Raw genomic sequence first — 108331 nt, forward strand, 5'->3', positions numbered from 1 at the left:
CATGACGTTGCCCTCTTTGGGTACAGCAAGCCCATCCCCCTCTCCCTGCCTCCTTCAACTAGGCTGCTGTGGTCAGAGAGAGGTCGTAAATTCCTGAGAAGACCCTGCCTCATGGCCACACAGTGTAAGAGACAGAGTGAATTTTCATAGAGAGCAAAGGAATTTTTTCCACCTCACAGAACTTGAGGTCCAAGCAAATTTCATGTTCCGGACAAGGTATAAAAGATCGGGGAAGAATCCAGCTATGAACTGGTCCGTTTGTTACATTTTGGGGAAGACGGTGGGAGACGGTGTGGCCACATTTCCATATTTACCTTGGGCGGCAGGGTAGGCTAGTGGTTAGAGCATTGGACTAGTAACTGAAAGGTTGCAAGTTCATATCCCTGAGCTGACAAGGAACAAATCTGTCGTTCTGCCCCTGAACAGGCAGTTAACTCACTGTTCCTAGGCCGTCATTGAAAATAAGAATTTGTTCTTAACTGACTTGCCTAGTTAAATAAAGGAATAATTTTGTTGTTGTTTATATAATAGCCTCAGATACTGTATGAGGTTTACATCTAATTGTTGTATAAGATGAATGAGTGAGTATGATACTGTTTGTGAAATTGTGTGATGTGATTTTGGACTGTTTAATGAAGGAAACTCCTTTTGAGTTTAACTAAATCAGAGGAACGCCCCTGAGCCCAGTTTGGGTCAGGCATCCTGGGACAGCCTTTTTCTGCAATTCTGAATAAAACCCAACTTTGAGAAATTATCACCAGACCATGTTTTTCTCCATTAGGAGGGGACGAAGGTTGCAGACCATTGCTGAATCTTTTAACCATACCACGTGGTTAAACTCTTAGACTACCGATACCGACAGAATAAGAACAAGTCTTTGATATTAATTACTAGTCTGCAGCTAGGAATTCGGTATCATTGAACACGTAGAACGACAACCACCGAAACATCCAACCTATAACAAATTAATTAATGTCACTCTGAACTATCCCCTCTAACCAAGACAGAGAGAGAGAGAGAGAGAGAGAGAGAGAGAGAGAGAGAGAGAGGACGAAACTCTCCAACAGAAACAAACTTTTCAACAGCGATCAAGACGACACACTGAGCGTAAATATATATGTTCCCGAATGAGTGAGCGTTCATGTGCAAATTATTGCAAATGATTAGCATTTCAATTGTTATAATTATCACTCTGTAGTGACTTCTCAGCTGACTCCCCCTTTTGTCCACCAAGCCGCGATGCCGGTTTAGCCCACTAGGGCACATTCCCCTATCATTTCTTGTAACCATATTTACCTTGTTTGTTTGTTTATGCATTTCTGTGCCCTGACTTCCTAGTTAATTACAGTTACATGATGAATCCGTTTAATCGAGTAATACTAATTACAGAGAATCTTTGATAAAAACTAAAAGTCTTCATTTAATGAAAGTAAAGACATGACACAGTGATTACAGCCTCGGGTCTTCTTGGGTATGACGCTACAAGCTTGACACACCTGTATTTGGGGAGTTTCTCCCATTATTCTCTGCAGATCCTCTCAAGCTCTGTCAGGTTGGATGGGGAGCGTCATTGCACAGCTATTTTCAGGTCTCTCCAGAGATGTTTGATAGGGTTCAAGTCCGGGCTCTGGCTGGCCCACACACGGACATTCAGAGACTTATCCCGAAGCCACCCCTGTGTTGTCTTGGCTGTGTGCTTAGGGTCGTTGTCCTGTAGGAAGGTGAAACTTCACTCCAGTCTGAGCTCCTGAGTAAATAAGGTATTTCTGTTTTTTATTTGTAACATATTGCTCTTTGTCATTATGGGGTAAGTGTGTAGATTGGGATTTTTATTTATTTAATACATTTTAGAATAAGGCTGTAACGTAACAAAATGTGGAATAAGTCAAGGGGTCTGAATACTTTCCGAATGCACTGTATATGCTGGGAATATACACTGAGTGTACAAAACATTAAAGACACCTTCCTAATATTTAGGTGTACCTTTTGCCCTCAGAACAGCATCAATTCGTCAGGGCATGGACTTTATAAGGTGTCAAAAGTGTTCCACGGGGATGTTGGCCCATATTGACTCAGTTGTGTCAAGTTGGCTGGATGTCCTTTGGTTGGTGGACCATTCTTGATACACACTTGATACACGCGCTGCAGTTCTTGACGGTGCACCTGGCACCTACTACCATACCCAGTTCAAAGGCATTTAAATCTTTTGTCTTGCCCATTCACCCTCTGAATGGCACACATGCACAATCCATGTCTCAATTGTCTCAAAGCTTAAAAATACGGTCCCTCTTTAAATGATGTTCAGCTTATAAAGCCTTCATAAACACTACATAAATGTGTTTCAAAGCATCTATAACCTTATATCATGCTTTATAAAGGGTTCATAAATGTGGCATACTTGTGTGACATAACCACCAATGTCAAATGTTTCATAACCAACTATGTCAAATATGACATAAACCTGTGCTTTATAAAGGGTGGCATAAGCTCCCCTTAATAAAGGCCTTATAAATCATATTAAATTGAGGCTTCACAAAGCATTTAGAACCCTGTCATGTATGTTGGTAGAGCATTGCATGGCCAGGATATTGGGTTTAATTCCCTGGACCACCCATACGTAAAAATGTATTCACACATGACTGTAAGTCGCGTTGGATAAAAGTGTCTGCAAAATTGTATATATAATATTATATTTCACTAAAACACTTCTAGGATGGCCAACCCTCTTGGGTGCATAACTAATATTGGACCTGACCTCAACTTCCCCCAAAATGCTGTGCTGAAGGATGACACACACTTTATAGTACAGCAAAAAATGCTTCCTTCTGTTTGATTTGAGATTTTTGAGTGTAGTTTCCCATTAATTCAGTGAGCTGCACTGTTGTTTGGTTAGCGTATTTTCTGTAGTGTGGTAAGCGCATGTGATGTGATTCGGCAACCAATGGAATGGGTGGAGTAAAAGGCCAGCAACAGCAACACTCCCTATTATTCAGAGACCCATGAAATGACACCATATTTACATTCTACAGACCCTACTCAGTATTCCCTACAATATTTACTGCTGATCCCAGAATAGTTCTTGATTTAACCCAATCTGTATTCCATATACAGTGATTCGCATAGGGGGCATTTATTTGACCTTGGAACATGTTTTAAAACCCAAGTATAATGCAAATGTCACTTAAATATGAACAAATAGGAATCATTCATGTTTAGACAATTCTTTTTTCATATCATCAATTGACACTTTCATAACGGTTATTGACACTTTTCTTCTATTTAGAACATGTCTGTAATTCCGTGACCCAGAAGTACATTTTTGTGTGTTTCTGACGAGATACTGATCATGTGATGAGTTCGCCAATCAAATGCCCCACTTGTGCTGCCACTGGGCAGCGAAACAAGTAAGTTAAGCTTTATTTATTGTAATTTAAATTAGTTTGTAGTAGGTACAGTTCAAGTCAGATGTTTACATACACCTTAGCCAACCAAATACATTTAAACTCAGTTTTTCACAATTCCTGACATTTAATCAGAGTAAACATTCCCTGTCTTAGGTCACTTAGGATAACCACATTATTTTAAGAATGTGAAATGTCAGAATAATAGTAGAGAGAATGATTTATTTCAGCTTTTATTTCTTTCATCACATTCCCAGTGGGTCAGAAGTTTACAAACGCTCAATAAGTATTTGGTAGCATTGCCTTTAAATTGTTTAACTTGGGTCAAATGTTTCGGGTAGCCTTCCACAATAAGTTGGGTGAATTTTGGCCCATTCCTCTTGACAGAACTGGTGTAACTGAGTCAGATTTGTAGGTCTCCTTGCTCGCACATGCTTTTTCAGTTCTGCCCACAAATGTTCTATGTCTTGAGATGTTGCTTCAATATATCCACATAATTTTCCTTCTCATGACGCCATCTATTTTGTGAAGTGCACCAGTCCCTCCTGCAGCAAAGCACCCCCACAACATGATGTTGCAACCCCCGTGCTTCACGGTTGGGATGGTTTCTTCAGCTTGCAATCCTCCTCATTTTTCCTCCAAACATAACGATGGTCATTATGGCCAGACAGTTCTATTTTTGTTTCATCAGACCAGAGGACATTTCTCCAAAAAGTACAATCTTTGTCCCCATGTGCAGTTGCAAACTGTCTGGCTTTTATTATGGTTTTGGAGCAGTGGCTTCTTCCTTGCTGAGCTGCCTTTCAGGTTATGTCGATTATAGGACTCGTTTTACTGTGGATATAGATACTTTTGTACCTGTTTCCTCCAGCATCTTCACAAGGTCCTTTGCTGTTGTTCTGGGATTGATTGATTTGCACTTTTCACACCAAAGTAGGTTAATCTCAAGGAGACAGAATGCATCTCCTTCCTGAGCGGTATGACAGCTGCGTGGTCCCATGGTGTTTATAATTTCGTACTATTGTTTGTACAGATGACCATGGCACCTTCAGGCGTTTGGAAATTGCTCCCAAGGATGAACCAGACTTGTGGAGGCCTACAATTGTTTTTCTGAGGTCTTGGCTGATTTCTTTTGATTTTCCCATGATGTCAAGCATAGAGGCACTGAGTTTGAAGGTAGGCCTTAAAATACATCCACAGGCACACCTTCAATAGACTATCAGAAGCTTCTAAAGCCATGACATCATTTTCTGGAATTTTCCAAGCTGTTTAAAGGCACAGGCAACTTAGTGTATGTAAACCTCTGACCCACTGGAATTGTGATACAGTGAATCACAAGTGAAATAATCTGTCTGTAAACATTTGTTGGAAAAATGACATGTGTCATTCACAAACCGACTTGCCAAAACTATAGTTTGTTAACAAAAAATTTGTGCAGTGGTTGAAAAACGAGTTTTAATGACTCCAAACTAAGTGTATGTAAACGTCCGACTTCAACTGTAAGTGTTGAGTTAGATTACACAATGTAGTTACCTCAATCATTATTTCAAATAATTTTGGTGACTTCACAGCAATTGTGTGAAGATGAAATGTCGCTAGCTAGCAGGTTCAGCTAAATACAAAGCCCCTAGATACAACCATGTCTCATAGTCACATCATGAGATGTGTAAATGAAAGAGGAATATAATATTATGAATTGAATGGAGTTTTCCATATTTCCATTTAGAGTTTCTGGTGCAGTACAGAAATTCCCTTATCCAGATGGTGTAACAACTTTCTTTGATGTTACTTTTAAGGGTGGAACCAACATGCAGTACCTGCAGCAGGAAGAGAGGCAAGAACCAATTTCATTGCTGGACTTTTTGAAACGTCATGTATTTGTTGAAAAAATGTACAGATAAAAGGGTTGTTGTATGGTTTAAACATGTCTTTAATGTTTAGTTGTTTTAGCTGTTAGTGATAATTCCCTAAGTGTTAATATATTAGTGTTTACATAATCCTTTATGTATGTGCTATGAATGACCAAAGGTGTCTGGCCTTATAGTAAGTACAGCGTCATATGATACAAGGCATTTATGTATAAGTTATATATGACCAAAGGGGTCTGACTTTAAATGAAGTAGTGTCATGCAGTACAGTCTTTGTGGATGTGTTATGAATGACTGAATGTGTCTCACTTCAGAGTAAGTATTACAGGACACTACATAAAGTTTCAATAAATAGGTTATTGAAGTTCTGATGATTTATGAAGGTTTTCTCATGATCCAGTTTACTGTAGGGTGTGATAGGTATTTAAATGGGTTAATGGACCTGCAAAGCTTGCATTTGTGTTAGTGTCTGTGTGCCAGAACCAAGATGATTTGGAGTAGTCCAAGCTGAGACTTGCTGGTCTCTTGCTGGTCTCCAGCATGGGAACAGACGAGAAATACCTGGTGCAGTCACCAGGTATTTCTCTTCTGTTCCCATGCTGGAGACCAGGGCTTCATTACAACCTTTTACAATGGTGCCAACATTTTGTGGCTGATCTTTCAGCAGGGGGAGTAGGTGAATGTGTCAAAGACCTGACTGGGCCCAGTACCACGCGGTCTGGATAGTTTTTGTTGCGTGTGTGTTTGTGTACTGAGGAACATGTAACTTAGTTCCAGATGAAAGACCTTTTCAATTTCTTTAGGTTGGGGGCTTTCATCAAGATAAGTATTTATTGGTGTAACGTTGTCTCCAGGCTATTGCACACACATAACATACAGTATAAGCCTGGGATATCAACCATTAAAAGTCGGCCTTAGTGGGTGTGCCATAGAATTCTATAGGATTCTTACTGAGTAGAATGTTTGTCATCGTCACTACGTAACACAGTCAAAAAGTCATAATTATTGCTAAACCCTGCCCATTTCTACAACTGATCTTCTTAAAATTGTATTTGAAGCCTAGCCCTAACTAATGAGGGCCAAGTTTTATGCATTGGTCCACCAGAAATACCGCGCATTTGGGCAGAAGTATCTGGGAATGAGACTAGGTGTAATGTGACTAACATGACATCACATTAGAGTGTATCCTTCCTTCAGCACAATATGTCGCCCTTTATAAAGCACACGTTTATATCATATTCGACATAGTGGCTCAGGTAACATTTGACATTGGTGATTATGTCACACAGTTATGCCACATTTATCAACCCTTTATAAAGCATGGCATATGGTTTTATGAAGCCTTTATAAGCTGAATTGAAGTGGGCAGCTGAGCAAAAATGAAGGAAAACTAAACATCCGGAGGTCCTATCATCCTTTCACTCCCTCCTCTCTACCTTCTCTTCCTCTGTATCTGCTGCTAAAGCCACTTTCGACCACTCTAAATTTCAAGCTGCCTCTAACCCTAGGAAACTAAACTCTTTTCCATCTTCTCTTCCATTCCTAATCCTCCACCGCGCCCCCCTCCCTTCTCCCTTTCTATGAACGACTTTGTCAACCACTTTGAAAAAAAGGTTGACAACATCCGCTACTCATTCACTCAGCCTATTGAGTAAACTGGTCTCACTCACACATACAGTAGGGCAAAAAAGTATTTAGTCAGCCACCAATTGTGCAAGTTCTCCAACTTAAAAAGATGAGAGAGGCCTGTAATTTTCATCATAGGTACACTTCAACTATGACAGACAAAATGAGAAGAAAAAAAATCCAGAAAATCACATTGCAGGATTTTTTATGAATTTATTTGCAAATTATGGTGGAAAATAAGTATTTGCCACCTACAAACAAGCAATATTTCTGGCTCTCACAGACCTGTAACTTCTTCTTTAAGAGGCTCCTCTGTACTCTGCAGGTCCTAATCCAGGCACTTGTCCTCTCCTGTCTGGACTACTGCAACTCGCTGTTGGCAGGGGTCCCCATGTGTGACACTTAAACCCCTGCAACTTATCCAGAATGCTGCAGCCACCTGGTTTTCAACCTTCCCAAGTTCTCTCATGTCACCCCACTCCACCGCACACTCCTCTGGCTTCCATTCGAAGCTTGCATCCACTGCAAGACCATGGTGCTTACCTACGGAGCAGCAAGAGGAACTACCCCTCCCTACCTTCAGGCTGTGCTCAAACCCTACACCCCAACCCAAGCACTCTGTTCTGCCACCTCAGATCTCTTGGCCCTCCCACCCCTACGGGAGGCCAGCTCCCACTCAGCCCAGTCCAAGCTTTTCTCTGTCCTGGCACCGCAATGGTGGAACCAGCTTCCCCATGAAGCTAGGACAGCAGAGTCTGACTCTACTGACTCTACTGATAGCTATGTTATTGAGGAAAAGTGTACTTTCTATGCCTGTGATATATGGTTGACCCACCTAGCTATCTTAAGATGAATGCACTAACTGTAAGTTGCTCTGGATAAGAGCGTCTGCTAAATGACTTAAATGTAAATGTATAGTGTGCGTGTACATACACCTTTTGTTGTGCAAAGGTATATGGTGGATATTGTGTGCGACTGTGAGTGAATTATTATTTGTAGTCACTGTGCTACTGCTGCAACAATTGCTCTACAAGCGGTCTTCACCTGCTGGTGCGCAAACAGAAAAAAAGTGAATTCTCAGAACTGCTCTGGAAAGCCAGATACACTTCTAATAGTGTCACGACTTCCACCGAAGGTGGCTCCTCTCCCTGTTTGGGCGGTGCTTGGCGGTTGTCGTTGCCGGCCTACTAGCTGCCACCGATCCATTTTTCCTTTTCGTTTGTGTCTGTCTGTTGTTGTTATCACCTGTGTCTGATTAGTTAATTTCGGTGTGTTTATTAACCTCCGCTGCCTGCTAGTCTTTGTGCGGGATTATTTTTGCTGTGTTAGCTCTGTTAGGGGTGCGTGTTTGCGCCACAGGGTTTTTTTCCCTCACAGTTGTTGTACCGTTGGTACTGTGTTAGGAGTAGAGGTTTCTCCTCTGTGTGTTTCGTGCTTTTCCCCACCTGTTGTTGGTGGGTTGGGATTTATAATAAACGACTGTGCCAACTGGAATTCCTTGCTCTCCTGCTCCTGACTCGTGCACCTACCTCTTCTTAAGAGGCACCTAACAAATAGGGTTTTCAGGAAGCAGTTAAAGACCCCTAATATACTTCTGCATGCATTAACATACTGTAGGAATCAACCCATGTCCAGTCCTGATACCAAGGCAAACAATGAGGGAAAGTCTTATGGAAGGGGAGAGGAAACCCCTCTCAACAAGGTTTTTAAAATGATGTGGCTATGTGAATGGATTCACTGGATGCCTCTTCCTGACAGCTCAACAACTGTACCTTTTGCACACGTGCTTGTTCAGCTGTCCTGTGACGCCACTGAAAACTACAGTGTGGGAGTAAATGAGGCATGGAGCATGGGGCTGGAGTGAACGTATTCTTTATTGGCTGGCGTTCGAGATTAGTGACAGACTGGATCCCTTCAGTAGATCATCTCCCTATGCATCAACATATCTCCTCTAGAAAGCATGCAGCTATCCCCCACTCATCCTGAGACAGAGAAGAGATGATAACACACTCAATAACTCAGACTTTAGTTTAGCTTGTCTTTAGACATTTGTGCTGGGTACACTACACACAGATGACAGAAGTCAGTTTCCTGTGCCCCTGCTCTCTTAACATCCAATATCCCTGTAATAAAACCCAGAGGTCGATTTGCCTCTCTGGGACTCAATAAGTGCAGTGGCTTATCCCGTTCACCAGTGATGGAAAAAAGTACCCAATTGTCATACTTGAGGAAAACTAAAAATACCTTAATAGAAAAATGACTCAAATAAAAGTGAAATTCCCCCAGAAAAATACTACTTGAGTAAAAGTCTAAAATTATTTGGTTTATATACGTATCAAAAGTAAATGTAATTGCTAAAATAAAACTTAAGTATCAAAAGTAAAAGTAGAAATATTTTTCAAATTCCTTATATTAAGCAAACAGCACCATTTTCTGTTATTTTAATGTACAGATAGCCTGTGGCACACTCCAAAATGTATGGAGTAAAAAGTACATTATTTTCTTTAGGAATGTAGCGAAGTAAAAGTTGTCAAAAATAGAGTAAAGTATAGATACCCCGAAAAACTACTTTAAGTACGTAGTACTTTAAAGTATTTTTACTTAATTACTTTACACCACTGCAGTTCACACATCACAAACCAATGAGAATTTAGAACTGAAACTCAATATCACAAGCAGTCTATACCTTTCACCAGGGGAAGGACATAATCCTAAAATACTAAGATCTTGCCTTGAATTGTCCAAACATTGCTGCTCTCTAAGCTCCTATCCATTGATACCAGTTGATGCAGTGTGTGAGGCCTTACCTGCCCTGTGCAGAGCGCAGTGCAGTGGCTCGGCTATGGTTGACGTCCATCTGCATCAGCAGGGGGATGGAGGAGAGGTTGCAGGGGGGAGAGGCCATCTTCCTGGCCAGCTGCATGTTGTTCATGGTCAGATTACAATGCCACAGTGTGGGTAGCTGACCCCTCAACAGCTCCCTGAGAGAGACAAAGCACTGAGTTACTGTATCTGTACCAATTAGGAAGGGGAGGGAGAGCTGAGGCTGAACATTGCAGTATGGTTACATGACTGCATTATCGTAATAATAATTTACTGCAGCAACATAAAGGCCATTTAATGAGTTCACAATACTGGGGGTTGACAGTGGGGGTCCCTGTACCTATATAGAACAAGAAGGCCCGCACACTGTTAAAGCTCCCAATTCACCGCTTTATTGACAACGTTTCCATCCAAAACGGATCTTCGTCAGGTCAAACACACTGAGTGTTCACATCCCCAAATATACACATTTCACCTCACATGACCATGTGACGCACGGTGGGTGCAAAACACATTTGTATATCTCTAATAATGAAATAACAATGAGATGGGTGCATGTCATGGTTCCAGAACATAATATATATTTACAAAATGACCAAGTGGATAACCTGAAAGGCAAGACAAATCAAAGTAAAGTGACATATTCCGGTAACAAATGGTCTGATATCAAACTCTTGGTTCAGACATCTAGGAGACATTGTACGCAAACGGTAAATCCAACACAATTCTCTTCTCAGTGATAGATTATCAGTATCTCCTCCCCTCCTAGGAGTCTTAACATGTTCGATGCCAATGTGTCTCAGAGCTAATGTTGTGACGAGTCCTGATATTACTCCTGTGTTCTGCTATCCTTGTTTTCAGAGCTTGTTATGTTTTTCCCACATAGCATAGACCACAAATACACTTGATCAGCTATATCACATTTTTTTGTGGAACATGTAATGATGCCCTTAACCTTAATGGCCTTGCCCATACCTGACTCCGCTCAGGGGTCCGGCCTCTGAGGCGGGCATCACCAGGTGGGGGGTCTGGGCTGGAGTGGGCAGGTGGCGGAGCTGGCAACCAGGGTTCAGGGACCACGTCAGCTTGTGGGACTTGATGGCCAGATGTTGACGGGAGTGGCTGGAGCACGGGAACGGGGTGAGCAGGTGCACGTTGTAGTCTTGTCTTATCTGAGGAAATTGTAGGAATTGTGGTTGATTTATTTTAAAGGTGCTGTGCGGTAAGTCTTTTGTACCAGCGTTTACTAATCTAACCTTCTACATTTCAAAGTATAATATGAAGTATGGTTGTACAGTCCAAACAATACGCTGCGAAATACCTTCTGAACAGCCATTACTCTTGTATATTTTCTGTTGAAATACCCAGCAAGTACCAGACGGAGAAAGCAAAAGTTGGAAAACTGTACTAACTACTGCCAGAAGCAGGATCGCTTCACATAGAACGGATATAGATCAACAGAGTTTGCTTTCCATGGAAATTACCATTCTAAAATGTATGTGTTTGAGGAAAGGCCCTGACCCCATTGGGTTTCAAATGTTCCATTGAACAGCTTTAACATTTTAAATGACCACAACATTATTAAAGATAACCAACGATAAAGCCCCATGAAAAGCCATATGTCTGTAGGATGAAAGTGAATGTAGCAACCAAATTAAGGCTTGTGTCTACTATTCTCCCTCACCTCACTGAAAAGATATAGCATGCGAGCAAGACAGGTCTTGCGGCTGTGTTCAATAGCAGCTTGTTTAGCACTCCACCGACGCAACGTCCGTTTCTGGTACACATCCATTTTCGTCAGGAAGGAGTATATTTCTTTTACCGACTGTCCATCCTTTAGCTCCCGAGCAGCAACCAACTGCATATTCAGATTGTAACTGACAAGAAAAATTAGAGGTAAAAAAATAAGTTGTATTCCAAAAATACAAGTTCTGATCAATAAATGGTCCCGTGAATCATATGAACAAAACAATTTTACCAAAAAAGAGTATGAGCATAAATTCTTATCATACCGGACTTGCTGCACTGATCTGTAGGCCATGAACTTGCGGAGCAGGCAGGCCAGTCTCATCTCATCCATGCCCAGAATGTGTGTGATGAGGTCCTTGGCCATGCTGTACAGCTCAGTGGAGATCTCCCCGCTGATCGCCGCCTGCCTCAGGAGATTCAGGTTGGTCCTCTGAGACACCACGTTCACCTGGTAGGTCACCCCCACCATCACCGTTTTCTCTATCTTCCTCCCCTCCTCCTCAATCTCCATCTTATACCGCTCCATGTCCCCCTGGTTGGCTGTGTCTATAAGTCTGGGTTTCAGTACTTTCCTCATTGTCTGATGTGGAGTATGTCTCCTATTGATTCGCTTCTCTACCGGTACTTTGACAGTTTTCTCGATGTGGTGGTGGCGTTTCTTCTCGACTCTGATCTCCTCTTCCTCTACAAAGCTGTCAGAGGACGAGATGGAGAAATGGCTGGTGGATGGCTGTTCCTCCTCAGTCTTGGGCTCATTATCCAACTTGTTGTTCATGTCTATGAGGTTCTCCAGGGCCAGGCGCATCTTACAGGTCTGCTGCTTGCTCATGTTGTTGATGTTCTTCAACTGGATCAGGACCTCAGACACAGAGTGACGGCATTCTTGGTGGGGTCCTGTCTTGGAAGCAGACTTGGCGTTCTTGTCTTCTTCTTTCATGAGCATGTGATCATTGGCGCCCAAACTCTCAATGTTCTGATCATGGCTGACGAACATAGAGTTGATCTCTTTGAGCATGTCCCCTGGAGACTTGGTGGTGTCCTCCTCAAACGGCATGCTCAGGATGCTGTCTGTAAATTTCCCATGGAGTTTGGAGGTGATGTTGTTGAAGGAGTCTCGGATGGTTTTCTGAAGGATGATGTAGAGTTTGATGGCATCGTTGGCCTTGTCTGCCTCTAGGCCTATACCCTTAACACTGAGGGACTTTTCAATTATGTTGAACACAGATGACTGGAAGCCATCCAAGAGGCTGGTGCTGTTCTTCTCCATGGCCTCAAAGAGGTCCAATTCATCAGGTGATGGCTCGGGCTTGATCTCCTCTTCAGACACAGGGGAAGGTGTGGGAGGTATCTCCTCTTCGACATACTCCTCCTCAATGGACTCTGGCTCCGTCCAAGCCGCAGTCTTGGGTGGGCTCTTGGGTAGCTGTGATTCCACCACTGATGGGGCTATCTTTGGCTTCTGCTCCTTCTTAGATGGAGGGGGCCGTCTGGGATATTTCGGATTGAATGGGACCGAGGTGCTCTCTGGCTGGGTTTGGCTCTGAGTCATGGGGAATTCCATCACCGGCTCAATAAATTTAATCACAGAACCCTGTTGACCTGACCTGACCATCCCCTCCAGCTTGTGGATCTGGAACTTGTGCGCTGCGATCTCCTCCTGAAGGTTATAGTTATCTCCCTCCAGTTTGGTGATCCTTGTCTTGCCCCCTTCCAGCTCTGCTTTGGCACGGGCCAGGTTAGCACGGCAGTCATTAGCCTTCATCTCATCCAGTTGGGCTTGGGCTTTGTGGGCCTCGCCTGTGCGCTCCTGCAAAGCCTCGTTTAGGTTGTGGAGCCCCGTCTGAATGAATTTAAAGGCCATGCTCATGGCCTTGTTGCAGGACATGGACTTGGAGATGTCGCCCAGCATGAAGGACAGATCTGTGGAAGACTTGGTGGCCAGGCTGGGCTCCGCCATCATGCGGTCCACTGTGGGCGGCTGCAGCTCCTGGATCTTCAGTATCGTCCTGGCATCGACTTTTGACTCCAGCCACCAGTGCCACACACCTCCCTTCTTATGTTCTGCTTCTTTCTTTTTGGTTTTCCTGGTGTCGAGTTCAAAGAGGAATCCACAAAGCTCGTGAAGACGTACAATGCAAGCTTGGATGTCCGACATGAAACTCTGGATCTTGTCTTGCATCTCCTCAACCCATTCCTCAGTGATACCATCCACCTCCCGGAAGTCCTCATCCTCCTCCACCTCCACCAGCTCCTGGTCTACAGCAGTCAACCAATTAATAAAATTGTATTAATAAAGCCCTAACAAATGTCACAACATAATTTACAGTATCCTGACTTAAACCCCTGAAGAGCAAGCAGTGTATAAAAATAGATTGTACAGAACAGATATCACAACCATGGTATGAGCATTAATTACTGAAGCACTTTGGTCCAATTCTAAAGCACTTTGAACAGCTAATGGCACTGTGCCACTCACTCATGTTTCTGAGCCACTGGAGGACCACGCTGAGCTCATTTTCCTTGTCCAGGCTGGACTGTAGGAATGCTTGGATAGTGACGAGCTGCTGGCCACGCCTGCGCTTCTCCTCCAGATGCTGTGATTGTGTTATCAGGTCATCATCCTCCTCCTCTACAGCCGAGGCCAAGCGCATGCGGCACAGCGCCTTGTTTACACTGTTCAGGATCACGTGCAGTCTCCCTGCCATGTCCTGTAGGTATTTGTATTTGTTAAGGATTCCTAGCAGCCTTGGCTGCAGCTACACTTCCTGAGGTCCAGCAACATTAAGGCAGTTATATATCATTTAAAATATTACACGACATTACATTAACACTTTTCACAACACATTAAGTGTGTTCCCTCAGGCCACTACTCTACTACCACATATCTACAATACAAAATCCATGTGTGTGTTGAGTGCGTGTCTTATCATCTGCATGTGTAAGCGTGTGTCTGTGCCTGTGTGTGTGTTTCTTCACACACACAGGCAATTGTCCTGATCTCTATCAGGATGGTTTGTATGAGGCTAGAAGATACTGGATAGGCCTACATGGAATACTACTACAAAGACTATTGTGTAACGATGGAAGGGGAACAGCAGTAGAGAGACTTGAACCTGACTCTGAGGTTACAGTGGGGCGAGTGCACTACCACCTGTGCCATAAAAACAGGGATGCCACACTACTATGAAGTGATTAGATGAAGAAGTAGAACATGTGGCATCATGAAAAAGTGCTTCTCTGCCATATGACCTACAGGTAGTGAGGGGATATTGGTAACTATACTCATATCTCATTCCAGCTAGCACATATGTTTCTTAGAGCTTGGTGAGATCGTGGTTGTCCTATGGTTATTTTGCATACAACCTTCACACAACTTACTGGGAATGTTGCAGGATAGTTGCTTGGCTTTGGAACATTCTCAGCACATTTAAGGAATTTGACAACAAAAAAACATACTTTACGTATGTGCTTGGAGTTTAACAAAAAGTTACGCCAAAATAAGCTAACAGAGTTATTAAAATTGTTAATGACACATTCAGGAAGTTTTAACAAAGTTATTCAAAAACCTCCAAATAACATAGTGGGGCAAAAAAGTATTTAGTCAGCCACCAATTGTGCAAGTTCTCCCACTTAAAAATATGAGAGAGGCCTGTAATTTTCATCATAGGTACACGTCAACTATGACAGACAAAATTAGAAAAGAAAATCCAGAAAATCACATTGTAGGATTTTGAATGAATTTATTTGCAAATTATGGTGGAAAATAAGTATTTGGTCACCTACAAACAAGCAAGATTTCTGGCTCTCACAGACCTGTAACTTCTTCTTTAAGAGGCTCATCTGTCCTCCACTCGTTACCTGTATTAATGGCACCTGTTTGAACTTGTTATCAGTATAAAAGACACCTGTCCACAACCTCAAACAGTCACACTCCAAACTCCACTATGGCCAAGACCAAAGAGCTGTCAAAGGACACCAGAAACAAAATTGTAGACCTGCACCAGGCCAAGAAGACTGAATCTGCAATAGGTAAGCAGCTTGGTTTGAAGAAATCAACTGTGGGAGCAACTATTAGGAAATGGAAGACATACAAGACCACTGATAATCATCCTCGATCTGGGGCTCCACGCAAGATCTCACCCCGTGGGGTCAAAATTATCACAAGAACGGTGAGCAAAAATCACAGAACCACACGGGGGGACCTAGTGAATGACCTGCAGAGAGCTGGGACCAAAGTAACAAAGCCTACCATCAGTAACACACTACGCCGCCAGGGACTCAAATCCTGCAGTGCCAGACGTGTCCCCCTGCTTAAGCCAGTACATGGCCAGGCCCGTCTGAAGTTTGCTAGAGAGCATTTGGATGATCCAGAAGAAGATTGGGAGAATGTCATATGGTCAGATGAAACCAAAATATAACTTTTTGGTAAAAACTCAACTCGTCGTGTTTGGAGGACAAAGAATACTGAGTTGCATCCAAAGAACACCTTACCTACTGTGAAGCATGGGGGTGGAAACATCATGCTTTGGGGCTGTTTTTCTGCAAAGGGACCAGGATGTAAAGGAAAGAATGAATGGGGCGATGTATCGTGAGATTTTGAGTGAAAACCTCCTTCCATCAGCAAGGGCATTGAAGATGAAACGTGGCTGGGTCTTTCAGCATGACAATGATCCCAAACACACCGCCCGGGCAACGAAGGAGTGGTTTCGTAAGAAGCATTTCAAGGTCCTGGAGTGGCCTAGCCAGTCTCCAGATCTCAACCCCATAGAAAATCTTTGGAGGGAGTTGAAAGTCCGTGTTGCCCAGCAACAGCCCCAAAACATCACTGCTCTAGAGGAGATCTGCATGGAGGAATGGGCCAAAATACCAGCAACAGTGTGTGAAAACCTTGTGAAGACTTACAGAAAATGTTTGACCTCTGTCATTGCCAACAAAGGGTATATAACAAAGTATTGAGATAAACTTTTGTTATTGACCAAATACTTATTTTCCACCATAATTTGCAAATAAATTCATTAAAAATCCTACAATGTGATTTTCTGGATTTTTCCCCCTAATTTTGTATGTCATAGTTGAAGTGTACCTATGATGAAAATTACAGGCCTCTCATCTTTTTAAGTGGGAGAACTTGCACAATTGGTGGCTGACTAAATACTTTTTTGCCCCACTGTAATTTCTGTTCTCAGAGCATTAATAAAACCTCCCAGTAAAACTTTCAAGGAGCCAGAGTGAAATGTTCTCAGAACCTCCCTGCAACCTAAAAAATAAGCTTTCCCAGCACAGGCGAAATTTTCACTTCTGTTCTGTTCTTCAGTTTTATTGGTCAGGAAACGTATGGCTTCGTTCCAACAACCAATGTAAAAACCATATGTTACCACAACTTCCAATGAACCAAATATGCTCGCTGGGCTCATATGCGCTTCTTAAATACATATTTTTTATGACAATTCTTCACAGCAATAATTTCATATGGGCATGGGAGTTACAAGTGGAACCATTTTTGGAATGTGACTCACTCGTTTAGCTCGACCCATTTCAGCAATTTCCAATTTCCTCAGTACCACCTCAACGGAATGTGGTACTTCTTGAGGTGTAGAAAGGATCTTGTCCAAATCGATATCACTCATAGTTGGTTTCTCCTCCATTTTCCCGTATGATAAATAACTATTTCTCAGAAAATATAAATACAAATAGATATACTTTTGAAAGAAAAATAGATATGATATAATCTCCTATTTATCTCATGTGCTCTTTAAATAAATACACATTAAGTACCAAAAAATCTACATTTTTGATGAAGCCGAGGCAAAGTCTCATTCTTTCAGAACGGAGAACTTTGAAACACACTAACATAATAATAATAATAAATTACGTCATATACTTTGTTACATCATAGACTCCTTTCAGTTTTGGGGAGGAAATTCGATTTTACAAGTGAAACCTAGAATTATTGTAGGCCTATGTGGATTTCTCCATCACCATTCTGAATAATAGCTTTTGCCCAGGATTGAGCTAACACTGCATGGCCATCTGGTCAAATTACTCTCACATCAGTGGCGTTGCCTCTATTATACTCCCTGCTATCGTTTAACACAGATACAAGACCATTATACTGTCGATGTACAGAAAAGGAATAACAAATACCACGTTATTCAAGAAAAATAAAACAGATTGCTTAGCTAGCTACATGCGTTTGTCTTATTGTTCCTATGGCCGCCTTAGAGTAAGCACCGTCAAAATAAACGTTTTTATATTTTTCTCAAATAAAAATAGATGTATTTACCATCATCAATATGTGTGGTTTGTAAATGGGGATAAAATGGTGACGACATCCAGTATTTTTAATGGGTGGGTTTAACTCGTTGGGAGGATCGGGTTAAAGTTGAAAGTTGAACCATTTTCCTTTTGTTGTCTTTTGTGTTGAGCAGAAGAGTGGAACCCGATCGAGCAGCAGCGTCTCTTCCCTTTTCCCCGAATCCTTTTAAAATTCCCTCCCGAACCTCTTCCCTTAATACCCTACCCTCCCCCTGAACACATCTCACAGTACGGTTCAGGTAAGGCTGCCCTAACTACTGCATTTTCTTTGGAATGAAGGACAGGGTTAACGGCGCCTGAACGAGTCTCAGGACCTAGGCCGCAACATTCAAAATTGCGGATTATCGTTACACATGCTAGTTTGCTAACATTGTGCTCATTCTGATTTGATTAACGTTAGTTAGCCAGTTAACGTTTGATATCTTACTTTTTTCACTAGTTAATGGTTTTAAAAACAACCTAACGAGAACATGCAGCTTGCACAATATTGATGTATCCACACTACTGTACCCAAGGTATGGATAGTTTCTTATTAATTGATTAATGTAGGTTTTTCAACTCTTAACTAGTTTAGCTAGGTAGCCAATGTCACTGCTAGCCATACTGCTAGCTAGCTAACTCGTTGTCATTTCAAGTAGGCACTTGAAGCTTTGACATTTTATTTTCACTATAGCAAGCATTCTGGTTTATATCCATAAAAAATGCTAGCTAGCAAACGTTACTACTAGCTAGCTACTACAGTAACTTTGTTTTAAAGTGTTTTTTTGTATTTTCCAAGGTGTAAATAAAGGTAGTTGGCTAGGTAACTGTTAGCTAATGTTAGCAAATAAGTCTAGTTAGCGTCGCTACACAGGGCTGTTTCTTCCAGAGTTGTTTTACGTTAGCTAATCAATAGGCCGTTAACTAGCTAGCTACTATTATTATCTGAACCTGTACACTGCAATGTGAACGGAGTCAGTGAATCTTTAGTGTAGTTAAGGAATCAAGTTAATCGACGTGATTCACTTACGAGATGGCATCATCAGACTGGTACTATATCCATCTCATCTGGTCAACACATTCAGCAGCTAGTTATACTCTTTTCAGTTTAACACTCTGTATAGAACAGTAACTAGTTCTGGTTGTTGGTTGCCCTCTGTAACTTAACACGGCCGTTTATCTCTCTGGTCCCTCTTGTCTTGCAGACCTGATACTTTTGACCAGATACTTGACTTCTTGGCCAGTCTAGACTAAAGACACTACAACAGCTATGGACACCAGTGTGGTTGAAGGAGGGCTCAATGTCACCCTTACTATTAGGCTACTTATGCACGGAAAGGTGGGTATGAACAGGAGATGGGTGATAGAGTTATGACCATTACACCATGGTTGTTCCATTCACAAAACTCATTCATTACTGTGAATAGTCAGCATAAACCTAAGCTCTTGCCACTGTCTTTAGTGAGGCACCAGAGACTAGCATAAACCTTGCATACTACATTGGATAACTTGGATATAATGGGGAAAACTAATACAGACAGGTTTCTTTCAATCTTGAGTAAAGCTATTAAGTGAATATGAAAAACAGATGGATTAGTGATATTGCTTTTCTTGTCTGCAGGAGGTTGGAAGCATTATTGGCAAGGTGAGTGTCTTTTTCCTGATGTTTCTCACTGTGTTCGGCTTTGCGCTGTTCAATCATGGCTGTGACTGTTGTGTAAACATCTAGCTGCGTTTAGCAGCGTAGGTATATTTACATACACTAGTGTTGCTCCCCATTGTATGGGTTGCACAAAAACACTCCATAGTGAAGCTAGAAGTTAAACAAAATCCATTTCAACTTACTGTGCCGGTGGGCAGGACAGTTGGTCATTATGAGAGGGGGGATTTCAGACAAAATATTGAAAGTGATGTATTATTAAAAACACTTTCCAACCGTGGGTCTGTTGTAGACTCACTTCACATGTGCAATATGTGGACAAAAAAGTAATAACTTGTGGGGAACTTTTATTTTGACGAGGTAAGCAGAGAGGAATTGGGTCTACAACCGACCCAAGTTTGGAAAGTCAGTTTAGTAATGCATTCTTTTAGATATTTTCTCATTCACCCCGTCATAATCACCAACTGTCCTGCCCACTGGCCCAGTAAATTTGACTGTTTTTGTGCAACCCGATTCAATCGGGAGCAACAGTAGTGTATGTAAATATTGTGGTTCCTGTAATTTTTCTGCAGAAAGGAGAGTCTGTGAAGAAGATGAGAGAGGAGGTGAGTTGTCTGTCATTGCATTGAGGCTGTATAGAAGTGTTGAAAGGAGTTTGAGAGAAGTAGACAATTCTATACATTTTCCATGTCTGATTCTGACTCATGCTTCAGGGTTGACAGATTGCAATTTTAGAACCAAAATCAGGCTGGCACTGACAGCTTTAATTAATGACTGAATTCCTAAATGAAATATATGGAGTCTTAATATTTTAGCATTGTAATAAAGAAACAAGTGACTGTTTGTCTTGTATAGAGTGGTGCTCGTATCAACATCTCAGAAGGGAACTGCCCAGAGAGGATCATCACCCTGGCAGGCCCCACCACCGCCATCTTTAAAGCCTTCTCCATGATCATCGAGAAGCTGGAGGAGGTTCGAATGAATCCTAACTACAGATTTCAAACAGGCCATGTATAACTCCCGAGTGGCGCAGCAGTCTAAGGCACTGCATCTCAGTGCAAGAGGTGTCACTACAGTCCCTGGTTTGAATCCAGGCTGTATCACATCCGGTAGTGTTTGAGAGTCCCATAGGGCTGTGCACAATTGGCCCAGCGTCGTCCGGGTTGGCCCGGGGTAGGCCGTAATTGTAAATAAGAATTTGTTCTTAACTGGCTTGCCTAGTTAAATAAATGTTTCAATCTGACTGGAACTGTATTAAAATGAAATTGTAAAGAAAGAATGCACCCATAACCACACAATTTTGGAGTAAAAATACTAGTAGCAATTTCTGAATTTTCATAGTGAAGATCCTAAAACATCTATACGACCTAGATTCTAGGTCTTTGGACTGACGTCATCCTGACCAGTGTCTACTGTTGTATTCCCAACAGGACATCAGCAGCTCAATGACTAACAGCACGGCCACCAGTAAACCGCCAGTTACCCTGCGCATCGTTGTGCCTGCCAGCCAGTGTGGCTCGCTCATCGGCAAGGGCGGCTGCAAGATCAAGGAAATCAGAGAGGTAAGTACAATACAGCCACACATGAGGCAGTCATCATTACAACTGCGGGTTTCATGAGATATATTCTAAAGAGAAGTATTGACAATTCGAATTTGAATGAACCCTTAGGAAATCCATCCAAAAACCTTTTTTGACCATTTGGCCAGGTAAGTTATGAATGGAAGATTCTTGCCAAACACCTGTCGTTGAATGCTATGATCCAACCTTTACTGACACCAGGGTTATTTTCGCCTAAGAATAATGCATCTTTGGCACTGGGTCACCACATGAAATTTTAATAATATGTTTATTCAAAGAACTAGCTGTAGTAGTATAATTGTCTGAAGATATTTTAAAGAGAACTGTATCTCTGTAGTCGACAGGAGCTCAGGTGCAGGTGGCAGGAGACATGCTACCTAACTCCACGGAGCGGGCCATCACCATTGCAGGGACCCCCCAGCCCATCATCGAGTGTGTCAAGCAGATCTGTGTCGTCATGCTTGAGGTAGTAGTATGGGAACAATGGCGCACTACCCCTTATTTGTCTTGGATTGTCAGGAATGTTACTTAGCTTCCTGATTTGATAACCATTGTTTTTCTACATTTGAAGTGCCTGCAAAATAGCTACAGTGTATGTATAGTTTCCAGTTCCTAATAGTATTTGTTTCTCTCTCTCCTCAGTCTCCGCCTAAGGGTGTAACCATCCCTTACAGGCCCAAACCCTCAGGCTCTCCCGTTATCTTTGCAGGTGGTCAGGTAAATAAACCAACCTAATTAATCAACTAATTAGTCTGTAATTCATGTCAGTTGTTTGTTAATTAAGTTTCCCTTCTAAAATTATAGCATTGTCATTTGTTTTAGGGAAGTTGAATACCACTGCATCTTTAGGACTGTGTTACTACATTTAAGTAGTATAATTCTGCACTGTGCAGATGTCAGCACCATTGCCGATTGGCCAGCGTTTCTATGTTAGAAATCTCCTCAAGTAATTGTAGAGTAGCTGAGCTGACAGATGGGTTGAATGCCAGCTGGAGGGTGCATATGCATTCCCCGCATGACCATATCATTGTTTTGTGTGTAATGTGTTCTTTGTGTGTGTATACAGTGCCTGTCATAAGTATTCACCCCCTTTTGTATTCATTCACATTTTGTTACAAAGTGGGATTAAAATGGATTTCAATTGTCATGTTTTGTCAACGATCTACACAAAATACTCTGTCAAATTGAAGAAAAATTTATATATTTTTTTGATGAATGAAAAATAAGACCCTAATAAACCATGATTTAGATAAGTATTCGCCCCCCTGAGTCAACAATGAATGTTAGAAACACCTTTGGCAGCGATTACAGCTGACTCTTCTTGAGTAAATACTTTGCACACCTGGATTTAGCAATATTTGCCTGTTATTCTTTTCAAAAGCTGTCATTGTTGGGGATCATGGCTGGACAGCAATTTTCCAAGTCTAGTCATATATTTTCAAGTAGATTTAAGTCAGAACTGTAACTTGGCCACTCAAGAACATTTGCTGACTTCTTGATAAGTAACTCTAGTGTAGATTTGACCTTGTGTTGTAGGTTATTGTCCTGCTGAAAGGGGAGTTATTTTCCCAGTGTCTGGTGTAAAGCAGACTGAAGCATGTTTTCCTCTAGGATTTTGGCTCTGCTTAGCTCCTTCCCGGTTATTTTTATCCTGAAACTCCCCAGCCTTTGCTGATGTCAAGCATACCCACAACACTGCAGTGACGTGTTGGATTTGGGTGGAAGGTAGGCTAGCGGTTAGTGTTGGGCCAGTAACTGAAAGGTCGCCGACAAAAATGTGTGCTATTGAGCAAGGCACTTAAGCCTAATTGATGTGTAATGATCATGCTGTTTAATCAGCTTCTTGATATGTCACACTCCAAGCGGGCTGTCATGTGCCTTTTACTGAGGAGTGGCTTCCGTCTGGCCACTCTACCATAAAGGCCTGATTGGTGGAGTGCTGCAGAAATGGTTCTCTTTCTGGAAGGTTCCCCCGTCTCCACAGTGGAGCTCTGTCAGTGACCATCGGGGGTTCTTGGTCACCTCCCTGACCCAATGCCCTTCTCCCCAGATTTCTAATTTTTGCCAGGTGGCCAGCTCTAGGAAGAGTATTGGTGGTTCCAAACTTCTTCCATTTAAGAATGATGGAGGCCACTGTGTTCTTGAGGACCATCAATGCTGCAGAAATGTTTTGGTGCCCTTCACCAAATCTGTGCCTTGACACAATCCTGTCTCGGAGCTCCATGGACAGTTCATTCGACTTGGTTTTTGCTCTGACATGCACTGTCAACTGTGGAAACTTTATATAGACATGTCCAATACATTTAATTTACCACAGGTGGACATCCAATAGTTGTAGAAACATCTCAAGATTGATTAATGGAAATCGGATGCACCTGAGCTCAATTTCGAGTCTTATAGCAAAGGGTCTGTATACTAATGTATGTAAGGTATAACAAAATATATATATATATGTAAATTCTAAAACCCTGTTTTTGCTTTTTCATTATGGGCTATTGTATGTAGATTGCTGAGGGGGAAAAATATTATTTAATCCATTTTAAAATAAATCTGTAACGTAACAATGTGGAAAAGGTCAAGGGGTCTGAATACTTTCCAAATGGAAGGGGTAGTTATTCAACCCCTATTTCATACAGGGTGAGTCCATGTAACTTACGTGATTTGTTAAGTCACATTTTTACTCTTGAACTATACTGAACAAAAATATAAATGCAACAATTGTATTTTTTACAATGTTACAGTTCATTTAAGAAAATCAGTCAATTGAAATGAACGAATTAGGCCCTAATCTATGGATTTCTCATGACTGGGAATACATATATGCATCTGTTAGTCACATATGTCTTAATAAAAAGGTAGGGTGTGGATCAGAAACCAGTCAGGATCTTGTGACCATTTGCCTTATGCAGCTCAACACATCTCCTTCGCATAAAGTTGATACTTACGACATAATGCATTATAATGTTGAAACATCAGGTGATGGTTGCGGCTGAATGGCATGACAATGCGCCTCAGGATCTAGGCACGGTATCTGTGTGCCATCAATAAAATGCAATTGTTGATTGTCCGTAGCTTATGCCTGCCTGCCTGCCCATACCATAACCCCACTGCCACCATGGGGCACTCTGTTCACAGCGTTGACATCAGCAAACCGCTCACCCACAAGACGGCATAGACTTGGTCTGCGGTTATGAGGCTGGTTGGACGTGCTGCCAAATTCTCTAAATCGACGGAGGCGGTAGTTGCCAAGTTCCATTGGCAGCAGCTCTGGTGGACATTCATGCAGTTAGCATGCCAATTGCACGGTCCCTCAGAACTTGAGACATCTGTGGCGTTGTGTGACAACTATACATTTTAGTGGCCTTTTATTGAACCCAGCACAAGGTGCACCTGTGTAATTATGCTGTTTAATCGGCTTCTTGATTTGCCACACCTGTCAGGTTGATGGATAGTCTTGGCAATGGAGAAATGCTCACTAACAAGGGTGTAAAGAAATTTGTGAGCACCATTTGCAAGAAATATTTTTGTGTGAATGGAAAGTTTCTGGGCTCTTTCATTATTATGAAACATGGGACCAACACTTCATGTTTCGCTGATATTTTAGTTCACTATATTTAGAAATGCCTAAATTACTATTTTAGTTATTATATTTTTTATTGTTAAAGATTTCTCTTCACTTTAACATTATGGAATACTTTATGCAGTTAAATGACCAATTACAATAAAGCATTTTTAAGAAAATAAATCCATGGGGGAGTGACTACTTATGATGTGTGTTGATGTATGAATTACCCCATAACATTTTTCTCATTCCAGACATCCAAGGTCATAGGTCCCCAGTGTACTACAGCCTATATATTTGCGTGTTTGTCTGTACATTCACTTGGTGTGTATGCATGTGCATGCACTTTGTTTCTGTTTCCGTTGCGCCCTCCTAAGTGCTATTCTCTCATTGCAGGCATACGCTGTCCAAGGACAGCACGCCATTCCACAGCCTGACGTAAGTGAAGGTCATTCTGTAAGTGAGCCCATATATCTACACATACAGTCAACCCTCCTGGGTAGCCATGGCATCCACCCTCTATTACATGCTGTACTTTTTGTCCCTCCCCCCTAAGCACCCAAGTTCCATTTTGTGTTTCAATTGTTGCACTGCAATGATGCAATGCTAAGGCCTAATTGTAGTTCTAACACAGTTGGCTGTTTCAATGACTTTGTTGCCGTGTGTATTGTTTAGTTTCTCTGCACACCAATTATGTTTGATAGGAATTCTGAATTTAGGCTTTGACTCATTGGCTTTATTGTGATCCTATGCTAGTCTTCTACTGTCAATCAATCCATTGTGTTGAGTTGCTGCATGTATGGTAATTATAAAAAATTGACAGCACATAGTAAAGTAATTGCTCAGAAGCCCCGCATTCTGGCCTCCTGAGTGGTGCAGTGGTTTAAGGCACTGCTTCGCAGTGCTTGAGGTGTCACTACAGAACCGGGTTCGTTCACTGGCCGTGACCAGGAGTCCAATAGGGCGGCGCACAATTGGCCCAGCGTCGCCGGGGTTAGGGGAGGGTTTGTCCAGGGGGACTTTACTTGGTTCGTCGCGTTCTAGCGACTCCTTGAGGCGGCCGGGCGCCTGCAAGCTGACTTCCGATCGTAGTTGAACGATGTTTCCTCTGACACATTGGTACAGCTGGTTTCCAGGTTAAACGGGTGGGTGTTAAGGAGCGTGGTTTGGCGGGTCATGTTTCAGAGGATGCATGACTCTACCTTCGATAATTGGATCACAATTGGAGAGAATTAAATTAAAGAGGCCAACATTCTATAATATGTAGGATGCATGATATTTCAGCCTATGGTATCGGCTGACAATGGCCTAAAATCCTTCCAGTATCAGACGATAATTTCATAGCCAAAGTTTTCTGCAGATATTTCGTAGTGTTAAATCTTCGGCAATAATTTATCGGTGTTGACAGATTTTTTTTTTTTTTACATTTATTTTGTAGGTATTTTATTAGGATCCTCATTAGCTGTTGCAAAAGCATCAGCTACTCTTCCTGGTGTCCACACAAAACATGTCATAATACAGAACATTAATGGACAGAACAGCATCAATTTAAAAAAAGGCACTCGTAGCCTACATCAATACATACACACAAACGATCTAGGTCAAATAGGGGAGAGGCGTTGCGTTATGTTTGTTTTTTTAAATCCAGGTTTGCTGTTCATTTTAACATTATGAAATAGAACAGAGTTCCATGCAATAATGGATCTATATAATACTGTACACTTTCTTGAATTTGTTATGGATTTGGGGACTGTGAAAATACCCCACCAGACATGCCACCAGGGATAAGTGTGTACCGTATGTCAGAGCTTTGTGTATGTTGACTATGCAATCAATTTGGGATTTAATCAATCAATTAAACTTATTTAAAGCCCTTTTTTACATCAGCAGATGACTCAAAGTGCTATACAGAAACTAGGGATGCACGATATATCGGTGAACATATCGTAATCAGCCGACATTAGCTAAAAATGCCAATATCGGTATCTGCCGATGTCTAGTTTAACGACCGATGTGCAAAACGATGTCAAAGCTTACGTGCATACCTATATAACGAAGATACATGATGTAATGACGCCACGTAAAATGTTGCACTATACGTGCAACACAGCATTCCTAAACTAGCCCACAATGTCTGCTGTGTGGATCAAGCAGTCAACAAGTCAAAATTTTAGCGAGACAACTCCAAGGCAATCCATTAAAGCCAAGATAATGGAATTCATTACCCTTGACAATCAACCGTTCTCTGTTGTGGCTGATGTTGGCTTTCGCCGACTGGTCGAGCACCGGTTAACACTACCAAGTGTGCTATTTTTCCGATGTTACACAGTAATCGTGTCACTGCTATTAGATTCACGACATACATACTATGGAACGCTAGCCAGCTACTTTTTATTTATTTATTTATTTATTTATTTTACCTTTATTTAACCAGGTAGGCAAGTTGAGAACAAGTTCTCATTTACAATTGCGACCTGGCCAAGATAAAGCAAAGCAGTTCGACAGATAAAACGACACAGAGTTACACATGGAGTAAAAACAAACATACAGTCAATAATGCAGTATAAACAAGTCTATATACAATGTGAGCAAATGAGGTGAGAAGGGAGGTAAAGGCAAAAAAGGCCATGATGGCAAAGTAAATACAATATAGCAAGTAAAATACTGGAATGGTAGTTTTGCAATGGAAGAATGTGCAAAGTAGAAATAAAAAAATAAAATAAATAAGGAATAACCCTGTTGCCCAAAGCTAACTTTATAAGTAGCCAGGTAGCTTCATCTGGCTAGTGAGGCTCAACCGGAGCGGGTAATGTGTTGTGAAGCTAGCCACAATAAGGATTAGGCACAATCGTGGAATTTACGGTTTGCCTTCAAATTTAAAGTATGTCATTGAGTGATGCAAATTAATACAAATAGTAGAATTATGCTATACTTTTATTTTGAAGGCTAACCGCAAAGTCCACTATTGTGGCTAGCTTCACATTGATGGGTCTGACCACCATTAATCAAATAAGAACTCTCTTATACATTAGGGTTATTTTAGATGACACCTAGCTATAGTAAGCTAGCTAATTATAGCTACTGAAACAGGTTATTTGACGTGTATCATTTTTGACACTCAAAGACCCAAACGGCGTTCCATAGAAATCCTGGTTGAGAATGAAACGACTGGACAAATGAACAAAACAGCACAGCAAGTAAGTGAAATAAATACGTTTTGATTAAGTTTTATTGGTAACGGGGACATGGGTAAATGCCAACAAAATAACTTTTTTTGTGTGTAACCTTTTTTTAACTAGGTAAGTCAGTTAAGAACACATTCTTATTTACAATGACGGCCCGAACAATGCTGGGCCAATTGTGCGCCACCCTATGGGACTCCCAATCGCGGCCGGATGTTGTTATTATTACAGTCTAGACTAGTGATGCCTCTTACCCTGAGATACAGTGCCTTAGACCGCTGTGTCTGTGTGTAACTATTTACCTGTACTAGAATGCTTAAAAGGCTGCTAAAATTTGAAATATCGGTTATCGGTATCAGGGTTTTTTTGTCAAGGAAAATATTGGATATTGGCCAAAAAATGTCATATCAGTGCATCACTAACAGAAACCCAGCCTAAAACCCCAAACAGCAAGCAAAGCAGATGTAGAAGCATGGTGGCTAGGAAAAACTCCCTAGAAAGGCAGGAACCTAGGAAGAAACCTAGAGGAACCAGGCTCTGAGGGGTGGGCAGTCCACTTCTGGCTGTGCCGGGTGGAGATTAGAACAGTACATGGCCACAGTGTTCAAACATTCATAGATGACCAGCAGGGTCAAATAATAATAATCACAGTGGTTGTAGAGGGTGCAACAGATCAGCAACTCCGGAGTAAATGTCAGTTGGGTTTTCATAGCCGATCATTGAGTTAGAGATAGCAGGTGCGGTAAAAAGAGAGTTGAAAACAGCAGGTCCAGGATAAGGTAGCACGTCCTGTGTACAGGTCAGGGTTCCATAGCCGCAGGCAGAACAGTTGACACTGGAGCAGCAGTACGACAAGGTGGACTGGGGACAGCAAGGAGTCATCAGGCAAGGTGGTCCTGAGGCATGGTCCTAGGGCTCAGGTCCTCTGAGAGAAGAGCGAGAATTAGAGGAAACATACTTAAATTTACACATGACACCGGATAAGGCAGGAGAAATACTCCAGATATAACAGACTGACCCTAGCCTCCCGACACAAACTATTGCAGCATAATTACTGGAGGCTGAGACCGGAGGGGTCGGGAGGCAGGATATAACCCCGCCCACTTTGCCGAAACACAGCCCCCACACCACTAGAGGGATATCTTCAGCCACCAACTTACAAGGAAGAGTATAGACCACGAAGATCTCCCCCACGGCACGAACCTGAGGGGGGTGCCAACCCTGACGGGAAGATCACGTCAGAGGCTCAACCCACTCAAGTGACGCACCTCTGCTGGGGACGGCATGGGTGAGCACCAGTAAGTCAGTGACTCAGCCCCCGTAATAGGGTTATAGGCAGAGAATCCCAGTGGAGAGAGGGGAATTGGCCAGGCAGAGACAGCAAGGGTGGTTCGTTGCTCCAGTGTCTTTCTGTTCACTTTCATACCCCTGGCTCAGACTACACTCAATCATAGGACCCTGAAGAGATGAGTCTTCAATAAAGGGCTCTATAGGAGAAAGCCCTGCCTCCAGCTGTTTGCTTAGAAATTCTAGGGACAATAAGGAGGCCTGCATCTTGTGACCGTAGCATAGGGGTAGGTACGTACGGCAAGACCTAATCGGAAACATGGATAGGAGCAAGCCCATGTAATGCTTTGTAGGTTAGCAGTAAAACCTTGAAATCGGCGCTAGGGAAACTAGTGTAGAGAGGCTAGCGCTGGAGTAATATGATCACATTTTTTGCTTCTAGTCATGTTTATTTAGTGCTTTATCCGGGTAGCTGGAAAGTAGAGCATTGCAGTAGTATAATCTAGAAGTGACAAAAGCATGGATTAATTTTTCGGCATAATTTTTGGACAAAGTTTCTGATTTTTGCAATGTTACGTAGATGGAAAAAAGCTGTCCTTGATATGTTCGTCAAAAGCGAGATCAGGGTTCCGACACACCGAGGTCCTTTACAGTTTTATTTGAGACAACTGTACAACCATCAAGATTGTCAGATCCAACAGAAGATCTCTTTTGTTTCTTGGGACCTAGAACTAGCATCTCTGTTTTGTCCGAGTTTATAAGTAAAACATTTGTCGCCATCCACTTCCTTATGTCTGAAACACAGGCTTCCAGGGAGGGCAATTTTGGGACTTCGCCATGTTTCATTGAAATGTACACCTGTGTATGGTCCTCATAGCAGTGAAAGTTAACATTGTTTCCGAATGGCATCACCCAGAGGTAAAAAAAAATATATATATATATATATATATATATATATATATATATATATATATATATAGTGAAAACAAGAGGTCCTAAAACTGAAACCTTGAGGAACACCGACATTTTATAGTTGAATTGTCAGAGGACAAACCATCCAGAGACAAACTGATATCTTTCCGACAGATAAAATCTAAACCATGCCAGAACTTGTCCGTGTAGACCAATTTGGGTTTCCAATCTCTCCAAAAGAATGTGGTGCTCGATAGTATCAAAAGCAAGTACAGTCTCAGTGCTATGATGGGGTCTAAAAACAGACTGAAGCATTTTGTATACATTGTTAGTCTTCAGGAAGGCAGTGAGTTGCTGTGCAACAGCTTTTTTTTTTTTTTTTAATGAGCGCAATGGGAGATTTGATATAAATTAAAAATTTTGTACATTTTCTTTTTTTTTGCCAAAGTTTTTAAAAATATATATTTTCTGGTTCAAGGTTTGGCTTTTTCAAGAGAGGCTTTATTACTGCCACTTTTTAGTGAGTTTGGTACACATCCAGTGGATGGGGAGCTGTTTTATGTTCAACATATGAGGGCAAAGAACAGGAAGCAGCTCTTTAGTGAGTTTAGTTGGAGTAGGGTCCAGTATGCAGCATGATGGTTTAGAGGCCATGACTATTTTCATCAATGTGTCAAGAGATATACTACTGTATTAAGAAACTTGAGTGTCTCCCTTGAGCCTAGGTCCTGGCAGTGTTGTGCAGACTCCGGACAACTGAGCTTTGGAAAAATATGCAGATTTAAAGAGGAGTCCGTAATTTGCTTTCTAATGAGCATGATCTTTTCGTCAAAGAACTTTATGAATTTATCGCTGCTGAAGTGAAAGCTATCCTCTCTTGGGGAATGCTGCTTTTTAGTTAGCTTTGCAACAGTATCAAAAATAAATGTATGATTGTTCTTATTCTCCTAAATTAAGTTGGAAAAATAATGATCGAGCAGCAGTGAGGGCTCTTCCATACTGCACGGTACTGTCTTTCCAATCTAATCAGAAGACTTAGTTTGGTGTAGCTCCATTTCCGTTCCAATTTTCTTGAAGCATGCTTCAGGGCTCGGGTATTTTCTGTATACCAGGGAGCTAGTTTCTTATGACAAATGTTTTATGGGTGTGACTGCATCTAGAGTATTATGGAAGGTTAAATTAAGTTCCTCAGATGGTTAACCGATTGTTGTACTCTGATGTCCTTGGGTAGGTGGAGGGAGTTTGGAAGGGCATCTAGGAATCTTTGAGTTGTCTAAGATTTTATAGCACGGCTTTTGATGATCCTTGGTTGGCGTCTGAGCAGATTATTTGTTGTGATTGCAAACGTAAGAAATTGGTGGTCCGCTAGTCTAGGATTATGAGGAAAAACATTTAGATCCACAACATTTATTCCACGGGACAAAACTAGGTCCACAGTATGACTGGCATGGAGTAGGTCCGGAGACATGTTGGACAAAACTCACTTAGTCGATGATGGCTCCGAAAGCCTTTTGGAGTGGGTCTGTGGACTTTTCCATGTGAATATTAAAGTCACCAAAAATTTGAATATTATCTGCCATGACGACAAGGTCCGATTAGGATCTCAGTGAGGAACGCTGTATACGGCCCAGGAGGCCTGTAAACAGTAGCTATAAAAAGTGATTGAGTAGGCTGCATAGATTTCATGACTAGAAGCTCAAAGACGTTCCCCCCCCCCCCCCCTTTTTTTTATGTGTGAATTGAAATTTGGAATCGTAAATGTTAGCAACACCTCTGCCTTTGCGGATAGGTGGGAGATATGGTCACTATTGTAACCAGGAGAAGAGGCCTCATTTAACACAGTAAATTCATCAGGCTTAAGCCATGTTTCAGTCAGGCCAATCACATCAAGATTGTTAATAGTTAATTGACTATAACTGCCTTGGAAGTGAGGGATCTAACATTAAGTACCCCTATTTTGAGATGTGAGAGATCACAATTTCTTTCAATAAAGACAGGAATTGAGGTCTTTATTCCAGTGAGATTGCTAAAACGAACACTGCCATGTTTAGTTTTGCCCAACCTAGATCGAGGCACTGACACAGTCTCAATGGGGATAGTTGAGCTGACTACACTGACTGTGCTAGTGGTAGACTCCACTAAGCTGGCAGGCTGGCTAGCTCATTGTGAAGTTAGAGCCCTGTCTAGGTTCATAGATAAGATGAGAGCACACATCCAGCTTGGATGGGGTCCGTCACTCCTCAGCGGGCCAGGCTTGGTCCTGAGTTCCAGAAAGAGGGAGAATTTGTAGATGATTGGCTCTTTTGAGAGGGGCAGAAAACTGTTTTCAACCAGCGATTGAGTTGAGACTGCTGGAGAGCTCATCACTCTCCACAAACTGGGAGGGGGCCAGAGACAATTACTCGATCTCAACATCTTTTTAGCTGATTTACAAACTGAGGCAATGTTGCCCTTGGTGACCTTCAGACGGTTTCATCCTAACTTCGTTGGTGCCGATGTGGATAACAATATTCCTATACTCTCTACACTCGCCAGTTTTAGCCTTTAGCCAGCACCATCTTCAGATTAGCCTTAATGTCGGTAGCCCTGACCCCTGATAAGCAGTGTATGATCGCTGGATAATTATTTTGAAGTCTAATACTGCGGGTAATGGCGTCCCCAATGACTAAGGTTTTCAATTTGTCAGAGCTAATGGTGGAAGGCTTCGGTGTCTCAGACCCCGTAATGGGTGGAGGAGAGACCAGAGAACGCTGCTTAATGGCGAGAACTGATTGATCATTCCTACAGCATTTCCTTCCAGAAGCCATGAGAAAATTTCCCGGCTGCAGGGACTGTGCGAGGGGATTTATACTACTATCTGTACTTAGCTTCGGCTGGTGGAGGTCCTGTAGAACCATGCCAAGATAAAGCATCCAGGTAAAAATAAAAAGTTTAGCCGGGGAGGGGGGGATATAAAACGGTAATAAATAAAAAAGTAAAGTTGGCAGGTAGCAAAGTAACACTGGCAACAAAACACACAGCAGCACGTAAACAAGTCCACAAGTTGTGACAGGAAATGACGTCGGCAGTCTCTTTTTATATAGTTTCTTATTAACATAAGTGATGCAGTCAGTCTCCTCCTCTTAGCCAAAAATATAAAAGAGTAGAGGGCCTAAAGAGCTGCCCTGCAGTACGCCACACTTTACGTGTTTGACATTAGAGAAGCTTCCATTAAAGAAAACCCTTTGAGATCTATTAGATTGCCATATCGTGGATTTAGCGCGGAGGTTGAAAAGCCATAACACAAGTTTTCTCAACAGGTTATGGTCAATATCAAAGCTGCACTGAAATCTAACAGTACAGCTCCAACAATCTTAGTATCAGTTTCTTTCAACCAATCATGAGTCATTTGTGTCAGTGCAGTTCATCTTAAGTGCCCTTCTCTATAAGCATGCTAAAAGTTTGATAATTTGTTTAGAGAAATATCATTGTATTTGGTCAACAACAAAAAAAATCCAAGAGCTGGCAGCATGCTGATAGGTCTGCTGTTAGAACCAGTGAAGGCCCTTTACCAATCTTGAGCAGAATTACTTTGGCTTCCCTCCAGGCCTGAGGACAAAGACATTCCTCTAGGCTCAGATTAAAAATATGACAGATGGGAGTGGCTATAGAGTCCGCTAACATCATCTGTAGCTTTCCACCGGAGTTGTCCATTTTTCTTTTACCTTTTATTTTACTAGGCAAGTCAGTTAAGAACAAATTCTTATTTTCAATGACGGCCTAGGAACAGTGGGTTAACTTGCCTGTTCAGGGGCAGAACGACAGATTTGTACCTTGTCAGCTCGGGGATTTGAACTTGCAACCTTTCGGTTACTAGTCCAAAGCTCTAACCACTAGGCTACCCTGCTGCCTCAATGCCAGGATTGATCGATTATTGTCATTATTGATTGATGATAACACACAAAAATCTCTCTCCCAAATTAACTTGATAAAATTCACACTTGCTATGTTAAAAAAAAAAAATGTTATGCATGAATACGATGGCTCACTGTTCATTGTTGCCATTTCCTGCATAAGTTTGCCCACTTTGCCAATTAAATAATTATTCAAATAATTGGTAAACATCAAATGGTTTTGTGTTGAATAAGCCATCTGATTCTATGAAAGATGTTTCTGCACATAATTTCATTTTGAAGTACTCAAGTTTTTTCCATCCTTTATATCATTGATATTGGATTCATAATATTTTTTTTTCTTTTTGTTGAGTTTAGTCATGTGATTTCTCAATTTGATTTAAGTCTGCCAGTCAGATGTGCAGCCAGACTTATTAGCCACTCCTTTTGCCCCATCTCTTTCAACCATACAGTTTTTAAATTCCTCATCATTCCATGGCGCCTTAACAGTTCTAACAGTCCGTTTCTTAACAGGTGCATGTTTATCAATAATTGAAAGGATGAATTTCTGAAATTGCTTAAGTGCAGTGTATGGATGCTCCTTATTAATCACATCAGACCAACAAATATAACATCCACATGAGTCACAGCAAAATATTTTGTAAGATCTCTTATACTAGATTTTAGGCCCAGCTTTTGGAACTTTGGCTTTCCTGGATATAGCCACTATATTGTGATCTCTGCATCCAATGGGTACGAATAGCGCAGTATTAGCAAATAATGTGATCGATACATGTGGATGAGCTTGTTCCTGTAGTGTTTAAACACCCTGGTAGGTTGATTTAATAACATGAGCCAGATTACAGGCTCTGGTTTGACAGCTTGATGAAAACCATTCAATATTCAGGTCCCCAAGAAAGTAGACCTCTGTTTACATCACATACACTATCAACCATTTCATACATATTATTTAGATACTGACTTAGCACTTGGTGGCCTATAGAAACACCCCCAAAGAAAAGGCTTTAGATGTGGTTGCAGGTTCATTTGGCACAACTTCAATAACACAAGATAAGATCTTCTCTAAGCATTACAGAGATGTGTTGCTGGATATATTCAGAGCCATCTCTCCCAAAAGCATTCCTGTCTCTTCTATAGATGTTATATCCTTGTATTGCTACTGCTGTATCTTCAAATTAATCATCTAAGTAAGTCAGTAATTGCTAATATATGGCTCTTATCTGACTTTAGCAAGTTATTGATTTCATGAACATCGTTTCTGAGGCTATATATATCAATATGTGCTATTTTCAGCTTTTCTCTGGGTAGCTTATCAGAGAGACATAATATGGAAAATAGCAAACAAAGATAAACAATATACATTCAGCAGTCCATTAATCAATTGTGTGTGTGCTGTGGGGTTGATGCTACAAACCCATAGGCTTAGCTCTCATGCCTTCCAGGCTTTTGGGAGGGTAGATAATGAGCCTGTCATAGTGGATGTAACCAATGTCCCCACGTGCTCTGGCAGCTTTCATGGTTGGGATCAGTTCTTTCCTCTTCTGGCATACAGCTTCAGGATAGTCCTTGTTGAGGAAGATGTACGTTCCTCGAGTTCTTGGCTCTTTCCAGAACCGCTACCTTGTCCTTGAACCTTAGGAACTTGACCACTATCCTGGTCCTGTCACCTGGGTAGGTGGTGGGTTTTCCAGCTTCACCTCAATCTTCCTGTGGTCCATCTTCAATTTCTCCAAGATAATTTCCCTCACTTTGTCCTCATATTCCGTCCAGGTCTCATGTAGAGGTTCTGCAATTCCGTCCACAACTAGTTAAATAAAGGTTTAAATTATATATATATTTTTTTTTAAAGCTGTCATCAATGCAAAGGGTGGATACTTTGAAGAATCTCTTAAATATATTTTGATTTAACACTTTGATACTACATGATTCCATATGTTATTTCATAGTTTTGATGTATTCACTTATTCTACAATGTACACACGTTTTTATTTTTACAATTTTCTACAATCTTTTGGTGTGTGTGTGTGTGTGTGTATATATATTTGTGCTGATCATAGCCCTCTGTCTCCTGACTTATGATGTCTGTCTGTCTCCTTTCACCCCCCCCCCCCTCCATCTCTTTCCATCTTTCGCTCTTCCTTCCATCTCTCTCTCCAAAGCTTACCAAACTCCACCAGCTGGCCATGCAGCAGAGCCCTTTCCCCATCGCTCCCAACAACCAGGGTTTCCAAGGTAGGTCACAGAGGAAGGATGGAGACAGGAAGCATTTGATTGACATGTTATTTGTTTATACGGTGCATTGTGTGCAAAGTTTGCTTTGTAGGTACTGAGTGTTTTTCTCTCTTTAGCTGGGATGGATTCTTCTGCACAAACTAGTTCCCATGAGCTGACCATTCCAAATGATGTAAGTGTCCCCATCCACCCTTGAATTCTCTCACCTGTTCTCGTTACTTCAGCTGAAGTTTAATGTAAATAATTCAGCCATTTGGTTGGTCTATTTGTCTAATATACTGGTCTGATCTGTGTTCTTAGCAGAAACATATTTAAATCGAACTTCCATTTAGTGTGTTCGGGAGGTAGTCAGACCCCTTTGACTTTTTCCATATTTTGTTACATTACACCCTTATTCTAAAATTTATTAAATCATTTTTCCCCCTCAATCTCCACACAATACCTCACAATGATGGAGAGAACCAGGTTTTTAGAAATGTTGGCAAATTCATTCAAAAGAAAAAACATTACTTATTTACATAACTATTTGGACCCTTTGCTATGAGACTTGAAATTGAGCTCCGGTGCATCCTGTTTCCATTGATCATCCTTGATGTTTCTACGACTTGATTGGAGTCCACCTGTGGTAAATTAAATTGATTGGACATGATTTGGAGAGGCACACACCTGTCTATATAATATCCTTGACAGTTGACAGTGTATGTCAGAGCAAAGACCAAGCCATGAGGTCTAAGGAATTGTCCGTAGAGCTCCGAGACAGGATTGTGTCGAAGCACAGGTCCGGGGAAAATGTACCAAAAAATGTCTGCAGCATTGAATGTCCCCAAGAACACAATGGCCTCCATCATTCTTAAATGGAAGAAGTTTGGAACCACCAAGAACCCGATGGTCACTCTGACAGAGCTCCAGAGTTTCTCTGTGGAGATGGGAGAACCATCCAGAAGAGCCCAATCTCTACAGCACTCCACCAATCAGGCCTTTTATGTTTGAGTGGCCAGACGGAAGCCACACTTTAGTAAAAGGCACATCACAGCCTGCTTGGAGTTTGCCAAAAGGCACCTAAGGACTGACCATGAGAAACAAGATTATCTGGTCTGATGAAACCAAGATTGAACTCTTTGGCCTGACTGCCAAGCATCACATCTGGAGGAAACCTGGCACCATCCCTATGGTGAAGCACAGTGTTGGCAGCATCATGCTGTGGGGATGTTTTTCACCGGCATGGACTGGGAGACTAGTCAGGATCGAAGCGAAGATGAATGACGCAAAGTACAGAGAACCTTGATGAAAACCTGCTCAGGACCTCAGACAACGACAATGACCCTGAGCACACAGCCAAGACAACACAGGAGTGGCTTTGGGACAAGTCTCTGAATGTCGTTAAGTGGCCCGGACTTGAACCCGATCTAACATCTCTGTAGAGGCCAGAAATGGGTGTGCAGTGACGCTCCCCATCCAGCCTGACAGAGCTTGAGAGGATCTGCAGAGAATGGGATAAACTCCCAAAATACATGTGTGCCAAGCTTGAAGCGTTATACCCAAGAAGACTTGAGGCGGTAATTGCTGCCAAAGGTGCTTCAACAAATTACTGAGTAAAGGGTCTGAATACTTATGTACATGTGATATTTCCGTGTTTCATTTTTTTGAAAAATAAATTTGCAAGAATTTCAAAAAAACCTGATGTGTGTGGATCAATGAGAAAATAGATTAAGGTTTTAACATATCAAAATGTGGAAAAAGTCAAGGGGTCTGAATACTTTCTGAATGCACTGCATCTCTTGAAGTGGTTGAAATGTCTTGTATTCTCTGACTCGCTCCCTCTTCCCTTCCTTGCCTCAGTTGATTGGCTGCATCATTGGCCGTCAGGGGGCTAAGATCAATGAGATCCGTCAGATGTCTGGGGCTCAGATCAAGATCGCCAACCAAGTGGAGGGCTCCACTGACAGGCAGGTTACCATCACCGGCTCCCCTGCCGGCATCAGCCTGGCTGAGTACCTGATCAATGCCAGGTAAGGGACGACACACTGGAATTACTGATATGTCATGGTTCAAAATAAGAGGACTAGACTAGTATGACTGGGAAATGAAAGCAGCTTGTATACAAATGTTCGTTTTTTGTTTTGATTCACCTCGTTTGTTGTGTTGCTGTAGGCTCTCCTCTGAAGCTACTGGACTGGCAGCCAACTGACACGGAGGATCTTCATCAGCACCTGACGTAACCCCCCCCCTGCTTTTTTACAGAGTCCCTCACTGAAGTTAATGCAAAAACCAAGTATTTTCAACTTACTGTTTTCTCTTTTCCTTTGGTTAAACACCTACATACTCAGTTGTAATTACATCAATGTATTTTATTTATTTATGTTTTTAAATTCCCTTTGCAAATAGTTATTTTGAAAGATATTTTGTCTTTGGTAATTTTTTGATGTTCTGTTTTGAAATGGGAGAAATCTGAAAAAGCATAATATTTTGTCAGATTTTTCTTACAAAATGTTTTTAAAAAGAATACCCAATAATAACATACTAGATGGACTGTTTTTTCCCCTGCATTTGATTCATTTTTATCTGTATTTATTTTTTATTTAATACACACCAGTCCTCGTGTTAGAATTCACTGATATTTGACATTCTTTAAAGCTGAACTTCCAGAATGAGGCATTGTGGGCAATGGGTATACGTGGGGTGTAAATGATGTACTCTTTAAAAAAAAAAAAAAAATGTAATGAAAGAAAATGTCAGAAAATAATTGAAACGTCTCTAAAGTGGGACTATGAGGAGAATTTAACTGAATTCTGTGTCACCTCTTATTTACTGTATAATTATTTTGTCATTCCTGTTTCCATCCTCTTTTTTTTTTTATCTGGACATTTGAGTGTTGTGTACTGGATTCTGATAGGGTTGGGTGGGTGGGGCATGGTAACCCAGAGACAATGGGCTGGAGGGATGGATTTATTTTCTCAGAAATTACTAAAATAATAATGATAATAACATTGGAATATTTGTTTTAAATAGAGAAAATATTTTTTTTAACTGCGGTGGGCTAGGGGCAAAATTCCCCAAAAAGACTTGTGGGTCTTTATATGATCAGACTTGAGGTATTAATTTAAAATAACTAGAAGGGAGATTATATAACTAACACTAGTTTCCTCCTTTGCCTGGGTCAGATTTTTATTTTGTATTATTCTTTGCAGGATGAAGAAACATGTTTTTGTGCACGTTTTCAAACTATTGTAGATTTGGGTGCAACTGAATTGTTGAACTTAAATACAGAAATAAAAATATGTGAAACGCTTAAACTACCACTGGCTGTAAGCAGTCTTTTTATTTGAACATTTCCTGGGGTAAACATGAGTAACTTTCCTACTACTAATGTACAAATAAACTGCCTGAACTCGATTAATAGAAATGGTACAATGTTGTTGCGCGTTTTGGTTGTATTTTTATTGGATTTGACTTTGTCATACAGGGGTATCACCTAGTCATAGGGTCTTCAAGGCTACATATTCCCAAATATAACACACCTGTCACACCTTGACGATTTACCAACAGTTTATTTTATTGTTCCTCATAATATTTGGATTTTGATATCATTCTTATTTTACAGTTCATGTGTAAACCTCTTGAAATTCAAAGGATGCTTACTATTCCACTACTTCTACCAGAGTATTCTCTGTTCTGGCTAATTCCTGTGTGATCTTAAAGGGATGTTTATTCAAAACTCAGTGGTAGGAGAGTTAAGATCAAAGTACGACTTTAACATTACCAACTGAGGGACCTATCCATGAAAGGGAACATTTCGGTGAGATTTTCATTCCCCTTTGACATAACTATTTAAGTGCCGACATCAATAATAATACAAATATATGGAAAGAATACAGGGTAAAAAAGTGTAAACCTTCTCACAAAATATAAAATGGATACATCCAAAACTTAAAATATAAGCATGTGTGGTCATGCATTTGTTCATTGGGCTGCATATGTCTTTTTCTTACATCAGTTCTTGTCTTACACGTAAAATACATTTAGATTTTTCTCATGTGATATCCACATATATCGACATTATTATTCATTTGCATGAGAGAAAAAAGTGAATTGGAAATTAGGCTCCTCCAAGAGCAGTGAAGGTCAAGTACCAGATGGCAAGTTACCAAAGGGGACAGTTTGTATTTCTGAGTATTTTTTTTTCCTGAACTGGAGCAGTGGCTATAGGTACTTGTATTAACACTTTTATCTAAAGTCTATAAAATCGAATCTAAACAAGTCAGATATTACAAACTGTCATAACTGCTATCAGTTTATAACAAATCACCTGCATTGTCTTATGAAGGCTTGCTAACTAACAAACCCATATTGCTTTATAAGACACTGGTAGATAACTTGTCATAGCTCAGGCTAAGTGGATGTGACCCCTCATCACATTCAGTCAAGTCCTGCTTTAGAGACTGGCATATGTAGGCTCTTGTGATGGTTGTTTACTGTAAGGTAGCTGTATTTCTATAGTGTCCAGTGTGTTGGCTCTATGGAGGCCCTGTCTGGGGCCCCTGTGGAGACCCTCGTTGGTGCCCAAAATGGGACCCTGATGGAGGTGCACAGGCCCCACTGCTGGGTGGATGACTGGGCTCCCCACTTCCTGACTGGTCAAGCTCAGCGCTGTCGCAGTCTGAGTCGTCGCACAGGGCCTGACTCTGAGGGGTAAAGATGGAGAGAGAAACATGCTAGAGGTAGATTACAGAATCAACTGAAACCTCAGAGTTATGGGAACCGTTAATCACTATCGAAGAAGAGATTGTGGTATAATTTAAAAAATGTAAAACTTAAAAATCACTATGGAAGAAGAGATTGTGGTATAATTAAAAACATTAACTTAACTTCACACTAGAAGTTGTAGATTAGAAACTGGTGGTAATGAATATATAAATGATAGGTACAAGTACAGTGCCTTCAGAATGTATTCATACTCCTTGACTTATTTCACATTTTGTTGTGTTACAGCCTGAATTAAATACAGCTGTGAAGTTGGACCCATTCCAAAATGGACCTGGGGCTTACCCACCTGGACCCGATATGCATAAATAAAACAATTTAAATACAGATACCCGTTCCAAACGGACCCGAAGACAACTAGATCCGTTCCGTATAGACATGGTAGGAGGGAAGCAGCAGAAAATCATGTTTGATGAACCAGAGCTGGTAAAGCATGAGAGGGAGAGAGTGGTGCCGCTCTAGCAAGCGGGGTAGGGGACGTACTGTGTGAGCGAGTGACATGAGAAGCAGCGAGGGAGAGACCGCAACCAATCAAGCCGACTTGTGCAATAGCAGACGAACAGCTGCTATGCAGCCCCACAGTGGAGGTGTCATAATACCCATAAAACCTAGCGGTCAAACAGCGAAATGGTTCCAATCGTTTTCCCACCATTCATTTTTTTCCCATAGGGGATTTTAGAAACGATTAAATTAAGGGCTGTGTTTCGTGTGGCTTGAAATTTTGATAACTATGTAAATCTCTCTCAGACAAGGTGAATTTCATAAATATATTTGGTTCTATTTACTCATGTTCGAACATGCTACTTAATTAGTAAAAAAAAAAGTTTTTAAACTTGACATTATGCGGTATTGTTTGTAAGCCAGTGACACAAAATCGCAATTTAATAAATTTTAAATTCAGGCTGTAACACAAAATGTGGAAAAGGTCGCAGGGCCCCCGTGATGTCTGAGTAAATACTATTTTTGCCATGGGGCAGAGAGAAAAAAATTGCAGTTTTATAGCTAATCTCATGCTATTTTACACATTTTGCTATAAGGCTGACAGAATATTTTGCTGTTTTAGAGCACAGGGATTCTTTTTTCCCACAAATACTTGTCTTAATATTTACAAAATGTTTAATATATATTTTGATAGACCAAAGTGTTATCACACCAGGTAAAAGAACAACCTCCTTTTCTTAAAAAAAAGAAGAAATTCAATTAACTTGACACCATAAAAATGAACAATTAACTCAGACACCATAAAAAGCATGCATGCATTTCTAGATTTAAAACATAAAACAACATTTCTAAAACAAACATTATCCCTGAGGTCTTGCACAATTTCAATTGTTTAACCTCTACGGAATCTTTCTGTGTTGGTAAAATGTATTATGTTGGAAACGTTGATGGAAACGCCGTTATGCGCAAAAATTGATAAAATAACCTTCATTTCGAAGTAAATTTGGAGTCACGTGATAATATGGTGTGTGGTTCTCCCACTACGACTCAGGAAACCATGCAGTTTATAGGCTACATATTAAATAAATTACGATGACCTACACAGTGTGGAAAGTACACGGTTATGAGCTTGATGCTGCTTTCCAATAAATATCGAGGGTCTTATTCTGGTGATATGATGGTCGATGCTTGACTACCGTTTAACAAATACAAATATTCTTGCTCTTATCCATAAGAATCTGATCATGTAGACTAGACAACCCGCACTGCCTACCCGCACTGTATCTGCAAGCTGTTGGCTAGAGCGCAGGCGCCAAGACCGATGGAGGCACATTTGCTATTTTACGCAAAAGTTTTTGAGACAAAACTATCACGAAAAAGTACATTTTGAATGCACTACGTCATCACGCACTGATTTTTTTCTCAACAAGTCCATTTAGTGGAAACATACAACTGGTGGGAAAATGCGCATATTTTCTTTTTGCGGATTCTGGAGTATTCGCATGAAAATCTGTCACCAATTGGATGTAAACCTAGCTAGTAATTGAAAAACATAATTCAGAATTTTGACAAATATATATTTTAAGGGGGTTAGCCATCAGAGACGGGGTGACAACCCACTGACGGATTTGACAACAGATACTCAAAACAGACATATTTTTTGCCTAAAAAATTAAAGTTCAATACAAACATTTGTAAAATATGGAATATTATTCATTTGAAAATCCCAAATAAAAACATAACCTTTCTATCAGATCTTTGAACTCTGATGGAGTTGAGTTGACAATAGACAAAAATCTGAAGAATTTTGTGTTTTCCTGACTATTTCTTCAAATGGTATGCACTTGAAGAAATATCTTGAAGAAACATCTTTGAAGAATTACAGTTTTGAGAAAAATATTCTTTAAAGTCACAGAGGGCTATTAAAAGAAACTACATAAGATCATTTTTCAGCTAATATCCATTATTGCAAAAATATTGGGATGCTTTGCTCCGGACAACGGCATTTCCAAGCATAGAACTGACATGGACATTTATAGTACTGAAAGTGTTTCAAAAACAAAAACTTTTCTCTTATAAAATTCCCGTAAATGTACATTTTAAGATCAAATAATGGAACTGAATGAAAAACATTTAACTAGTTAAAAAAAGAGGGATTTTTAAAGCTAGGTCAAAGCTCGTGGACCCCCCACCCTCTTGCAGGGGCTGCGGGGGTGTGCGCTACAAAAGTGCCAGTATCAGATTGTGTTACCTCATTAGGATTCTGTGCAGCATCTAGCAGGGCTTTGACCTGGCCCAGAGCACTTTTCCTCTCAGACAGCCCGTCAGAGCCCTGCGCCAGGTCCGTGTTGTCTGCCGGGAACTCTGACCCCTGCGACAGGAGGTCATCGCTGCGGTCGTACAGACGGTCGTCCGTGTTGGTGCTGACCACGTCCGGGGTGCCACTGTGAGAGTGGTCGGTGGTGTGACCTTCCTCGCCGTCTGACACAGAGAGGTTCTCTGAACTGAAGGTGGATCCCGACTGGCACTGGTTGATGCTGGTCGGACGTCTGGGGAGAACGAACGAGAGAAGAGGGAGATAAAAGAAAGGAAGAATCCACTTTTGTTTCAGTTTTGATTAATTCCATAATTAATAGTCATCATACTGCATGTCACTTGCAGATTCACTTATACTAGCAACATAAAACATCTCTGATTGGAATTACAAATGTAATTTTCATAATGGTGTCAAACCCTGTGATTCCTAAAATCATATCACAGATCAATGATGAGACAAAGGTAAATTACAGGCAGTTTTTTGGGTACTGGAGTACAGCAACATTCTCACCGTCTCCGTGGCAACTCCACTTCGCTGTCAACCTCCCCCTCCTCCTCCTCCGAAGACACGCCACGCCTCTGTGGACACAGCCCATAGAACAGAGGGAGTTAGCTAAACACATTCACAGAGATGAAAGGAGAGAGTACATACTGAACATGACTAGCTTTTCATTGGGACTGTACCTGTTTGCGTGTGATGGCTGCCCTGTACAGGATAGCTGAGGGGGTGAGGTGCCCTGACGCCACCCGGGGTAACCTCACACCACTCACTCCCTCCTCCTTATAGTCCCCATCGTGGGGCAGGCGTGGGGCACCCAACACAGACCCCCTCCCGGTGGCCACCCCCCTCCCACATGGCGAGTCTGGGCTGCTAGAGAAGGGGAATGATGCTGCATCCTCACTGGGAGTGTTGCTATGCAGGGGCGTCTCTGTGAGGTCATCCAGACCTGCCGCTCCCCGCTCGGACCCCCCCAGTCCCGCGGAGGCACTCAGGCTGCCACCCTTCTCCAGCCCCCCCATGGTGGTCTCTCCTTTCCCCTGGCCCTCAGCTGCCAGCGTGGTGCATATGAGGTCTGGGCTGGAGGAGGACAGCTGCCTCTGCTGCTGCTCGTGGCCCAGGGCCCGCAAGACTGCGCTGGGGTCCAGGAGCTGCTTAGAGGGTTCCGTGCTGAAGCTGTTGGCCTGGGAAGGGTTGTCCCCGCCAGGGGAGGGTTGAGTGGCCTTCAGGCCAGCTAGGTCCCCGCTGCTGCCCTTGCCAGGCTTGCGGTGGCGGGTCTTGATCCTCCGTGAGCGGCTAGGAGACGTGGAGCCCCTGTTGGTGCAGGAGGGGATGGTGACCTGCATCACGGAGGAATCCATCTTGGGAATGATCACCTCTGACTTGAGGATGTCTGGCCTGTGAGAACAGGATAGAATAGAAAACAATGGTCAGATACATTGTGATATAATCTGATTATACATTTGTTTAAAGTGCTTTCAATTGGGTTACATGAGTAAGTTAATTCTGCATTGGGTTCACATTAGAACTACCCTTGCCTCCTATGCTTTGGCTCTCGGAATTAACGCTCACCTCTTTCCAGAGGGCAGTTTCTGTGGGACGTTTCTCTTCTTGATGAGTTTGTCCATGGAGTTGGAGGAGCTAGTCTGTCTGGAGCTGTGGTGCTTGAACAGTCCTGGAAACTTCTTATCTAAAGACTGCTCTCTCCTAGGTACACATCAACACGATTAAAGTTGATTGCATGCGAAATCCAGTAACTACTCTGTTCTACATATTCTATGACTTGTATCTTCTATAACCCTAATTACCAAATACTTATTATCCACTTATTTTCAAACACTGCCTGTTCAGTATGTCTATATACCATCCTAGCTGATATGATTGATCTGCTAAATTAGAATTTTCTTTATAAATGATCTGAGAATTTGCTGAACAACTTGACATGCATTGAAGTGCTATGCCTGATGGATCCACCTACTTCTGTAGCTCTTTCTCTTTGAGCTCCAGCTGCAGCATGACAGCATTGAGCTCCATGTAGAGGTTGTTGGCCCTCTCCAGTTTCCTCTCATAGTGCTCACGGATGTCCAGAGCGTGCCTGAATAGAAAACAGTGCACAAGAAGTGACATCATGTTTACGCATGAAAGAATCCAAATGCTGTGTAACAGAAATGCGCCCTGAGCCTATTTATTTGATTTTTTTCCCTCCATCTCTTTCTTTCTTTTTATATCTCCAAAGGTAGATAAAGGAAGAGTAAAGGAACTGGAGCCATTTGATGTTCGTGAAACTGCCTGTCTACATGACCCTGGACTGCTGTACTGTAGTTACACAGCTCATAACAAGGCACTGGTGGCTTTCTCTTATACAATACTGGCATTGCATCACTTCCATCAGGTAAAAGAGAAGAGTAACTCTGTCTGTCAGAGTGTTGTGGTACAGACCTGAGCTCCTCTCTGCGTCGGTTGATCAGTTCCTCGTCCAGTCGGTGCAGACAGGTCCCATCAGACTTAATCTTCTCAAAGTGCTGCTTCACCTCCTCCCGCCACTCAGCCTGCTCAACACACACACAGACTTAGGCACTCTGTGTGTGTATGTGTGTGTGTGTTTATGTGTGTGTGTGCGTGTGTGTGTGTGTTTATGTGTGTGTGTGTGTGTGTGTGTGTGTGTGTGTGTGTGTGTGCGTGCGTGTGTGTGTGTGTTTATGTGTGTGTGTGTGTGTGTGTGTGTTTATGTGTGTGTTTATGTGTGTGTGCGTGTGTGTGTGTTTCTGTGTGTGTGTGTGTGTGTGTGTGTGCGTGTGTGTGCGTGTGTGCGTGTGTGCGTGTGTGTGTGTGTGTGTGTGTGTGTGTGTGTGTGTGTGTGTGTGTGTGTGTGTGTGTGTGTGTGTGTGTGTGTGTGTGTGTGTGTGTGTTTATGTGTGTGTGTGCGTGTGCGTTTCTGTAAATGTGTTTGTTTGTGTATACATTCATTATGTTGTGTGTGTGTGGCATAGTGTCGAGTAGGCTACCTGAGACTTGAAGTATGTCTCCTGTGGGGTGGAGAGGACATCAGCTGAGGCTATATCCAGATGGAGGAGGATCTGACGGAAAGAGGGTCTATTTCTGGGTTTACAGTTCCTGCAAAACCGAGGAGTGAGAGACAAGTTTGGTATATCTCCTATATAATCATTATGGATCTACATGGGCCAAGTCCACCTCGGAAAGATTTCAAAGGAAATAATTTCCCTCTATCTATTTCCACTACCTCCTCTCTCCTCTTTTCCACCATCCCTCTCTTTCTCCCCCTCCTTCCCTCCCTCCCATCATCTCCACTCACCAGCACTGCCTCAGGAGGATTTTGAAGCCATCGGGGCAGCTCTTGGGGATAGGGAGGTTCAGGCTGTTGTTGCCCACCCCCCAGATGATGGCGGAGGAGTCCACATCCTTATAGGGGACCTCCCCGGTCAGCATTTCCCACAACACCACCCCAAACGACCTGCAGTTCACAACACTCTTGATATTAGTGATCACTGATCAGAGATGGAATTGCATTGGTCCTCTTTTCTATGGTCAATAAGTTGAATTCCTTCACTTACCAGATGTCCACCTTCTCTGATACGGGTTCATTCCGAATGACCTCTGGGGCCATCCAGGCCACCGTACCAGCAAAAGACATCTTCATGCTCTTATCAATGAGCTCCTTGGAGGTGCCAAAGTCAGAGATCTTCACCAAGTCATCATGTGTAATCAGCATACTGCCATGGATAGAGCAAAAAACTATTTTTTTTAGATGTTCTTAAGCCAGAAAATACATTTTTTAATGAAAGAGCTAATTGATTTACTTTGGGGCCTTCTGGTCTATAGGCAGATGGTTTTGATAATACCCAGTACAGTGACTCACTTGGGGGACTTGAGGTCTCTGTGGATGATCTTGTGGAGGTGTAAGTAGTTCATGCCCCCGGCAATGCCCATGGCCCAGTCGATGAGTAGGGAGGGGGTGATGTTCCTGCCCGCCCTTAGCACCTCGTACAGCTGGCCCTGCGCACAGTACTCCATCAGGATACAATAGCAGGGAGCCTGGGTGCAGATACCCCTGGGGGAGTGAGAGAGGAGGTAGGAGGAATGGGGAGAGGGAGGGAGGAGGCAGTGAGACAAGTATAAAGAAGAGAACATTTGAAAAAGTCAGTGTCTGATGATGTCAGTCTTGATGGAGTGCTAGTTCCTGCTGGTCAAGGCTACAATAGCTCGGACGAACAGTTGATATGTTCATAGAAATCTCTACTGCTTTCTTGGGGTCAGGGTCAGGGAGTTTTCCTCACTTGAAGGTGATTATGTTGGGGTGCTTGAGTTTGCGTAGGTGCTTGATCTCCGTCTCCTTGATGTCCCGGACTTTCTTGACAGCCACGTCCTCTCCATGGAACTTCCCCAAGAAGACGGCACCCTGGGCCCCACTGCCCACCCACTGCAGGTCTGAGATCTCCTCAAACGGAACTTCCCAGGATTCTAAAAACACAATATCAACACAAGGAAACAGTCCGTCACAGGCCATGAGTGGCAGATGGAGAGGACTCCAGGCCAGTAAGCAGACCAGCTGAGAAGTATCATATAAACCTCATCATCTGTTTATAGGAAGCTTTCCTGTGAAAAAAAGTACTTTACATCGGCAAATTAGTAGGTGTTTTCCCCATGGTACCATCATAGCTACGATTTGATCAATATGCTCAGTGTACAGTACGATGGCAGTTGGGGAGAGATGTAGAGGCAAACAGCTGCACATCTCCCCAAATCTAATCTCTCCTCCCTCCATCATCTGTCATGAGAGTACATTAGATAGATGAATGACTGAGAATTTCGTCACTGTGAGGAAAAAGAAGCCAGTAGGCGGGATAAGAGAGACAAGCGGGAGAATTCTTCATGAGAAGAGTTGTGGTCTCCAGGGACCTGCTGCTGTGGAGGCAGCTGCTGGTGTCATCTGTAACTAACTGTGAATAAGTCTAGTGCACAGGTAACGTCAGCAGCATTGTAGGGGGCGTGTAAAGAGAAAGTGGGGCATGGTGGCAGGAGCGAGTGATAAACAGTGAGGAAAATGGAAGCCATTTTAGTGATGTACCTCCATAATGAAATTAAGTCAAGTTGAACCTTTATACAGTATATAATGCATCACCATGGTGTGCGGATTTACCTCAACATCTTGACTATCTAACATTTCAAGTGACAAAAGATTCAGTGTCGTACATATCCTACGCAGAGTGAAATATTCTGAAGTGTCTCTCATGTATTGGTTAGGTATTCAGTATCCTAAAAGTATACAAACGTCTTTGTTAAACACAGGAGACCTTGTGCAAATAGTGAAGTGACGTAGAATTGGCTGTTATACTCACTCCACGCACCTTCCTGGTTATGCTTGTGTTCGGTGGAGTAGGCTTTCCCGATCATGGTCCAGACGGGTTTCAGGCAGCCAAACAGCCCCTCCAGGAACCCTCCACTTCCTTGCTGCAGCCGGATGTTGTCTGATTGGCTGTGGACGGCCCCAGCCTCTGAGCTAAGCCCTGCCTCCTCCCCGCCCCCACACTGGCAGGCTTCATGCTCGTGCAACTTCAGCACGCTGTTGTCAAAGTGGGCCAGGGGCCCGTCGCTGGGGGTCGGGCTGCTGCCACAGGTGTGGGGGCACCCCTCACCTCCTCCTGACACAACTGGTGCCCCACCTGTGTCGATGCACAGCACGTTGCGGAGGACACACTGGGTGGGGGTCAGGTCGGTCTCTGGGGTGCAGGCGGGGGGGTCTGCATCCAGCCTGCGGAAGGTAGGTTCTGAGATGGGGGTGCTGAAGCCTGAGAGGGAGGGGGAGGGGGCGTGGGGCTCATGGAGGCAGGTCCCACTCATCAGGGGGTCCCACAACACAGTAACCAAGGATGTATGGGAGTAGAGAGGGAGAAGGGGAGGCCTGGATGGAGTGACACAAAGATGAATAGGAGAGGAAAAATGCAATGAGTCACTGTAAATCAGTGTAATTCATTTGGCTGTTTCAAAGCTGTCCATTGATGAAATAGACCCGTATCTAGACTTCTCATTTTAAAACAGTGTGTGATATGTGATTGGCCTTGTTAGTATAGTACATAGTTGAAGTAAATTATAGATTATTGTAATCAAGTACTATGCAGAATGACTGTCTGTAACAGATGAACCATCAGACAGATGGGCCTTATTTTGCAGGAGAGGAGAGGGAGAGAAAAAAAGAAATCTTACTCTTTCTTTAAAAAAACTCCTGTGAGAGCAAGTCAACCATTACATTCAGTTTCTCCTCAATAAAGACAAAAGCCTCAATTATTCAGCAGACCACATCTTAATATTTATGAATGGGATTGAGGCAGTCAAACAGTAGCATCTCAAGCCGCCTGATCTTGCACGCTTACATGAATGTTCGCGACAGTGGCAATCAGTCTGGTAATTACAAGGCTAGTCAATGGGGAATAGTTTTATGAATGAACCAAGGACATAGCACTGACTACAAAATAGACCTGACCTTTATCCCAGGGTGATTCCTGTAGGAGGGTCACCATAGGTCAGGATAGTCTATATCTTGTTTTACACTGTGATGGATATGGATGGTGCACTGCTGGAATCAAGAAGGATGAGTACTATGCCTCTCCTGGTACTGTATGCATTGAATGACACTTATGGTCCTGATACATGCTTGGCTTGACATTTTAATGTTGCAAACTATACATATACAATACTGTATGTGTTTCAGTCCTGACATTTTAGTTCTGCAGAATATGACGAAATTGCAACCCTAACCACTGAGGTGTGTGTGTGTGTGTGTGTGTGTGTGTGTGTGTGTGTGTGTGTGTGTGTGTGTGTGTGTGTGTGTGTGTGTGTGTGTGTGTGTGTGTGTGTGTGTGTGAGAGGGAGGGAGAGAGAGAGAATTGCCACATGTACCCAATTCATATTACAAGGTAGCCCAGTATGGGAACCGCGACTCTCGAGCGAATAGAGAGCGTGAAATGGGAAAAACACTGGGGCTGTGTGAAGGAGCTCTTTCTCACACAAGCGCAGGAAGATCAATCTTTAAATAACCACGGATGTGATGATGACACTCTCTAGCATCACAGTCGAGGTACGTCAATTGATGCCCGAACCGTACAAGTCCATGCCAAGTCTAACTGCCGCAGCGTCTGTAGATTTACTGAATTTTGGCACCAACATAAAATATTTCGTAACAGACTATGATGCTGATGCAGAAATATGATTTTTCGTATTAATCGACGAGTATGCATTTTTTGCCAGATTGACCTGGTGGTAGCCTATGCTAATGTGAACAGAGTACATTGCATGAGGCAACGCACCTGAATATCTCATCATAATATTTTATATAATATAATTAATTGAATGACATTCCATTACCTTTCTGTCTGGTTGCTGTCGCGTTCTCAAGTAAGGGGTGGGTTCAGCTTCCTACATGTAATAATGAAGAGCAATCGTCGTTTTTTTTCCTCTCCGGGCTGTCTGTCGTTGTATTGCATGAAAGACCCTTCCCACGAGTTCACGTTATCAGAACGAATCCCAGCGGGCAAATTGTGTTATCAATAACCGGGGACCCATGGAACGTGAGGCGCGCAGGGTTGGGGGAGGGAGGGAGCTGTCTCCTTCCTAGTGCTGAATTGACGTCACGGAGTTGCAAACCCACAAGGGGGCGTGGATATCGCCCCCACAAAACTACAATGGTTTCCATCTTTTCAGCAAAGTTCAATCAACTGTCTTCGTGTCATGTCTATTCCACTGACTACTTAGTTCTGTCTTCGGACATCTCTAAATTACACACACAATTAACGGTTCAAATGTGGTATAGCTAATAATTTGCCCACCAAGGTCTACACACCATGCATTCACTCATCAAAACGGCATTTGAATTGCAAACAACCAGCACGTTTTTACAGTTTGCTTATTTCATCCATGTCACAAATGGATGAAACAGCACCAATGTGAACTGCGAACAGAAGTAGGATGTAATGCCACTATTTATCCGATAGATGACAGCAGAGTATTAACCTCTGGGAAAAGTATGTCCGCGTTGTGGAAATTCTCCGTTTTGTATGCCTTCTTACAGGCCTCCGTAGTTTATGAATCCAGCACGGCGGGATTTGTTAACTGGCCGATCTGTTGGAAGCTGCTATAAACCTAGCTACATTTTATAGGAAAAATAAAGGTAACAGTACATGGACAATGTACCACTACATGGATAACTGTGTAGTTGTATTTAGTAATTGTCGGTCTAGCTAGCCTGCTAAGTAGCTAGCAAGTCTAAAGTGTCAATCCAATCTAGCCAGCCAAGCTTGCTAGATAGCTAACGTTAGTGACTAGCTAGCTAATTAAGCTAGCATCTGCATGTGATGGCAGAATGTTGAGCTATTAAATGTGATGTCTTTTTCAGGAGTAATGTGGTTATGATGTGTTCCTTGGCTCTGTTCCCCCCTCCGCTGCCCGCCTATGGAGAGACTTCTCAATACAACGAGTCCAACACAGATCCAGCAGTCTGGTTTGGGGCGGGTGGGTGGGCTATCATATCAATGCCAATCCTTGTACTAGTCACCACAAACTTCAGTTACCAAAAACTGTTTGTCACTGTAATGTTTAGATGTTTATTCTTATTGTGTGTGTGTGTGTGTGTGTGTGTGTGTGTGTGTGTGTGTGTGTGTGTATATATGTCTAATGTATTTCCATTTGCTGTAGGATTCACATCCTCTGAATCTGTACCTCCCGGGAGAGTCACTGAAACCTCGCAGCCGCCAAGAGAGCAGCACCAAGGCAGCCTTTCGGGACCACTGTGAGACACTGTACACAAGGAGTGCAGGGGCTTGGTGTGTGTGACACATACAGAGACGCACACAGTCAATTCTAAGGCCCTGTTCACTAATTCCTACCTCTGTGTCTGTCTGCTAGGTGTGATGCAGGCCTCTCTGGACTCCTAAATGAAATAGCCAACTCCAGTGCAGAGGGTGAGTGCCATGTTATCTTCATTATTTTACGGTCTTGAAAATATTACATGCAGACTGCGCTTCAGATAAGAAAGTGTTCTATCATGCAAGAGTGTGTAACTCTTTAATGTGTGTGTTCCCAGTGCCCAAGTGGCTAGAGGTTAGCTCTAGCTGTGTCCTGGCTTTGCTACGGTGGGTCTCCTCCTTCCACGGCTCTCTGTTTCCTCATCTCACAGTAAGTGGCCCAGTCTCACAGTCAATTCACATGGCACATTTTCCATCAGTAACAATCAGACAATACTAAACTTTCCAGGGTGTTTTGACTTGTTGTCTGCCCTTTGTCTTCAGTTAAGCAGCAAGGACATGACCGCTGAGTTTTCCCAGGTGCTCAACTGGTAAGACCACCTTTTTAGTTTGTCCCCAATTAGATCCTGAAATATACCCTCTCTTATGTCCTTGTCAAATATGAGTTATTTATTAACTTTAGGACAATGGTCACCAACCGGTCGATTACGATCGACTGGTCAGGTCAATCTTCAAGGCATTCCAAGTCGATCACTTGCTTGCGCTCCTTTTTAAATTGTATTTGTCCTGGATCGCTCAAATCACCTTGCCTACAGTTTCCACAACCCCGGCCACAGCAAAATGTTATACTAGCCTACCTGAGATTCATAAAACCTTGACCAGAGAGAGAGAGCGTCAAAGAATACAGCAAAGAGCTGCTGTTTTTTTGTGTGTTTGTCTGTTTTTATTCAGCACTGTCTACACTGTTTCATTATTTTATAGTTTATGTGTATGCATTGATATGTAGGCTACGTGTGCCTTTTAAAGATGCATGTAGTTCTGTCTTTGAGCTGTTCTTGTCTAATGATGTTCTGTATTATGTCATTCTGTATTATGTTTCATGTTTTGGGTGGACCCCAGGAAGAGTAGCTGCTGCTTTTGCAACAGCTAATGGGGATCCTAATAAAATACCAAAATCCACACTATACTGAATGAGTAGACAAAGTTAATCAATAGCCCTGCGTTTATATTATTATTAGCAGGTCGTCGTGTCTATTTTAATAATGAGGAATATTTAACATTCTCTGTTCATAGGAACAACATGCATTTGTGCATGAGGCAGATGTGGTGCAAGTAGAGTATCGCCATCAAGTGGAAGATGATGTCCCCTCTCTCTGGTCAGTCTCACCGGACCGCTGCTCTCTCCCTCCCTCCGCTGAGACTAATGTTGTGTTCAAAACAACTGGGAACTCTGAAATTTCCGACTTCAGTGTGTTCCAAGACAACTGGGAACTTTAAAACAAAATGAGATCCGACTGGGAAAAATAGTTTTGAACGGTCAAATAACTGTATTCAAAGTCGCAAACTTGGGTATTTTTCTAGAGCTCACATTTTCCGACCAGAAGATCGATCAAGACGAGTCCCCACCCACGTCTGTCAAAACTAAATGATCGTTGACCACACTCGGCTATTGTTTTAAATTATTTCAAACTTAACTTTGGAAGTTTCAGTAGGCAACAAATTAATACATTCAGTGACATTAGCCTACTTTATTCTAATGTTTTCGTCCTTCAGTGTTATTCATTCCCACAGTAATTATTTATTGATCAACCAGTTGTGGTTAAGAAAATGCGAAGTGACGTGCCTTGCAAAGTTTAGAACGGGCGTTGTCTAGCAACCGCCATCAAATCTTAGGAACGCGCATGGCTTACACCGGACTTAGTTACAACTATTCTGAAACACGTGTAAATTCTGATCCCCAAATCGGAACATAGCTACACCCGACCTAGCATTTCAGACTAGGGCTGTGGCGGTCATGACATTTTGTCAGCCTGTTATTGTCACGAAAATAACTGCTGTTCTCATGGTAATTAACCGTTAATTAACATAGCACATTTAGCATCTCCAGGCCTACACGCATACAAGCCGCTGATGTGCGCCTTTGGAACCTTCTATATTAAAATCAAAATCAAAATCCATTTAATATACACTTCACAATAAATTATATAAAGAAATGTTTTATTTCAGAAAAACAGAATATGAGTCGGCCTACAGTGCATTCGGAAAGTATTCAGACCCTGTCACTTTTTCCACATTTGGTTATGTTACAACCTTATTCTAAAATTGATTAAATGTTTTTTTCCCCTCATCAATCTATACACAATACCCCATAATGACAAAGTCAAAACAGGTTATCAATTTTTGCAATTAAAAAAATTAATTAAATGTAAGTATCTGCTTTACATACACTACCTTTCAAAAGTTTTGGTATTAGAAATGTCCTTGTTTTTGAAAGAAAAGCATATTTTTTGCCCATTAAAATAACATCAAATTGATCAGAAATACACTGTAGACATTGTTAATGTTGTAAATGACTATTGTAGCTGAAAACGGCAGATTTTTTATGGAATATCTACATAGGTGAAACAGTATAGCTTCCATCCCTCTCCTCGCCCCTACCTGGGTTGAACCGGGGACCCTCTACACACATCAACGACTGCCTCCCCACGAAGCATTGTTACCCACCGCTCCACAAAAGACGCTGCCCTTGCTACTTCAAGGTCTCAGAGCGAGTGACGTCATTGATTGAAACGCTATTAGCGTGCATCCCGCTAACTAGCTAGCCATTTCACACCGGTTACACTCACCCCCCTTTTGACCTCCCCCTTTTCCGCAGCAACCAGTGATCCGGGTCAACAGCATCAATGTAACAGTATAGCTTCTGTCCCTCTCCTCGCCCCTACCTGGGCTCGAACCAGGGACCCTCTGCACACATCAACAACAACTGCCTCCCCACGAAGCATCGTTACCCATCGCTCCACAAAAGCCGCGGAGAAAGGGGAATAACTACTTCAAGGTCTATGAGCGAGTGACGTCACCGATTGAAACGCTATTAGCTCGCTTCCCGCTAACTAGCTAGCCATTTCACACCGGTTACGTAGGCGTACAGTGGCCCATTATCAGCAACCATCATTCCTGTGTTCCAATGGCACGTTGTGTTAGCCATTTTAAAAGGCTAATTGATCATTAGAAAACCCTTTTGCAATTGTTAGCACAGCTGAAAACTGTGGTTCTGATTAAAGAAGCAATAAAACTGGCCTTGTTGAGACAGCATTTGTGGGTTCGATTACAGGCTCAAAATGGCAAGAAACAAATAACTTTCTTCAGAAATTCGTCAGTCTATTCTTGTTCTGTGAAATGAAGGCTATTCAATGCGAGAAATTGTCAAGAAACTGAAGATCTCGTACAACGCTGTGTACTACTCCCTTCACAGAACAGCATAAACTGGTCCCAGCTTTTATGCACCTGTTATGACCACGCCTTCTGGATGATAGCGGGGTGAACAGGCCGTGGCTAGGGTGGTTGATGTCCTTGATTATCTTTTTGGCCTTCCTGTGACATTGGGTGCTGTAGATGTCCTGAAGGGCAGGTAGTTTCCCCCCGGTGATGCGTTGGGCAGACCGCACCACCCTCTGGAGAGCCCTGCGGATTCAGGCAGTGCAGTTGCCGTACCAGGCTGTGATACAGCCTGACAGGATGCTCTCAATTGTGCATCTGTAAAAGTATGAGGGTCTTAGGGGCCAAGCCAAATTGGCACGGATGCGCCTTCTTCTTCACCACACTATCTGTGTGGGTGGACCATTTCAGATCGTAAGTGATGTGTACGCCAAGGAACTTGAAGCTTTCCACCTTCTCCTCTGCGGTCCCGTTGATGTGGATAGGGGCGTGCTCCCTCTGCTGTTTCCTGAAGTCCACAATCAGCTCCTTTGTTTTGAGTGAGAGGTTATTTTCCTGGCACTACTCTCCCAGGGCCCTCACCTCCTCTCTGTAGGCTGTCTCATCATTGTTAGTAATCAGGCCTACTACTGTTGTGTCGTCTGCAAACTTGATGATTGAGTTGGAGGCTTGCGTGGCCACCCAGTCATGGGTGAACAGGGAGTACAGGAGGGGACTGAGCACGCACCCTTGTGGGGTCCCTGTGTTGAGGATCAGCGAAGTGGAGGTGGTTTTTCCTACCTTCATCACCTGGGGGCGGCCCATCAGGAAGTCCAGGACCCAGTTGCATGGGGCGGGGTTCAGACCCAGGGCCCCAAACTTAATGATGAGCTTTGAGTGTACTATTGGGTTGAATGCTGAGCTATAGTCAATGGATACATAGGTATTCATCGTGTCCAGGTGGGATAGGGCTGTATGCAGTGCGATGGCATTGTCTGTGGATCTATTGGGGTGGTAAGTAAATTGAAGTGGCTCTAGGGTGTCAGGTAAGGTGGAGGTGATATGATCCTTAACTAGCCTCTCAAAGCACTTCATGATGACAGAAGTGAGTGCTACAGGGCGATAGTCTTTTAGTTCAGTTACCTTTGCCTTCTTGGGTACATGAACAATGGTGGACATCTTGAAGAAAGTGAGGACAGCAGACTGGGATAGTGAGAGATTGAATATGTCCGTAAATACTCCAGCCAGCTGGTCTGCGCATGCTCTGAGGACGCGGCTAGGGATGCCGTCTTGGCCGGCAGCCTTGCGGTGGTTAACACGCTTAAATATCTTACTCACTTCAGCCACAGAGAAGCAGAGCCCACAGTCCTTGGTAGCGGGCTGCGTCGGTGGCACTGTGTTATCCTCAAAGTGGGCAAAGGTGTTGAGCTTGTCTGGAAGCAAGACGTCAGTGTCCGTGACATGGCTGGTTTCCGCTTTGTAGTCCGTGATTGTCTGTAGACCCTGCCACATACGTCTCGTGTCTGACCCGTTGAATTGCGACTCCACTTTGTCTCTGTACTGAAGTTTTGCCTGTTTGATTGCCTTATGAAGGGAATAACCACTGTTTGTATTCGGCCATATTGCCAATCACCTTGCCATGGTTTAATGCGGTGGTTCGCGCTTTCAGTTTAGCGTGAATGCTGCCATCTATTCACGGTTTCTGATTTGGGTTCACACACTCGCGCTTCTACACTCGCTTACATGCACCCATTCTCACACACACAAGCACACAAACCCGTCCATTTAAAACATGTACATTTTACCTCCTGATACAGACTAAATATTTCATACTATAATATTTGTATTTTATATTTTTTCCCATCGTATCTCAAGTAGTAATTTGGTTTCTTATTCTATAAGTTGTCATTTCCATACTATATATTAAATAAAAAAATTCTTTCCAATTGCTCATTTGTGGTGCCAGCGGTTTAAGCCAATTTCTAGTTATCTGTTTAAGTGCTGTTATTCTCAGAATTCTGAAAAATTACTTATTTGGGTTGTGAACATTCAGACCTATCATTCAATACTTTTTATACTTCGATCCAGAAATGATTGAGGACTGGGCAGGAATATAATATTTGAGTATTGGAGAGCAGAGCTAAGCACAGATACGCCAGTAAGTTGGCTTGATGTCAAGGTTGTATTTTGATTTTATTAAAGGAGTTGTAAAAAAATCTTGACTGAATTTTCAAGAGTATTCCCTACAGAGTAGAGAGGTGTTTGTCTTGGAAGTGTTACTAGATATGTCCTTCCAGTCCTCTTGGGGTATTACTATACTGATAAAAAATATAAACACAACATGCTACATTTTCTAAGATTTTACTGTTACAGTTCATATAAGGAAATCAGTCAATTGAAATAAATCCATTAGGCCCTAATCTATGGATTTCAAGTGACTGTTGGTCACAAATACTGTACCTTAAAAAAAAGTAGGGGCGTGGATCAGAAAACCAGGCACAATCTGGTGTGACCACCATTTGCCCTCATGCAGTGCAACAGATCTCCTTCGCATAGAGTTGATCAGACTGTTTATTGTGGCTTGTGAAATGTGCGAAGTTGCTGGATATTGTCGGGAACTGGAACACACTGTCGTACACGTCGATCCAGAGCCTCCCAAACATGCTCAATCAGTGACATGTCTGGTGAGTATGCAGGCCGTGGAAGAACTGGGACATTTTCAGCTTCCAGAAATTGTCTACAGGTCCTTGCGACATGGGCCGTGCACTATCATGCCTATTGTCGTGCCATTCATCTGCCGCCATCACCTCATGTTGAAACATGTTGTGTGATGGCGGCAGATGAATGGCACGACAATAGGCCTTAAGATCTTGTCCTGTTATCTCTGCATTAAAATGGCCATCGATAAAATGCAATTGTGTTCGTTGACCGTAGCTTATGCCTGCCCATACCATAACCCCACCGCCACTATGGGGCACTCTGTTCACAACGTTGACATCTGCAAACTGCTTGCCTATATGCGTGGTCCGCAGTTGTGAGGCTGGTTGAACGTACTGACAAATTCTGTAAAACAATGTTGGAGGTGGCTTATGGTAAAGAAATGAACATTCAATTCTCTGGCAACAGCTCTTGTGGACATTCCTGCAGTCAGCATGCCAATTGCACGCTCCCTCAACTTGAGACATCTGTGGCATTGTGTTGGGTGACAAAACTGCACATTTTAGAGTGGCCTTTTATTGTTCCAAGCACAAAGTGCACCTGTGTAATTATCATGCCTTTTAATCAGCTTCTTGATATGCCACACCTGTCAGGTGGATGGATTATCCTGGCAAAGGAGAAATGCTCACTAACAGGGATGTAAACACATTAGTTCACAACATTTGAGAGAAATAAGCTTTTTGTGCGTACGGAAAATGTCAATTTTTCAGCTCATGAAACATGGGACCAACACAATGTAAAGACGTGTTTTTATTTTTGTTCAGTGTAATTAATTAAATGTATATCACTAAGCGTTTTATTAGGTCCCACTGCTTTAGTAAGATGGCTTCTTGCTTGTAAATAATTGTATAACAGAGTTCTGGAGGTTGTACTTTATTGATAGATTCTCAAGTGTATCTGTCCCCTTGTCAATAAACATCTGATAATACTTGGTCAGTCCATTTTAAGCCCATCATTTAAATGTATTACCAATCATACTTGGCTTAAAGTAAAAATTTCTCGCAGGTAGATCGTCTGTTTGGATGCATCAATTACAAATTCACTCTAATTGTAGGCAAATGCTTTATGCCGCCTTGCATAATCAATGAACCAATAGCATTTTGCCTAGGCCTGTACGTTTTCTCTGACTCATGCGTAATAATACAGTCCACATTCACTGGTTGATTACTAGAATTGTTTTAATTTTTGGACTATAGGCTTGATCAATTATGTTCCAAAGACATCTTAAATTTTTATTTTTTAAATATATGTTTTTCTGCTATGTGTAGGCCTATGCAGTAGGCTATTAGGCTATGTATTGTACACTTAGTGTACAAAACATTACCAACACCTTCCTAACATTGAGTTGCACCCCCCTTTGCCCTCCAAACAGCCTCAATTGTCGAAAGCGTTCCACAGGAATGCTGGCCCATATTGACTGCAATGCTTCCCACAGTTGTGTCAAGTTGGCTAGATGTCCTTTGGGGAGTGGACTGTTCTTGATACACATTGGAAACTGTTGAGCGTGAAAAACCCAGCAGCATGCAGTTCTTGACACACTCAAACCGGTGCGCTTGGCACCTACTATCATATCCCGTTCAAAGGCACTTAAATATTTTGTCTTGCCCATTCACTCTCTGAATGGCACACATACACAATCCATGTCTCAATTGTCTCGAGGCTTAAAAATCCAATAACTGGTCTCCCCTTCATCTGCACTGATTGAAGTGTATTTAACAGGTGACATCAATTAAGGTATCATAGCTTTCACCAGGTCAGTCTGTCATGGAAAGAGCAGGTGTTCCTAATGTTTTGTACACTGAGTGTACACAAACTTTTTTTCTTTAGGTTTGGGCTCATATATAGGCCTATGCATAAGCTATAATATGCGTATGGGTGTTTTGAATTAATCATCACCTTAGAAAGCGCTGTCCGTATCCATGTTTGACTTTGAAACAACATCCACAACGACCATGTTTTCCACTCAGTTTCAACCTTTTGTTGAACTTTCTTCAAATTGATCGATCACAGTGAAGTACGTTTTTAAAAGCATGATACGGTTTTGATGGTAAGTGTTTGATGTGATTTTCAATTGCATCTGCATTGATGTCAGAGTGGTTAGAGAGACAATTAATGACCTGATGGTCGTTAGGGAGTTGGGTACAACCAACGCACGTCCAGAGTGCATAAGAGGAGATTTCCGTGGCTTAATGTTCACGTGGAATATGACTGCGGTCACGACTCGTGACTGCTGGTGTGGCAGTAATACGGTCACCGCAACAGGCCTATTAAAGATCAATGTTTTTTAAGCCCTACTGGTGCAACCAGACCATGTTGTTGCTCCCTGTGTTTCAGGTCGGACTGTGCAGTGTGGAGCTTCGCCTGGCACCCACACCCAGAAGTGTTTCCCTTTTAGATGACTCCATCAACATCTACAACCCCAAGAGGTAAGTAGCAGACTCATGGCCCCACTGCCGGTCTGTTGCAATGGTGCTGTGTCGTTGACTATTAAACTCTATGGGAGTTTCTCAACTCCTCCGTCCTCTTCTCCGGGGCCTGAAAATTGATAAGTGGTTGAGGAGAATTCCAATTCGTTAGTAGGTGAACGGAGGAATATGCTCACCTCCTCGATTACATCCTTCGGCAGAGGGTTCACAAGAGTATCCTAAGAGTTTTGAAACCAGTCACACCCCCTTTGAAACAGCTGTTGTGTTTTGTGTGAGGAGAAAAGAATGCACATAATTTGAAAACAAAACTTACCTTTACTTAACTTTTATCTATAAAATGTCTAGCACAACTATCTAATTACATTTTTACTAAACATATTTATTTTGGGATTCCTAAACGTGATTTACATGATGACGCGCAAGTGGAGAAGGAGAGTCATTTCATATAAGCGGAATTGTTTCCGAGGAGCCGAGCAAAACCAATTGAGAATCTTCATATGGGCCGGTTTCCTGGATTCAGATAAAACCTATGTCCTCAAAATAATATTCAGTCAGACCAACCTAGTGCGGTGTTAAACTTGTTCTGTCTCTTTCTCCGTCTCTCTCTCAAACACTCTGTCTCTTTCTCCCTCAGTGCTAATACTACCACCCTAAAGCACCATCTGCAGCACAGTGTGGCAGCCCTGCAGTGGAAGCCTCTGTGTGTGTCTACCCTGGCTGTGGCCTGTCACAACTGCCTGCTGGTCTGGCACGTGGACCCCACCTCGTTCTCTACCAGGTATACATGCTCATTATTATACTCTTCAACTTTCTTTTTCTCCGTCCTCCCTATTTCTCATTCAATCTCTTTCTATCTCTTCTTCCCTCTCACAGACCTTCTTCTGGCTGTGCCCAGGTCCTGTCCCACCCAGGCCACTCCCCTGTCACTTCCATGGCATGGTCACCTAACGGATCTCTCCTGGTGTCGGCCTCTCCCAGGGACACTGCCATGCTGGTAGGAACCAGCAGTCTCAACCTCTACTCTACTGCTACTCAACTGTGAAAGTATTTTACTGTGATACTGGAACATCCTTGTGACTCTCTTTCTCTCTGTCTCTGTTTCTATCTATGTCAGGTGTGGGATGTAGCTGTTGAGAGCTGTGTGCCTCTCTACTGTGTGGGAGGGGGAGAGTCACGTACCTATCCTGGTCCCCTGATGGCAGTTGCGTGCTGGCAGCTACACCCTCCTACCTCTTCAGGTCAGAGACAGTAGTGCAGGAGAGCTTTATGTCGTTAAGGCCCATTATCAGCAACCAACTCACTCCTGTGTTCCAATGGCACGTTGTGTTAGCTAATCCAAGTTTATCATTTTAAAAGGCTAATTGATCATTAGAAAACCCTTTTGCACGTATGTTAGTACAGCTGAAAACTGTTGTACTGATTAAAGAAGCAATAAAACTGATCTTCCAAAGGAACACGAGTGATGGTTGCTGATAATGGACCTATGTGATATTCCCTTCAAAATCACCCGTTTCCAGCTACAATAGTCATTTACAACATTAACCATTTCTACACTGTTTTTCTGATTAATTTGATGTTATATTAATGGACAAAATAAGTGATTTTCTTTCAAAAACAAGGACATTTATATGTGAACCCAAACTTTTCAACAGTAGTGTATGTCTTATGTGTGTTGCTGCAGGGTTTGGGAAACCAGGATGTGGACTTGCGAGCGGTGGCCTTGTCTGAAGGGACACTGTCAGGTGAGACACCTGTTCTGTGTGGGTGTTTGTGTGTTTGGCTAACTGTCTCTCTGTAACTGTCTAGTCTGGCAGTTGGAGTCCTGATGGGAGTCGGCTGCTCTTCAGTGTGCAAGGAGAGACTGTCATCTATGCCCTAAGTTTTACTGACACCCCAGGTACACACACAAACACAAGACCATGTATGATATGAAGCACACCAACCTCTTACAGTTGTTTTACACTGTGTGCTGTGTGCTTGCGTTGTTTGTTTTGATGTAAGTCCTCCTCTTTCTCCACTAGGGATGCCCTTAGGGATGTCAGGGGGGCCGAAGGCAGCAACAGTGGTGGCCGACCTGTCTGAGACAACCTTAAATACACCAGATGGAGATATGGCGTAAGGAAAGTGCCGGGTTAACTAGTCATTCACTAAACTAGTTATTGATTAACCTTACAGATTAGCCTATTGTGTATGTGTGTTTTTCAGGGTCGGAGAAGAGATCCAGTCGCTAGCGTGGGACCCGACAGGAGAGAGACTAGCCGTGCTTCTCAAAGGTCAGGCTCCTTCCCTCCTCTCCTCTTTCTCCAGGTTGGAAAGTGTGTTTTGTCATCTTCTCTCTTCCACTCACTTCCTCTTACCTGTTCCATCAGGAGATGCTGAAGCAGGCCGCCCTGCCATGATCGCAGTGTTCAAGACTCAAATCAATCAACTGTCTGTCTATGTGTGTCAGTGGTTTTGTTCAGGGGGAGGCCGGGACAGAGCCCAGACTGATGCAATTCAACCCCAACTACAAGCATGGAGCCCAGCTCACTGTGGTCAGTCTCTACAAACGCTGTTCTTTACATTTAGGGGACCACCAGGCATTTAGATGTTTCCCCACAGTGCTGCTTAAACTGATCTTAACGCTATAGTTTACTTTCAATTTTAAAGTTATTTGTTTGTTTTTGTTTTACTCAAAAGTAGTTTATGCATTAATGTCATTTGAATGGGAAAGATGGTCAATGAGACTTCAACTAGAAATTGTACATGGTGTACCCACTGATCATTCCATTTGACATGGCTATTGATGTGCTGCAGTGAATAGAGCACGAGGTCTAGCTAGGTGGCGCTAAACTCATCTCAGTGACACTAGTGATGTTGTCTCTCCACAGTGTTGGTCTAATGGAAAGATTACTCATGTGCCTTTTTGCTTTATGAGTCCTGGGAATCCCCAGCCCGGCCTTGGAGGCAGCCCCTCTCCCCCCTGTCCCAGGGCAGGCCAGCAGACTACGCCAACCAGACACTCTACACAGAACTCATCTCCTAACCACACACGCAAACTAACACAGAAACCATATTTCAAGTCATGTTAAGTACAATTTATCATTTTTGGAACACTTGTTAAATAAAGTGTTATGCAAATGGTTATTTTTCTCTTTTTTTATGCCTAGTCCAAGACATGGCAAGGGGGTTGGTGGGATGAGGTTCAGGTCAAGCCATCGCCAGTTTGTTCTTGCAAAAGAGGTGATCGGGAGGCTTCAGTGTGTCTTTAATGATGTTTCTTAAATCATCTCCATGTTCTAGGTAAAGGAGTATACTGTATCGTCCCTTATTCTATACTTGTGACATTTGTGATAATGTCAATGTAGGTTTGTAATAACAAGAATAATTTCCCTTTAAAGAAGAATATCACTGTTTAGTCTTTTCAGTCTAATTTGTATTGCTCAGAAGAAAGATATGGAGAGGTACAGAGAGGAGAACGGAAGTGTAGAGGATAAGGGGAACAGACAAGCGGGTCACCAAACGCTGACAAACACCTACGCGGCCATGTCTTGAAGCATCTTTAAAACATTACTGTTAATGTACAAAATACTTCAATTCCATTCAGCACATCATTTTCTCTACTGTATTTATGCCTTCTAACAAAAAGAAGCCAACCATGCCTGACGCCACCCTGAAACCGGTGAATGAATACAGTACATTCATTCCTGTGTTATGACATTCTCTCATAGGAAAACACAGTCGCACACTCACACATGCATACTTTTTGCATACGTTTTAGGACCACTATTGTTTTCACTATATATTTTACCTCTTGGGGATGTTATTCGAAAACATAATGTAAACTTTCACTGCTATGCGGATGACACACAGCTGTACATTTCAATGAAACATGGTGAAGCCCCAAAATTGCCCTCGCTAGAAGCATGTGTTTCAGACATAAGGAAGTGGATGGCTGCAAACTTTCTACTATTAAACTCGGACAAAACAGAGATGCTTGTTCTAGGTCCCAAGAAACAAAGAGATCTTCTGTTGAATCTGACAATTAATCTTAATGGTTGTACAGTCGTCTCAAATAAAACTGTGAAGGACCTCGGCGTTACTCTGGACCCTGATCTCTCTTTTGAAGAACATATCAAGACCATTTCGAGGACAGCTTTTTTCCATCTACGTAACATTGCAAAAATCAGAAACTTTCTGTCCAAAAATGATGCAGAAAAATTAATCCATGCTTTTGTCACTTCTAGGTTAGACTACTGCAATGCTCTATTTTCCGGCTACCCGGATAAAGCACTAAATAAACTTCAGTTAGTGCTAAATACGGCTGCTAGAATCCTGACTAGAACCAAAAAATTTGATCATATTACTCCAGTGCTAGCCTCTCTACACTGGCTTCCTGTCAAAGCAAGGGCTGATTTCAAGGTTTTACTGCTAACCTACAAAGCATTACATGGGCTTGCTCCTACCTATCTCTCTGATTTGGTCCTGCCGTACATACCTACACGTACGCTACGGTCACAAGACGCAGGCCTCCTAATTGTCCCTAGAATTTCTAAGCAAACAGCTGGAGGCAGGGCTTTCTCCTATAGAGCTCCATTTTTATGGAACGGTCTGCCTACCCATGTCAGAGACGCAAACTCGGTCTCAACCTTTAAGTCTTTACTGAAGACTCATCTCTTCAGTGGGTCATATGATTGAGTGTAGTCTGGCCCAGGAGTGGGAAGGTGAACGGAAAGGCTCTGGAGCAACGAACCGCCCTTGCTGTCTCTGCCTGGCCGGTTCCCCTCTTTCCACTGGGATTCTCTGCCTCTAACCCTATTACAGGGGCTGAGTCACTGGCTTGCTGGGGCTCTCTCATGCCGTCCCTGGAGGGGGTGCGTCACCTGAGTGGGTTGATTCACTGTTGTGGTCATCCTGTCTGGGTTGGCGCCCCCCCCTTGGGTTGTGCCGTGGCGGAGATCTTTGTGGGCTATACTCAGCCTTGTCTCAGGATGGTAAGTTGGTGGTTGAAGATATCCCTCTAGTGGTGTGGGGCCTGTGCTTTGGCAAAGTGGGTGGGGTTATATCCTTCCTGTTTGGCCCTGTCCGGGGGTGTCCTCGGATGGGGCCACAGTGTCTTCTGACCCCTCCTGTCTCAGCCTCCAGTATTTATGCTGCAGTAGTTTATGTGTCGGGGGGCTGGGGTCAGTTTGTTATATCTGGAGTACTTCTCCTGTCCTATTCGGTGTCCTGTGTGAATCTAAGTGTGCGTTCTCTAATTCTCTCCTTCTCTCTTTCTTTCTCTCTCTCGGAGGACCTGAGCCCTAGGACCATGCCCCAGGACTACCTGACATGATGACTCCTTGCTGTCCCCAGTCCACCTGGCCATGCTGCTGCTCCAGTTTCAACTTCCACCTGACTGTGCTGCTGCTCTAGTTTCAACTGTTCTGCCTTATTATTATTCGACCATGCTGGTCATTTATGAACATTTGAACATCTTGGCCATGTTCTGTTATAATCTCCACCCGGCACAGCCAGAAGAGGACTGGCCACCCCACATAGCCTGGTTCCTCTCTAGATGGCGTAGCAGTAAGTCGTCCTGTCGTGTCGTGTCCCTGTATATTTTGTTTATATTTTGTTTATTTTTCGTTTTTTACATATTTTTCGTTTTTTACATAGCTATCCCTTTAAAAACATTTTGCTAAACCTAAGCTTCCAAATACGCTGGATCTTCACAACTAGCTATCTAGCTAAACCGCAACCCCGGATGATTACCCCTGGCTAGCGTTTCCACCCACTTAGCTTGAAGCTAGCCCGGCCTGCGCTACCACCGTAGCATACTCCTGAGCTACAATACCCGGGCCCACGACCGGTCTATCGATGTCACCGCATGAAGAGGAATAAACAGACTCACCCCATCGCGACGTCCCCCAAAGGCTAACTCTCTAGCCCTCGCTATCTCCCTGCTTGCTAATTCGGCCTGCTAACTGCTAGCTTGTCCAGCTCCGGTCCGCTAACTGCTACCTTGTCTAGCCCGGGCCTACAAACTGTTAGCTTGTTAGCACAGGCCTGCTAACCGCCTGAATCGCCGCGTCCCAAACGCCCACCGGACCCATATTTACTTTCTATCTCTTTTGACTTTTAATTTGTTTATACCTTCCGGAAACCTGCCTCACCCAATGTGATACGGAATCGCTATTATTTTTTATTTATTTTTAGAACACACTCAAGAACCTCCAGAAGCTAACCAGCTAACTAGCTACAAGCTATTTAGTCATTGTTCGTCTTTTTTAACCTGGATAACACTCGCCAGTCCAGCTTCCCTTCCCCATCCACCGCTGCCCCCTGGACACTGATCTCTTGGCTACATAGCTGATGCACGCTGGACTGTCCATAAATCACGGTACTCCATTCTGCTTGTTTGTTTTATCTGTTGGCCCCGTTGCCTAGTCTACGCCATTTTACCTGCTGTTGTTGTGCTAGCTGATTAGCTGTTGTATCACCTACTGTTTTAGCTAGCTTTCCCAATTCAACACCTGTGATTACTGTATGCCTCGCTGTATGTCTCTCTCAAATGTCAATATGCCTTGTATACTGTTGTTCAGGTTAGTTATCATTGTTTTAGTTCACAATGGAGCCCCTAGTTCCACTCTTCATACCCCTGATAACTCCTTTGTCCCACCTCCCACACATGCGGTGACCTCACCCATTACTACCAGCATGTCCAGAGATACAACCTCTCTCATCATCACCCAGTGCCTGGGCTTACCTCCGCTGTACCCGCACCCCACCATACCCCTGTCTGCGCATTATGCCCTGAATATATTCTACCATGCCCAGAAACCTGCTCCTCTTATTCTCTGTCCCCAACGCTCTAGGCGACCAGTTTTGATAGCCTTTAGCCGCACCCTCATACTACTCCTTCTCTGTTCCGCGGGTGATGTGGAGGTAAACCCAGGCCCTGCATGTCCCCAGGCACCCTCATTTGTTGACTTCTGTGTTCGAAAAAGCCTTGGTTTCATGCATGTCAACATCAGAAGCCTCCTCCCTAAGTTTGTCTTACTCACTGCTTTAGCACACTCTGCTAACCCTGATGTCCTTGCTGTGTCTGAATCCTGGCTCAGGAAGGCCACCAAAAATTCAGAGATTTCCATACCCAACTATAACATCTTCCGTCAAGATAGAACTGCCAAAGGGGGAGGAGTTGCAGTTTACTGCAGAGATAGCCTGCAAAGTAATGTCATACTTTCCAGGTCCATACCCAAACAGTTCGAACTACTAATTTTGAAAATTACTCTCTCCAGAAATAAGTCTCTCACGGTTGCCGCCTGCTACCGACCCCCCTCAGCTCCCAGCTGTGCCCTGGACACCATTTGTGAATTGATCGCCCCCCATCTAGCTTCAGAGTTTGTTCTGTTAGGTGACCTAAACTGGGATATGCTTAACACCCCGCCAGTCCTACAATCTAAGCTAGATGCCCTCAATCTCACACAAATCATCAAGGAACCCACCAGGTACAACCCTAACTCTGTAAACAAGGGCACCCTCATAGACGTCATCCTGACCAACTGGCCCTCCAAATACACCTCCGCTGTCTTCAACCAGGATCTCAGCGATCACTGCCTCATTGCCTGTATCCGCTACGGAGCCGCAGTCAAACGACCACCCCTCATCACTGTCAAACGCTCCCTAAAACACTTCTGTGAGCAGGCCTTTCTAATCGACCTGGCCCGGGTATCCTGGAAGGACATTGACCTCATCCCGTCAGTTGAGGATGCCTGGTCATTCTTTAAAAGTAACTTCCTCACCATTTTAGATAAGCATGCTCCGTTCAAAAAATGCAGAACTAAGAACAGATACAGCCCTTGGTTCACCCCAGACCTGACTGCCCTCGACCAGCACAAAAACATCCTGTGGCGGACTGCAATAGCATCGAATAGTCCCCGTGATATGCAACTGTTCAGGGAAGTCCGGAACCAATACACGCAGTCAGTCAGGAAAGCTAAGGCCAGCTTCTTCAGGCAGAAGTTTGCATCCTGTAGCTCCAACTCCAAAAAGTTCTGGGACACTGTGAAGTCCATGGAGAACAAGAGCACCTCCTCCCAGCTGCCCACTGCACTGAGGCTAGGTAACACGGTCACCACTGATAAATCCATGATTATCGAAAACTTCAATAAGCATTTCTCAACGGCTGGCCATGCCTTCCGCCTGGCTACTTCAACCTCGGCCAACAGCTCCGCCCCCCCCGCAGCTCCTCGCCCAAGCCTCTCCAGGTTCTCCTTTACCCAAATCCAGATAGCAGATGTTCTGAAAGAGCTGCAAAACCTGGACCCGTACAAATCAGCTGGGCTTGACAATCTGGACCCTCTATTTCTGAAACTATCTGCCACCATTGTCGCAACCCCTATTACCAGCCTGTTCAACCTCTCTTTCATCTCGTCTGAGATCCCCAAGGATTGGAAAGCTGCCGCAGTCATCCCCCTCTTCAAAGGGGGAGACACCCTGGACCCAAACTGTTACAGACCTATATCCATCCTGCCCTGCCTATCTAAGGTCTTCGAAAGCCAAGTCAACAAACAGGTCACTGACCATCTCGAATCCCACCGTACCTTCTCCGCTGTGCAATCTGGTTTCCGAGCCGGTCATGGGTGCACCTCAGCCACACTCAAGGTACTAAACGACATCATAACCGCCATCGATAAAAGACAGTACTGTGCAGCCGTCTTCATCGACCTTGCCAAGGCTTTCGACTCTGTCAATCACCATATTCTTATCGGCAGACTCAGTAGCCTCGGTTTTTCGGATGACTGCCTTGCCTGGTTCACCAATTACTTTGCAGACAGAGTTCAGTGTGTCAAATCGGAGGGCATGCTGTCCGGTCCTCTGGCAGTCTCTATGGGGGTGCCACAGGGTTCAATTCTCGGGCCGACTCTTTTCTCTGTGTATATCAATGATGTTGCTCTTGCTGCGGGCGATTCCCTGATCCACCTCTACGCAGACGACACCATTCTATATACTTTCGGCCCGTCTTTGGACACTGTGCTATCTAACCTCCAAACAAGCTTCAATGCCATACAACACTCCTTCCGTGGCCTCCAACTGCTCTTAAACGCTAGTAAAACCAAATGCATGCTTTTCAACCGGTCGCTGCCTGCACCTGCATGCCCGACTAGCATCACCACCCTGGATGGTTCCGACCTAGAATATGTGGACGTCTATAAGTACCTAGGTGTCTGGCTAGACTGCAAACTCTCCTTCCAGACTCATATCAAACATCTCCAATCGAAAATCAAATCAAGAGTCGGCTTTCTATTCCGCAACAAAGCCTCCTTCACTCAAGCCGCCAAGCTTACCCTAGTAAAACTGACTATCCTACCGATCCTCGACTTCGGCGATGTCATCTACAAAATGGCTTCCAACACTCTACTCAGCAAACTGGATGCAGTCTATCACAGTGCCATCCGTTTTGTCACTAAAGCACCTTATACCACCCACCACTGCGACTTGTATGCTCTAGTCGGCTGGCCCTCGCTACATATTCGTCGCCAGACCCACTGGCTCCAGGTCATCTACAAGTCTATGCTAGGTAAAGCTCCGCCTTATCTCAGCTCACTGGTCACGATGGCAACACCCACCCGTAGCACGCGCTCCAGCAGGTGTATCTCACTGATCATCCCTAAAGCCAACACCTCATTTGGCCGCCTTTCGTTCCAGTACTCTGCTGCCTGTGACTGGAACGAATTGCAAAAATCGCTGAAGTTGGAGACTTTTATCTCCCTCACCAACTTCAAACATCAGCTATCTGAGCAGCTAACCGATCGCTGCAGCTGTACATAGTCTATTGGTAAATAGCCCACCCTTTTCACCTACCTCATCCCCATACTGTTTTTATTTATTTACTTTTCTGCTCTTCTGCACACCAATATCTCTACCTGTACATGACCATCTGATCTTTTATCACTCCAGTGTTAATCTGCAAAATTGTAATTATTTGCCTACCTCCTCATGCCTTTTGCATTGTATATAGACCCCCCCTTTGTTTTCTACTGTGTTATTGACTTGTTAATTGTTTACTCCATGTGTAACTCTTTGTTGTATGCTCACACTGCTATGCTTTATCCTGGCCAGGTCGCAGTTGCAAATGAGAACTTGTTCTCAACTAGCCTACCTGGTTAAATAAAGGTGAAATAAAATAAAAAATAAAATAAAAGGTTTCTTCCTAGGTATTGGCCTTTCTAGGGAGTTTTTCCTAGCCACCGTGCTTCTACACCTGCATTGCTTGCTGTTTGGGGTTTTAGGCTGGGTTTCTGTACAGCACTTTGAGATATCAGCTGATGTACGAATGGCTATATAAATAAATTTGATTTGATTTTGATTTGATACTTACACATATGCCATGCACTCACATACATTCAAAAAGGGTAACTGACCTCTCAACAACAAAAACAAAGTACACAGGCCTTGGGTTCAGTTAACAGAAAAAGCTATCCAACCCTCATGCCTTTTCTGTACTTATTTAAAAGAAACTCAGTTAAAAGTCAACTTAATTGTTACTTGGTATTTTCTTTTTATTTCCAATTTACATCAATTAAAAGTGTAACAAAATAAACAAAACAAAAAAATGATCATGATCATAATAAAATGTAATAATAACAAAACAAATATACACACCCTCACACACACAGAGACAACCCACCCTGGTTGTTTGGGCGGCTCTCCTTGGAGTCCCGTGATTCTATTTGTGGGGCATGGACTCCATAGGGTACTACCCAAAGTCCCTTGGTTCTCTGCTTTGCCTGGCTGCACCTGTCCTCCAGGGTGGGGTGTGTGTGTGTGGTGTGAGGCTAGTGGGAATTGGAGGGAGGGAGGAGGGGGGGGGGGGGGAATGGAAGAGACTGAAGTCTAGAACTCATAGCACCTTCTGAAGATGGAGCACCCCAAAGCAAAGATGGCCGTTCAGCCCCAGTTCCACCCAAAAGCACATGTTGGTCAGCTCAAGATTTAAGGTGAATGTTTTCACTGTGTTTTTCAGCGTGAGGTAGCTTTAAACAATCAGGATGACTACAACTTTCCCCAATTTTATTAGAAAATGTAGGTTGTTTGTGAACTGAGTAAGATATTTTCCTCTAATGGACAGTGAAGGGGTAAAAGACAATGGAAAAATACATTCCAAATGAATCCTCATTTTCCAAAAAGTGTTGGTGTGCATATATCTAGACACATGTACACACACAATGTGGAAATATATATAAAACCATCTGGCTGTTTTATAAACACACACTTTTACAACACAGAACCAAAGATTTATAATGCACAGTAAAAGTTTCTCTCCCCGTCTTGATGGTAAAAAACATTTGGAGCACTTGGACTTGTTTATAATAACTGAAAATATGTTTTGGTCCACATTGATTCAAAATGGCATATTTGTAGCTAGGTTGGAGAGGAGACGGGGGAGGGAGGTGGAGTAGAAGTGGGAGGTTCTAGGTCTTCTGTGGTAGGATGGGCTTATTTTGCTCTTATGGTGAAGCTCCCCAGTCCTACTGTACCTAACCTCTGCCCATGTAAGGTTTAGACAATAAATAAGTGACATCGAGTCATGTTTCTGTTTCTTCATCACTCGTCTCTTGGCCTCTTCCTCCTGGCTCATTCCCGTCAACTGTGGGCCATGGGAAACATGACTGGATCTCAGGAAGTGGGTTGACAGGGAATGCTGGAACGCCGGTGCCCTTCAGTGCTACCATCCATGGAGTACAACTTGGAGAGCACTTTGCCAGAGAAACAGTTTCCTTTTTTTTTTTTTTTAAGTCAGTCTTCTTTTTTGTAGAGTGTGTTTTGTTTCATAGTTGAGTTATTTCTTTCATATTTGAGTTTTTTTGCCGTTGTGTTTATTTCACTTTACAAGAAGCAGACTGTTCCCACATCCACACCGAACTCCTGGTCCGCTCCTCCAATGTCCATGGGAGCAATGTCCACGATGGGCAGACGGGAGGTCTTCTGTGTTTTGTACTCGAAGACAGTCTTTCCCCACTGGCCTGTGTGTTTCTGTGGGACGACAACAGAGACATGTTGAAGTGCAGTAACCCTCTATATATTTCCATAGACTACAATAACAGAAAAATGGCTTTTTTTTCTTTTTCTACTGTGACTGCACTGTGCCTTCCCCCATGGTCCTACTTAACTATGTCCATCCTTTCCCTGACCTAACGTGACAGTGCCTAATCCCTCTCACCTTGCAGCCATCCTCCATAACGCTGTAGGTGAAGCGGCTGTTTCCCTCAGCTCTGATCTCCACGTCGTTGGAGCCCTGGAGCAGCAGAGCCTTCTTCAGGTTGCCCGTGGATGCGTCCATATAGGCCACGCTGTTCTTGCAGTGGTAGGTGAGGCTCTGAGACGCTTCCGTGGACAGCAGCCTCAGGAAGGTCAGCTGGATACTGGCGGCGTTGGTACCGTCCTCAGCGTAGCTGAACTATACAGGGAGAGGGAGGGTTAAGTGTGACATGGTAAGGACGAGTGCAGTCGCAAAAATGGAGGTCATATGGAGGTCATAGGTTTATGGATGGTAGGATTTTGTGATGTCTATCAATTATCTGCGAGGCTGAAATATAGGTTTAATTCATAAAAGGAAACACTGAGGAAGGGTTTGACTGATGATCAGGATAACCCTTGAAATGAAGTTCTACTAAAGGAGTAGCTATGTTTCACTCAAAGGTGCCAGTGACATTATTGATAGCGAGAAGAGACTCACGTGGAATCCTCCATTCATGGTCTCTCCGAACCAGACATGTTTGCGGTCGTTGCTCTTGCTTGTCCACCAGTTCTTTTGAGGCACGTTGGCTATGCTGGGGTACACACAGGTCTCGCCAGTCTCCATGTTGCAGAAGACCTTGATGGCATCAGCTGTGCTACCAATGTTAGGATCCACCCAGTAGTCACCTGAAGAACGAGAGGAGCAGAGGAAGAATTGTTCAAACCCTAGCACTGTTTGGACTGATCATGTTATACACGTGTTCTTTCCTTTCTACACTGTATATTTTGGCGGAATCTTCCTTGATGAATAAAAAACAAAATTCCATAAATCCATTTCTCTCTTTTCTTTCCATTCACTCTCTTTTCCCTCTCCTCTGCGCGTTCCCCCACTCACCGCTCTTCCACTCTGGGTGGCACAGTTTGAGGTCTCTGCAGGTGCGGGCAGGGTTCTTCTGGCTACCATCAGGGCTGCGCAGGTTCTCGATCTGGTTGTTGAGGGACTTGAGTGTGGAGTCCACCTCCACGTCGTGCTGCCTCAGGGAGCTGGACGCCTCGTCAGCTCTCATGTACCTCAGGGGATCCGGAGACTTCTCAGGCTGAGACAGGCCAGCAAAGGCAGACATGTCGATGCCAGGGCCGGGAGGACCAGGAGGACCAGGGGGTCCGGGGTTACCAGGTGGACCCTGAAGGAGGAGAGGAGATCAAATATTTAAGACTTTTGCTGCTACATGTACAGTATATATAGTATATTCAGGTAAGTCTAATGTTGACAAGCGTTACTCACAGCAGGGCCAGTTTCTCCAGAACGACCACGAGGTCCAGGGGGTCCGAGGGGTCCAGGCTGACCGTTAGATCCATCCTTACCAGCGGGGCCGACTGGGCCAGGGGGTCCCTGAGGAGATGGATAGGGTGGGTCAGTCATGGCTCATACATATGGATGCTAGCATAGCATGAATACATGTAAACCTCCCTTTAGTGTTTGGTTTCACATTGTTTTAAACCTTTACCTGATATAACGTTATTGTCCAATTGTTGTTGATTATGTGTGAGAGTACTCTCGCTTTAATTCAAGAACAACCTGCTTATTGGACATTACAAATTTAGCATTTATCTCACTTTGGGTAAAAAATGATTTACGTTGTAGTGGCCAGCCCTTTCCCTCTCTTTATCATGTAATTAGTTTTAATGGATTATTTTAAAAGTAGTAACCTCTCCCGTCTGTCTTCCATTCTTCCATAGCATGTTGTAATCATAAAAGCATTAGCCTTCCTTGTTATCATAGAATAGGCTAATTAAAAACACAGTGGCTATTTCCGTCCTCCACTTTATCATGGTGGATTATGACTAGCCTGTGCCCCTCATTATCATAGCATGGGATAACTACTGTATAGGAGTAGTCTCTATTTGTCTCATCAGAGTATGGAGGGATTAGAGAAGTGTTCTGTTCTTTTCTCCACCTCTTCTTCTCTTTCGTCTGGACTCACCTTAGCACCACTAGGTCCGGCAGGTCCAGCAGCTCCCTGGTCTCCAGCGGAGCCCTGTAAGATAATGACGACAGGAAGTCAGGGAACAGAACTTATTCCACATTGAAAGTCAGGCATTCTACTTCTATGCAGATAGAGAGGTATAATAACTGGTGCAGCGTGGCCAGAGGATTTGGGTGACTTACTGGAGGTCCGGGAAGACCCTGCAGACCGGTGAAGCCACGGTGTCCCTTCTGTCCCCTCTCTCCTGTCTCGCCAGCCTCTCCCTTGTCTCCACGGGGTCCTTGGGGTCCCTGATGTAGAGAGGCAGAGGGTGTCAATCAACTCAGTGTGCCAATGCAGGTACAGCTACAGTAGGTATAGTTTATTAGAGAATGGTATGTGTGTTTCACAATGAGGAACATTGACACTCACAGCCATTCCTCTAGCGCCAGCTGGCCCAGCGGGTCCGGCAGGCCCTTGAGCACCCTAAAAACAAGAGTGAGGTTCTTCCATTAGACAGGCTAACAACAAGTACCATCAATTACAAAACACCAACATTTCTCTCATTCATATTGTGTGTAGTTTTGTAGGGGTACTCACTCCCTCTCCTCTGTCTCCCTGCTTGCCCAGGGGGCCGACAGGGCCGGGGGCACCGGGAGCGCCGGGGGCGCCAGGTGCACCTGCAGGACCAGTGTTACCACGCTCACCCTACAGGTGGAGAGAAGATCATAAGATATAAGGACATTTCGAGAACATTTGATATCTTATCCATCAATTGGACTGATTGGTTTGATTGGTGTATAATGCAGGTAAGTAAGCATCTCAGCAAACCCAAATTGGTTCTGTGAAAGTGCCTGAAACATTTGTTAGGATGTGGCAAATATTCTCATAACACAAAAACGGTCCAGTTGTACTGATGATTATACGATGTTTGTATAAAACATTTTCCTGATGTTGCAAGAACATTCCCAGAACACATTTCATTCTTCACTGGTACATTGTGTTGTTACATTACCTGGAAACCTAATGAGAACGTTTGGAGAATGTTCTGTGGTGGTTGTTACAGATGTTATGCACAACATTTTTGTGAATGTTAGAATATTTCATTTAAAACATAAAACAAAAAATATTTTTGTTATCAAGAACATTATTTGAATGTTTTTGTGATTACCATCCTAATGTTAGATAAACCCTAACTAGAACTTAATGGGAATCTTAGCTAATGTTCTGGGAATGTTCGCACTTTGCTGGTCTACTACACAGCGTGTTATTTGTCACATGCACCGAATACAGCAGTTGTAGTCTATACCTGTTGTATTCGGTGCATGTGACAAATAACATTTTATAGAATAAAATACAATTTGATTTGGAGTGTCTCACCTTGACTCCGGTGGATCCATCTCTACCAGGGGGCCCATCAGATCCAGCGTTGCCCTGTGAGGTAGAGACAGAGATTTAATCAATACATGAAATGTATTGGCTTCCAGTCCTGAAGTAGCTGCCAAAGCAACACGTTTGGGATCCATGGGTTAATGGTGCTGTAGAAATACAGATGGCTGTGGTTGTTGTTTGCGATTGACTATGGTTGTGTTTTTTTGTTTTCTGTTGTGTCATTGTTTGTTTTGGTTGTTATTGTTACAGTTGTGGTGATTATTTACATTTTTGTTGTATGGTTATTGTATGTGTGTGTGGAGGGAGGGGTGTTCTTGTTTTGGAAAGTCGCTGTTGTTGTTCTGGTGATTATTGATGTATTTTTATGTTGTTGTTGTGGGTGTTGTTGTTGTTTATGTTGCTGTTGTCGTTCCTATGGTTCTTGCAGTAGCTCAACCCAGAGGTGTAATTATATTGGCCAGCTGGTGGCACTATAGTTCAGCTATGGCCTTTATCCCGGTAATTGCTGCGTGCAGCTACAGTGGCCTATATTTGTTATTGTTGTGGTTTATATTGGTTGTTGTGGCCTGTGTTGTCGTGGTTTAGTTCTGACCTCTCGTCCGGGCTCGCCAGAAGGTCCAGACAGTCCAGGAGGCCCCACAGGCCCAGGGGGTCCACGGTCACCACCAGCACCAGGAGCTCCCTGCTTACCGGGCTCTCCCTGGGACACACAGAACATCAGCGAATAAGTGTCAGACGTCATCACTATAACCACAAGGATGTAACATTGACTAGTCAATGGGTTAATGGACTTAACTATTGATTTGCATGCAAAGTAGGACTTGAGTAACTGGCTAAAAGCCCTTATGTGGGAAAAGGCAGCAAAAGAAAAGCAGCAAAACCCCAGAAGAAAGTCTGTTGTAGGTCGTAGTATGATGGAAATGAAAGTTCTGAATGCATCCCCGTTACAGCCAATTAGTCACTGAGTGATTGACTTCTTTGTGACAGTTTTAAGGAGAACGAATTCTGGATGTAGATCTGTCATATTGAACGTATGTGGATATCAGGACTCCATGACATAACCGTCGATCCCTCCAGGCATCCCAGATATGATATTCTGGTAAATATGTTGCTTAGTTACCACTCAATGGTGCAGGACTAGTGGGAGTTACAGTGGGGCAAAAAGTATTTAGTCAGCCACCAATTGTGCACGTTCTCCCACTTAAAAAGATGAGAGAGGCCTGTAATTTTCATCATAGGTACATTTCAACTATGACAGACAAAGTGAGAAGAAAAATTCCAGAAAATCACATTGTAGGATTTTTAATGAATTTATTTGCAAATTATGGTGGAAAATAAGTATTTAGTCAATAACAAAAGTTTATCTCAATACTTTGTTATATACCCTTTGTTAGCAATGACAGAGGTCAAATGTTTTCTGTAAGTCTTCACAAGGTTTTCACACGCTGTTACTGGTATTTTGGCCCATTCCTCCATGCAGATCTCCTCTAGAGCAGTGATGTTTTGGGGCGGTTGCTGGTCAACACGGACTTTCAACTCCCTCCAAAGATTTTCTATGGGGTTGAGATCTGGAGACTGGCTAGGCCACTCCAGGACCTTGAAATGCTTCTTACGAAGCCACTCCTTCGTTGCCCGGGCGGTGTGTTTGAGATCATTGTCATGCTGAAAGACCCAGCCACGTTTCATCTTCAATTCCCTTGCTGATGGAAGGAGGTTTTCACTCAAAATCTCACGATGGCCCCATTCATTCTTTCCTTTACACGGATCAGTTGTCCTGGTCCCTTTGCAGAAAAACAATGCCCCAAAGCATGATGTTTCCACCCCCATGCTTCACAGTAGGTATGGTGTTCTTTGGATGCAACTCAGCATTCTTTGTCCTCCAAACACGACGAGTTGAGATTTTACCAAAAAGTTATATTTTGGTTTCATCTGACATTCTCCCAATCTTCTTCTGGATCATCCAAATGCTCTCTAGCAAGCTTCAGATGGGCCTGGACATGTACTGGCTTAAGCAGGGGGACATGTCTGGCACTGCAGGATTTGAGTCCCTGGCGGCGTAGTGTGTTACTGATGGTAGGCTTTGTTACTTTGGTCCCAGCTCTCTGCAGGTCATTCACTAGGTCCCCGCGTGTGTTTCTTGGATTTCTGCTCACCGTTCTTGTGATCATTTTGACCCCACGGGGTGAGATCTTGCGTGGAGCCCCAGATCGAGGGAGATTATCAGTGGTCTTGTATGTCTTCCATTTCCTAATAATTGCTCCCACAGTTGATTTCTTCAAACCAAGCTGCTTACCTATTGCAGATTCAGTCTTCCCAGCCTGGTACAGGTCTACCATTTTGTTTCTGGTGTCCTTTGACAGCTCTTTGGTCTTGGCCATAGTGGAGTTTGGAGTGTGACTGTTTGAGGTTGTGGACAGGTGTCTTTTATACTGATAACAAGTTCAAACAGGTGCCATTAATACAGGTAACGAGTGGAGGACAGAGGAGCCTCTTAAAGAAGAAGTTACAGGTCTGTGAGAGCCAGAAATCTTGCTTGTTTGTAGGTGACCAAATATTTATTTTCCACCATCATTTGCAAATAAATTCATAAAAAAATCCTACAATGTGATTTTCTGGATTTTTTTTCTCATTCTGTCTGTCATAGTTGAAGTGTACCTATGATGAAAATTACAGGCCTCTCTCATCTTTTTAAGTGGGAGAACTTGCACAATTGGTTGCTGACTAAATACTTTTTTGCCCCACTGTATATGAACCTGGATTTAAAGAGAGCTTAACATACAACTGGACCAGTAAGAGCAATGGTTCCATAACAATGACCTGGCTTTCAAGTACATAACCTACTGCAAGTGTGGTAGTACTATCAGGGGTGAGATACTCACAGAAGGACCAGGAAGGCCAGGGAAGCCCCTCTCTCCACGCTGCCCAGGTAGACCAACAATACCACGTGACCCAGCCAGACCCTGGGGACCTGAAGGACCATCGGGACCCTAGAGATAGAGAAGACAATAGGTCAGTTTAATACATTGACTTCACAACTCCAGGTCTAGCTCATTGACTTCATAACTCCAGCTCTAGCTCATTGACTTCACAACTCCAGCTCTAGCTCATTGACTTCATAACTCCAGCTCTAGCTCATTGACTTCACAACTCCAGCTCTAGCTCATTGCCTTCATAACTCCAGCTCTATCTCATTGACTTCACGACTTCATAACTCCAGCTCTAGCTCATTGACTTCATAACTCCAGCTCTAGCTCATTGACTTCACAACTCCAGTTCTAGCTCATTGACTTCACAACTCCAGCTCTAGCTCATTGACTTCACAACTCCAGCTCTAGCTCATTGACTTCATAACTCCAGCTCATTGCCTTCACAACTCCAGCTCTAGCTCATTGACTTCATAACTCCAGCTCTAGCTCATTGACTTCACGACTTCATAACTCCAGCTCTATCTCATTGATTTCATGACTTCATAACTCCAGTTCTAGCTCATTGACTTCACAACTCCAGTTCTAGCTCATTGACTTCACAAATCCAGTTCTAGCTCATTGACTTCACAACTCCAGCTCTAGCACATTGAAATTAAGTGATATACAATCAAGGTGGCTGAGTTGGTGTTACTAAGCCTACAAGGGGTAAAAGGCTGGGTGGCGTTTCCTCCATGAGATATCATATAAGAGTGGAGGGGGAAGACTCACAGGGAGACCATCCCCTCCAGCATCTCCCTTCTCGCCAGGGGCTCCAGCAGCTCCACGCAGCCCAGCGTCTCCCTGTCTTCCTGGGGTTCCAGAGTCACCACGAACTCCCTTAGGACCGTCTTTACCAGCAGGACCAGCGGGGCCAGCAGCACCAGGGTTACCCTGAGAGAGGGAAACAGAGAGATGCAGCATATTTCAATCACACAGATATACACAGGTAATCTCAATGAAAAGGTGACTTTCTATTGTCTATGGATACTTGTGATGATGTGATACTCACGTTAGGCCCGGGAGAACCAACTCTTCCAGCAGCACCAGGGAAACCAGTAGCACCCTACCAACATGAGAGAGGGACAACACAATATTTCAGTTAAAGCAATTACAGAACATAGCATTTTATATTGTCACTTACTATTGGGTAATAATCTCTTATCATTGGAACTGTTGACTTACAGAAGCCCCCTGGGCACCACGAGCTCCTTTAGGTCCAGAAACACCAGTGGGACCCTGGAATAAAAAGCAACCAAAAACACAATTAGACAAAGAAACAAGAAGTGCATCAATTGTTCTCTCAAATACTATTTCTTCTAGATTATAGAATGGTGATGTCTTGGGCAATAAGACATCTGTCTCTGGGACATACAGCTATTTTATATCTCAAAGTTAATTTTGAGGGGTACCTACCACAGGTCCAGGGGCCCCAGAGGGTCCTTGAGGTCCATGGGCACCACCATCTCCCTTCTGTCCAGCCTCGCCTAACTCTCCCTTGGCTCCAGGCTGACCATCTGCACCCTGGAGGATGGAAGATGCAGGTCAATAAAGATCCAGTGTTTTATATGGATTAGATTATTGTTTGCATTGAAACTGATGTACTTTAATGTGGTTCTACTCACAGGTGGCCCAGCGAAGCCAGCAGGCCCGGGGGGACCACCCTCACCACGGTCACCCTACAAGAAGAGAGAAGGGCTCAAAACAGGTGCCACAGAGGAAGACATTCTGTACATGTATGTGTCCCTGTCCATCAAGTTGCAGGTGCAGTGATTTAATGTGAAGGAAGCTACAGTATACTCAAGAAGTTAACCATTTTGGGATGAAATTCATTTTGAGGGAATCAAGATGGTGTACTTGGAAATTATTTTACTATTCATAACTGTATATGCTGGGAAACTTGGATAGTGAGTGGTCTTTGAATCAATATGAACAGTATCTTCAGATTAAAATGTCTGGTGACTTTGACTAAATATTTGGATCTGTAGAGCTCTACATTGTTTCATGGCAGGGTCTGGTTCTCTAGTTTCTTCCTGCTCTCTGTACTGTAGTGAAAGTAGTTTGCACTTTGTACATTTCAAACCTGGGCATGTTGACAACATGATTGATTTAATACAAATCTAAAAACGGACCATATGAAACTGGAGGCAGAGAGATACAACTTACAGGAGCACCACGGGCACCAGCAGCACCAGTTGGGCCAGAAGGTCCACCCTCACCCTGAGAGGGAAGGAGAGAGGAATGACAAACCCATACTGTACACATACAGTACATTTTTACATTACAATCATCTGTCAAATAAACAGACCATACACCTAATAACAGGTGAATTTTGTAATTCTTATGGTAATTCTCACCTTTATGCCATTGGGACCAGCTGGGCCAGGAGGACCAATGGGACCAGTCAAACCCTGAGGGGGAGGAGAGAAGACAGATGGAGAGGAGAGAGATGGAGTTATTATCGACGTCACTTGGGGTCATTGGATCATTGTATTTTAATATGCTGACAGAGTTGGCACAGGAGAGTGTGGCTATGTTCTCTGTTTCTGCTGAGTACTCACTCTAGAACCGTCTTTTCCAGAAGCGCCCTCAGGTCCTTTCTCTCCATTGTCACCCTGTAAGACACAGAAAACCATGGCATCTTAGTGCGTATCTAGCAGACATCATGATATAACCTTGCAATCCACTGTCTAGTTTTCTACGACTATGATTAGAGTATATTTTTTAGGGTTGTTACTCACTCTGTCACCCTTGGCGCCGGAGATTCCACCAGCTCCCCTCTCTCCTGGCATACCCTGCAGACCTGGGGGTCCCTGAGCTCCAGCACCACCAGATGGCCCAATGGCTCCCTGTCAGAGAGGGGGAACATGGATTTGGAAGTTGGCTGATCACACTTTCTGATGTTTCTCTCTTCTCTTGCTTTGTGATTGCCAGACTATAGGGACTCAGAGGTTCTCCAAGTGCCCAATAAAAGCAGAAACTCTTATTGAAGATGGGGTTGGCCGAAGGGAGTGGCTCTTAACCTTCGGTCCATCACTTCCGGGAGTTCCAGGAAGTCCACGAGGTCCCTGCAGACCCTGAGGTCCAGCACCGCCTCTCTCACCAGGGAAACCACGCTCGCCCTATAAGGGAACAAAGAGACAGGAAGTGAGAGGCAGAAACAGGAAGGACTACAGATGTAAAGGTTTGACAAGTAGATGGCGGTGGCTATGTAGATGATTATGGCAGTGAGAGAAAATATAGAAAAACATCTATATCAGACTTATTGTAGAAATGAAAACTCACTCTAGGTCCAGTAGCACCAGCAGCACCAGCCTCTCCAGGAACACCCTACAGAGAGGAGAGAGACATTGTAGCTGCATATTTTTACAGTAGATAAATAATATGATTTAGAATACAGCATGTGCTTGTGTTTGCTAGTATAACTTGATCAGGATAAAGTGCTGAGGTGTGTGATAACAAATGTGACGTGAGAAACATGGTTAGATGTTCCTAATGTGTTCAAACAATCAGGGACCTGGACAGGCCTGGTGTGTTGCTGTGGCAGTGTGGACACTCACCGCATCACCAGGCTTGCCTCCCTCTCCTGGGGGGCCAGCAGGTCCGGGCAGACCCTGCACAACAACACAAGACAGTCAATGACATCGTAAGAAAATGGACATCAAGTTATTCTGAATGGAATCATTTATGTTCTAGCCGATCCAGAAAAGTAAGGTGAACTCACCTGGAAGCCTGAAGGTCCAGCAGCTCCTTGCTCTCCTCTCTCTCCAGCAGGTCCCTAGGATGGAAGCACCTCAGATGATCAAAAAAGGTGATCAAGTGATTGACACAGCATTAGCACCCTGTGGAGCTGTGTGTAAGTTTGGGAATGCCATTGCATTCTCATGCTCAAAGAGAAATGCTAGCTATTACAGATACTATGACTACACTTATGTTATGAGTGCACCAAATACATTGATTATATCACTATGGGGTGCAGTTGTCATGTCTAAAATAGATGTCTCCTTAAGAACTGTCTAAAATACTTTATATTGCTTTGTTGTATTTTACAATATGTCTGTCAGTGGTTGAACACTTACAGGAGGGCCGAGAGGTCCAGCAGCACCAGTCTCACCATCTTTACCAGCCAGACCCTGTTCAGAGAGAGAAAATGTATCAGTTCTTCATGAACCACCACAGCAAAGGAAAGGATTGGTGTCAGATCCTCCAAACTTTGTGGCGGTTAAACACCAAAATTGCACAGATGTTAACTCAACTTTGCTAAGACCAAGGGATACAGGAAGGTCATCTAAAAGGTTAATCTACTTACGATCAGACCTTGACGACCCACAAGACCCTTCTCTCCTGCCTTGCCAGGCTCACCCTGTTGAAAGAAAAATACACTGGTCAGTCACAGAGAAGAAGCATGGACATCAAGTGCAAGGGGAATTAATGGGGACGTTTACATAGTTATTTGCCTGTACTGTCAGATACTGTCTGTATCTGGTGCTGGAGGCAAATCTACAGGCAATTTCTTCCCTCTGGGTATCAAAACATTATTAGAAACCCCTGTGACACTTACATTGGCTCCCTTTGGTCCGGGGAATCCCATCACACCAGGCTGGCCACGGGCTCCCTGAGGACCAGGTGGGCCGGGGCGACCATCCTCACCAGCAGCACCCTACAGTACCACACACCGAGAAGAGAGGAGCAAGTCAACATCACTCGAGATCTTGTTTGTTTTGTATTTTACCCCCTTTTTCTCCCCAATTTCGATTTTGTCTCATCGGTGCACCTCCCCAACCGGCTCAGGAGGCGAAGGTCGAGTGATGCATCCCCAGAAACATGACCTTCCTAACCGCGCTTCTTAACACCGCCCGCTTAACCCGAAAGCCGGCAGCACCAATCTGTTGGAGGAACCACCGTTCACCTGACGACTGAGGTCAGCCTGCAGGCACCCGGCCTGCCACAAGGAGTCGCTAGAGCGCGATGAGCCAAGTAAAGCCCCCCCAGCCAAACCCTCCCCTAACCCGGTCGATGCTGGGCCAATTGTGTGCCGCCTATGGGACTCCCAATCACAGACGGTTGTGATACAGCCCGGGATCGAATCCGGGTCTGTAGTGACGCCTCTACCACTGCGATACAGTGCTTTAGACCACTGCGCCACTCGGGTGGCCCCTCCATTGAGATCTTGTACATCTTATGCATCTCACGGGTTTAGAAAGGAAAACTGTATTACTGCACCAAATCTTGGTTAATTGTATGGCAAAATGTTTGAGTGGAATACAGTATGTGGTCTAGACGGGAAAAGAGGCATACTTACACCAGGACCAACTTTGCCTTGAGGACCAGCATCTCCAGGGCGACCAGTGAGACCCTGTGAGCATCACACACAATGAGAGAGTGTCAACCCAATACATGAAGGCTGACAGACTGAGCCACAGCTCTTGTTCTGGCTGGTTGTGATGATGGAGGTGGTGGGGACCTGGGGTACTACTACTCACTCTGGCTCCAGGAAGACCAGGCTCTCCTGTGCGGCCGGGGTCACCAGTGCCTCCCTTAGGCCCACCCACGCCGGGAACACCACGGTCACCAGGGGCTCCCTGTTTAGGAAGAGTGGAGAGAAAGAGAGGTATTAGTGTTTTATGCATTTATCACTCAAGCTTAAACGACATTGTTTATAAACTGTGCCCGGCCATTGTATTAATCACAGCTGCTACAACAGGATACCAGCAGTACAATATTACAGGTTTGGTTGTTTTGAAACTACTCAGCCATCTACAACATCTTACAGTTAGGGACTCATTAAGTAGACTTGTGATTTTGCAACTACTTCTGTCCATTCCTGGATAACAGGTGAGATGGGGCATTGAGAACTGTAAAAGTGTCAAGACCAACCTTAGAACCTGCAAGACCATCCTGACCTGGGAAACCACGGTTACCGGGAGCTCCCTAGAAACAAGGACAGAGAGAAGAGGGAATATTTAATTGATGAGGAATAGGATATGGGAAGAACTGATATGACCCAATGACTCAGAAGAAAAAAATCTGTGGTGAGATCTGTGATGGTTCAAATCCTTACTCTCTCGCCAGGAGGTCCAAGTGGTCCAGCAGCACCGGGCTCTCCTCTTGCTCCTCTCTTGCCCTCCTCGCCAGCGGGGCCAGGGGCGCCATGGGGACCTATAGGGCCCTACAGGGGGTGACCAAGAAGATAGCAGATTCATTTCAAACATACTTCCAGGTCCATCTCAGTAGAATGAAAAAGTGCAGATTTGATATGAATGATATGTGTTTCATCAAAACAGAACTCACAAGCTCTCCCTTGGGACCAGCCTCTCCTTTGAAGCCAGGAATACCGGGGTCTCCCTATAACATAAACAGGTGCAAAGTCAAAAACATCTGAAATAGGAGCAATGTTATTCACATCACATTATCTGTCATGACCCCACCTCCCTGTACACCCTCCAAGACTAACCAATGTAAACCAACCTACAGCACCACCAACATATAATTGGTGTGTCCAGGTTTTGGGGTGAATATAGAGGACTTACAGACTGTCCCTTGGGTCCAAGAGGTCCTGTTGCTCCCTGAGGTCCGGGGGGGCCACGCGGTCCGGGGAAACCAGGTGCACCAGCAATTCCAGAAGCGCCCTACAGAAAGAGAGAGATAAAGTCATTGAATATTACTGACTGAGCAGTAGACTGAACTAAGAGCAGTGTTTATTTCATGCTGAGTATATAAAGAGTGTAGAGGGTACATTCTACACCCATATAGTGTAAGAATATGCTTACAGCAGATCCTTTAGCTCCAGGGATACCATCAGTACCAGGGTTGCCCTAAAGGAGCAGAGGAGCAGAGACAAGGTGAAGAGATGAAAATAATGCATCAGTTAATTGATGAGAGATGATCAGTGTGAGATAATGCACTTCAGACTCTATCAAAGATTGCCTGGATGTTACGTACAGAGGCACCAGCGGGTCCAGGAGATCCGGGTGTACCAGCCTCTCCACGGGGTCCCTGTGCGCCCTCAGTTCCACGTGCACCAGTGGGGCCAGCTTCTCCCTGTAGGATGGAGGAGATTCAGAGGACCATTAGGACTGCTCTGTTATTCAAACTGTACTCAGTGATGAAGTCAAATGGTATGGTGATTGGAGCACATTGTCTCCAAGAGATGTGATCGACAGATCTACAGTGACTGTTCAATGTGTCCTTGAGGTAGAGTGACTCTGAGAATCTCATCTCATTGCAGCTTATCATTATTGATCATCTTATTAGAGCTGTTCACTAATGTTGTAGTGAAATTAAGTGTTTCACCTGATGATTGGGAATTCATCAGACACATCGTTTGTCACATCAATAGGCTTCCATTGGGTTCAATAAGGTTATGACTGACATGATGCATGATACAAACATAATGGCAATTAGTACAAACCTTGGCTCCTGGGGATCCAGGGAAACCGGGTGCTCCAGCAGGCCCAACAGGCCCCTGTAGGGATCAGAGGTCAGTTAACAAACGTACTAATTCCTGATTTTGCTATTATTGCACAAAAATACAACATTGAAGAAACAGTCAAGCAATTCTAAATCTATTCAAATGTTTTTGAAAATGTGTACAATTGTGATTGTGTTGTAATACATGAAGTGCATAATTGATTTCTGCATTGCATTGATGTGGTTCCCAACCTTTTTCGGCTACTGTACCACCAACTGAATTGAGCTTTTCCCAGAGTACCCCTGAAGTACCTCCTCATGCATTTTACCAGTAGGCCTACATTCTCATGAGTCTTCTTAAGTACCCCCTGTGGATAGGTCAACTACCCCCAGGCGCCCTAGTCCCCCTGGTTTGAAACCACTTTTGTACAATAATAATGAAAGCTATATGTCTTTGAGACAGTGAGGAAGCAACACGAAGAGTGCAATACGTACGGGAGGACCAGCAGGGCCAGGCAAGCCATCATTACCTCGGGCACCCTGAGGAGAGAGCAGACATGGGAGACATTATGATGGTACAGTACTCTGGGTGTTTATCGATGGACACATTTACACCATTGAGCAGGTTTACTTAAACATAATTGTAATTTTGACTAATTGATTTGCTACACAGCACATATTGAGTAGGTCTTCATCAGGTGTCCACATTAACCAAAGAGAAAGTCCTAAACACTGGGCTGGGATTGTCTGGTAGGCTAGTGTACAGAATATCACTGGGTCTGGTTAGGATTGTCTGGTAGGCTAGTGTACAGAATATCACTGGGTCTGGTTAGGATTATCTGGTAGGCTAGTGTACAGAATATCACTGGGTCTGGTTAGGATTGTCTGGTAGGCTAGTGTACAGAATATCACTGGGTCTGGTTAGGATTGTCTGGTAGGCTAGTGTACAGAATATCACTGGGTCTGGTTAGGATTGTCTGGTAGGCTAGTGTACAGAATATCACTGGGTCTGGTTAGGATTGTCTGGTAGGCTAGTGTACAGAATATCACTGGGTCTGGTTAGGATTGTCTGGTAGGCTAGTGTACAGAATATCACTGGGTCTGGTTAGGATTGTCTGGTAGGCTAGTGTACAGAATATCACTGGGTCTGGTTAGGATTGTCTGGTAGGCTAGTGTACAGAATATCACTGGGTCTGGTTAGGATTGTCTGGTAGGCTAGTGTACACAATATCACTGGGTCTGGTTAGGATTGATTGGGATTGGGGACATGAATCCTCAAAAATATTAGGCATATCATTCAGGGCTTTGGATCATTTGGTGTGTAATTCCCTGAATTGTTGAGTTCATGTATTATTCAAGAGTGCATTTATTTCAGAGAGATTTAAAGGCACATGTCTGTGTTAACTCACAGCAGAGCCAGAAGGTCCGGGACGGCCTCTCTCGCCAGACAGACCACGTGGTCCCTACAGGAGACAGAGACACAAGATGAACACTTAGCTTGGTCACGTTAAGCAAAACAGTAGGTGATAAGGGCTTTTTACTCACATTATTCTGGTAATGCACAGGTGTACTGCTCTCTTACCATTGGTCCAGACGCGCCGTTCTCTCCGGGAGCACCACCCTCACCCTATAGAGACGACAAAGTCAGTCTGTCAGCCAATCAGACTGCTAATCAGACAGTCAGTCAGATAGTCAGACACAGGAATAGAAATGGAAAGATTTGATGAGTTGAAGATCTAGTTGGCAGTCTTACCTTGGCTCCAGCAGCACCGCCTTCTCCCTTAGCTCCATCCAGACCAGGGTGACCCTACACACAGACAGACAGACAGGCAGACATAGAGAGACACTTAACCTACAGCCGTCTCATTAGACTGATCAATTAACACTAATTAGCTCATCTATTGTCTTGCTAATCATGTTGAACGTGTAACATCATAACATCCTTTCTGATGGAGTTGTGATTATAAATGAAGCATGATGAAACACCCCACCCTGTGTCCTTTGATTCCAGGAAGACCAGGAGTTCCGGGGAATCCACGAGCTCCCTGAAATAAAGAGATACATTAGATAATAAAGGATTCTGTGTGGGATTCATCTGTTAAAGGAACTTCTGTCTTAAGATATTGAATGTTTAATTTAATTGAATTAATCAGGAAATATTATGATGTAACAAAGGCAATTGATGAATAAAACTAGAGAGCGATGATCCATGGCAATGTGCTCTAATGTTTTGGACATGGTTTTGTATACTTTTTGGGACTATGTCTCTCTGTTTACCTGAGGTCCTGCAGGTCCACGCTCACCAGCCTTTCCAGGTTTGCCAGCCTCACCCTAGAAATAAAGAGAGGGAGTAATGATTGATTATGATTATAGGTATGCTTATCAGGAGTGTATCAACTGAATAATAAATGTCCAAGAGAACTTTTCACATTTTATATTTCAAGCAGATTAATTCAGCTCAGGAAGAGAATGCCCCCTAGTGGACATATTTGTGTACATGATGGGGGAGTGGGAGTGGGGGGTAAATATGGGACTGCAGATTGTGGACATAGAGCTGAAGATTATTTAAACTATAGATATTCAATGGGGGACAATTGTAGGCAAGTGTGGTGCTTTGTGGACTGCTTCGTGATACTGTGTCAAAGAGAATCATGCCTGTGGTTTTAAACAGTGGGGGGAAAATAAGGTCCACTCTTCATGATGGAACAGTGATGGGGCACTGGAGTATGGCCTGGTCCCAGATCTGTTTGTCCTTTTGCCTACTCCATTCTCATTGTCAAGTATGACAATATCATAAGAAGTTGGCAAGGGAGCAGAAACAGACTGCCACTCAGGCTACTGGAGTATGGCAAGTCAATAGGTGAATGATAGTTTGGGCAGGTGGTAAGAACTTTGTTAATGCGCTCTATGTACATAACACAATTGAAGTAACGCAGCATATTTAGAGCTCTATATGTGATAGTGAAGCCTTTTGTCCTCGTTGTCCTCAGTGTGAAAATAACATGGTGTGTGCTTGTGCTCTACTTGAGCATGGCTTTGACAACAGAACTCAGACCTGAGCCATGGATCTGGTTTTGTTGATGAAGATGATAATACTTACATCACTTCCTGGTTTGCCAGAAGGTCCGGGTGGTCCGTGTGGTCCCAGTGGGCCCTGTTATAAGGAGAGAAAGGTGGTTGTTATTGTTTAGGCTGGAGGTTGTAGGCTTAATTGTTGTGACTAAGAACAAACTAGTGTAAGAAGCTACCTTCCCATAGTTAACTCAAATGAAACAACGCCATTCCACATTTGCATAATAACTTCAGTGCCTTCAACCTTGTCTTCGAAGTCTCATTGCCAACTCTAATGAAACTGTTATGTAGCAGGCAGTTCTGTTAAAAAGGAAACCCTGTCTATGTTTATCTGACATTCACAGCATGTAGAGGACGGTGGCATTTTCCTGTTGCTAGTAGTTTGATTTTAATGAAGGGTAAGGATGTTGGTGACTTTCACTTGAACTCTGTGGGGGATGGAGGTCCATGTGATCCTCACATAGGCAGACATTCCATCCACTTCTACAGGTCAGGAATTATAGGTCGAACTGGGTTGCATAAGGTCTTTTTATAGAAACAAAATGCATAAAACAACTATCAGTGCTGAGGATGAGAATGTATTAATTATATTGCCCGTATGAGTGGGTTTATTAGACACTTTCACTATAAACCCTAATTTCTCTGTTTCATGTGGTAAGTATGCAATCAAATAGCGTAAAATGGAAAACTATTCCCTAGATAGCTAATACTAGAATGTGCCGGTGTTGCTGCCAAGGGCTATGCATTCTAATTCTATGTTGTTATCGTGACACCGAGATTTGCAGTGCACCCTGGGATAGTTTTGGATACTCACAGCTGGTCCTGGCTCTCCAGTCTCTCCGGGGTTACCTTGGAAACCTTGTGGGCCCTGGAATTGATTAGAAGGAACATTTAGTCAAAGACATCCTGATAGTCTGCATATTGCTATTGGCTTAGGGTGTCCACAATACTGATCCATACCGCATATTAAGATACAGACAAGCCATAAAATAATATCTTAACCATCCAATACTGAAGGCTAAAGGGTCAAGTACTATTCTACAGCACTGAGTCGTATGCACATAGACATCTAACACAATGTCAGTAGCTATTAGCTATTAAATTACAGTAGCAATTACACAACATTCTCCTTCTGTTGTGGTTATTACTAAGGCTTAGAGAGGTGTCCGGCCCGCAGTAAGGAAGGTGTGTATACTTACAGGGGCTCCAGAAGGGCCAGGGGGACCACGGGGACCCATAGGGCCCTACAGAGGGAGAGGAAATACATCATATTTAGAACAGTTTGTAGCTCAAAACTGTTGGGATATTTGATAATTAGTCAAAACCCTTTGAATTGTCAGGCAAGCCATTGTATCCAAATAGCATGGTCTATGTGTCTTATGATGTTGCACAATTAGTTAGTTCTCAGCCTGTGGTTGTATGGTGGTATGAGAACAAAGAAGGAAAATAAATACAGTACATGTCAATGGGTCGACGGATAGCATACAGTGGTTCATTTTCACCACAAGGTGGCAGTGTGGCTTCAAGTCTGTAATACAGCATGCTACTACCACCCTACATTCACCATATACCTACCTATCTATTTAGCTTAAAACTATGATTTTAGGTGTTTCATTCATTAATTTTGAAGTATTTTTAACCCCTCTGGATTCTGTTAAGTTCATTTACAGTAACGTCTCCTGTCCCCTTACCATAGGTCCTTGCATCACTCCCATCTGTGCACCTCCAGCTTTCTCGTCGAATCCACCAGCCATCTGAGCAGCAAAGTTCTGCAGAAAGGTAAGGGGACATTGTTACTGAATTGACAGGGTCTACAGTAGATTCACTGCCCCCTGGTGTCTACCACAGGCTGTATTTCTGCCTCGCCACTGCTCTGGCGCAACAAAAAAATATGGTGGCACATTTACTTAGTAGTTGTCAGGAGGTATAATAATGGTGAGATTGACTGTGGTACAGTAGCTTAGCAATGTGTCATCCATAGAGCAACACATAGAGCAACACATAGGCTTATAGCTTAGTCTCTTTCACACACACACAGTGAGATTGACTGTGGTACAGTAGCTTAGCAATGTGTCATCCATCTTTGTTTCTCGATCCTTATTCTACTAACACATAGAGCAACACATAGGCTTATAGCTTAGTCTCTTTCTCACACACACACACACACACACACACACACACACACACACACACACACACACACACACACACACACACACACACACACACACACACACACACACACACACACACACTTCTGACCATTAGAGTATTCCCGATGCTCTACTGCTACAGTCTGTGTGGTGCAGAGTGCTTCTCTGCACCACACAGACAAAGACACAGAGTTTTGTGGTGGTGACGTCCTGCCCCACTGATCTACTGTCCTGTCCTTTGTCTCATGCCACTTACCCCGCCAAGGCCTGCAGGTCCGTTAGGTCCGGGTGGGCCAGGGGGTCCGGGGTTCCCGGGGGTGCCAGGCTCGCCATCTCTGCCTCTGGGGCCAACATTTCCCTAGGGAAAATGAGAGAGGGACAAGCGCATTCAACAACGGGGTCAATACCTAAACATGTTCAGTATTATGACTGGATGTTATTCTGTTTGGAATCAATCAACAAATCAGTCAATCAATCAACCAATCAACTGTAATGCATCAATTAACCTTTCAATTTGCTGCATTACTAGCCTGGCCAATGGTGAATAATTGCAGAGAACATATTGAGGTGCTTTAGGGATACATGCCACTATGTTGTTTGAATCTTATTGTATTATTTTAGTCATTATAGAGGAGAATCTTCTCCATATTGGGGAGGTTTTCTAAAATAATGCAGCATATATATCTTACTATCGTGGAGCTAAATTCAAAGTCTCATACATAATAAACTATGCAGTTATCTCTCACAGCAATTACCGATGTTGAATGGTTAGCATTGATTTCAGTCCACACCACAAACGGATTCCTAAAAGTTACAGGGATTCTGTGTCTTACCTTATCACCCTTAGCTCCGGCTGATCCACGAGGTCCCTGCTCACCTGAGGGGCCCTGCGCAAACAAACATATTAGGATGACCAATAGTACTTCATCAAGAATATTGTGGTGGGGCAAGATGCAAATTACAACTCATGAAAGATATTCTGCAAGGCAAAATACAACACAAATCATTTTTCATGGAATATATTTAAACAATCGTCATTATAATTCATAAAACAAATGAGCAAATAAATATATGAGAGTATGTTTACCATAGGGCCTGCTGGTCCATTTGCTCCTACAACCTGGACAATGGAACATAAAGGATAGCTTGCTCAGATAAAAGTAGTCTTGTGAAAGGCTTGATGTCTTTGATACGGTGTTGGGCTGCACTGATTTGAATAGCTAAGCTGCTGGGAAAGAACATTCCAGGACACTGTGGCCATGGACAAACATCACAAAATAGACTTCACCAGGAAGTCTGTTGACAGACAAGTTAGTTTAGCTGAAAACATCTTCTGCTTGTCAGGGTTCGTCTTCTAAGAATCCTTGCATACCAGTGAATAAAAACGTTACTAAATGGATGTATGGTGATTGGTTTGGATCCGTTATTTCCGAGGAATGTAGGCATGGTAACTAATCACTTATCAACTGGAGGCTTTGGCTTTCTTGGAATCATATTATTCCCCAAAAGAAGAAGAACAATATGCAAATTGGTCATCCGTAACACTCAATGGAATGTTGCCTGTCCATCCACAGTTCATCCAAGATACTGCATGTATGTGAGTTTTAAGTGAGGCTATTGTAACATTGTCACATAGTCTTGAAAATCTTTATATGCAGTTGTTCGCGAATGCTTGGCAATGGCATGCATGGGTACTTAAACAGAACCCTCAGTGCCTTCACTTAGATTTGATGGACAAAATAACCTCCTCATGTCTTTCTGAGTAAGCATGAGCTATCATGTGAATGAACGATACTGAGCAGAAAACAGAGCGTGAGATAATACAAATCAAGAGATCCCCTGTGTCAAGAATAGCAGCTAAATCATTTGACTAAACGGTAAAGCTTAGGGTGCATACTTACATCTGCAATCTCGCCGGGTTCCCCCTTCTGGCCCTAATACAGTACATTAACAAGAAAGTCAGTGGTCATAATTTAAACTCTGTATTAAGACATATTCACATCATGTAAGTCTAAGTGTTGTTTAGTGTGTGGATGCAGTGTTTAGATGATCACTTAATATGATACAGTGTGAAATTTGATACATTGTCTAAAATAACACATTGCTGATCCAACAACAGAAAATATCCTTCAATTGTGATTTGTCCAGAACAGCTTTCAGTATAGCTATCATATCATTGTTGCCCATGGTCTCACCTTAGCACCAATAGCCACGTCTGATGTTGCAGATGGGTGGGATGAGGAAGAGAGAGAAAACAACATTAAAAAGGGTGAACCTGAGACTGCCGGATTGCTGTGTGTAGAGGCCAAACCTCCAGGGGTTGAAAACCCCTGATTAAAAGCCACACCTGTGGAAACCAATGGAAACCAAAGACAGTAGTCCAAACCCTAGACTCTGAGAACCATCCAGAGTGTGTTGGAGGGTAGACTTCAGTTCCATGTTGAGGGGGATGGTGCAGAAGCAAGCAAAGCCAGGGGATGGGACAGGTGTTTGGATCAAATACCATTTGTCTCTATAGCGTATTTTGGAGCCTACAACTGAGAACATTGACACATCCTATGGAGTTCAAAGCATAAATGGCCTTAGGGAGGAAAGCATCCTGTTATGAAATGGCACACAACATGATTATTATGATAGATTGATGATAAATATCCTCAAGTACTTCAAGTCATTACAATTGAGTTTTTAAAGACAATTCTATATCTTTCAAAATGCAGGAAAATGATTGTTTCAGAAAAGAAAGACATAACACACAGAAAATGACTGAGGTGTGAAAGCAGCTTTGGTTTATTTGTGTTGTTCGATGAGCAAATACGTATTTTCTACGTTGAAAGTGAACATATTTTAGAATCTTGATAGAATAATATTGAGTATTATAATATTTGACTATCTTTGCATCTCTTCTCTTTGCTAATGTTATATATTGTGTGTTGAGCCTGGGAGGAGGTTGGGTCAAGTCTGGTAAAGTGAAGTACAGTAATGACCCTCCCATGTGTGTCACTGGAAATAGGATCATATCCATACATAACAGGAGTAATATGTGACAGGTGTATAAAAAGATGATGCTATAGAAAACGTGTCTTCAGAAAAAGGGCAAAGCAGTCAAAATGGTATGTATACACACTAGTGATGGAAGAATTATACTTCAGAACCCCAAAGTTGGTGGGACTATCATGTGTTGTCAATCATTGTCTTCACCCAATAGGATCGCTTTGATGTGGTGGGAACGGAGCTTCCATTGGACAAAATGAGACGGTGATTGGCAGCTCAGGATAACAGCCTCCCATAGGTTCTGAGGCTTCTTAGCCACCTGCCACTTAAATTAAAGCGAACTTAGAAGTGTCTCATTTTCATTATTGACCCTTGTTGTTTCTGGTGGAAAGCAGATTCCACAACTAAGGGATTCAAATCCTCATAAAGTGAACATCCATAGAGAGGGATATCCAGACGACGTTGCAGGTTTAGTCTCCAACCCAAAACAAGCAGGGAAAAAGGTAATATCACAGCTAACTACTTGTAAATACCTTTAGTATCAATTTATGAGCCACAAACTCTGTCCTGACTCACATCTGCACACCAAAGTCAGTACAATAAGCTACTGGGGATCTGTTAACCCAGTTAACATCTTAACTGCAATTTACTTCCCCATTCAAAAATGTTGGCATGTTAAGGGCGCAGTAATTTATTCATGAATGTGTGAATAAATAAATGACAACCAGTGGGGGCGCTGGCGTCCGCAGGGCAGATGGGGTTGGATGATGATCTCCAGGTTGGATGATGGATCTGGCACACTCTTTTATCTCCTCGGCAGATGATCTCATCACACAACACTGACCCGCTGTCACACACACAGATACGACACGGCTCCGGCTTCCACACATCCTTATCATTATAACGATGGTCATCCTGGATGCAGGAGCCTGCCTTCTCTGTGGCCACCACCGGGGGGTGATACAGAGGGCATGGGGCAGAGATGGGGTGGAGGGTGGTGGTTTGGCAAAGAGGGCACGACAGTGATCATAGTAGATAGGTGAGGGGAGGGAGCATGAGGGGTTGGCATGGGTAAACAAAAATGGCAGGATAGGTTAGAGGGCAAGCAGGATGGGCATTGCATGCAAGATGGTGGAGGAGAGGGGTGGGGGTCACAGAGAGACAGGGGCAGAGGTGAGTGGTGGCAGTTGGGAGGAAGAGGGGGAGGGAGAGAGACAAGCTTAGCATGAGGCCTCATTTACACCCCATGCACAGCACACAGCATCACAACACCACAGCATCACAAAACTCACTCACATGACTGCACACACAGCTTGGGAGAGTTATCAACCACATTAAAGACAGAAGCATATCAGCATAATTCATCAAAAACATACGACAGCAATATATCCATCATATCCAGGTGTTAGACCTAATAGACTCATCTCAAATCTCTTCAACATGGATTAGCAGCATGAGCAGACAGGATCTGTCAAGGCATTGGTCTGGGTGGGTGCTGATTCGGGACATTGATTTTACCTGGGGGCCTCAGTCTCACAAGCTCTAACCACCAGCCTGTGGTTTATTTTCATAAAACAGCACAGCTCAGGAAGCCTCACCCAGGTTTATTTATCCTGCACGCAAACTGCAAGATTTATTAATTTAGAAGGAAGCCAAAGCACCAGAAACATCCATTCAGATTACAGTAATCATATGCAGAAAGCAGCTTCAATGCAACCAACAAATAGTACATTTAGCAGTGCCATTTAAAGGCAGTAGTAGGTATTTCTCCCAGTGGAGTGAGTATATTTAACCTGTAGGCCTGCTGCACTCTCTGGTGACGAATGGACCTGCATGAATGAGCCCCTCACATTGGGAGACTGTGCCCAATGACAAGCTGCTGCCCTAAGTAAACAGGGAATCCTTCATAAATTCTCCATCTGGATCGCATAGCTGTGTCAAGCACCAGTTCAGACACATTGGAGAATTAAGAATGGGGAGCTTTCATGCATAGGGTCTCAGGTTTGGCCTGCTAAATATAACGAAATATAACTATTTGTTTTTCTTGCATTAGTGTAAAAGTGGTTCTTATCACATACCTGCTACCAAACTATACTATATAACATGAGTAGTCCATTTAAGCTTTCCCCACATTGGTTGGTTGGTGACGTGTTGTTCCACAACTTTTCTTTGAGTTGTGGTGAGATATATATGGACACACGATCCCTAATTCATTACTAAAGGCTTAAACTACCACTACACTGAGCATGTGGTCCCTACATTCTCTTATTCCGGGTACTAAATGGATGAAAAATTAAAGCCTATGTAGCACAGGTCCATGAATATGTTGATTATAAAACAGCATATGATATATTACACGTTGCGTGATGTAGCATAGCCCATCTCTCTAGCGACATACAGAGAGTAACCTGTTCCAAAGTTTGTTCATAAAACACCTACTCCTCCCTCATTAAGTGACCAACTGCCATTCACTTCCTGATACCCTTTGAGCCTGCTCGTCTGGGGTCAAGATGTGTCTGACCCTGTCTCTTTAAATGATGAACTATTTAATCTACAGTATTTCAGCCACCACCCAGAAACTCAAGCTGTTTCATTCGCTCAATTCTAACAAAGAGTCACCTAAAACAATATAACTATTCATTTGAAATCAGAGCTGATAATGTTGTTTTCTCAGGAGGGTAAAATGCCACTCTGAACAACAGTAAAAGTTCTCTAAATTGCCTAAAAAGCTACGGAACTGCCAAAGCATCTCAAGAGAGCCACTGTGTCTGTCTGATGCAAATAGATTAGTGCTGTTAAATACTGGCACTAGAGAGAGTGCTTGTGCAGCGACGGGATCCACAGTGAATATCCAGTAGAGAAACAAACACACACTTGTTCACCTGGTCCTCCATCCCACACAGATGTGCCTTGATAGCCTCACCTATGTTCCCCCCCAAAAAACTATTTCAATGCATAGGCCCTGTATATCTGCAAACACTTACAATGTAATTAACATGTTACAATTAACTATGTCAATATCAAACCAGTTTTAGGATATACTGTTCAATTCAATACCATTATTTAAATAGTAATTTCTTAATTTGACATCATGGACAATATAACAGTCCAGATAAATCACATTTAATCTATGAATTGTATCTGCAAGAATTGTAATTCATAATTGTGCAATTCATCCAATGACTGATCGATACTTTTCTGAGAATGTGCCCTTCCATCAATGCCAATGTTGATATATCTTGTATATCATATCATGTTCGCAGCAGTTTTACATTCAACACTCAGCCTATTCATTTTACAGGCGAGAATTGCGCAGAAACTGCACACTTTAAATACCAAGGTAGTGCCACAGTCATACAGAAAGAAAAAGATTAGTTGATCAAATGTTATCATAAGAAGTATCCAAAAGAAAATTCAACAGAAAGATGCAACTTACGGTCATCCTCTTCCTGACATCTGACAATGGATAGTAAAACAACTTGAGATGCTACAAGTAGCAGAACAGTCCGTGAATCCACAAAGCTGAACATGTCTAAATATTAGACATGCAGGACCTTGGGTGAGGAAAAAGATGGGACAGAGCAGACGCAGCTCTCTTTCAGTGGTGTGTAATGTGTGTTCCCAGAGACTACAAGGGAACCATGCAGTCAACCTTCCAAAATCGAAGTGGAATCCAACGCGGGGCCCCAGCCGGCACTTTACACCCACCGCGTCAGAGCAAGAACCGTGGTTATGTCCACTGTGCCTTCTACGAATCTTCGTATATTCCAAAATACAAGTCCGACCCCCGACCCCCAGTGGAGCTGAAACTCGACCCACATCTCCCTCCCCTCCACTCCTTCAGCGTCTATTCTCCCAGGGACCTCTCTCTCCCTTTCCTCTCGTGACATGTGGAGATGAGGTAGGCTACCTATAAATCACACTTTTTGGTTCTCTTTCAACCCCCCCATTACAATAGTGTATGGCCACTCACCTGCCAAACTCATATAAATAGACAACTTCACAATATGGAGATTAGAATATTTGAGGTAGGCCTAGACCTATTAAGAAAGTCATCAACAACAGAATTATGATTTTACCATTTGCAGGTGGCGAGGTACATTGAGGCCTTCACTGAATAGGAGTAGGCCTACACTCATTCATTGGTTTCATTGTATTGGCATGCAAAATAGCCAACTCTCTTATGGGTGTATTAATACACATTTGTAACTCAATAACATAATATGTGATCTGAATAACTTACTGTTGATGTGGTAATGGTAGTGCAGCTCTGATTATGTCACATACAGTTGCAATTGATGTCAACACCCTAGGACTCATACAGGTGAGAAACAGGGGTTTACAGATCAGATCCTGTACTGAAGTTACCTGGTTAAATCCCACACATCTCTGAAATAGTGCTTGAAAGTCCATGGATTCTCCCAAGGGGAAGCTTCAAATCAGATCTCCTCACTTGGTTTGCCTAGCCGCTGTCAATCATGTCAATCACACCTGAAAGTGAATTAAACTGCTGAGCTGTCTGCTTATACAGGCCCTCACACTCAGCATTGGTTGTGCATGGCAAATGTTGTAGGCCTAAAATGTCAACATTTGAACAGAGAACTCTCTCTTGCTCTCTCTACCTCATTCTCTCACTGGCTCTGAAACTAACCTAATCGGTAAAAAAAAAGACATACAGTACCAGTCAAAAGTTTGGACACACCTACTCATTCAAGGGGTTTTTCCTTTATTTTTTGTTACATCTGCTCCTGCAACACCCTCTACTTCTCATCCTGTCTCTCCCTAACCGGCCGCCACTCCTCCAGTGCTCTCTCCCTCTTCCTCTCTGTGTGTGTGTGATTGTGTGGGCGGAGACAGGTGTGCTGGAGGCAGAGCAGATCCCCACCAGCTGCATCAGTTCCATAATCAAGACCTCTACAAATACTCAGCCCTGCCACTTCCATGCTGCCAGATCATAACCTCTGCTCAGTCAGTCTGCAATTTTTTGCCATTTGTTCCTGCTTAGATCCTGTTTCGTGTTATGCCTGATTTCCCTTGCCTGGCACAGTTTTCCTCTCCGCTACAGTTCTGCCCGCTCTGACTTAGGCCCCTGTCTCCAGTCCCACGTCTCGGTCCTGCTACTCTGTCCTGGACCCCCCCACTCCACAGTGTCCTTGGATTTGATGAGTTAGTGTCAAGGGATGAGCCGGATGGACTGGAGGAGCTCATCTCCCTCACCACCACATTGACCACCGTCTCCGTGAGCGTCGGAGGGAAAGGGCAGGTAGGGTTGCATGCCCCATCACTACATCTGCTTCTTTGCTTGGTTCTCCTCCTCCGACTGCCTCCCTTCCTTAAGTCTCTTCCAGAACCTGAACCCATGCAGCTCGGCCCGTCTCTCACCTGAGAAGAGGCAGCAGCGAATCAGCACTAGGAGCTGCCTATACTGTGGCCAGGTTGGTCACTTCGTCTCCACTTGTTCCCTGCGGCCAGCTAAGGGAGGTGGCTCGGTAGTTGCAGGGGATATACTGTTGAGTATATCTCCCACAAAGGCGTGCAACACACCACTTGGACACTTTGAATATTTGGTCATGCCTTTTGGTCTCACTAACACCCCTGCTGTTTTCCAGAGCCTGGTCAATGATGTACTGAGGGATGTGATTGGACGCTTCGTTTTTTGTCTATAAGGACTCTGAGGCTCACCAGGAACACGTTCTCCAACGGCTGTTGGAGAATAAGCTTTTTGTTAAAACTGAAAAATGTGAGTTCCATGCTTCCTCTGTATCTTTCCTGGGTTACATTATTGCACAGGGATGGTTAGGCATGGATCCTTCCAAGGTCAGGGCAGTCACAGGCTGGCCTGCGCCCTCAAACCTGAAGCAGCTACAGCGTTTTCTGGGGTTTGCAAATTTTTACAGATGATTCATCCGCAACTACAGCCGTCTGGCAACACCTCTCACCTCCACTCCGTTCCACTGGACTCCTGAGGCAGAGGCAGCTTTCCTGGAACTCAAGCGTCGCTTCACTTCCGCTCCTGTCCTTACTCAGCCAGAGCCAGAACTCCAGTTCAGCGTGGATGTGGATGCCTCCGACACCGGGGTAGATGCTGTTCTGTCCCAACATTCCCCCTCTGATCAGAAGCTCCATCCATGTGCATTCTTTTCCCGTAATCTCTCACCTGCCGAGAGAAATTGACATGGGTAACCAGGAACTCCTGGCAGTGAAGCTAGCTCTTGAGAAATGGCGTCACTGGCTGGAGGGTTCTATTCTACCCTTCATAGTGTAGACGGACCACAAACACCTGTCCTACATCCAGACCGCCAAGCGTCTGCATTCTCGGCAAGCCAGGTGGGCATTGTTCTTCGGGAGATTTAACTTCATACTCACTTATCTCCCCGGTTCTAGGAATACCAAGCCTGACGCGCTCTCCCGCCAGTTCAGTATCGACAACACTGGTTCCATGCCAGAAGCCATTGTGCCATCTACCTGCATTGGTTCCGCCGTCTCCTGGGAGATCGAGTCCTGCATTCGCCAGGCTCAGTAGAGCCAGCCTGACCCCGCTCTGATGTTCTTCAGTGGGCCCATTCTACTCACGTCGCCTGTCACCCGGGTATGAACCAGACCCTCGCCTTCCTCCGTCAGCGCTTTTGGTGGCCCACCACGGAGAGATACGTCCGGGAGTGTCTCAGCCTGCTCGGTCTGTGCCTGGAATAAGGATCCAGTCTCTTCTCCAGGGCAAAAGGTATGGCTCTCATCGAAGGACCTGCCATTGAAGGTGGCTTCTAAGAAACTTTCCCCCCAATTGATTGGTCCATTTGAAATTGTTAGTATCATTAATAACCCCTCTGCTGTGGCCTGAAACTCCCACCCTTCCTTCCACGTATCCCTGAGCAAACCTGTCAGTTCCAGTCCCATGTCTCCTCCTGCCGCAGCTCCTCCACCCCCTCGGCTCATCAATGACCATCCTGCCTACACTGTCCGGCAGCTTCTGGACATTCGCCGTTGGGGCCGCGGCTGGCAGTACCTGGTGGACTGGGAGGGATACGGGCCTGAGGAGCACTCCTGGGTTCCCCGCTGTAATATTCTTGACACCTACCTCTTACGTGCATGCTATACCTCACACTCAGATAAGCCTTGTCTTGGTGCCCTTAAGGGGGGGGGGGGTACTGTTACATCTGCTCCTGCCACACCCTCTACATCTCATCCTGTCTCTCCCTAACCTGCTGCCACTCCCCCTTCCTTTCTGTGTGTGATTGTGTGGGTTGAGACAGGTGTGCTGGAGGCAGAGCAGATCCCCACCAGTTGCAACCTCTTCCATAATCAAGACCTCTACAAATACTCAACCAAGCCACTTCCACGCTGCCAGATTGTAGCCTCTTCTCAGTCAGTCTGTGTTTTTTAGCCCTTTGTTCCTGCTTAGATCCTGTTTTCGTGTTATGCCTGTTTTCCCTTGCCTGACGCTGTTTTCCTCTCCCCTGCAGTTCTGCCCACTCTGTCTTTGGCCCCTGTCTCCGGTCCCATGTCTCGTCAGTCCTGCTACTCTGTCCTGCACCCCCCCACTCCACAGCGTCCTTGGATTCCTCTCTGGACCTGCTTACCCAATACCAACTCCAGCCTCAGCCTCCGCACCTGGCTACCTGCAACCCGTCCGAGCTTCCCCTGGCCTGCACCCCATCTTCCCCCTGTGTTTCAATAAATACCTTGGTTACCTCATCCCAGTCTCCTCGTCTGAGTCTGCTCTTGGGTTCACCTGCTCCGCACCACGTGACATTTTTACTATTTTCTACACTGTAGAATTAATAGTGAAGACATCAAAACTATGAAGTAACACATGTGGAATCATGTAATAATCAGTGTTAAACAAATCCAAATATATTTTAGGTTCCTCAAAGTAGCCACCCTTTGCCTTGATGACAGCTTTCCAGCAATGGACTGTCGTTTCTCTTTGCTTATTTGAGCTGTTCTTGCCATAATATGGACTTGGTATTTTACCAAATAGGGCTATCTTCCCCTACCACCCCTACCACCCCTACCATGTCACAACACAACTGATTGGGTCAAGCGCATTAAGGAAAGAAATTCCACAAATGTAATTTTGACAAGGCACACTACCTCATGAAGCTGGTTGAGAGAATGCCAAGAGTGTGCAAAGCTGTCAAGGCAAAGGGTGGCTACTTTGAAGAATCTGAAATGGTACACAGCATTGTATGAGATCTTCAGTTTGTTGGCAATTTCTCGCATGGAATAGCCTTCATTTCTCAGAATAGACGAGTTTCAGAAGAAATACAATTCTGGCCATTTTGAGCCTGTAATCGAACCCACAAATGCTGATGCTCCAGATACTCAACTAGCCTAAAGAATGAATTTTATTGCTGCTTTAATCAGAACAGTTTAACTGTGCTAACATAATTGCAAAATAGTTTTCTAATGATCAATTAGCCTTTTAAAATTATAAACTTGGATTAACAACGTGCCATTGAAACACAGGAGTGATGGTTGCTGATAATGGGCCTCTGTACGCCTACGTAGATATTCCATAAAAAAATATCCCGTTTCCAGCTACAATGGTCATTTACAACATTAACAATGTCTACACTGTATTTTTGATAGATTTGATGCTATTTTAATGGACAAAAAATGATATTTTCTTTAAAAAACAAGGACATTTCTAAGTGACCCCAAACGTTTCAATGGTTTTGTGTGTGTATATATATGAGGCATATCTGCTTTGCTAACAATAGGAGTTGAGTAGAATAAGTGGACCATGTGAACTACTGTAGGGAGCGCTGAGGGCATGAGAACCGGCCAGTGTGTCTCTGAGGATTAACTACATCTAACCTGTCAGATTCTAGAAAGATTTTTGGATTATGGTTTTATGGGTATCCAATTATTGCAGGACCTGAAGCAACCTCTGGGTGTGAAGAGCACTCCAGTCAATGACTGTGTACTAAGGGTCAGTCAGAGTTTCGACAAGAGGCCTCTTTGGGCAAAGACCAGTTAACATGAGGCTGTGAGAACCAGTTAGAAGAAGATGTCTGCCACCACTGTTTGCAATGGATATTAAGGGCTGGAAACTGAAGGCGTGTTGCCGGCATTTCCAGTAAATGTTGTGAATATCCAGTGATATTGTTGGCTTGAATAAAATGAAATGCTGAACAAAATATACAAATAAACTGTAATGAGCTACTCATCAACAGTGTTGGGGAATCTACTCTGAAAATACAGTTTACCAAGCTACCAATTACTTCACATTGGAAGAAGGTAAGATACACTAAAGCTACCCAATGAAAAATGGTTTACTTAACTAAAGTTACTTTGAAAAAATAGTTCACTACATCCAAACTACTTTGTGAAAAAGTATTATACGTACATTTGAAATGTCATAGACTATAAATTGCAAGAATATATCACTTTGGGGTCTTATGTAAAACAGAATGTGTAATGTAGCCTATTAAACACAAAAAAAACTATGTTTCAAGGGATAATTAGGCAGGTCTGATGCCAAGAAAAGGAAATGATTGCCTACTTCACCCATATTTTATTTTAGCAAAAAAAAGTAGTATGTAGATTTAAATGTATTTCAACGACCACCAAGCTACTGCAAAATGTACTTACATTTCTGGTTGAATTACATGTAGTTTCACTACTCCCCAACACTACTCACCAAGTACCATAAATACTGTCTATTGTAAACCAAAAAAAGTATCCCTTCACAGCCTGGCCTCAGAGCCATACGAAAACATACTTTACATATTTCTGAACACCCCCAAGTTGTATGATAGCTACTAACGGTCTAGCTGCTTTAGACAGAAACAAAAGTAGGGAGGTTGTTAATCCGTGACCGTATGCAACCTCTGGATTGCTATGTTTGAGTTGCGTTGGGGCAACTGTAGCATTGTAGCTAACCCTTCCCCTAAACCTTATTCTAAACTTAATCCAAATCCCTTAACCTGCTGCGTAAATTCCGCAGATTAGCGTTGTTCATCATGAATCTTGTTCTGGAGGCAGCTCTGCAGAGTGGTCAATAGCTGGCACAGCCACAAAGTCATAAAATCAGATTTGAACCCTAACCTTAACCACACTACTAACCATAATGCCTACCCCTAACCTTAAATTAAAGCCAAAAAGCTAATTTATGTTTTCATGAAATTGTACAATTGTACTTTTCAGCTGGCAGAAATGGCTCAGTTTTTCCTCCAAGGCAATATTCATGACAACAAAATACAACCTGCATAAATTCCCCTAACCTTTGTTATTTTAGTTCTCCTAACCTTTTACGTAAATTATCCTAACCTTGTCCTAAGTTCCCCTAACCGCCAACATAAATTCTCCCCGTAATTCTCCTTTGTTGTTACAGTGCAACAAGCAACCTGTTCTCAGATAAGGACGTGTAGTACTATACGTTCTCCAATATGCCTGCTAAGTTACATCATCCAATTCATATGCTATTGTACGACCAGGTAAGATGTATGACTATATGTCCTATAATTCATATGATATTGTACAACTGCAATTCCATTCATCATGTAACCTAACGTAACGTAATATATCATACTAAATGGAGTAATAATAAGAATTTCCCTGAGACCACATTGCCCTTGATGACAGTAATGTCCACTAATATGTGGAGATTGTTGCTGATATAGTAGTGCTAACCTGCTACAATGTGGTCAGATGCCCAACAGCCCCCTCCAAGCAAACAGAATGGGCCATGGCAGTGTTGCTTCTTCTCCAGAACCTTAACATTCCTGATAGAGACAAGACAACACATGTCAGACTCTCTTCATTGTGAAGCCCTGTAGTGGTGGATGGGGATAAAAGGGGATAAAATGTCTATGTATGGTCTTTATCGTGTACCTCTCTGTGGCAGATAGGGCGGGCCAGGTGAGAAAGCCTGAATGCGGGTCTTTGTTGAGTGGAAAGGCACAGTCCTTCCAGGGTCATGACCTATTAGAGATACCCCTCATTAATCATACAGGGAAGAAAGAGACTGAACCTTGGGTCACTTTCTGCTCTTAATGTAACAACTGATCCAGGGACAGCTTTATTGTTTAGTGAATATTGGTTAAGGTTAGGAATAGGGAACGGAGAGCTGATCGGAAATCAATTTATTCTACTTAACTTGCAATATATCTCAGTATACAAAATTATACATTACAATTGCTCTTATACCTTTGTTGTAATTCAGTAATTACTCTAGAAATTGTAAATTAATTATAGTAAATTGTTAGGAAAACTGATAAGGTATGGAGGTAGTGATCATTTCTTACTTCATAGCAGGGTTTTATGATAAATGCAGCTGTTTTCAATCATACATACAGTTGAAGTTGGACGTTTACATGCACCTTAGCCAAATACATTTTAACTCTGTTTTTCACAATTCCTGACATTTAATCCTAGTAAAAATTCCCTATCTTAGGTCAGTTAGGATCACCACTTTATTTTAAGAATGCGAAATGTCAGAATAACAGTAGAGAGAATTATTTATGCCAGATTTGATTTCTTTCATCACATTCCCAATTGCTCAGAAGTTTACATACACTCAATTAGTATTTGGTAGCATTGCCTTTACTTAGTTTAACTTGGGTCACACGTTTCGGGCAGCCTTCCACAAGCTTCCCACAATAAGTTGGGTGAATTTTGGCCCATTCCTCCTGACAGAGCTGGTGTAACTGAGTCAGGTTGTCACGCCCTGACCTTAGTTCCTTTTTATGTCTCTTTTTGGTTTGGTCGGGCGTGAGTTGGGGTGGGCATTCTATGTTGTTTTTCTATGTGTTTGGCCTGGTATGGTTCCCAATTAGAGGCAGCTGTCTTTCGTTGTCTCTGATTAAGAACCATACTTAGGTAGCCTGTTCCCACCTGGTGTTTGTGGGTTGTGTCACCTTTCAGGACTGTTTCGATTTCCGTTGTTTCACTTGGTTATTTTGTATTTGGTGTTCAGTTTATTAAATTAAAATGGGCACTTACCACGCTGCGTTTTGGTCCGATCTTTCCTGTTCCTCAGATGAAGAAGATCGTTACACAGGTTTGTAGGCCTCCTTGCTCGTACACACCTTTTCAGTTCTGCCACTCCAATACCTTGACTTATGCTTGGGGTCATTGTCCATTTGGAAGACCCATTTGCGACCAAGCTTTAACTTCCTGACTGATGTCTTGATGTTGCTTCAATATATCCACATAACTTTCCTGCCTCATGATGCTATTATTTTGTGAAGTGCACCAGTCCCTCCTACAGCAAAGCACACCCACAACATGATGTTGCCACCCCTGTGCTTCACGGTTGGGATGGTGGTCTTCAGCTTGCAAACCTCACCCTTTTTCCACCAAACATAACGATGGTCATTATGGCCAAACAGTTCTATTTTTGTCCCCATATCTAGTTGCAAACCGTAGTCTGGTTTTATTTTGGCGGTTTTGGAGCAGTGGCTTCTTCCTTGCTGAGCGGTCTTTCAGATTATGTCGATATAGGACTCGTTTTACTGTGGATATAGATACTTTTGTACCTGTTTCCTCCAGCATCTTCACAAGGTCCTTTGCTGTTGTTCTGGGATTGATTTGTACTTTTCGCACCAAAGCATGTTCATCTCTAGGAGACAGAATGCGTCTCCTTCCTGAGCGGTATGACAGCTACGTAGTCCCATGGTGTTTATACTTGCTACTATTTTTTTGTACAGATGAACGTGGTACCTTCAGGCGTTTAGAAATTGCTCCCAAGGATGAACCAGAATTGTGAAGGTCTACAATTGTTTTTCTGAGGTCTTGGCTGATTTCTTTTGATTTTCCCATGATGTCAAGCAAAGATGCACTGAGTTTGAAGGTAGGCCTTGAAATACATCTACAAGTACACCTCTAATTGACTCAAATTATGTCAATTAGCCTATCAGAAGCTTCAAAAGCCATGCCAGAATTTTCCAAGCTGTTTAAAAGCACAGTCAACTTAGTGTATGTTAACTTCTGATCCACTGGAATTGTGATAGTGACTTATAAGTGAAATAATCTGTCTGTAAACATTTACTTGTGTCATGCACTAAGTAATGTCCTAACCGACTTGCCAAATCAATAGTTTGTTAACACATTTGTGGAGTGGTTAAAAAACAGTTTTAATGACACTAACTGAAGTGTATGTAAACTTCCCTCTTCAACTGTATGTGGTGGTCAACCTACTCCGGGATCCCTCGATCACTTAATATCCCATCAACGCTATTCATAGATTTTTCTTCCTCTCAGATTCCAACCCAAATCCTCACATTACCATTTCCATAGCAGGAGGTTGATAAAGACTACAAAGGCGGTAACTCAGT

The 108331-nt window shown here is 43.3% G+C and overlaps 4 protein-coding genes, 1 long non-coding RNA gene and 1 pseudogene across 13 annotated transcripts; 3 read left to right on the forward strand and 3 right to left on the reverse strand.

Moving 5' to 3' along the window:
• Positions 1–8750: 8750 nt before the first annotated feature.
• Positions 8751–17808, reverse strand: LOC109869398 (uncharacterized). 2 transcript variants are annotated; one of them, XM_020459518.2, is made up of 8 exons: positions 17751–17808; positions 16984–17131; positions 13944–14175; positions 11731–13723; positions 11403–11595; positions 10694–10890; positions 9703–9876; positions 8751–8877 (listed from the first exon to the last, which is right to left on the reverse strand). In XM_020459518.2, the coding sequence occupies exons 2-8, from the start codon at positions 17110–17112 to the stop codon at positions 8862–8864; spliced, it is 2934 nt and encodes a 977-aa protein (XP_020315107.1). In that variant the 5' UTR covers positions 17113–17131; positions 17751–17808; the 3' UTR covers positions 8751–8861. The 2 variants fall into 2 exon arrangements, with proteins under 2 accessions (XP_020315107.1, XP_031659878.1); XM_031804018.1 differs by having other exon boundaries at positions 11403–13723.
• Positions 17809–17816: 8 nt separating this feature from the next.
• On the forward strand, positions 17817–39368 carry LOC109869401 (poly(rC)-binding protein 2). Of its 8 annotated transcripts, none has more exons than XM_031804020.1 (14): positions 17857–18021; positions 18222–18297; positions 18967–19100; positions 19383–19406; positions 19994–20026; positions 20277–20393; positions 20852–20983; positions 21339–21467; positions 21644–21718; positions 24960–25019; positions 35997–36069; positions 36186–36241; positions 37909–38078; positions 38221–39368. In XM_031804020.1, the coding sequence occupies exons 3-14, from the start codon at positions 19032–19034 to the stop codon at positions 38255–38257; spliced, it is 975 nt and encodes a 324-aa protein (XP_031659880.1). In that variant the 5' UTR covers positions 17857–18021; positions 18222–18297; positions 18967–19031; the 3' UTR covers positions 38258–39368. The 8 variants fall into 8 exon arrangements, with proteins under 8 accessions (XP_020315111.1, XP_020315114.1, XP_020315112.1 ...); XM_020459521.2 differs by having other exon boundaries at positions 17875–18021; positions 21339–21470; XM_031804021.1 differs by having other exon boundaries at positions 17875–18021; positions 21339–21470; positions 24960–25001.
• Positions 39369–39401: 33 nt separating this feature from the next.
• On the reverse strand, positions 39402–51216 carry LOC109869399 (mitogen-activated protein kinase kinase kinase 12). The gene is made up of 14 exons (XM_020459519.2): positions 50966–51216; positions 48943–49505; positions 47881–48064; positions 47463–47654; positions 47158–47316; positions 46899–47057; positions 46591–46699; positions 46025–46134; positions 45564–45680; positions 45158–45292; positions 44272–44983; positions 44099–44166; positions 43523–43820; positions 39402–40751 (listed from the first exon to the last, which is right to left on the reverse strand). The coding sequence occupies exons 2-14, from the start codon at positions 49442–49444 to the stop codon at positions 40584–40586; spliced, it is 2913 nt and encodes a 970-aa protein (XP_020315108.1). The 5' UTR covers positions 49445–49505; positions 50966–51216; the 3' UTR covers positions 39402–40583.
• A 443-nt stretch (positions 51217–51659) lies between these two features.
• On the forward strand, positions 51660–64718 carry LOC109869403 (aladin-like; annotated as a pseudogene).
• A 6682-nt stretch (positions 64719–71400) lies between these two features.
• On the reverse strand, positions 71401–98789 carry LOC109869378 (collagen alpha-1(II) chain-like). The gene is made up of 53 exons (XM_031804254.1): positions 98488–98789; positions 94256–94275; positions 93962–93994; positions 93148–93180; positions 92894–92947; positions 92317–92418; positions 91599–91676; positions 91107–91151; positions 90722–90775; positions 89936–89989; positions 89113–89166; positions 88827–88880; positions 88589–88642; positions 88418–88462; positions 88245–88298; positions 87331–87375; positions 86837–86890; positions 86368–86466; positions 86196–86240; positions 85956–86054; positions 85717–85770; positions 85487–85594; positions 85303–85356; positions 84909–85007; positions 84728–84781; positions 83987–84085; positions 83735–83788; positions 83505–83558; positions 83150–83203; positions 82986–83039; positions 82711–82755; positions 82449–82547; positions 82167–82274; positions 81987–82040; positions 81783–81836; positions 81592–81645; positions 81051–81104; positions 80842–80949; positions 80611–80664; positions 80438–80491; positions 80158–80319; positions 79342–79449; positions 77055–77162; positions 76451–76504; positions 75671–75778; positions 75503–75556; positions 75274–75381; positions 75089–75142; positions 74389–74496; positions 73999–74287; positions 73603–73790; positions 73087–73323; positions 71401–72899 (listed from the first exon to the last, which is right to left on the reverse strand). The coding sequence occupies exons 1-53, from the start codon at positions 98579–98581 to the stop codon at positions 72753–72755; spliced, it is 4263 nt and encodes a 1420-aa protein (XP_031660114.1). The 5' UTR covers positions 98582–98789; the 3' UTR covers positions 71401–72752.
• A 1227-nt stretch (positions 98790–100016) lies between these two features.
• LOC116357021 (uncharacterized) lies at positions 100017–102737 on the forward strand. The gene is made up of 4 exons (XR_004205328.1): positions 100017–100314; positions 100390–100486; positions 100661–100791; positions 102512–102737. It is a non-coding gene; the product is annotated as an uncharacterized LOC116357021 (long non-coding RNA).
• Positions 102738–108331: the final 5594 nt, after the last annotated feature.

The sequence above is a fragment of the Oncorhynchus kisutch genome, linkage group LG24, assembly GCF_002021735.2.
Source record: "Oncorhynchus kisutch isolate 150728-3 linkage group LG24, Okis_V2, whole genome shotgun sequence".
Classification (NCBI taxonomy): Eukaryota; Metazoa; Chordata; class Actinopteri; order Salmoniformes; family Salmonidae; genus Oncorhynchus; species Oncorhynchus kisutch.

What these genes read in the sequence shown, in the direction of transcription:
- LOC109869398 (XM_031804018.1), bottom strand. Translation starts at nt 17,112, where the DNA reads ATGGAGGAGAAACCAACTATGAGTGATATCGATTTGGACAAGATCCTT. An exon ending in AAATGGGTCGAGCTAAACGA is followed by an intron (nt 14,176 to 16,983) that starts GTGAGTCACATT and finishes AAATACCTACAG; the next exon opens with GACATGGCAGGGAGACTGCA. An exon ending in CCAGTGGCTCAGAAACATGA is followed by an intron (nt 13,724 to 13,943) that starts GTGAGTGGCACA and finishes TGACTGCTGTAG; the next exon opens with ACCAGGAGCTGGTGGAGGTG.
- LOC109869399 (XM_020459519.2), bottom strand. Translation starts at nt 49,444, where the DNA reads ATGAGTGGGACCTGCCTCCATGAGCCCCACGCCCCCTCCCCCTCCCTC. An exon ending in TCAGAGAAGGTGGACATCTG is followed by an intron (nt 47,058 to 47,157) that starts GTAAGTGAAGGA and finishes TGTGAACTGCAG; the next exon opens with GTCGTTTGGGGTGGTGTTGT. An exon ending in CTGCACAGAATCCTAATGAG is followed by an intron (nt 40,752 to 43,522) that starts GTAACACAATCT and finishes TTTACCCCTCAG; the next exon opens with AGTCAGGCCCTGTGCGACGA.
- LOC109869378 (XM_031804254.1), bottom strand. Translation starts at nt 98,581, where the DNA reads ATGTTCAGCTTTGTGGATTCACGGACTGTTCTGCTACTTGTAGCATCT. An exon ending in TGGGTCGTCAAGGTCTGATC is followed by an intron (nt 83,559 to 83,734) that starts GTAAGTAGATTA and finishes CTCTCTGAACAG; the next exon opens with GGTCTGGCTGGTAAAGATGG. An exon ending in CTGGCCTTCCTGGTCCTTCT is followed by an intron (nt 77,163 to 79,341) that starts GTGAGTATCTCA and finishes TGTGTGTCCCAG; the next exon opens with GGAGAGCCCGGTAAGCAGGG.
- LOC109869401 (XM_020459520.2), top strand. Translation starts at nt 19,032, where the DNA reads ATGGACACCAGTGTGGTTGAAGGAGGGCTCAATGTCACCCTTACTATT. An exon ending in AGATCAAGGAAATCAGAGAG is followed by an intron (nt 20,984 to 21,338) that starts GTAAGTACAATA and finishes GTATCTCTGTAG; the next exon opens with TCGACAGGAGCTCAGGTGCA. An exon ending in GAGTACCTGATCAATGCCAG is followed by an intron (nt 38,079 to 38,220) that starts GTAAGGGACGAC and finishes GTGTTGCTGTAG; the next exon opens with GCTCTCCTCTGAAGCTACTG.